The sequence below is a fragment of the Malus domestica genome, chromosome 10 (assembly GCF_042453785.1).
Source record: "Malus domestica chromosome 10, GDT2T_hap1".
NCBI classification, from domain to species: Eukaryota; Viridiplantae; Streptophyta; class Magnoliopsida; order Rosales; family Rosaceae; genus Malus; species Malus domestica.
This window is the reverse complement of record NC_091670.1, coordinates 33,451,020-33,572,551: the sequence shown is the minus strand read 5'-3', so window position 1 is coordinate 33,572,551 and position 121,532 is coordinate 33,451,020. Positions and strand designations below refer to the sequence as shown.

General features: G+C 38.5%; 10 protein-coding genes and 1 pseudogene across 19 annotated transcripts; 5 read left to right on the top strand and 6 right to left on the bottom strand.

Annotated features, from left to right (window-relative positions):
* Positions 1 to 11,019: 11,019 nt before the first annotated feature.
* On the top strand, positions 11,020 to 15,243 carry LOC114827712 (uncharacterized). The gene is made up of 4 exons (XM_029110083.2): positions 11,020 to 12,364; positions 12,574 to 12,723; positions 13,626 to 13,811; positions 14,801 to 15,243. The coding sequence occupies exons 1-4, from the start codon at positions 11,219 to 11,221 to the stop codon at positions 14,879 to 14,881; spliced, it is 1,563 nt and encodes a 520-aa protein (XP_028965916.1). The 5' UTR covers positions 11,020 to 11,218; the 3' UTR covers positions 14,882 to 15,243.
* A 9,883-nt stretch (positions 15,244 to 25,126) lies between these two features.
* On the bottom strand, positions 25,127 to 26,947 carry LOC103435356 (organic cation/carnitine transporter 3). The gene has a single exon (XM_008373745.4). The coding sequence runs from the start codon at positions 26,822 to 26,824 to the stop codon at positions 25,229 to 25,231; it is 1,596 nt and encodes a 531-aa protein (XP_008371967.2). The 5' UTR covers positions 26,825 to 26,947; the 3' UTR covers positions 25,127 to 25,228.
* A 3,707-nt stretch (positions 26,948 to 30,654) lies between these two features.
* Positions 30,655 to 33,840, bottom strand: LOC114827711 (malate dehydrogenase-like). 2 transcript variants are annotated; one of them, XM_029110082.2, is made up of 7 exons: positions 33,563 to 33,840; positions 32,528 to 32,686; positions 32,252 to 32,427; positions 31,885 to 32,162; positions 31,471 to 31,606; positions 31,256 to 31,367; positions 30,655 to 30,878 (listed from the first exon to the last, which is right to left on the bottom strand). In XM_029110082.2, the coding sequence occupies exons 1-7, from the start codon at positions 33,603 to 33,605 to the stop codon at positions 30,784 to 30,786; spliced, it is 999 nt and encodes a 332-aa protein (XP_028965915.1). In that variant the 5' UTR covers positions 33,606 to 33,840; the 3' UTR covers positions 30,655 to 30,783. The 2 variants fall into 2 exon arrangements, with proteins under 2 accessions (XP_028965915.1, XP_028965914.1); XM_029110081.2 differs by lacking the exon at positions 33,563 to 33,840 and adding an exon at positions 32,904 to 33,121.
* A 4,336-nt stretch (positions 33,841 to 38,176) lies between these two features.
* Positions 38,177 to 40,851, top strand: LOC114827710 (uncharacterized). Its single transcript, XM_029110080.2, has 3 exons — positions 38,177 to 38,681; positions 38,851 to 39,198; positions 40,126 to 40,851. The coding sequence occupies exons 1-3, from the start codon at positions 38,352 to 38,354 to the stop codon at positions 40,621 to 40,623; spliced, it is 1,176 nt and encodes a 391-aa protein (XP_028965913.1). The 5' UTR covers positions 38,177 to 38,351; the 3' UTR covers positions 40,624 to 40,851.
* Positions 40,852 to 54,080: 13,229 nt separating this feature from the next.
* Positions 54,081 to 56,465, bottom strand: LOC103419799 (myb family transcription factor IPN2-like). The gene is made up of 6 exons (XM_029110079.2): positions 56,069 to 56,465; positions 55,903 to 55,979; positions 55,725 to 55,785; positions 55,517 to 55,583; positions 55,214 to 55,256; positions 54,081 to 55,077 (listed from the first exon to the last, which is right to left on the bottom strand). The coding sequence occupies exons 1-6, from the start codon at positions 56,250 to 56,252 to the stop codon at positions 54,382 to 54,384; spliced, it is 1,128 nt and encodes a 375-aa protein (XP_028965912.1). The 5' UTR covers positions 56,253 to 56,465; the 3' UTR covers positions 54,081 to 54,381.
* A 6,325-nt stretch (positions 56,466 to 62,790) lies between these two features.
* LOC114827709 (succinate-semialdehyde dehydrogenase, mitochondrial-like) lies at positions 62,791 to 69,676 on the bottom strand. Its single transcript, XM_029110078.2, has 20 exons — positions 69,367 to 69,676; positions 68,436 to 68,549; positions 68,212 to 68,311; positions 67,961 to 68,009; positions 67,780 to 67,867; positions 67,572 to 67,682; positions 67,130 to 67,192; positions 66,914 to 67,024; positions 66,220 to 66,285; positions 66,019 to 66,096; positions 65,835 to 65,912; positions 65,342 to 65,408; positions 64,626 to 64,711; positions 64,485 to 64,517; positions 64,347 to 64,379; positions 63,972 to 64,072; positions 63,658 to 63,743; positions 63,419 to 63,525; positions 63,262 to 63,339; positions 62,791 to 63,063 (listed from the first exon to the last, which is right to left on the bottom strand). The coding sequence occupies exons 1-20, from the start codon at positions 69,457 to 69,459 to the stop codon at positions 63,025 to 63,027; spliced, it is 1,581 nt and encodes a 526-aa protein (XP_028965911.1). The 5' UTR covers positions 69,460 to 69,676; the 3' UTR covers positions 62,791 to 63,024.
* Positions 69,677 to 75,793: 6,117 nt separating this feature from the next.
* Positions 75,794 to 80,446, top strand: LOC103445928 (ALA-interacting subunit 3-like). The gene is made up of 8 exons (XM_008384981.4): positions 75,794 to 76,411; positions 77,215 to 77,273; positions 77,396 to 77,470; positions 77,560 to 77,673; positions 77,882 to 77,952; positions 78,621 to 78,918; positions 79,141 to 79,430; positions 80,159 to 80,446. Exons 1-8 carry the CDS (start codon positions 76,324 to 76,326, stop codon positions 80,211 to 80,213), a joined length of 1,050 nt encoding a protein of 349 aa, XP_008383203.1. The 5' UTR covers positions 75,794 to 76,323; the 3' UTR covers positions 80,214 to 80,446.
* On the bottom strand, positions 80,381 to 84,670 carry LOC103445929 (uncharacterized). Of its 2 annotated transcripts, XM_008384983.4 has the most exons (8): positions 84,500 to 84,669; positions 83,083 to 83,308; positions 82,862 to 82,996; positions 82,225 to 82,447; positions 81,934 to 82,120; positions 81,439 to 81,623; positions 81,123 to 81,260; positions 80,381 to 80,656 (listed from the first exon to the last, which is right to left on the bottom strand). In XM_008384983.4, exons 1-8 carry the CDS (start codon positions 84,600 to 84,602, stop codon positions 80,528 to 80,530), a joined length of 1,326 nt encoding a protein of 441 aa, XP_008383205.1. In that variant the 5' UTR covers positions 84,603 to 84,669; the 3' UTR covers positions 80,381 to 80,527. The 2 variants fall into 2 exon arrangements, with proteins under 2 accessions (XP_008383205.1, XP_028965909.1); XM_029110076.2 differs by lacking the exon at positions 82,862 to 82,996 and having other exon boundaries at positions 84,500 to 84,670.
* Positions 84,671 to 84,779: 109 nt separating this feature from the next.
* On the top strand, positions 84,780 to 87,970 carry LOC103445927 (uncharacterized). The gene is made up of 4 exons (XM_008384980.4): positions 84,780 to 85,143; positions 85,248 to 85,304; positions 85,640 to 85,847; positions 87,620 to 87,970. Exons 3-4 carry the CDS (start codon positions 85,662 to 85,664, stop codon positions 87,809 to 87,811), a joined length of 378 nt encoding a protein of 125 aa, XP_008383202.1. The 5' UTR covers positions 84,780 to 85,143; positions 85,248 to 85,304; positions 85,640 to 85,661; the 3' UTR covers positions 87,812 to 87,970.
* A 2,559-nt stretch (positions 87,971 to 90,529) lies between these two features.
* KS (ent-kaurene synthase-like 1) lies at positions 90,530 to 95,433 on the top strand. 8 transcript variants are annotated; one of them, XM_008384977.4, is made up of 14 exons: positions 90,530 to 90,782; positions 91,337 to 91,440; positions 91,527 to 91,812; positions 91,898 to 92,078; positions 92,415 to 92,632; positions 92,726 to 92,846; positions 92,932 to 93,029; positions 93,116 to 93,339; positions 93,440 to 93,552; positions 93,689 to 93,787; positions 93,935 to 94,150; positions 94,285 to 94,426; positions 94,708 to 94,953; positions 95,041 to 95,433. In XM_008384977.4, exons 1-14 carry the CDS (start codon positions 90,731 to 90,733, stop codon positions 95,341 to 95,343), a joined length of 2,403 nt encoding a protein of 800 aa, XP_008383199.1. In that variant the 5' UTR covers positions 90,530 to 90,730; the 3' UTR covers positions 95,344 to 95,433. The 8 variants fall into 8 exon arrangements, with proteins under 8 accessions (XP_008383199.1, XP_008383197.1, XP_008383196.1 ...); XM_008384975.4 differs by having other exon boundaries at positions 91,521 to 91,812; positions 92,935 to 93,029; XM_008384974.4 differs by having other exon boundaries at positions 91,521 to 91,812.
* On the bottom strand, positions 95,304 to 96,987 carry LOC103445926 (UDP-glycosyltransferase 88F4-like; annotated as a pseudogene).
* Between the last annotated feature and the right edge of the window lie 24,545 nt (positions 96,988 to 121,532).

The following is a 121,532-nucleotide window of genomic DNA, read 5'->3' as shown; positions in this document are numbered from 1 at the left end:
GACCGAGGCCAAGGCAACCTTTAAGTATAATATATGTTCGATATTCATAATTGATTGCTACACGATTACATGCATGCACATTCTTTCTTCAATAATGATCCTACTGTAAGAAAAAAAAATGCACCCAACTTTCTTAAGACAACGTACCCCATAATGCATTTTAAGGACTGAAACCATTCATATTTTAGGCCTCTCAATCAAAGGCTATCTCTAAAAAAAATTATCCAAATTAAAAACTATTCTTTAGATATATGACTAAAATGGAAATGCCGATAAATAAATGGCTATACAATTACTAATTTAGTATTTGACATGTATAATTACACCAATAAAGAAAGAACATATCCCTAATGTTAATAGAACACAAGACATCTACAATTATATGTGGACAAAATATATGTTTTGTTATATATATACAATATATGCAAGTGGTGCATTGTCCTAGTGGTTAGAGTCTTCATCTTCAATCCATTGTGTACCAGATTCAACCTTCTGTCTCCCTTCAATGTAGCTTAGAGTAGTAATATCACTTGTAATAAAAAAAAATTCTATGATTAGATAAACTGCTGCCAACGATTATTCAAGCTTATATAAGTGCTTCTCAAATTTTGGTTGTAGATGTGATTTAGACCAGCACGTCCCTCCCCATTGCAACCAAGTTTAAATTCCCGTATATTAGAGTAGTTTATTTAGGGGCTAGCTATTTGATAAATATATTTTGTTTTCAGAATTTTTTTTTAACTAAAAATTTGTTGAAGAACTTATTCCAGTTTTCGTATGGTTACAAAATGAACCCTAGCGGGCTCACATAACATAAAAACAGGTGATGTTATATTTAGACATACAAAGCCACATTTGCTGAATATTTTTATTATTTAGTTAAATGCGTCAGTTTTGTGTGTCTAAATAATTTGATTATTTCATTAATGCTAGAGCTAGAAATTTATATAGGAATGGGCTATTTTTTTTTCATGGTAGTATGTAGTGAATTTAAGCATTGAGAGTAGGCTAAATTTTGTTTTCTGCAATATTAGACCGTAACATGCTTATTTTAACACCAAAATTTTGCCCTTCTCGTAAGCCAACTGTGACATCCCACATCGCCCAGGGGAGTGATCCTTAAATGTATATTCTCATCCCTACCTAGCATGAGGCCTTTTGGGAGCTCATTGGCTTCGGGTTCCGTAGGAACTTCGAAGTTAAGCGAGAAGGAGGCCAGAGCACTCCTAGGATAGGTGACCCATTGGGAAGTTGCTCGTGAGTTCCCAAAAACAAAACCATGAGGGAATGTGTTTGGACCCAAATTTACACCATCGGCCCGTGCAATCAAGGCCGTTGAGTGAGCATAGCTCTCAATCGTTGGATGACAAAGTAAAGATAATTTTTATCATTATTAAAGGATAATATTATGATTTTAATCATGATGTTATCTCTTAGTAATATATTAAATTATTATTTGATTATATCTCAATTGCCTTTGGATAAGATGTTGGTTTTGGCCACGTGATTATGTGTTTTGGGGATTAGATTCATAGATTCTATCTTATTTTGCGTGCATAGCTGCACTTGGAAGCAAAGTGGTGAACATAAAGTTCTAATTGGACTAGGAGATAGTCCACGGTTTCTTTTGAGGCATGCAAAGGATAAGGAAGAATAACAAATGTTTTTTTTAATAATGGTGAGGAAGTTGTCAGGTGATGGAAGGTTTGAAAGGCCATCAAATATATATATATATATATATATATATATATATATATATATATATATAACTGGTAGGCAGTCGGCATGCTATGGAAAGCGCAATACACGTGGAAGGCAAACATCGTTATCAAGGTGGTTTTTGGCAGTGCTTCCTTTATTGCCGAGTCTAGGAGATAATGATGCCTCTAAAAAAATATGTTGCTGCTTATCTGGAGAAATCTTGACCGGGATTCTAGCTGACGAGTTTGAATTAAAATCAAATCTTGCAGTAGTGTGAAGCTGCGCCACACAACATTTGTTCCTATAAATACAGATACAGTGGCAACGGGAAGGGGACCTCCAACACACACAAAACTGCCCTGCGCAAACTTTCTCAACACCTTGAGATTTTTTATTTTCTTTTTTCGCCGACACATCTTCCGTTGGCATCAACAGCACTGTGAAGGCAACCGGTGATATCTTAAGTCGGCATAGATAGCTCTGTCACCGTAGAATCAGCCGATCTCGCAGCATCTTCCGTTGGCATCAACAGCACTACGGCGAGGACGACTGGTTACCTATCCAAGTCTCGGTCGAGAAGGATTTCCGAATCCTCATTGGTCGAGGTCATCTCATCAGCCTTCTCGGCGAAGTGGGGTGTTACCAGGTTACTGTATTCGGCACATTGACAGCCGAATTTGAGATTGAACTTCGCAAATTAGCAGCCTTGTCTTCAGGCTCTAGAACCCAAGAGGCCGAGAATTGTTCCTTCCTCGGCCGCAATCGCAAGACACAAAAATCAATACAAAATTGCCCTGCGCAAACTCTCACAACTTGAGATCTTTTTCTTTTCCTTTTTCGCTGACACATCTTCCGTTGGCATCAACAGCACTGTGGAAGCAACCGGTGATATCTTAAGTCGGCATAGATAGCTCTGTCACCGTAGAGTCGGTCGGTCTCGCAGTATCTTCCGTTGGCATCAACAGCACTGCGGCGAGAACGGTCGATTGCCTATCCAAGTCTCGGTCGAGAAGGGTTTTCGAATCCTTGTTGGTCGAGGTCATCTCATTAGCCTTCTCGGCGAGGTGAGGTGTTACAGTTATTACATTCGGCACATTGTAAGCCGAATTCGGTTCGTGAACTTTGTAAGAAATAGCAGCCTTGTCTTCAGGCTCGAGAACCCAAGAGGCCGAGACGCGTTCCTTTCTCGGCCGCAATCGCAAGACGCAGAAGTCAGTAGCGCGACCCAACGCAGCATCATCAAATTTACTCCTCGGCCGAGCCTCGGCCGACGAGTTGGCACGCCCCGCAATCACCGAAGGACGTAGTTAGCTTAGAATATATTCGGCCTGCGCGCCACGTAGGCTTTGTAATTTCTAGGGTCAACAGAATGGTAAGCCCAAAGCGGACAATATTGTGCTACGGTGGTGGAGCGGGCCTAGGAAATGATCCGCCCTGGGCCGGGATGTGACAATTTGGTATCAGAGCCTAACCTTGGCCGTGGTGTGCTGACGAGGACGTCGGGCCCCTAAGGGGGGTGGATTGTGACATCCCACATCGCCCAGGAGAGTGATCCTTAAATGTATATTCCTATCCCTACCTAGCATGAGGCCTTTTGTGAGCTCACTGTTTTCAGGTTCCGTAGGAACTTCGAAGTTAAGCGAGAAGGAGGCCAGAGCACTCCCAGGATGGGTGACCTACTGGGAAGTTGCTCGTGAGTTCCAAAAAAACAAAACCGTGAGGGAATGGTAAGCCCAAAGCGGACAATATCGTGTTACAGTGGTGGAGTGGGCCCGGGAAATGATCCGCCCCGGGCCGGGATGTGACAAGCACTCCCAGGATGGGTGACCTACTGAGAAGTTGCTTGTGAGTTCCCAAAAACAAAACCGTGAGGGAATGGTAAGCCCAAAGCGGACAATATTGTGCTACGGTGGTGGAGCGGGCCCGGGAAATGATCTGCCCTGGGCCGGGATGTGACACCAATGGTCGCTAATTACCACTTCATCACAAAACTCATGTCAAGCTTATGTTCATTTTATGCCAGTGTTACCCTAATTAAACAGATAAAAAGCAAATATACTAAGGCTAAACAAGTAACTAGAGTCTTTTTGATAAAATTAATAAAAGATCTCTGCAAAATTTGGTCTTTACTCTTTCTCTATATCTCTTTCTTCTCATTCAGTAACTGTGAAAGCTTTCTAGTCACTATTGCTATAGGCAAAAACGTATGTGCATGCTTGCTTTAACAAGCAAGCTCTCCCCTTTAATTAATTGCTCTGCCAAAGTAAACAAAAAGCCTCCACTACAAATATATATATACAAAAAAAGTTGGGTTTCCAAAAAACGTGCAAGTGATCATCAGAATATTCATAGGAAAAGAAACTACATTAATTGATAAATTGTTTGAGGTATATATCATATTACTTTCACTTATGGAATACATCTGATAGTTAATGATAATAATGAGAGAGGGTACTGTTGATTAACCCAAGAATGTGACAAGAGGCCATTATATTGCACTAAAACGAAGCTTCCTACGTTGATCAATCCCTATAATCATCTCGGCTAAAACCAAATACTGGCTCTTACCTTTCAAGCTACTTATGCGTGTTTTCCCTTGTCTTAGAGTGCATCCCAGTCATGCTTCATATTCTAAGTTCAATTTAACTAAAAGGACTAGAAGCATAATGACTAGGAGCAATTAGAAATTGGAGTACAGTTCAAGAGACCACGCATTCCAAAATACTATTATTTCCACCACAATTACAAAACTCATCAAAAATAGGATAAAATTCGTGCCACGTATGACTTCTTCCTAAACCCCAAATCTTAATCACGAGGATTGAACTTTGCAAGTCGAAGAACTGAAGGCACCACGAGTTCATTTTTGCTCCATTCTCTGATGCTCTTGCAATCGCCAGTAGAAACTCTTCTATATACGAGTCACCTCCAACAAACATTGAGTGTTCTCCTCATAGTCCTTTGTCCAGTACACAAACCACAAAAATCATCACCTCGAATTAGAAACAGCAAATGTCAAAGTCATGACCACGACAACAACTATTAAGACTCTCATCGGCATATTTATAGAACGACCATGACTGAAAACAAAGAGGGAAAGAGGGAAATGACCAAGAAGGATTGCCACCGACCTCAAAACCAAACACAAGGGGTCGGCAGCTACAGTTTTACTTTAAAGGAGTAGGGTTATTCTTTGAAAGTTTATTGGTTAATGATCGAAATGATTCTCATAACTTTAATTTAATAAACCCAGAAAACTCAAAGAGTCAGAATTATTTTAATTTCCTTTTTTCGTAAGTAAATATGTTCTTTGATTAAAGTATCATAAATGACATATATGTGTGTGTCATATTGTCTTTTAGCATGATAATGATTTCCTTTTGAGAGGGACAATCAAATCGAGTGTTGATTTAATAAATTAGTCATGCATGAATGGTGCCTTAAGAAATTAATCACGTTATTCTCGGAATGCCATGGAAATTATGTTAAGAGGGTCTTGTGACCCACTAATTAGTGGAATAGCTCACTATTAATTATGTTTAACAAATTTTACAATCGCGCTAATCGATGGGAATATCTTGAGTAGAATCTCTCCGATAAAAACTTTACCATGCAGCTCTAGCATTCTATATGTTTTTCTTATTTCATGGTGATTTAAACTTGCATGTGGTTCAATGAATGTATTCAAACTATGGAGTCTCCATTATGGCCAGCAAGCCAGGGTAGTCATTAAAAAAGGGACCAAAGATATACATAATTTTTTTTCAAATGAAGAAAGATTAGGTGAGGTTAGCTATTTGCCAATGGTTGAAATTTGGCAATGGTCGCGATTTGGCAATGGTCGCGTATGAGACATCTACTCTCCTCTGAAGGGGTGACGACCATTACACCTAGAAATCCCACACCCCCTTCTCCACCAAACTTGTTGATAATAATTGAAAGTACACGAAAAAGATACAAGCAGGGAGACTATGCCAATACCTGCAAAGACAAAACAATCAACAAAAACGATAATAGAAACAAAACGAAAAGTCATGAGCATGAACAAAGGTTACAAAATTTGGAATCGTAGACACCAGTAAAAAGCAGAACTAATTGCCCCAGATGAAGCTAAAACATCTATAACTTGATTTCCTTCTTTATAAATGTGTATACACATAAATTGCATTTGACGAAGTCGCCAAAGACAATAAGAGAAAGGACAGACTATATAGACTAATGGTATTCTTCTATATTTATAAGTGAGCGACCTCATATTTGATCTCATAAGTAGCGATTTTAAATCCCCGGTTTCAAATATCTTTGTACAAAATAAATTTATTGACCACAATTTAGTAAAAATTGAAACCACGGAAAATATTTTGTTTAAAAAAAAAAAGACATCTTGAAGCCTAATTAAACACAAGAATTCTCAGTTTAAAACAACCCAACAACTAATTATCTTATAAGAATAGGATCGTCACTTTCTTTCTAACCCTATTCATTATTGTCTCTACATTATTCCAAGTATTTTAAATGAAAAATGACAACGACTCAATCTGATTTTGATGTTTCTTGTGGTTGCATACATGTTTTGTTTTCAACTATCTAACTGTCTTTTGCAAATTAATCCTTGTCTTGGACGTCAATATATAGAAAGAAAGGACCAATATCAACTCACTTGTTTGCTAATCTGATTACTGCAATTGTTGTCTCTTTGAAGTTATAAATAAAATAATTGACGATATGAAATCGTTCGTTCTCATTTCTGCCTTACTCTTGTGATACTGTGAAAAGATCTGCAGCCAAATGGAGTGGCTCGCTGTACGTACAGTCTTGCTGGACATGCATTGTTAATTTATAATTGGTAATGACATCATTTGGTTAATTAGGGTTGTCACCTTTAACCTAGTTAGGCTTATATTTGAAGTTTCTTGACAATCATATACATTGTCTTCTATAGAAAGCGACAGAAATATATAAACTGTTAAGAAACTTCAAATATAAGCCTAGGTTAAGCTTCAGTTTCACAATTTGGAATAGTTCATACTTAGACGTACACTCAATCTTGGAGACAATATTCATACTACTGACAGTGACAGATGCATTGAGGGGTAGGGGGTCAGTTGACCCTCCGAACTTCGGTAAACGTTCATGGATACTTTGAGTGCTGACCCTCTAAACTTCGGTAAATGTTCATGGATACCTTGAGTGATGCCCTTTTGAAGATTAAAGTTGGCTTCATACATGCCCTCCAACTGACTTCAAGCCTACCAAGACTCCGTGAATGTCCATGGATACCTTGGGCGGTTGCCCCTTGCATACATTAACAGGTGTCCAATATGTCTTTCCAAATGACTTTAGCCTTACCAAGACTCGATGAAATGGCGATATGCATGTTATTTCTGATTAAAAAAAATTGCGAGCTACGCGCACTATTTTTGCTGACCCTCCTAATAATATTTCTTGAATCCACCACTGACTACTGAGAAGATCAAATAAGTAGCATTTACTATAAGAAAATATGGAATATAGGCAACAAAAAAAAGTAATGGTGGACGTCAAAAGTCGTTACATGTTCAGGTTGTTCTCTTTTGAATGTCAGTGCCGTGTAATTATATGAGGCATAGGACCTTGCAAGGCTCATACATGTCAACCAACAAACTCTTTGAATCGACCATTGAAGGCTAAAGACTCAAATCCGCTTAATTTCCCGCATCAAAGAAATTAACCAACAATTCTTCGACTAGCACAATCTCACAACAAGTGTGGCTTTGATCTTTTAATCTTAGGTATACATGATTAGATCTAATACAAACATGTCATCTCACAAAGGCACACACATACAAGTTATATCCACTCCGAGTTAATGGCCAACGCCGTCCCTAATCAGTTTATCTCACATTCATGGTTAATTCTCCTACACGTCACTTCTCTAACATGAAAATTGTTCTTCTTTTTTCTTGTACCAATGATTAATGATTAGCATAATTAATTCATATTCATAAAATTTCATAATTTTATCATGAAGCATCTAATCGTGGCGAATTAGTTTATGCCCAGCGCGCAGTGTTAGCAGATTGGGCTGCAGAGCTTATTTGCGACTTTTGGGCTAGAAGATGATGGATTTTGGACTTGGGCTTTTCTTGAAACTTGAAGAGGAGGTCCTAATCTTTAATTGGAGTCGTTTTGGGCCTATTTTGGAGCACTGAAGGTTCAAAAATGTGGCTATCTCTTTGATGGGTAGATTTCCTAGTCAGAATAAGAATGTAATTTCTAGTTATCCTTTTGTTATTTTATTTCTTAGTTTTTAGAAAACCTTTTCCATGAGGGTTTTAATTGGGAGTATCATAAATAAGGATTTTTAGCTATTAGGGTTCTAGGGAGGAGTGTCACATCCCGGCCCAGACCCCCACCACATCCGGACTCGATTCTGCCATAGCACGATATTGTCTGCTTTGGGCCCCGATCACGCCCTCACGGTTTTGTTTCTGGGAACTCACACGAGAACTTCCCAGTGGTCACCAATCTTGGGATTGCTCTCACGCGAACTTGCTTAACTTTGGAGTTCCGATGGAACCCGAAGTCAGTGAGCTCCCAAAAGGCCTCGTGCTAGGTATAGATGAGAATATACATATAAGACTTACATGATCCACTCCCCTAGGCGATGTGGGATGTTATAATCTACCCCCTTTAGGGGCCCGACGTTTTCGTCGGCATACTTCTGACCAGGGATTGGCTTTGATACCAAATTGTCACATCCCAGCCCGAACCTCCACCACGTCCCGGGATCGACTCCGCCGTAGCACAATATTGTCCGCTTTAGGCCCCGACCACGCCTTTACGATTTTGTTTCTGGGAACTCACACGAGAACTCTCGAGTGGGTCACCCATCTTAGGATTGTTCTCGCGCGAACTCGCTTAACTTCAGAGTTCCGATGGAACCCGAAGCCAGTGAACTCCCAAAAGGCCTCGTGCTAGGTAAATATAAGAATATACATATAAGGCTTACATGATCCACTCCCCTGGGCGATGTGGAACTGCGAATTTAAGCGAGTTCGTGAATGGCCTCGTGCTAGGTAGAGATGAGAATATATATATATAAGGCTTACAAGATCCATTCCCTTGGGTGATATGAGATGTTACAAGGAGGAAACGCACGCACACTTTAGAGAGCTTTTGAAGTTTATTTTCAAGGTGTTTTCTTTCCATGTTCTTAATAATATTTTGTTTTATGATTGTTCGTAACTAATTTCTTTTGCTAGGGCGAGATCACGAGCCTTAGCAAGAATATGTAGTTTCTTTTCAATTTACTTATGATATTATGCATGTATATTTTGAATTATTAATCACCGTTTTAAACTATCTAATTGTCTTAGTGATTTGCGATCATTAGGATATTTAGAAAAGTTATTTGATGCAATTTTGGTCGGAAGGTTCCCTGAAATTGGCGCTGGGTTCTTGTGGTTAATAATTGTAATTTCAATTAGGATGAACACCACGTCTTAAGGGTTGCATGGTTCTTCGAAAGGTTTTCACAAAACGTAATGAGTCTTTCATGTTCATATTTGATCCGAACGTCGGGACGGGTTGTATGTTAGATATACGTTATGTTGGAGGTTTCAAGTAGAATATATATTAGGAAAACCTAACCTTCGAAATATGCATGGATAATTCATAAGTAATTGGAAGAATTACGTAAGATTATTAAGGTGACGGCTGAACCCTAGGGCTTTGACAAATTGGTTTTTTGTAATTGGTTTCTAGTTGATTTATTTAATTGTTTTTAATTTAAATTCGTTTTATTATATTAAATTCTAAAATCAACATTTTCCAAACTTTGTTTTAAATAATTAATTAAGAGTTGGTTTTAAACACAAATTATTCATTCAATCCCTATGGAAAACGACATTACTTGAGCCGCTATACTACAACAACCTTGTACTCTTGCAAGTATTTTAAAGTGTTTTTATTCCTACTTTTGTAGGTGGTAAAAATCCTATCAATCAGTACTAGTTTGAAAGGAAGAAAGTTCAAGCGTTTGGAGTTGAAAGTAATTGTGATATACTCTTAATTAAGCTTTGCTCAGCAATGTGGGGTTCTGTGGTAATTAGGGGATGGAAGAAAGTTATAATGAAGATCTTTGGTAATTTTTAGATTGTTAGGTTAAACTTGTTGAATATTTGTAATATGTTTACACGAGGTTCTGGTTTGATTGGAAATTTGGAAGGCAACGTCTACAGTGAACTTATGATATTTTACTTTTTGTCTAAGATCACAAGTGAATAAAATCAAGTGATTAGTGAGACTCGATGTACACGCTTACTCAGATAAATTATCCCATGCCTCGTGATCAAGGCACACAAGTCATATGCTCATCACCAAAGTTAAATATGTTCGTGTCACTTTACAAGACGCATTGTGCACTATCATGCCCATGATATGTAATGATGATTATGCAAATGAGGTAAGAAACATGAGACTTAGAACCCAAGGCACAACATGCTTACAAGGACCAATTACATCACAAACAGAAGAGGAAAAGGGGATTGAGATTATGCTATATTTTACTGTAATCTTGTTAAATTACACGGATTTAAACATGAGAGTATTTTCCTGAACAAATAGCTTAAGCAAGTAGCAACGCACAAACTGTTGAGGTTAAATTGGATCAGTAGAGGTTTGCAAAGACTATGTTATCCCATTACTTGGGTTCATCACTTAGTTTCACTAGGCTTGTTTGTCGCAAATTAGTATTTGGGCTTCTTCTTTTTTGTTGGTTAGTATTTGGTCCTTGGGCTTCCCTTAACAAAAGCTATATATTTGTATTGTACCAAAAAAAAAAAAAAACAGTTTATGTGGATAATTCGATATGACATTCGGACTCTTACTTGTACAATTAGGATTGAAATCTACTCTGGATATTTGCATCCAAAGTCCGTGGATTGAGATATTTGAATTACTCAATTTTAATTTTACGGATCCATTAGTTCATTCTACTAATTCACTTTATAAATATTCAAAAATTTGAACAACTTGAATTTCTGTCTGTATCTTGAAGGGTCGGAATCTCTTGATCTACGAGCTTCTAATACAAAAATCCGAAATAGATCTCAAGCCATACAATCATCCATATTTTGCATAAAATTTAGAATTTTTCAATATTACATTATATTGAATTATACAAGAAATGAATGAATAAAATTAAAACTAAAAGTTTAGTAGTCGTAGAAATCAACTCTGATAGCTAAAATGCTCGTGACATTAAAACCAGACCCTAAATTTCACATGTCTTCTCCATTTAAATCCATAAAATCAGAATGGGAGAATTTGTAATGTACAAAAAACAACCCTGAATCCAATTTTTTTTTTTCATTTTCAAAAAAAAAGAAAATAATAGAGAAAAAAAAATATAGAAGAGCGGGGGCCTCGGGAGTGAAATTGTCCACTCCACAGCGAGTCACAGTTCACACTGTCTAACGGCGAAAGACTCTTAAACCCCAAAATCTCCCGATCCTAAAACCCATAAATCGCAGAAATGAGAGGAGGAACCGCCATTGGAATAGGCAGGAAGCTCACCAATCCATCCAACCGCTCCATTTCCAAAGTAACCCTAATCCCCTTCTCCACTTCCTCCAACAGCGGCGGCGGCCGAGGTCGTGGTCGCGGCGGCCCATCTCCCCCCCGTCAGTTCGACTTCGTTGCCCCAAATCGCGTCCCGGGTCAGTCCGATTCTAACGAGCCCAAATCTGACCCTCCCGCGTCCGTGCCCGGAATCGGCCATGGGCGCGGCAAACCCTTGGCTTCGTCCCAACCACCGTCGTCCTTCTCTTCCTTCGTCTCTTCCATCAAACCCGATTCAGCAGCTTGTCGTGTCCAGCCGGATCAAGTGCAACCGGGCCCACAGGCACGTGATCCGGTGGCCTCCGACGCCGGCGCCAGCAAACCCGCTGCACCCATTTTCTTCAGAAGGGAAGATGGGTCGGACCCGCCATTGCCGGGTGGCGGGCGGGGGAAACCAATGAGCCAACCGAGCCCGGGTCAAGTGCAACCGGGCCCACAGGCACGTGATTCGGTGGCCTCTGACGCCGGCCCCAGCAAACCCGCTACACCCTTTTTCTTCAGAAGGGAAGACGGGTTGGACCCGCCATTGCCCGGTGGCGGGCGGGGGAAACCAATGAGTCAACCAAGCCCGGAGCTCCTAGTTAAGGAGGTGAACAGGCATTTTGTGGCTCCAAAGTCCCAAATTGAGAAAGAGAACCGGCACATTCAGGCCAGACCAGACCAGGATCCGGCCCATAATAGACCCGCGCCGAGAGGTCCGAAGTTGACCCGGGAAGAGGCGGTGGCGAAAGCACTTGGGATACTGCAAAGGGATGATGTTGAGGGGGGTGGTGGCGGCGGCGACCGCGGTGGTGGAAGAGGCAGAGGGATGAGAGGAAGACGAGGAGGCCGAGGCAGGGGAAGGGGAGATTTTAGACGGAGTGACAAAGGCAAGGACTTGGATGAAGGAAAAGGTTCGGGGCTTTATCTTGGAGACAATGCTGATGGTGAGAAGCTGGCTAAGCAGCTTGGCCCTGAGAATATGAACAAATTGGTTGAAGGGTTTGAGGAGGTGAGTAGTGAAGTGCTCCCTTCGCCATTGGACGAAGCGTTTGTGGATGCCATGCATACCAATTATATGGTGAGGAGATCTTCCATGTTATTTAATTTTTTGCTTGCTAAGGAAGTTTAGAAAATGAGTAACCTGAAGCATTGTTGTTTTCTGACAGATTGTGTTAATAATTTTGGTTGTAGTGCATTTACGTTGATAATTTTGGATAACTTATAACCTCCAACTATATAATTTTCCCGACAGATTGTGATAGTTGATTGTATTTTTCTGGATTGCAGATAGAATGTGAGCCAGAGTTTCTGATGGGGGACTTTAGTAAAAATCCAGATATTGATGAGAAGCCGCCTATTTCTCTTCGGGATGCACTTGAGAAGATGAAGCCTTTCTTGATGGCATATGAGGGTATTCAAAGTCATGAGGAGTGGGAGGTATGTTCTGTTGTCATCTTGTCCGCTGATTTTGTTATTCTGAAATCAAATCCTGCGTCTGTCTAAAAGTCACGCTTTAGGCCTGTATTAGGAGCTTGGGTTTTGTTTGGCCTGCTTTTTGTGGCCTAGCCATCGTAGTTCGATAGTAGTTAAATTTGATCTTTGGAATTATGGTTTGCTTGAAACAAGAAACCTTTTAAAAGTTATCTGATTTTTCTTTTGCTTGATTGCGCTATCATCTTTTCTTTGTTAGTAAACATGTGCCATCTAGTTTTTCATTTTGTTTCTTTTCTTTTTCTCTCTATACTTTACCGGGTAGTGATATGATGAGTTGAACTTGTTCTTGTACACATATGCTTGTCTTAGAATTCATCACCTTATCTATCACATAATACTACAATAGTTAGTCAAGTTGTTTAACATCAGGGTGTTCTAGTTGACAGAGTGGGAGTGACAAAGATTAGACTTCAACCATGATACAGAATGTAGGGATTTTGATTCTTGTATTCACCTCATCTGTTTGTTCTCTAGCTTGACATTTTTTCTCTTTGGCATGGATTTTTATTACCTAAAGATAAAGATAAAAGTTGACACTTCCTTTATGTACTTGGCTTTCTGGTTATAGTTTTGGACATTTCGTATGCGCCTTTGGTTAAACTTTTGTCGACCTTTGCTTATGATTTAATTCTTTTGTTACTATTTGAACCAGACGACTGTAACTATGATGGATTTTTCAGTTTGAAAACTTTATTTTTCTGCCACTGGTTATATTTGTTTAATTCATGGCAATTGGTATGGTGATTTTCAAACTTCTATCATACTCATGAATAATAAAACTACAGTTCTTGTAAGTGTCTGGCTCATTTGTGTCTGTAATTCTATGGCCTCTTCGATATCATCAGGAAGAGGTGAAAGAGGTGATGGAAAGAGTTCCATTGTTGAAGGAAATTGTTGATCACTACAGTGGACCAGATAGGGTAACTGCAAAGAAACAACAACAAGAGTTAGAAAGAGTTGCTAAAACTTTGCCTGCAAAGGTACCTGAATCTGTAAAGCGATTCACTGATCGTGCAGTGCTCTCTCTCCAGGTATGTATTTGTCCCTGTGCACATGTTATCTCTAGCTTATCTATGCATGAAAAACAGCATTTTTTTTTGGCTATTTGCTTATGTTGGTTCTTTCGTCAAACCATCTTGTGTCATGTGTTGGAGGTACTGTTTCTTCTGTCTAGGAATTATTTCACTGCATTGTGTGAGGAACGTCTTTAAAGAAGAGTTTGGTGACATGGATTTGACTGCATACATAGATACATTGTAGGAGCATCTCCAACAATAGTGTTAAAAACTAATTTAGCTAGTCAATTTAACTAATCATCTTTAACAACACTCTATTTTAACAAACACTTCAATATCTTGTTATTTAACAACATAATCCTTTAATAATTTACTAATTAATTATTTAACAAAAAAAAAAAAAATCCCAGCCCACCACTTTCCAGAACCACTGCACCAGTTCTTTCGCTCGCTCTTCCTTTCTCGTTGTTTTCTCCATTACTCCTTTTTTTGGTCAATATCAAATTCATTCAAGAAAGCCAAGTTCTCTCTCTCTCCTCTCTTCCTTTCTATTTGTTTTCTCTGTAAATTTCTCTCTTCTTTTTTTGGTCAAGATAGTTCATTCAAGAAAGCCAAACTACAGAAAAAACAGGGCCAAAACATCGAGACACAAAAGCAAAAAATCAGGGAAACAATTGTTTTCAATAGCATTTACTAGAAAACACTCCTTTTCAATAACATTTCACCAGCATGTCAGTACATTTTATGCTTGTTTACTGGCCTTTGGTCGAGGTGTAGAGTAATAATTAATCATCTCTACGACATAATATTGAAATGCAATGCCAATTATGCATACTTTTGTTGACTAAAGTTGTTTTGCAATTCCTTTTACCATTCATGGAATGAGTATGTTGCAACTTCGGGTTTGCTTTTTGTTTTCATCCATTTTTATTTTGTTTGTATTAAAATGTTCTTGCAAGAAATGCCACTGAAGCATTTGCTCATCACATTCTTCTGATGTGCAGAGCAACCCTGGCTGGGGATTTGACAGGAAATGCCAGTTCATGGATAAACTAGTCGATAAGGTTTCCAAGCACTACAAGTAACCTCAAAACTTTTATTGTTTAATGGTTAATTCTCAAAACGTCCGCCACATAAGCTCATACGGAAAAAGAAGTCACAGATTATGCTTCAAGTTTTTCAGTTCAATTCTCTTTTCCTCAGAATTTTGTGCTCGTAGTTCTTGTACTGAGCTTGTTTCGTTGTCATTAGCAAAAGAAAATGCTAAGTTGTCGTAAATTGTCATCTGCTACGGTCGCGGAGAGTTGCACCATTTTTTTGTGTAATAATTTGCTCTCTTTGCATCATTGCACTTTTGCTGAAGCCCTTAAGCCTTTGTAGGGAGAGCATGTCGATGTCGTTCACTTTGATTGAATGTCAATAGAATAGTTCCTGAGTGAGCTGATTATCTGGTTTTTTTGTTTATCGGAAGGTTGTCCGTACATGCTTAATACATATCCTTTATCACGTTTATACATCAGTGTGGATTTGTTGCATTAATTTTCATCAGTGAGATGAGCTACATTTGCAGGACAATCGAAGCCGAACAAGATTAGGGTGCAGATTTCAACTTAAGCAATTAATGGGTTTTTTTATTTTTTATTTTTTTAAATGAAGATGAACGGAATGTATATGGAGGAATTAGGGTTGAAGAAGGGTGGATTAAGGGGTGCAGGGAGGAGGGTGTAAGAACGGGAAAAACAAAAACCTATTAAAAATTGCTCAATGTTTACTTCTTTTTTTTTGTTTTTTTTTTGTTTTTATGACAAACGATAGTGTTAGTGGGTTAAATTGTTAGTTGCTAAAGGAGAAAATGATCGGTTGGAGTCGAATCCACTCTAGGATGCATAGACATCATTCTTTTTTGCCATTGCGATAAAGCGTCATTTGCATCCTTTCTCGGCTTTTGTTCATCCCTCTTCTCTCCATTGTATTTTTCATTTCCAGAAAAACTAAAAATTTAAAACGATATTAAATGGACCCTTGCGTTTTCGGCCATAAATGTTCTTTTTTTATGTTTTTCTTTCTTTTTGGGATCAGTTGAGCCTAATTTATTGGGTTGTAGATATTTAAGGCCGAAACACACTATCCCCAACATAAAACCAGCACAAAGCCCTTTTTTCTTTTTGTTGCTGTTTAACGTCACGCTTTTTCCATCCACCGGAAAGGAGCATTCGACCTCTGAACTTTTTTCAAACATAAGAAAGAGAAGTATTGTTAAACGAAGAGCTATTTAGTATGTGGACAACTTTCGTACAAGTACCAACCACACACAAAATTTCAACGTTTTGTAACCTCTAATTTGTTTACACAATACCATATGTATAGTTGCTTTTTATTCAAAATGATTCTTGAGATTAGAGGTGACAAATTAATTCATTGAGTTGTTAATAAACCTCAATATGACCTATTTAGTTTAATTTCACCTTACACTATAATCACAACTAACAATCTCACATATATTATAGTGATTTCAAATTAAACAGGTTTTAACGAGTACTCATTAACAACTCTATGGGTTGATGTCACCTCTACCTAAGATTGGCATACTACTCACTCAGTTTTCTGAAAATAAAAATCAATAAAAATAGTCTTTGAGTTATCCATTGTAAATCATTTTGGCATTACATTGTAACTTTTTTAATGATATTTTTGTCAAACTAACCTCTCTACTTAACGAAAGTATAGACAGATTTTTTTACAAAAAAACCAAAATAATTTAAGTTGGACAAACTTACAAGCCAGTTTTTTATTTTTATTGTTAAAAATTAAAGAAATTATGTCAATCTTAAGATCATTTGGCTAAAAATATACAGTTGATGGGAGAAGTGTTATGGATTCGTTGCATCTGGTCATCACTTTATCTTTATTTTTATGGTTATTCTAGATACCCTTTTGCCTCATTCACTTTCGATGTTGACATCTTGGAATCGATCAAAGTCATTTCAATTTTGTAAAAGATTGATGGATGTCTCATCTGCTGATGCATGCTGCTACCACCTTCGTTCATTGTCTTTTCTCTTGTCATTATTCGTGTCAAAATATTTTTTAAGATTCCCATACCAATTACAATCTTCATTGAGACTAACTAAAAAACCCATCAATTTACTAATTAATTTGAGATTTTCATACTCTCAATTTCGCAAGATTGAGTTGTATTCGTAGGTCAATTAAGTTGGATAGGGTAAAGCTAAGGGAATAAAATTTTAAATTACATTTGTAAACTAATTAATGTGCTACTAATAGAAAATGCCCACGTTTATCAACGTTTAAGTAATAATTAGTTTAAACAATTTAGTTTATAAATTTAATCTCTATACTATTATCTAATTAAATAAGTAAAACTAAATATAACTTGACACGTAAATGAATTGTCTACTTTGATACAATGTCAAAATTAAGATGTCCATTATAAAAATTAATTGATCAATATTAGTTTAGTTTTCCAACTAAACAATGTGACAGAATTGTGGTTGATAAACACAAACTTCAAATCCAATATTTGGATCCTATCCCTACGGCTGTGTGATCCGTGTCAGGCACTACCACATTCTTTTGTACTTTATTGATCATCGATGTATATCCTCGTTGTCATGTTGGAGAGCTACGAATGTGTAAAACCATCAGCTGCACTGCACAAAGCCTGCTTTTCATCATCGATCGAAATATATTAACGATTTCATCTGAAACAAACCATTTGTCTTTCATGCAGAACAAATAATGCGGTAGTTTTGTATATGTAGTGTTAGTTGTTTCTCAATTCGAAGTATACAACTAAACTCGTTGGATTGTTAATATATAGGGTATCTGTTAAGATCCGTTTAATTTGATATTCATCATAATATAAAGTGAAATTAGTAGTAGTGATGATGGTGTAAGGCAAAATCAAACTAAATGAGTCTTAATAGATACCGTTAATAACACAATCGATTGATTTACCACTTCTACTTACAACTATATTTTTCTCATATTCCTTTAATTTTGACATCAATAATTGATTCAAATAATTGTCAAGAGTTAATCTCACATTGAAAAAAAAAAAAAAAAAAAACACATTACATGTGATACACTGCAGACAGATGCCGTGCATTCAGTTGTGGCATGAGTGCATAACTGCACATATTGCAGCTACGTACTGCAGGTTTTTTGAAACAAACATTTGAGCTCTTATGCAAAAACTACAATTCTTTCCATTAATCAAGAGTTCTTATCTAATATTTGAATATTTTATGTTTAGAATAATAAAGTATATGAAAACTTCTTCATCCTGATTCCCGAATATTTCTGATCTATCACTATCATTTCATGTGTTGAAAATGAATCTTACATTGATGGGATGAAGAACCTTGCATGTGCTTATAAGTAATTGTGTTACTCGCCATATTGGTAATTGATTTCATAGTAAAACTTCAACTTCTTCATGGTGTCAGAACTATATGTTCTCCTAAATATAGACTTCTCTTTCTTGACAACTTACTTTTTGCATAGATTTTGTTATCTTATTGCCTGCATATTCTGTTCTCTACATGGTATCAGAGCATCTTGTTCCGCGTGTGAAACCTAATTAGTGCACGTGTAGCTTAGTTTGTGTTGTCCACATGTGGGGTTTGAAAATTCGCCACATATAAGAGAGCGTTTTTAGACCAAATCTCACATTAATGAGATGATAAACTTTGCTTATATTTCTAAGTAATAGGATGAAATTACTCCCTATATTACCAATTAATTTTACGATAGAAACCTAAACTTTTTTGGCATGTACTGAATGGTATTTCTAGAAATATTAGAGATTGATCCTCCCATTTCATGTTGTTTCACAAAGTCATAGTTGGCGGTGCAGTATTATCTTTTTCTTTTTTATGTGGTGCAATATTATCAGAATTTACATGCTAAAATCGAAGGATAGCTTCCCTGGATATATATGTGTTTGGGCCCAAAATAGTATTATTAGGTCGAGCGTAGGTTTATGTTCGGCCCAAAGCTTTTCCAAACATACTATGGGCCATCCAGTGATCATAAATTGCCCAATCAGGTCGATCGAGTCCTATTGCAAGAAGGATTGGACTGGATAAGAGTGAGTGGGTCGAGTCGTAGTATGAAAAGAAGTTTTGATGGAATGAGGATGCTGAGATTTGAGAAATGAATGCGGCCGGGTAAAGAGTTTGGTTCAAAATCCTAATGGAGGTAGGATTGACCAAAACGTGGTTAGATTAGGATAAAGAATCAAACTCTGGGTATAGTTATGGTTCAACCATGATAAGGTTGGCTCCTATAAATACAAGACAATATACAACAAGAAAGCTCATCCAATTCAACATACAAATTGTCCTGCACAAGCCCTCGCTCTACACGAAACCTCTCAAACATCTTGAGATTTTTATTTTCTTTTTCGCTAACACATCTTCAGTTTGGATAAACAACACTATGAAGGCAACTGGCGAACACCTTCAGTTTGAATAAACAACATTATTGCCGTAGAATCAGCCGACCGTGGAGCACCTTCAGTTTGGATAAACAACATTGCGTCGAGGCTGATTGGTTATCTATCCAAGTCTCGGCCAAGAAGGATTTTCTAGTTCTTGTTGGCAGAGGTCATCTTATTAGCCTTCTCGGCGAAGTGAGGTGTTACAAGTTACCATGCTCGACACATTAAACGCCGAGTAGTTTTATGATGGGATACTTGCAAGTGGGATTTAGAGTTCGGCATTCTGATGGCTGAACTACATTTACGATTAAGAGGTACATTTGTTTTGAGTACTTGTGCCCATATAGTTTGGTGTTGATTCAGCGTGCTTATACTCTTACGAATATAATCATTGTGACCAAATTCGACGTCGACGATTTGTGAACTTCGCAGAACTAGCAGTCTTGTCTTTAGGCTATAAAACACGAGGGTCGAGACGCATTCCTTCCTCGGTCACAGTCGTAAAATTAAGAAGTCAGCAGCACGCCCAACGCCACGCAACACATTCTACTCCCCGACCGAGCTTGGTCGACGAGTTGGCCACGCCCCGCACACAACTGAATGACGTAGTTAGCTCATTAGTTAATTGGCATGCGCGCCACATAGGCTTGGTAGTTTTTAGGGTCAACATTTTGGCACGCCCAATGGGACCTAGTGCTAAAACTACAAAGTTCATACACGTCGAAGCACGATCGATTAAAAAGAAAACAATCATGGGAAAGTCCACAACCAACCTTCTAGTCTAGAATCTAAGACAAGAGAACTCGTCGCAGGCTCAGAATCTTCCTTTCGTCGCAACGCCTAAGACCATAAGCGCGATGCTCCAGGAAAAGGAAATTGGCCTCGGCGGCTAACCTCACAATGCAGAAGCCCTTAACAGAAGCAGATGCGTTTTAATAGAAAATTGCGATGAGGATGACGGCGAAGGTTCTGATCCACCGATTAGCCTCGGCAGCCAACCTCACAATGCAGAAGCCCCTAACAGAAGCAGAGGCGTTTTAATAGAAAATTGCGATGAGGATGATGGCTAAGGTTCTGATCCACCGGCTAGGTCTTTTCTTCGTAGAAGACTCGAAGAGCAATCTTAAGTTTTCAGCCAAGAAGTAAGAACCATACTTGATGAAATATGCAATAATGACGAGGTACACAACAAAATGCTCGAACTATTGGTTAGTAAAGTTTACGACGGCTTATCCTCCGACCGTTCCCAGCAACTTCCACCTAAAGGTAATTCGGTATCAACGCTACAGGCCGAGACAAGATCTGCTCGGCTCAAAATGATTGACTTGGAAAAAAGAGAATGATCAAGCAGCAGATCAGACAGACCCAACCAGAGAGTAGAAACAGCCTCCCTTGATGTGACCAAGGTCCAAAGAATGATTGATTCGGCCTTGAAAAAGGGGCCGAAGTTCCCAAAGTTCATCCATCCGTACCCAGCTTACGTCGAGAAGTTTGAATATCCTAAAGGTTTTAAAATCCTGGATTTTAGCCTTTTTACCGGTGAATCGTCCCTGTCTTCGTTAGAACATATGGTTCGGTTCACTGAGCAATGCAGAGATGTTAATAGTGACTTCCACAAACTGCGACTATTCAACTTCTCATTACCAAGTTCAGCATTTGCTTGGTACATCAACCTACCTCCTAATTCCATCCAAAGTTGGGAGGAATTGGTCAAAAGGTTCCATGAACAATTCTACAGGCCGAGGATAGAGATGTCAGTTTCATCACTGGCTAGGATAGCTCAAGCCTCCGACGAGTCACCAATGGAATACTTAACGAGGTTCAAGTCAGCCAGAAATTGGTGCCGAGTACACCTCTCTGAAGATGAATTCGTCAGAATCGCTCTAAACGGCCTAAATGTGGAATATAAAAATAAATTCTTGGGGGCAAACTTCCGAAATATGTACGAACTGGCCCAACACGTCGAGCAATATGATTATTTGCTCTGAGAAGAAAAGATTTTGAAGTCTTCATCCAAAGGAGCGATTTACAAACATCCCACGGTTAGCTACGCATAGGCCAAATGCGAGGATTCCCAATACATCAGTGTGGACGCGGCTGAGATAATGATAGATAAACCGTACGTTTGTAAGGCATTGGCTTAAATTAATTCCAAGGATGCCAAAACCCACTCGGCCTCTGAAAAGACAGTTAAAACATCAAAAGTTTACACTTTTGATATCACCAAGGCTGATGCAATTTTCGACCAGTTGTTATTGGCAAAGATCATCAAACTTCAGCCAGGACATAACATTCCTAAGGCTGAAGAGTTGAAAGGAAAAACGTATTGCAAGTACCATAACTCGAATAAGCATACCACAAACAATTGGGTCGTGTTCTGTGATGTTATTTAAAACTGGATTGATAAAGGCAAGCTAAAATTTCCTGAAAAACAGATGACTGTCGATGTTGATCCCTTCCCTTCGGCGACAGTTGACGTGGTAGATGCTTATTTGCCCAAGAGCAAAGGGAAAAGGAAGACCAAGTTCGTTCCAATACAACACGTCACAAATCAGAACTCTCGGCCGCGACTTAATATTGATCTATTTTCCAACGAACCACCCATAAAGTTATCGAGGTTGGCCATAGTCGAATCTATGTCAGACTCCAGTACAGAAGAAACTGATGAACCAATGGTTTTGTGCAGTAGTTGTAAAACACGCATAGTTCTAACCAAACCAAATAAGAGACCACTTTAGGCTCTAACAACCATCCAAGGCCACGATAATACCTCCAAAAGAACTCGACGGAGGCTAGCGCCAGAAAGTGTTCAATAGGGCTGAGCGGAAGGACCCCAGTATTAGTGGCCGAGCACCAAAAGCCTAGAGTTGCCATGAGAAGTTCTTTGTCCATCGCGATCTCGATGGTCGAGAGCTTGACGGCATCATAAATGTTGAGAATCTTCCATTCCTTACTGAAGAATTTCTCCATTATTTCAATCCACGCTACCTAGGTCGTGGTAGTTGAAGGCCAGGTTCCTTAGGGTTTAGTCAATTCCCACTTCGACTAGTCATAACCTTGAAGCAGGGGTTCTAGGCAGTGATCTTTGAAGAGGTTGGTAATAGACGTTGGGACGTTGTCTTTGAAGAGTGGTCCCAACATCTGACGGGAAGCTCTCGAGTCACCTTCAAATAGCAGGTTTTTTATGGCGCTCCGTTCAATAAAGTCCCGTCACTTGGCACATTCGTCGGAAAGCTTGGAGATGAAGGCGTTTAGAGCCATTGTGGAGGACTTGTAGAAATTTCTGGATTCAAAAGAGTTTTTTTTCTAGTTAAGAATGGAGCTTTGAAGGATTATCTGAGAGTAAAATGTTTGAGAGTTATGAAGGCGTAAAGGAAAAAATGAAGGATTTTGAGTATTTATAGGGATTTTGGGAGAAGGCCAATCGTTTGAATTTGAAAAGAAATGGTAAGACTAGTCGAACATTTTTATAATCATCATGGAGATTCGAGAAATCAATATGAAGGGACTAAGAAATTCGCAGATCGAGGCTGCGCGATGGCATGTGACGGCGGATTCAATGATGAGGAGACGTTTGATTATGTGCACAACTTAAACAGACCAGAAAATTCGCAATTCGAGGTTATAATGATAGCGTGTGGCAGGGTTTTGGGGTTTGAGATTACGTTTCAGTGTCAAGGACGAACGTGCCAAGAAGATGCCACGTGGTAGGGTGTCTGACAAAATTAGGTCGTGCGATCATGCTTCATATATGCGCCTGATGGGTGAAATATTTAAGACTTTTCATCATCCTTTAAAGATACCTTTAGGGTTTGATTTCACTCATTCAAGGTTAAAATTCGACTTAAGAGTTCTAGGCCGAGGACCTCAGAAGCGAGGGGGCAATGTTTGGGTCCAAAATAGTATTATTGGGCCGAGCGTAGGGTTATGTTCGGCCCAAAGCTTTTCCAAACATACTATGGGCCATCCAGTGGTTATAAGTCGCCTAGTCAGGTTGGTCGAGTTCTATTGCAAGAAGGATTGGATTGGATAAAAGTGAGTGGGTCGAGTCCTAGTATGAAAATGAGTTTTGATGGAATGAAGATGCTGAGATTTGATAAGTGAATGCAGCTAGGTAAAGAGTTTGGTTCAAAGTCCTAATGGAGGTAGGATTGGCCGAAACGTAATTAGATTAGGATAAAGAATCAAACTCCGGGTATAGTTCTGGTTCGACCATGATAAGGTTGGCTCCTATAAATAAAAGACGATATACAGCGAGAAAGCCCCTCTAATTCAACATACAAACTGCTCTGCGCAAACCCTCGCTCTATGCGAAATCTCAAACATCTTGAGATTTTTATTTTCTTTTTTGCCAACACATCTTCAGTTTGGATAAACAGCACTGTGAAAGCAATCGGCAAACACCTTCAGTTTGGATAAACAGCATTGCGTCAAGGCCGACTGGTTATCTATCCAAGTCTCAGCCAAGAAGGATTTTCAAGTTCTTGTTGGCAGATGTCATCTCATTAGCCTTCTCAGCGAAGTGAGGTGTTACAAGTTACCGGGCTTGGCACATTGAACGCCGAGTTGTTTTATGATTGGATACTTGCAAGTGGGATTTAGAGTTTGGCATTCTAACAACCGAACTACATTTACGATTAAGACATACATTTGTTTTGAGTACATTCGGCGCGCTTATACTCTTCCGAATATAATCACTGTGACCGAATCCGGTGCGTACGATTTGTGAACTTCGGAGAACTAGCAGCCTTATCTTCAGGCTCTAGAACCCGAAGGCCGAGACTCGTTCCTTCCTCAGCCGCAGTTGCAAGATTAAGAAGTCAGCAGCTCGCCCAATGCCACGCAGCACATTCTACTCCTCGGCTGAGCTCGGTTGACAAGTTGGCACGCCCCGCACACAATCGAAGAATGTAGTTAGCTCATTAGTTACTCGGCCTGCGCGCCACGTAGGCTTGGTAGTTTTTAGGGTCAACAATATGTCAACCCAACTTGTTAATTAAGAAACAAAATTTGCGAAAGGATTCTTTCCAAGAAACCAACAAAAGTGGCCACATCGTTCTATGGTGTCACTGTTATTTATACTCCAATATTGTTGGACGCTCTTGAATGCAGGACAAAGGGAATTCATTTACTAAAACCCAATACTTAATTTAGTAGCTGATAGACAACACTACCATATCTTTTATATAAATGCCTGTTTTATTCTGAATACGCAGCACGTGGAAGCATATGGACATATGCATTTATATTTGCATGTAAGTTTAATATGAGGAATGCACAGATACTTGATTTTACAGTTAAAATATTTCCTATCAATAGCTTGAAAATATTTATTGGAACCTTTTTGTTATGAAGAGGACCTTAATTGTATGTTTGAATGAAGTAATTACAATTTAACTAGCTAGGATTTATTAGATGATGCAATTTCGCTATTTAATTAAGATTTCAATAACTGACCACTTAGTACTACGTCTAGTAATATTCATCTTCACTTGTAAGCGAGAGATCTTAGATTAATTGGATTCTCGCCATATGAGAATTTGAATCACACTGTTTCTAGCTTATTATGAGATTAAGCCCACCCCCTCCCCTAGTGTAAATAATATTGTTTATTCAAAAAAAAAGATTTCAAGAACTGTACAAATTCGATTTTTTTCGTTACCATGAATGTGTAATGACTAGAAACTAATACGAAATTGCTGATTTGATCATTAGAGTTTGTATGATAATCATGTGATTTTTAGCCTTGATCATTAGAGTCTGTATGATAATCGTTTGATTTTTAACTTTTTAGCTTTTTTGTGTTATTTTTTGTATGCAAAGAGATAAAGAAAGTATATACGAGATAAATAAAGAAGAAAGACAATTCAAACCAAAATCTCTCCTATATCTCATCCAAAAACGCAAAGCTAAGATATTGTAAGAGGCAAGCCTTACAAGACAAAGAACTAAGAAGTTGGCAATCAATCTAGACATGATCACCAACCGCATTACAAGCAATATTTGTAACTTTAAACTCTTCTTCATCCATCGTATCACAAATCCCTCTCCCTCTTGTCTCTGGCAAACAAACCACAAACCACCCACAGACCCCAATCACAACCCCAAACACTCCATACGACAAAAACCCACCGTTGGCTCTCCCGGAGGCCGCCAGCATGGGACTAAAAACGCCTCCTAACACCACCGCCTGCCTCACAATCGACAGAGCCGAGTTCCTCACGCAAGTCGGAAATAGCTCAATTGTAAATATAAGCAATACACCGAAAGCCAAGCATGCGCTGAAAAAGGACACGAGCTCGAACCCTATTTGCAACCGTGTCCATATTGGATGTATACCTTTTAACACGGACATGATGCTACAAACCCCACTAAGACTAGTGAAAACCAAGACTGAGGTTTTCCTGTTCATTTTATCGATGAAGAAGAATGTGATTAATGAAGCTGGCAATTCGGACAAGGCGTTGAGCGTGACGCTTAAGTAGAGATTGAATTCCAGGCTTCCCAAAGCTAATGGCATGCCGTAATATACCATTCCGATACCATATCCGATTGCCATAACCGCGGACAATCTCCGAAATGCCCATTTTCGCTTCACCAAAGCATCGATTGCAGAGTAGAGATCGACCTTCCACGTTTCTTGCTCGAAGGACAAGCTCGAAATAAAGCTCGAGGTAAGTGGGGCTTTGATAGTAGTGCTATTGACGGGTGCAATGCATTTTAGGGTTTCAATTGCGTCTTCTTTTCGACCTCGCACGAAGAGCCATCTTGGTGACTCACAAACCAAAAAATGAACCATTATAGAGTACAATAATGTGGGGATTGAGGTCCAAAAATAGAGTGTTCTCCATGAGTGAGCTCTGAGAGCGTATGCTATAGCTGGGAGGGAGAGAAACCCTAGAGTGAAACAGAAGAATCCCATAACACCAACCTGTCCGCGCCACCGCCTTCCGACGAGCTCTGTTGATAAGACAAGGGCGGAAGTACCGATGGTGGCACGGGCGAACCCGGTGATGAATCGAAGGACGGAGTAGATCCATATGTTGGTGGAGAAGGCAGTGAGGAAGGTGGATAAAGACATCATGAGACATGAGAGAAAGAGCATGTTTTTGCGACCTAGTGAGGTGTCAGCAAGTGTGGCCAGGGCCAGCCCGCCAATTGAACATCCTATGAAGAAGGCTGAGGCCGGCAGTCCCGTGATGAGTGATGAGGAGCACTCTAGGTTCCATTCGGAGATGATGGAAGTGTGTTTGGCCCTGTCCCAGGCCCATGCGTTTTGAGGAAGTTGGCAAATATTGGAGGCTGAGTTGCATGAGTTGGGTTGCTCAGTCAGGAGGGTGCAGTGCCATGTTGGCACTGCGTCGGTGAAGACAGTGATGAAGGTTTGTTGGGCATCAAAGAACCATGAGAATGCTACAAGGAAGGCTTGGAGAAATTGGGCCCATCCAAAATCTCCGATGCACCGCTCGATCGTGGAGTCGAGGGATGGGAGGTGTTTGTAGAGCACAGGGGGTTCTGGCTCAGCCGAGTTTGTTTCGGATAGAAGAGGGGTTGAATCGGCCATTTGGTTCAGAGCTAAAAGCTAAGGTTTAAGCTATGATCTTAGTGAAATGTAGTGAAGGTTTTTATAGGCTGTTAGGCCAACTTTCTCAAAGTTGTAGTGAATAATGTTATATTTCCCCACGTTGTTTTTTCTCGCACATCTCTTTCTTTCCCATCTTCATTACTTGTCTAAATGTCATTAAGACGGTGATTAGATACATGATCATTAAAAATTGACAATTAAGAAATCCTATCACAAAAGGTGTGTTCATACAAATACATCATAGAGTTTTATTTCGGTAGACTACTTGAATTGTTATAAACTGAATTTTTATTGTAAATTTTGGTAGATTGAACTGAATTAATTAAACAAGCATATCTTTTGGCAAAAAAAATAATAAATAGACAAGCATATCTCGTGTAAGAGGGTCTGATTGCGATAATAAAATGGCAAACAGCCAATATGGTGTAAAGTATGAGGAAGTCTTCTGCCTGCTGCGCACATTGTTGACCCACGTTATTAGATATTATTCTCCTTAGTCACTTTTTATTGTATGACGACGCTTAGCCATTTTTTATTATATAACGATGTGGTGTTGTTTCGTTGTATCATTATTCGAACGGTTCATTTCCTTTATCATCATATAAAGATCATTTCTAGAAAATTTCATTAGATTTGGAGACTATTTAATCATGTATATGAATCAAACTAGTTGACAGTAAATCATGAGGATATTACTTATTATCATAATGATCTTTAGATGATGAGGATACTACTTATCACTTGACAAGTCACTTGCAGAGTTAAATAAAAACAATTAATAGGGAATCATTGTCGGAAAGAATACTTGTATCTTTATACATGCATAAATAGTCACAAAGAACAAATTGTTTAGATTTGATAATTTCATGCATTTGAATATTTGAAGCTCCAATTAATATTAACACTAGAACAGATACAGTTTGAAGCTAAAATCATATAATAGTACTAGAAAACTAGTTATAATACAAATAAATTGATCACAATGCGTATCAAAACACATGAATTCTATATATATGCCAAGTCTTGCCCTGCACATGCAAACGTTTTGAACGACTGAAAACTCGTAAGGCTCAACATTATGTGAAGGGAAACATACAAAAAAGGATGGTAGGTCGAAATTGGCTAAATTAGCAACAATTTGGCATTTGGCTTCTTAATCGGAATAACATTCAATGCTTTTGATCAGTAATTAGCCAGCAACATCGACCTTTTATTATTATATATGCAGACTTCCCAGCTCACTGGATGTATGACTTTGTTTGGATTTTATTTTCCACATGGAAGAGCACTTTAATAATGTTTAAAAGGTGGACGATGACTCGTGTGGTCAATATATATGTATATCTTGACTATTGAGTGCATAATAATACGAAAATAATTAAAATTTTCCTCAGTTATCTCCGCCTATTAGTATATTGTGTTAAACTAAAACGAAGAACAAGAAGATGAGGTTCAGTTGCTTGCCCAACGTTTATGAGTTACTCGTGTTCCAGTTTTGCCCATGATGACCTTTTAGGGCAGTCCGTGTTTCCAAAGGAGGTATTACCCCTTCAATAAAAATAGGGCACACTTGATGCCACTCATTTGGATAAAAAAAGTGCCTACCCATTTTATATTATCTCTCTTCAAGAATTTCAAAGCTCTCCCAACATCTCTCTCTCCCCTAGTTTTTAAGGATTTTTATTTTGTGATAGGTAGATGGTGAGAGAACAAATGGAATCAGGTCTCTGTGTTTTCAAAGGATGATACTATTCACACATCTAATTTTGATTTTAATATGATCAATGAACAAAATTAATAAAAGTTTGTGGGAAGTAAAAAGAGGTATGTGAATAGCACCACCCATTTTCAAATTACAATCTAGAAAATAAAAACTGCTATTTTTAGATTTTAGAAACAATGCTTATTTTAATTTAGAAATGGTTGCAGTCCTAAATTAAGTGTGATTACGTAAATTCTTATGGGATTAGTATCTTTTAGATAGTTTCCGAGTTGTAATGTATTACTTGAAAGACAAGAATTCTCCTTTCCTTACTACTTTAAATAAAGACACGATTATATGAGAAATCATTACAACAGAATCACCAAATTCTCTCATCTTTCTCTGTTTGGTACTAGCCCTCTCCCTCTTTATAATCCCTCAGTAAAATACGCCTATAACACGTTATCAGCACGCTTCCACTGCTGCACTAAGGAACTGAAGGTTTTGGTATGAGGTTCTTCTCTACAACTAAGCATTCAAAGGCTTTCTTCATTTCCATCCAATCCAGATTCTTCTAAAACATGAAATTGGTATTTTATAAGCCTTGATGCATAAAAACATTCATCATTATGCACGAACCTCTAATTTATCTATGTTTTATGTATTGCCTTATATTGCATATGTTGCTTAATATATATATCTTGTTCATGCATACGCAATATTATTATGATAATTTTGCATACGTAATGTTAGGTTTTATTATGCTATTGGAATTGCTATGTTGAATTGTGTGAGTACAACAAAATAAGAAAATAGAAGTAAAAACTAGGGATTTAAAAAACTAATTGCGAGTCGTCTCGGCCTAGAGCCATGCTGAGAGAGAAAAAAAGAAGAAAAATTGCAGCTGAGTCGCGCCACCAAGCAACGCTTAAAGGTGGGTAAACGGGTCTAGGACCCGCTGGGAGGAGCGGATACAACCGGTTCGGGGAAGGTCCTAATTTAGTAAAGAAGAAACGGGACAGGACAGGGTAGAGGTATTTACGGGTGGGGCGGGTCCAAAAATTTAGTATCATGGGGCCCTGGACTGACCCGTTTATAACATACATTAGACTTTACACTCCCCCGGACTCCCCACCTTCTCGTTTCTCCCTCCTAGCTTCCACCCCCAGACTCCCCATCTATTTTTCTTCTTCTTTCCAAACACAATCCTTTGTCCAATTCAATTGGGATTTTCTTTAGGAATTTTATTTGACTGTTGAAGAGAAAATGATTTGTTGTTATCTCTGCTTGTTTGAATTTAGACAATGTCTCTGTGGGAGCAAATGGGACAACCTCTCCTTGAATTTAAATCAAAATTCACTACGACACCGTCTTCGAGAAGCTTGCGCAAGAGGCATCGCGTTTGGTCAGTTGGTCCTGCCCTCTCTCTCTCTCTCTCTCTCTCTCTCACTCTCTCTCTCACTCAGTCTCTCCCTTGGTCACAACCATATTTGGGCTTTCTTACTTGTTGGCCAGCGGCCATCCAAACTTAATATGAGTTAAATAACACTATCGTGCATCATTTAGAACAAACTACAAATCATGCATCATTTAGAACAAACTATATAATATTAAGTTAAATTGCAATGCCAAAAAAATAGAAAAAAAGTAAACACCAAGGCCTGCCTAACCAATAAGGTTGCACTCACAAATCCTCACGCATCTGGGGAACGACTTTGTTGTGTAAATCATCAACACATTGTACGCAGCGAGGCAGTATAAAATGAATCCAACTAATCCAATCTATTCCATTTCGTCTACTGGCTGTTGTGCCACAGAATCCCAGTGTTGAATTTTCCAATTTCATATTTCTCTATCAACACAAAGTCCCAGTGTTATATCTGCAGTTACTGCGAGGGACTTACAAGTAATTAATTGATTAGGAGAATCTATCCATGAACCCGATGTCTGTGTTCAATTCCCTTCTACCTAATATCATTGTATAGAAACCAAAAAAATCCCCCAAGTGATCAACCCCCAATCACATCCTATGTTTTCTCAAACAGGTCTTATGAATATATTGCGGTAAATAATTGATATGAGCATATGCATGCATTGTGATGAACAATTTAGCCAAAGAAAAACTAACAATTGGATAACAAATCACATACTGTCTACAACTACATAGAAAACAAATTTGTGTTATTAATTTATTTAGGCTCCTATCATTATTCCATGAGATAAGAGAAGTTCATTTTCAATTAAGGCATGAGTAGGCCAACGATTTCTCCTCAATGAGCTCTTTTGCAGTTGCATCCAACTTCCCCCTCGAGAACTCGTCAATCTTGAGTCCTGCATTAAAAATAAGCAAGCGTTCAATCAGCGAGTGCACTGAAACAGCCTCATAGAGGATTAGTTGTTACGTATCGCAAACTTTCACAAACACTTTAGAATGGAGAATGCTGAATCATCTGATGGAATTGATACGCGGTTAGATCTATCCATGAACTCTAATTTGAGATTGCCTATGAAGTTTTTAGCAACTAAAAGTTATCAGTTCAGTGCATTCGATAATCTATCCCAACTTTATTTTCCAGAACCGTTACTGTATGAAGATATTTGACTATCCTTAATGACAGTAATTTGTTGCTGCCTACGCATGATTTGAGTTCAACACTCGGGTTTTTAATCACTAAGGAAGATAACAACGAACACAAATTATAACTTACCCTGCACAATTGACCATTGTCCTTTCTCACATGTAACAGGGAAGGAGTAAATTAGGCCTTTCTGAATTCCATAAGAACCATCAGAGTACACTCCCATTGAAACCCATGTCCCCTAGATGACAGCAAAGAAATATTAAATTTGTATAGATTATATGAAGAAACAAAAATGCCACTAGCTTTGAAAGAAAATAATATTGATAAAGATAACAAGAAACCTTAGGAGTCCCAAGAACCCAATCACGTATGTGATCACAAGCGGAACTTGCAGCAGATAATGCACTTGATAACTTCCGAGCCTTAATAATGGCTGCACCGCGCTGCTGCACAGTGGTGATGAACTCGGTATTTAACCTAAAGAACAACAAATAACAGCATATTAGCAACAAATTAGTAAGTTCGATGAGTTGGAAGATCGGAGAATTTGGACCTCCATGGTTGAACAAATATACACCATTTCATGGAGTTGACCCTTTCTTATTAAAAAATTAGCACAACATGGATGAAGAATTTGTGTGAAGGAGGGGAAGCGTTTCTAGCTTCTAACGCTCCCAAAATTATCCATGTTATATACCTTTTTTTCGTTTCATAATGTTTTTAGTGTGTTTTCGGGTCAGAAAAAGGAGGGTTACCATTGATCATTAGCCACAAGTTCCCTGACAGGTTTCTCTTCACTGCTAGTTGTGACATTTGCATGATTAACATCAGGATACTGAGTTGAAGAGTGATTGCCCCAGATGATAACATTCTTCACGTCACCAACGTGAACGTTTAGCTTCTCGGAGATTTGTCCCAAAGCTCTGTTATGATCTAGTCTTGTAAGACATGTGATGTTCTTCTCTGGGATTTTAGGTGCATATTCTTTCAAGATGAGTGCATTAGTGTTTGCTGGGTTGGCAACCACCAGAACCTACACGGTAAACTGGTAACGCATTACTAAAATTCTTCGCCAAAGAGAGAACAAAAAAGTATATACACGCATTTCGTACGGCTTCTCACCTTGACATCTGAAGCAGCATGCTTTTCTAGTGCTGAAGCTTGAGCCTTGTAGATTGATACATTTTTCGACATCACATCCTTTCTTTCCATACCTTCCTTCCGCGGGAACCCGCCGACCATAATAGCAATATTGACATCTTTACAAGCTTCCTGAGCATCTGTTGTAGCAACAACACCTACAAACATGTACAAGGTAAAGTTTAATAAGAATTATCCTCAAATGGAATATCAGTTTACGATAAATTCGTGTTCAACATCAGACTTTATAAAGCATACCTTTGAGAAGAGGAAAGGCAGCATCAATCAGTTCCATTTTCACCCCATTCAGGGCCTCAGCTGCAGGTTCAATATCAAGCATGTGCAGAATTACAGGCTGGTCAGGGCCTAGCATGACCCCCCTGGCAATCATCGGAACAATAGCATACCCTATTTGCCCTGTTCAACATCAAGCATGAATCTTCAGCGAGTTTTCAAGATTTCGGAACTACGCAAGTTTTACATTTAAAAGCATGACCCTTTTCATAATCTCAATAAACTGAAAGACAATTATTACAAATGTATGCCAAGTACATGAAATTGGACATCAAGATTAAGATATAAATTCAGGAAATCATCCAAGACGGGTTTATCGATATGAGAATATATGGCATGCCTGCAGCACCGGTGACCAAAACAGTCACAGGATCCTTCTCCATATTCAAGAAGCTCCACATGTATTTTACGAGCTTCCAAAAGAAGGCAATAGTGAACAGAACAATCAAACTTTTCTGAATCAGTACAACATTCATATTCTCCATTTTCTGAAGCAGTACTACAATAGTCTCCATTTTTCTCAGAAAACAAACAGACATGCAACAAAGAATTCTCGTTAAAATCAAAACAAATCCAATCCTATGTTTATATATAGCTCTAAGAATACCGTCAATCAAACAAAGAATCTACAGCCTACAGGGACACCTCTTCAACAAGGCAATCAGATACCAGAACAAAGTCCACAAGATATTGTAAATATAGAATTTTTTTATTATATATTCCAAAGAAAAGAACCTATACGTCCTTCTGTTTGGTCTATGCAAGAAACTAATAATAATAATGATATGAAATCTTGGAAAGTTAAACAATCGTGTTAGACCATGGGAGGAGATTTGGGTTTTCTGATCATTAACTAGAATACCAATTTTGATGATTTCATAACAATGAAGAAGTAGAACCGAAATTTCGAACTCTTCTAAGTATATCCACATTTTCTATAAATCCAAACTGGGAAAAATACTGGAAAAAGAAAGTTAATTTTGAAAAATATGACCATACCAGCGGCACCAGTGACAAGAACTCGAACTGGGTTTTTCGCCATTGTTGCAAAATGTAGTTCTGGATCGAGAAAATGGGTGCAATTAGGAGTGAAGATGAGTGAGAAAAATGGCGGTGAGGACTGAGGAGGTTGTTCAAAATAATAGGAGTGGTTTTATAAATGAGAAGGAGATGAGGAGGTGAGGATTACAATGACGAGAATCGAGGATAAAGATAATCAGATAACCGTGATGATAGGAGATGAGAGGGAGACTGTCAACTTACACAGTTACGCAGCAGAAATAGAAATTGTCGCCATGCAAACACTAGTTGGACGTCTACTTGTAACGCTCTCATCTCAGCGACTGCGTCACTGTGGTTTGTTTGGCTTTGTTTTATTTTTTATTTTTTGAAAATTGAAACAAAAACTATTAAAACTCTAGCTGCTCTACTTATAAGTACAAATTTAGTTTATTTGGAAGCAATTTGGTACCATTTGTTTTGATTTTTAGCTTTATCATTGGTTTAGAGATGGAGGAAAAAATATATAAACAAACAAATGCGAAACAAGTAGGGGTTGGGTTGTTGCCCTCGTTAGAGAAAAGTTTAAATTGATTATGATAGGGTGCAAGATCGAACATTTCTGAAAAATTAAATGGAAGTTGGAATGCATGTAGAGATTTCAAATCCAATCTAAATTTTACGTCTTTTTAAATTTGCTCTCACAAAAGCAAAATCTTGAGTCCGTCATTGGGTGAAGGAGGGTGGTGGAGCAGAGGAGGAAGAGATGAAGAAGAATTTATGAAGTGTATAAAGTGAAAACAATATAAAACTGGAGGAGAAACCCCACCAACCACACCGCCCAAGAAGTAGGAGGAGGCAGGGAGAGGGAGGCCTCTGATGAATGAGATGGAGCACTGGAGGCTCCAATCAGATATGATTGTGGTGGAGGACGTTGAATTCCAGGACCAATCAGAGTCGGCCAGGTCACAGATGTTGGAGCTTGTGGTGCATGAGGTGGTGGTGGTGGTGGAGCAGTGCCTTGTAGGGATTGCACATGTGTCGACACTGATGAAGATTTGTTGGCCATCAAAGAGTGATGCCAAAGAGACAAGAATGCCTTGGAGGAATTGTTTCCACCCAAACTTGATTGCTTTTGCACAATTATTTGAGCTAGGGAATTGAGGAGATTGGTCCTCAGAGTTTCTGGGTCTTCCATGTTTGGATTGAGGCCGAAGGGGTTGGATCAGCCATTACATATAATTGCTAGCTAGAGCATCTTCCAGAGAACCAACTAAACGCACACACTTTAATTTATTTTTCACACGTATTCATACGACACACTAATTTAACAGATTAATCATCCACAAGTCAAATTTAATTTAATTATATGGAACCAAACAAAATGAATTTGTAGTTACCTTCTTGCATATGTTTCCTCATGGACACAAGGTATGGACTTTCACCTAATTTCAAAAAAAATACTCAAAGTAGGGGTGTGCTATCCACACACCCTATTTTACTTCTCACACACTCCTTACTAATTTCTGTTCGTTAATCTTTTTCAATTCATTTGATCCGACGGTCGAAAATTAAAAAGGTGTGTGAGAATTAAAATGAAATGTGTGGATATCACATCTCATTTAAGTAAAAGGGCTGGTTTCGGTTTGGGACCCGAACCAAAAACCAATCCCGAATTCTGATCTCGAAAATGTCGGCTCATATTTTATGTCCGGACGCCGAACCAAAACTTTTAGAATCCCAAAATGTGTTTCGGGCCGGGTCAGGAACTAAATGAGGTTTGTTTGGGCAAATCTTTTTTGGGCAATTAGCTGTGGAGTTGAAGCCGTAATTCCAATAGATGCCCCAAACCCATAACCCAAAATCAAAAAGCCTAATTCAAAATTTTAAGAACCCTAATTTCAAAAATGAGGAATTAAACGCAATTACACAAGGGAAAACATCAATCATACCTTTATTTCAACTGGAATTGAAATGAACAATTGGACCCGTTAGGGTTTCCAATCTGGTTGTGGAGTTGAAGAATGAGGTCATAGCCTTACGAGGGGGTTCAAAGATGGAGGACAGAGAGCGAGAGGGAGAGAGGGAAGTCGAGAATGAATTTAAATTCATCCAACGTCTGTCATCTTCTCAAACATATATAAAATATAATTAATATATATATAAATTAAAGTCGATTCAGTTTGGGATTACTGAACTAAACAAAACGTTTCGGGCCCGAAATATGACATAGAGGCAAAATGATCATACAAAAGAAATAAGGAGTATAAATTCTGATTCTGAGTTAAAGAGCTACAAGGTTATGAGCTTGGGGCCTAAATCACATGTGGAATGACTGTATATTCAGTCAAAGTGTCGCTCAAAGGTGAGTGAGAAGTCCCCCACAAAACAGATGTGGCAGGGTCAGAACTCGACACATGTTCAAACTTCCTTTTTCTGTTTAGTTATTTTTGCATCTAAATGTACTTCCTCGGTACGATGAGAAAGCTAATATGTTAAACTTTGGCTTGTCCCAACCCCAAGTCTCATTAGCATTTCAAGCTATGGACCAAACACGAACCCAAGCCCTAAGTTCCTAGATGGTTATTTTTAAAGAATTTTAACGAAAAACTTTCGATATTATTCATATTAACGAAAAATCACATTTTTACACTAAAAAATCAATCATGATACTATTTACTTTACCTTTTATTTTGTCCTTATAGTTAAAACTCAAAGTTTTCAAACTATTTTCATTAGTTTTTCAATTTTTTCTTATTTCTTAATATTGAGATACACATATTTTGGGTAAAGATTCTAAAGTCTCAAGAGATTGACGATAATGGACAAGCTTGGCATACTAAATTCATATGCCACATCGGCTGAAATGCACACTTCCATGAGGATCTAAGCCAATGTAGCAATTACAAGCCCCTCCCAACCAATGAAAACCACACTTGAACGTTTTCTAATATTATACAAACAAACAAAGAGAAAGCTTGACTTGAAAGATCACCCAGACCTTAAACCCATCGCATCCGCCGCTCCACCACCACTCACACACACCCAACCTCTCCTCAATCCGTCATATTTCCTTTTCTTTGATGCCGACCTTCCACCACCACCACCAGTTGCCTTGCTCATTTCAATTCATTTGTATTTGTCTAATTGGATTTGGGACCAGCATCCGGCCCCGACTTGCAGGCCCCACCTTCTCCCCACCATCCCCATCAGAGCTCGACAGCCGGCCATCTTCCCCTCACTATCCCCATCAGAGCTCGACAGCTTGCCACGTTGACAAATTAGGGTTAATGTTAACTCTTCTATCATGCGAAAAATTGGTATCATGTGTATTCTGTGGGTTGGGAGGGCCCACTTTGGTAAGTGTGAATACGTGTTTATTGTTTTGACCGAGAGAATAATCAAAAGATGAGAGGCTGATCCTTGTTTTTGGATCTGATTTTGATAACTGATCTGAGACTTGGAGTAATTAATTAATATGTAAAAGAAGATTTGGTAGATTTGTCCTACATGGGAGTGGGTGAAAAGCCTGCAGTCATTCAGCCTAGGTTACCATAATAACCTTGCGTAAATTTACGAGAAAAAATACTCTCGATTACGCATTTACCCAACGTTCATCCATATATGGGTTAAATTAGTTGAACATGATCAATCTTCTTATATTTTAGTTTGAAAATTCTTCTTATAACATCGCTAAATGGTTTATAGTTGTTGTTACTAGTCCAAAACTTTTACCTCATGGGATCTCAATATAAAAGATTCAACGTTGTCCGATTTTTTTTCAATTTTTCATTCAGACATTTATTCTAGTACTTGGTAGGCATGTCGTTATTTTCTTAGTTCTATCGACAACTTTCATTGCCTGATGCCCAGCATCACTTGGCCCAGGCGTGTTGGTAAGACTTGTCTCAATATTTATTGAGCATCACTTGCCAAGGCCTGCCAAATTCTGCCTAAAAGTCATTTTATCGAACAGTTTGTTGACATACTAAAGATCGCATACTAGAATGCCATAAGGTCCTCCAGAAACGTTCTTCATATGTTTTTCGACTTCAATAGGATTCCGGGACCCAGAGGAACTAACTAGGCTCCATGCAGATGTTTGTAATACCAAAAACTAAATTAGTGCCATTGTGTTCGTACTACAACCATATACACAAACTATGGTATAAATTATATATGCCATTTAGCAACTCTATGTTTGCACTTGCCAAAAACCAGAATAAGAAATAATACTCCATAATTTTCTAGAAAGGGCATAAGGGTCCTTCACTGGTTAAGACATGAAATGGGGACAGGCCAACCCAAATAAGCCGGTAAGAAGGGAGGCTTTGAGCGGCTCAAGAAAGAGAATAATGAATATAGAAATAAAACGACAAGAGAGAGACACCTAAAGAGAGCTAAGAATAAAGTAATAGACAGGCCAACATGCGATAGTGTGGTTTTATCGTACGGTAATATTATAGTAACTAAATTTGATAAAACAAATTATATGAATATTGATGATTGAACTATTAATTAAATATTTTATTTTTTTATTAATAATATATTATTTAATTTAAAATTTTGATTTTTTTAACATTAACTCTGTAGTCGGACAGATAAGCTGTCCCTTTTGTCTCTCTCATAGCCATACAATCCCTCCCTCCTCGCTCTCTTCCAATCCAACCTTCATATAATACGATCTCCCTCTCTTTTAAAACCTCACAACTCCAAACCTACATTAATCCCTTCCTTCTTTCCATCTTTCTCTTCAACCATATATCTTCATCTTCCAAATCAGACAACTATGGCTTCTAAAGCAAGGAAGAAGCAGATATGGTGTCCACAGCCACTGACGCCACTCATGGAAGGGCCAGACCCGGAAATGCAAGAGGAAGGTGGGAAAAAGGAGAGCTCTTGGGAAGTCATTCGTGAATGGTTTAGGGCACAAAAGGGTGGTCCTCCTAGTCCCGGGACTAATTTGTCAGCCTCGGGATATGGCAGTGGTGGTACTATTCCAGCCAAAGGACAAGACTTGAGGCTCTTGCTTGGTGTTTTAGGCTGTCCTCTTGCTCCAATCCCGCAAACCAATGACCCAATTGATCATCACCTCCTTCACATTAAAGACATCCCATTTGTAAGTAAAAACCCAACATTATATTATCATTGTCATTATCTTATACAAGCAATCCTAGAACATAGGGGTGTTGAGCGCAGAGCCTCAAATGCATGAGAGAATGTTCTCTCAAATTTTTGGTATATATTGTTTGATTTAGGTTTTTTTTTGTTTTTTAAATAATATGTAGGAAACTTCTATAGCGCATTACATTATACAGCAGTATTTGGCAGCCACGGGGTGCTTGAAGCAACAGAAGTGTAACAAAAACATGTATGCAAGTGGGAGCGTGAAGATGGTTTGCTGTGAAACGGAGGTTTCTGCAGGAAGAAATGTGAAGACTTTGGGAACAAGAAGTGGGGAAAACGGGTGCTTTGTTCTTTGGCAAATGTTGCCTGGAATGTGGTCTTTGGAGTTGGTCGTTGGAGGCATCAAGGTGGTGGCTGGTAGTGATGGCAAGACGGTTTGGAGGCACACCCCTTGGCTGGGTACTCATGCAGCCAAAGGCCCCCAGCGCCCGTTGCGCCGCCTCATACAGGTATACAAACAACGCCGTTCTCACAATAATCTTCCGACATAAATCGTACCACTAATTAATTTATTAAAAAAAAAAAAAAACAGAACATGCGCACGTTATATTTAAGAAATTTTCGTAAACTTATAATGCTACATGTTAATGATTCCTATTATGATTTTGGCCACAAACAACTTTTGATTTTGAACTACAAAGAAGAAGAACCGTAGCCTTCAATTATTCGAAATAGCCTTTACCAAACAAAGATAGAGATTGAAGGAACAAATCACAATCCCAATAAAATGGTATTTGGCTGACAATGATAGAGAAAAACTGTTTCATGCTTTCCCTACAGACTTTTTTTTTTCCCTTGTGAACAGCTCCAAAGGGACCACGTGATGCCCTTCTTACTTCATATACTGGTCATATGTATTTATATACATCCAAGAATACCACATATGCTGAACTAAAGTGTCTCTGTATTATTTCTTGCTTTAACTTTTTCTTTTGCACTTTAGTAAGTGCTGCCGGATCTATTGTGTCGGTGGCTCATACCAGCATTTTTTCACAACTTAATATCATAATTATCAATACTTTGTAGAAAGGGTTCTTTTGATTTAGTGTTGAATGTTTTGTTAGTGATGAATATACCCTTTAAATTAAATGAGGACAAAAAATTTAAAATCTTGATTAAATGCATTATTTGATTAAATTATACAATTTGAATTTAGAAAGCTTGCATTACCCCCATAAAAACTTGAATTCATAAGAATCTGTTTGTCCATAAAAAAATCAAGTGTTGAGATACACAATCGGTATCTAACTCATCTACATTACCCACAAATTCGGTATCAAATCATCACGTTACCTACACATTCGTATCAAACTCATCACACTACCTACACATTTGGTATAAAAAATTTAATAAACATCTCTATATTTAATTTGCAGGGCCTAGATCCGAAAAGCACAGCAAGCTTGTTCGCCAAGGCACAGTGCTTGGGAGAGAAAAGAATCGGAGACGATGATTGCTTTGTACTAAAAGTCTCTGCCGATCGAGCGGCTGTGATGGAAAGAAGTGAGGGTCCTGCAGAGGTGATCCGACATGCGTTGTATGGATATTTTTGCCAAAAGAGTGGCCTCCTCATTTATTTAGAGGACTCACACCTCACCAGAGTTGAAACCCCAGAAAGTGAAACTGTGTACTGGGAGACCACCATAGGAAGCAGCATTGCTGACTATAGGGATGTCGATGGTGTGCTCATTGCTCATCAGGGCCGCTCAATCGCCACAGTTTTCCGGTGTGGTGAGGTGTCGATGGAGTACACAAGGACTAGGATGGAAGAAGCTTGGAGCATTGATGATGTTGTGTTTAATGTACCAGGGCTTTCCATGGACTATTTCATTGCTCCTGCCGATGTATTTGATAGTACTCTACCATCACCATGATCATTAACTTTCTACTCACGTACTGATGGAGCTTAATTACTAGGATGTTAGTTTGGTTTTAATTACAAAAATATTGGTGGGTACACTTTGTTAATGTGGTGTAATATTTTGGGCTTTTTCTTCCTTTCTTCAAGTGTATTATGTAATATGTAGTAGGGTTTGAAGTCACTAAGTTTAAAATGACAAATTCAAGCATGGGGTGGAATAAGGGATCTTTTTGTATTCTAATCTATTGCATTGTCTTCGTTTTGTTTCTTTTTTTTTTTTTTTCTGAATCCAATGAATTTCAAAAATATAAGTAGACGCAATGAGTAAAGTAATTAATATTTTCTAAATGTATGTTACATTCACTGTAGGAAATGTGATTTGTAATCGTGATTCCACACAAAATTATTAACGTTCTCCAGATTTATGTTTGGTGGTTTGATAAGAAAAAATTGAAATGATGAATTGTCCTTCCACAGTGGATGGGTGGAAAAAAAATCAAAATCAAGAAAAGTGGCAAGAACATGAAATATTAAACTTTCTTCTTTCTCTCCAGAGGTGGTCTACCAAATCTAACAGAGTAGCCCTAGCCCATGTGTACTTTTATATTTACATCGGCCTGACTAAATTTTGGTTTAAGACACATTTTAGACCTTTTGTCATGAGCAAGCAGGTTCAACTTCAAGTATTAAGCCCACCAAATCCGTGGTTTAAAAAATTCTCTAAAACAAAAATTGAATAGATGGAGGAGGTCATTTGCAAGTCTTGGTTGTTGAGACTCGTGAGACCGGCTCCACATATAGAACTTCTGTAATTTTGTGACGTTGTTTCTAACATATTGCCTCAAAACAACCAAGCATGCCTAACATATTAACCAAGATCACCATATAACATAATTATAAACATAATAATATAAAAAATGTGTGATGTTATTCATAAAGTCAAAAGTGTGTAAGTGCTAGCTAGATCCATGCACAGAACAATAGACTGGTTGGGCTACTCCGGTCCTTTTTCAAATGAGAAAATATTTAACATAAATAACATCAGAACCGATTATGAGTTTTTGGATGCCCGTGGCGAAATTCACAAAAAAATAAAGTTTATGGCTTCAAAATAATCCATAACTTAATTCAAAGACAAATTGGAAATTGGGTTTAGCCTTCAAGTAACTCCAACCCAATAATATAAGAAAATGACACACTTTGATTTTTCTAATTTGTCTCTCATTCTCTCTACTCTATATTTTTTTCTTTTGAACACACTACCAGCATGATCGTTTAATGCACGCATACATTTTCTTTATCAAACAGTCATTTGCCACAATAATAACTTGGTGTTGGAATATTTTCTTTAACTACCGCACCTATTGGGAGAAATCCCTTTGGTACCTAATGTCTCCTAGTCACTTATGCATTGCTTGGAAATTCAATTGGGATTTTGGAATATTAACTTATCATATATCATGTGCCTACTAATGTTTACTGTTTCAAAAATCCCCGCCTAGGCGTTAGGCGGCTGACCACCGTCCCGATTAATGTCTAGGCGTTTGAAAATTAAGAAAGGGCGTCTAGACCTGCTTAGGCAACCGCCTAGACTTGCTGAGGTGCCCTTCTAGCCCGACAAGACCAGCCTAGGTCGCGACTCACTTAGACAAAAAAATAGATAACTTTCATTTTGCATTTTATTTTATTTTTTTCAATAAGTTGTAAGAGACTTGTTGTATACTCAAATGAACACACATTATATCCTTGTTCCATATGTTTTCATTATGTTCCAATACTTCATAATATATATGTCATTCTATTTTGTAGTTTATGATGAAATTATATATATTTTAAGTATAAACTGACACTTATTTACACAAAATATAATAAATTTACTTAAATCCGCATAGGCACCCACGTAGGCCTTGCCTAGCCGCTTAGGCTCTAGGCCCCAGCCTGTCACCCAACTAGCGTGTAGCGTCTTTTAGAACCTTGCTAATGTTTAATGAATTTAGGGTTAATCTCAGTTTACTACCTTAAAGTTTCTTGGTTTTCAACATTTGATACATGAAGTTTTTTTCGTCCCAATATGGTACCTAAAGTCATAATTTTGGGACACTCTCATACATCTGTTAAATTTTTTGTCAAATGATTCGTTAACTGATGACGTGGCGCCCACATGGACAATGATTAGATGCTATGTGTCAATATGAGCCCACGTGGGTACTAAAAAATTTAAAAAATTGTTCTCTTATCCTCCCCCTTCTCTTCCCTGATCCTTCCCACTCATCCCTCTTCAACCCCTCCTTTATTTCTCCCCAAATCAACCTTCACCCACCCCAACCCAAACTACGCCTCCGCCATTGCCCAAACACTAAACCTCCAAATCCAGACCCTTCAAATCCAATAAACAAACAATTAGCAATCAAAACTCAATCTATAACAATCAAACCGGCTCTGCGTTTCAGAGAATCCACCGAAATCATTTATATCCTCCTCTTCACCATCAGCCTCTTCCTTCCACGGCTCTTCCGATACATCCCGCCACGATTTTTAGGGGTATAATTTCACCAATGACTTCCACCTCGCCGTTGCAAGATGCAACATGGTTCTTGGAGTTGATTGGTTGGAGATCTTAGGATTCATTGGTGGAACTTTCTACTCCAGGTCATGAAATTCTCGATGCACGAACGAACTATTGCTTGGTGGGGTCTTCCACCTCGCCCACAGTAGGTTCTCCTGTGTCAGTGCCGGTTGACCATTCACCTAGGGACTCCCTCAGTGTCGCTACGCAGTTGTCCAGTCTCACTTTATATTCTCATATTCATGCACCTCCGCCATTGCCCAAACACTAAACCTTCAAATCCAATAAACAAACAATTAGCAATCAAAACTCACTCTATAACAATCAAACCGGCTCTGCGTTTCAGAGAATCCACCGAAATCATTTATATCCTCCTCTTCACCATCAGCCTCTTCCTTCCACGGCTCTTTCGATACATCCCGCAACAATTTTTAGGGGTATAATTTCACCAATGACTTTCACCTCCTCGCCGTTGCAAGATGCAACATGGTTCTTGGAGTTGATTGGTTGGAGATCTTAGGATTCATTGGTGGAACTTTCTACTCCAGGTCATGAAATTCTCGATGCACGAACGAACTATTGCTTGGTGGGGTCTTCCACCTCGCCCACAGTAGGTTCTCCTGTGTCAGTGCCGGTTGACCATTCACCTAGGGACTCCCTCAATGTCGCTACGCAGTTGTCCAGTCTCACTTTATATTCTCATATTCATGCACCAACGCCGGCCTGCATTTAAGCTCTCATTCTCCAACACCATACCCTCTTTCAAACACTAATAGCCTTGCCCCCACATCGTGACATTGACTATCAGATTCCCCTACTCCCAGGCACGGGTCCGATTAATGTCTAGCCTTATCACTATGGGCATGCCCAAAAGGCCGAACTCGAGCGCCAAGTTGACGAGATGCTCGCTGCAGGCATCATTCGCCCCAACATGAGCCCTTTTTCTTTGCATGCACTGTTGGTGACCAAGAGTGACTCTTCCTGGTGTTTTTATGTGGACTACCGCAAAGTTAATTCTGTAACCATTAAGGATTGTTTCCCGATTCCCATTATTGATGAGCTCTTGGCTGAATTTCAAGGGCGTTTGTTTTTTCAAAACTGGACCTTCGCTCAGGCTACCACCAAATCCGCATGCATGAGGTGGACATCCACAAGACGACGTTCCGCACTCACGAGGGTCATTACGAATTCACTGTCATGCCATTTGGCCTTACCAACGCTCTCGCAACGTTTCAGGCTCTGATGAATGCTATCTTAAAACCACTACTTAGGAAATCTGTCCTTGTGTTTTTTTACGACATTCTGGTTTTTAGTGCTTCACTGGAGCAACATGTTGGACATTTAGCAGCGGCTTTTGACATCCTTCAGGAGCCTCACCTCCATTTAAAGCCATCTAAATTCTTATTTGGTTAGGAATACATTGCTTACTTGGGTCATCTCATTTTGGCCAAGGGAGTCACAGTTGACCCGTCCAAAATTACAACCATTGTGGACTGGCCGACGACCACAAGTGCCCGAGCCCTTCGAGGATTTTTGGGTCTTGCTGGATATTACCGTCGGTTCGTCTGACATTTTGGTTTTATTACCAAGCCATTGACATACTTGCTAAAAAAAGAAGGCTTTGGATGGTCTAAAGATGCGAACACCACCTTCTCTGCTCTCAAATGGGCGTTGTCCACCATCCCAGTCTTGGCGTTACCCAACTTTACTAAGTCGTTTACAATTGAGTGTGACACCTCCAATGTTAGTATTGGTGTTGTGTTATCCCAAGACAACCATCCGATCGAGTTCCTCAGTAAGTCCATCGCTCCCAAACATCAATCTCTCTCGGTGTATGATAAGGAAATGCTAGCGGTAGTGTTTGCGGTTCAAAAATGGCATCCATACTTGATTGGCCACCATTACAAAATTCTCACAGATCATCAGACATTGAAATATTTCTTGGATCAGCGCATTACTACTCCAATACAACATAAATGGTTACTGAAACTTCTCGAGTACAACTATACTTTAGGGTACCGCTCCAATGTTTCCAATGTCACGGCCGATGTATTCCCGCCGTCCGGAATTTCTCTCCTTAATGGGTCTCTCTCAGCCCTTGTTTGATTGTGTGGCCGAAATCCAAGCAGTCTATGCCACAGATCCTCAAGCATCAGTCATCCTCACGGCCTTACACAGCGATCCAACTAGTCAACGTTCCTTCCAACTCCAATGAGACCTTTTATATTACAAGTCAGGCATTTTTGTGCCTTCCACGTCTCCTTGGCGTTCCCACCTTTTCAAGGAGTTCCACGTATCCCCATCTTCGGGTTACTCGGGCTTCTTGCGCACTTATAAGCGCCTCACGCACAACTTCAATTGGCTTGGCCTAAAAAAAGATGTTAAGCACTTTGTGGCAACTTGTGTTGCGTGCCAACGAACCCATTATGAGACAATCAAATCGTTGGGACCATTGCAGCCCCTATCCATACCCACCCAAGTGTGGACAGATATTGCCATGAACTTTGTCGAATGTCTACCCACAACCCATGGACAGAATGCTATCTTGCTTGTGGTGGATCGTCTCTCCAAATATGGCCACTTTATTCCTATCAAGCACCCTTATACTGCACCTCAAATTGCCAATATTTTCATTCAGGAAGTTTTTCTGTTGCACGGGATGCTAGTGTCCATTATGAGTGATCGGGATCTGATTTTCATTAGTGAATTTTGGACTACCTTCTTCAAACATCAACAGACAATGCTTTGCAAAAGTTCAGCCTATCATCCACAATCGGACCGCCAAACGGAGGTTCTTAACCGCACATTGGAACACTATCTAAGAAGCTTTGTCATGGACAAGCCGAGCACTTGGATCCCTAGCTTCCATGGGCCGAGTGGTGGTATAATACTACATTTCAGTCCCTCATCAAGATGTCACCATTCCAGGCGGTTTATGGTTACCCTCCACCCTCTGTGTCTTCTTACCTTCCTGGTTCCTCGCTCGTGCACTTGGTCGATATTACTCTTCGAGACCGAGACACCTTACTCAAGCAACTCAGGGAGAATATACAGTTGGCACAGTAGAGGATGTGTCAACAGGTGGATAAACATCGGTCGGAACGCACTTTTCAAATAGGCAATTGGGTCTTCCTCAACCTATAACCTTATCGGCCAACATCAGTATCCAAAAATCACTGCCCAAAACTGGCTCCTCACTACTACGAGCCCTTCCAGGTTGTCACCAGAGTTGGATCGGTTGTTTACACCTTGGACGTTCCCCCGCAATCACGTATTCATCCCACCTTTCACGTCTCTCTGCTTAAGCCCAAGCTCGATGCTCACACAGTTACCTCCGCCACTCTTCCCCAGGTCACTTCTGATGGCTCTCTTCTGTGGTTCCCGGAACGAATTCTGCAACGTGGCATGTTCAAACGTGCCAACAGAGCGGTTACTCGCTGGCTCATTAAGAGGACAAGACTGCTGAAGCATGATGCCACGTGGGAGGACACTAACTCTATCTTGAGGTGTTTTCTAGATTTTAAAGCCTGAGGAAGGGCTTGTTCTCATGAGGGGTGCCCTATTAGGACCCTGCATGCCTTGGTTAATTTACTTGGCTCGTAGTGGAATATAGGAGGTGGTGACTCAGTACTTGGGTTACCTAAGTCTTTTGTCTGTAGTGGATGATGTGGGTATTTACAATCCCATTGTAATCTCCTTTGCATCATGGAATAACAAAACTTATCTTTCTGCAATTTTCCTTCTCTGCAACTTTTCCTTTTCTCTGTAACTTGTTCCCCTATGGAGAGACTGGAACCTACCATTTTGGGCGCGGGTTCTCCTTGTCCTAGATCTCCCGCGGCGAGGAACGGCTCCGGATTCTAGTTCCTTTCTCTCTTTCTCTCTCTCTACCTCTTTTTCCTTATTGATGGTGCTGCGGCTGTAGGGGAAACTTTTTCTGCTATTGAAACTGGAAAGTTGAAACCACCACCACCTTGATTTCTTCAGTCTAAAATCCTAACTATATCTCAATCAAATTGCGGTTTAGTAGTCGATTTGGATTTGGAGGTTTAGTGTTTGGGCGATGGCGGTGAGCAAGGCGATGGGGAAGGCGTAGTTTGGGTTGTTGGAGCAATATTAGAAAATATGAAAAATATAAAAGAATTCCAATAATAATTATTATAAAGGAAATTCACAACATCAATAATATGTATGAGATTAATATAAACAACTAGAGAAAAAGTTAGAAAAACTGACAAACTTGGAGATTGAGGCTTGCATAAATGCAATGTTCTAAAGTTCAACAATCTTCTTTAGTTGTCAAAGCACTTCAATCTTTGGACTCTGGCGAACTTTATATATTTCACACTCTCAAGACACGACTCGAAATTTGATGCACGAATCATTTGAGAAACAAAGTGGGGAAACCCCTATTTCTCAAAAGTAAAAATTAACTCTAATTTTCTATATTTAATAACAATGGTAATATGGGTTTATATAGAATCCAACTTCTACTTATTAAAGAGATGTAACTTTTCATCTATATGTATACATCACTTATAAAGGGAATATCACCTAAACAACATAATCTTTCTAAGAAATTGGTTAACCCTATTTTTCATTCAATTATTAAAATTATATATTACAATATTTCATATTATAATATATAATTTCCTGCAATCCCCCACATGAATGAAAAATCAGGAAGAATTTGAGAGTACAGGCGGACAAAAGATGCATTGGGATATGTGTCTTTTGGACTTAAACCTACCCTAGTGAATACTTATCGGATTTACTTGGTGACGCAGTGAATATAAAATCTTGAACTGTTCACCGCAGTAGTAAACCGAGACAATAAGCAACACACATCACTAATCCTAATATATTACGGTTCATACGGTTGTGTTCATTTTGGTCCTGAACAAATCCCGGGTTCATGAGAGCTTTAAAGAATTTAGCCATCTCATATTCATAGAAGCGACCCACTTCTACTCTCACATAGGTGACCACTGATTAAGAATAGTCTGCTCTATTCCTCTTATTTATAAGATATCACTGTCATTAAGTATAAATATACAACCTAAAACGTCTGCAGACAGCACACTTTCCATCATAGGAATGAGATATATAGTGTGTTAACTTCTTTGAATCATGCCTAACCAGTTTGCCTATTGAACTTAGACCATGGGATCTCCAATCAACTAAGTTAGGTTTCCGCTCGGCTGATTCATTAGTTATGTTGGCTTTAGCCTCATTCCCCTCGATGATCAACTTATTCTCTAGTCTAACCTTTAATAATCGGTACCATTTAGGTTGACTATCTTTAATGGTGCGCACAATCCATCTCATGAAATTGTATTTCATATGAGAGTAGTTGTTTGACATTGTTTGAAATGTCAAGTCCTCAAAATTATATTAGGACTTAATTACTATGTAATTTGCTAACACTTAGGTAAACTCCCCCACATTTAAGGTATTTGTAAGATGGTCTCTAACCTTGTCATACCTTAAACAATTACTCATTACAAGAGATGACATTTTGATTGTCTCACTCAATTAGCAAATTACATTTCCATTCTTCTTATGCATATCTCATATCTCAAAGATAAATAAGCGGCCCCCAGAATTCTTTCATAATTGTGATTAATGCTTAACTTTATCGTTGAATTGATCACATTTGTAGTTTAAGAAGAAGGAAATGATTAAGATATAGACTCTATCTTCTTATATATAGACTCTATCTATCATCTTAGGCCTTAATATGCCTCACTACTCAGTTCTAGGCAAAGCACTTCTTGGCTTTCATCCTATGCCTACTTTCAAATTGCCATGGATGACGGATTTGGAATCCTCACAAAGGAAATGTCATCCCCTTTTGAGTTTAGGCTTTGGCCTATCAAAGTGACTATGCAAAGTATTCTAATACTTTCAAAGTCTCTTTATTTCCTTCAACATAGGTCTTGTCCTTTATGAAAGACCCCCACACTTTCATGATTATTTCATTATATTAATATCACTTTAAATGACACTCAATATCATCATGGGCCTCTTGAAATTTATAAATATATCACTTCGAAGAAAGCATATAAACGATTTTGCAACATTATTATCACTATATGATAATACATCCAGTCGGTATGTAGAAGTTTACATACCAGCCCATGAACACATTTGTCAATGACTAGTTGGAAAGGTCATACCATTTCACTGTCAAAAGTAGCTTTTCAAATGGCATGCTTTTTTCTTTGAATCTCACATTGCAGATTTCAATTTTCAATTCCACCACATTACAAAACCATCCATTTGTTAAATAGCTGCATCTTTCTACAACTTAACCGCCACATGGTTCTATATGACTCAAAATCCTTGACTCAAATATAATGGATATAAATATTTATTATTGATCTTTGAAATTAAGAAATTTATCCATAAGACATATCACATAAGTCATGCAATTCATGCTTTCAAGATAAACACATATAGACGTAAGCATGCATATACATACCAGTGATCCAAATCACCCAAACAAACTGCTCAAGTCTTTTCATCAAGTGATGCATTGCCCAGAAAGTTATAATTTTAAATTTCATCTTTTCAAAAAGAAACAAGCGGTTGATTGACATCGCTCCACATGGATAATACCACAACATCATCCAACCCAATCATCAAGACTAAATCAGAGATTGAAGTCTTAATTGCATCAATTCTAGGCTTCACATCAAATATAACACACATGATGTCCAAGACTTTTAAAGCCACAACTTTAAACTCTCAATATGAGAATCGTGAACATTCATATTTTTTATTGTTCCATAGAGATAAAAACTTCTATCTTTAGATTGTTGGAGCAATATTAGAAAATATGAAAAATAACACAAGAATTCCAATAATAATAATTATAAAGGAAATTCACAACATCAATAATATATATGAGATTAATATAAACAAATAGAGAAAAAGTTAGAAAAACTGACAAACTTGGAGATTGAGGCTTGCATAAATGCAATGTCCTAAAGATAGAATTTCGTCCCTACTCTTGTGCTTGTAGTTCGATAGGCGTCTATCTCCCAGGATTCAACAATCTATAATCCGAAGTCAAAGCACTTCAATCCTCGGACTCTGGCGAACTTTATATATTCCGTACTCTCAAGACACGACTCGGAATTTGACACATGAATCATTTGAGAAACAAAGTGGGGAAACCCTATTTCTCAAGAGTAAAAATTAACTCTAATTTTCTATATTAAATACCAATGGTAACATGGGTTTATATAGAATCCAACTTCTACTTATTAAAGAGATGTAACTTTTCATTTATATGTGTACATCACTTATAAAGGGAATATCACCTAAACAACATAACCTTTCTAAGAAATTGGTTAACCTATTTTTCATTCAATTATTAAAATTATATATTACAATATTTCATATTATAATATATAATTTCCAACATGGGTTGGGGTGGGTGAAGGTTGATTTGGGGAGAGAGAAGGGAGGGGTTGAAGAGGGATGAGTGGGAGGGATCGGGGAAGAGAAGGGGGAGGAGAAGAGAATAGTTTTTTTTTTTTGTTTTAGTACCCACGTGGGCCCATATTGACACGTGGCATTCAGTCATTGTCCACATGGGCGTCACATCATCAGTTAACAGAGCATTTGACAGAAAACTTAACAGATGTATGAGAGTGTTCCAGAATTATGACTTTAGGTACCATACTGGGACGAAAAAAAATTTATGTACCAAATGTTGAAAACCAAGAAACTTCAGGGTAGTAAACTGAGATTAACCCATGACTTTAAGAAATATGAGCAAGAGGTTTCCTAGTCTATTTGGACTTAATATAAGGATGTATAGATGCATAAGGATTCCTAATAGACTTATGATGTGCATATCCTATTACGTTATGTACGTTATATAAGTATGAGTCGTGGACTCCTTGTTGGTACTACGAGCATTAAACATAGTACTCTCATTCAGTAATAGGATATGCTGATCATGATTAGTACGTAAACGTAGCTAGTAACTAATGTGTGTAAGATTCATCAATAACAAAAAGAAAATGTCTTTGAAACCCAGCGATCCAGGTTAGTACGTAAATTACCAATTGTGCAACTTCGATCTGTACACATCTCAATTTTTTCACATAAATAATGCACATATTTGTAGGATTTATCTGTTATATGTGCAGCATATTAAATACAAAGCAGAAGTTATTTTTCTTGTTAGCCGATATGTGCATCGACCGAACTACATTATTTCAAGATCATCACTACTCCCTACTCGTTATTATGCCAATCCCATAGGATCAAATACACACTAGTTTTTTTTTTTTATTATTATTATTTTTTTAATTTTGAATTAGCTAGAAATGATAAGTCTTCTTTGAATATACTAGCTACGTTAAAGGTGCAGTGTCTCTTTGTCTCCTTTATTTATTCCATATGGATCAAATAAACGTTAATTGCTTCTTCTTTGTTTTTATTTAAGTGGTTGCTTTCTCTTTTGGTAGGGGGTGAAAACGCATAGAGCCAGCCATGCCATTTTCAAGAGGTGGTGGTTTAGTTGTGGGCGTGTCCTAACTGATCAGTACTAATGTTTTACCAGGGTCCATGTATGTATACGAGAGAGAGAGAGAGAGGAGGAGGGGGGGGGGGGAACAAAAGAAGCTTCTGGTGTATACTTCGTAAGCAACAGGAAAATTATTTACTAAAAAGACCCAAAGTTGTCAAATGAGTAACATGCAGAATTCAAAGTACTTATGTTGGACAAGTACTGCAAATGATTTGCATTTGCATGATGGAAGGATATGCCTTGAATAACAGCTTCTTCAAATCATAATCATATGCTGATCATGATTCCTTATAAATTACAAAAATATTATTACTGCATGCAAACTGCTGAAATTATATAAAAAGAAAAACGTAATTAATCAATATAGCTTCATATATAGCCATGATCATCATCAGCAGCTTTTGATGCAATGAGAGTACCCTTTAACTTTGCCCACATAAAGATAGAAGCTTCCTCGATATGTGCACGCGTGGGAGTGCGTTGTATTCTTCCTTGCTTTTAGGCTTTATCATCTTTTTCTCCATCTCTCCCGCTCCCTTCAATTGTGTCTATGCTGAGATTAGAGGTAAAGGTGGCAAATCAATCTATTAGATTGTTAATAGGTACTCGTTAAGATTTGTTTAATTTGATATCATCATAATATATAGGTTACGATTTGTAATGATGATTATGGTGTAAAATGAAATTAAACTAAATGAGTCTTAATGAGTACCCATTAATAACCCAATGAATTAATTTGCCACTTCTAATCAGAGGGGAGCTTTCCTGCCAACTTGCAGTGGCTAGATTTTTCTCTGCAACCAATAAAGCCAATTGTGGCACCACTTTCTTTTTCCACACACGAAAGAGAACCCCCTCTCACTCTGCATGGATCTAATCCATTTACTTTGCCCTTAATGGGATCACCTGTTAGAGGCAGTTAGATACACACATGACCTCTATCTTACTATAATAATATTAGTAATTGGAATCCATGCATGATTGCATGTGGCCCTATAACCTAATGAATAAGGTGTTGGGTTTCCAGCCATGCATTATGGGTCTCTAGATTATTGTAATAATTTTGAATCCTCTATCCCCTTAATAATAATAATATTTAAAAAGAAAAAGAAAAGAATCCATGCAAGATTATCAAAAAATCAAATTAAGTGCACCAATCATGAGACTTTTTTTTTCTTTTTTTTTCAATAAAACTTAAACACACAATACTGACATACTTGCTAACACATTTATATTATAGATGTGAGCTTTATGATTACATGTAGGACTCAAATATATCAAACAGTTGCATCAACAAGTCTTTCAGTTTGTATGTATTGCGAAATAAAAGTCAATTACTATATATGTCACCTAAGTAAGTAGTTGTGTTAAAAATTGTTTAGTAAAGTGGATAAAGTCAAGTACATACTTATTGTTGGGTAAAGAAAAAAATTGATGAAAGGTACACTTGTTGTCGGCCTCCTTGTATGACACCCAAGGAATGTGAAGGACTAAAGAGTGAAAAAGGAGCTTGAAAGATATTTAGATATATACTATTGGTCGGCTTCTTGTAGGGAATTCTTTCTCATCTTTAAAAAGGAGCACGTCCTCCCTTAAGATCTTCCTATGCCAAATGAGTATTGTATTGTTCCTTAATAATTGTATAATCAATTTGTTTTCTTTACTGTGCTCTATGCATTTGTTCGTTAGCGCGCTTATACAATTTTGTACTTTATTGGGAAATATGTTTTGTTAAATTCTTAGTTATTATCCCAAAAGGTTTTGTCTTCAACAAGAAGATTAACTAACATAAAAAAGCAGCATCATTGCAACTTGCTAGTCTTCATATATGATATAACAATAGAATTAATCTAATAAACATGGGATCACATTGACCACATACTATTACCATACCTGCAACTCAAAAAATGAAAAGGAGAGAGAGAGAGAGAGAGAGAGAGAGAGAGAGAGAGGGAGGGAGGGAGGGGGACATAAAAACCCTTCAAGTGCATGGCCTTACCCTAATGTATTATGGAATTCAAACGCTTGTAAAAAACAAAGTATCCTCCAACCGTAAGATGACCTAAGCTATAACGTTCTTAAGACTAAACGTTAATTGGGAACTAGAAGTTGCAGTTCAGTTTCTTTTAATTAAAGAATGCATGCTGAAACCTTTAAATAAAATATCTTGATTAATACCTACGAGAGACATCAAAGTTTGCATGCTGAATATCAGACTTGAAAAGTACAATCGAAGTTGTATTACTTGCAAGTAAGGAACAATATATTACTTTGCTTTCTCAATCATACTTAATGAACAAAGAAAATATACCTGAAGGTTTTTATTGTTAAAAAAAGTTATTATTCATAACTAGTATTCAGGAATTAATGTTGCACATTGCCACTCATATATAGTACTTATTCATGTCAAGATCAAATTTACCACGACATCCATGGAAATGTGGAAATTAGGTATCAAGCTACAAATGTGCTGATAAATTTAACAGTGTAACTTTATAGGTTTGCCATGCATGGCATTTATCATACTTTAATTTAGTAGAAACCTAATATGACGTAATAACCAGCATGAACATCCCGACAAGAAAAAAACAAAATAAAAAGAAAACCTTCATGTCGTGCATGGACCAAAACCCTAGATCGATCTCATCCTTCAAATCTTAATATTGATTTTGGGCTGACCCGAAAGGTGAATTTCTTCCTTGTCGAATACCACTGTTAATCATGGGGTTCATCCTGTCCGAGCCTAGTGGTGCTCTCCGTGGCGAAGGCCTTTCGAGTGTATTTGCTGAATCAAACTTCTTGTCATCTCCTTGTAACATTGGCTTGGATTCGTAAATGTCTGAAATAGAATCGATCTCTGAGCCTCTCTCGATAGATGGCGGAGCAATTTGAATTGAATCTGATGATTTGAAAGGATCATCCTGAGGTCCAAGACATGACGCGGCTGTTCCCAAGTCTTGAAGCCGGAGATCGTCAGACCAAAGCAAAGGGCTCTTGCCGCTACCACTATAAGGGCTAGGCCTTTTCTTTGATCCCAAGCAAATGTTGTTATCGTTAGTCGGCATGAAACTGTGATCAAGAGGTGGCCTGTCCAAGTTTTGTTGAAGATCGAGGTGGTCTCCTCCATATATGTTAAGGTCTTGAAAAGATGGAAAGTTGAGAGAAGAATTGAAATCTTTCAACGCTCCCATGTCAGTAGGGTTGACACCTTGGTTTCCAATATTACCCTTGTAACTTCCTGCAGCAGCAGCTGCCATACTGTTCTCACCAGCAAGTGTTTGGCAGGCTTTCTCTAATATGCTTTGCATGTACTTTCCCTGAGCCTCGATTCTCAACTGAAGGTGTTTCTGGACCTTTTATATATATAGTACAACATATTATAATCAGGATCAAGGTCATCCATGCATGAAATATATGTACAGAACCTTAATTACTTTTGAATTTTGATCACTGATATATTTAGGTACTAATGCATGAGTTGAAATATACCTCCAATTGTTCATGCAGTCTTCTCTGCACCTCCATTTGCATCCTGATCTCATCAACCATGTTGCAATTAATACCGTTAGATACAGTTTTTCACATACATTCCACAAGAAAATGCAAAATCCCCAGCCCACAACAAAGCATATGAAAGGATATACCTAGCCAACCGAGTTTTAAAATTAATAATAAATAATTTCTTTGCATAATTGATAAAAAGGTTATACATACTTTCTTCAAGATATTAAAATTCCTAAACGAAAAAAAAAAATAAGAGAAAGAAAAAGAATAGAGAATATATATACATACTCATTCATACTGCGGCCTATTATGGCAGAAGAAGATGCACTATTTCGTTGGAGATCCAGTGGAGATGCTGCCACGAAAATCAATGAATAGAAATCAGATATGCCACATGAAAACTAAAATTTGTTAATGAAAACAGTCGAAATTTTATACATGTATATATATATATGTACTGTAAGGAACCCTAGAAAGGAGTCATATATACTCATACCATGATCCTTGATTGAGTGGTCATTGAATTCCTTGTGAGGTTGCTTTCCAAGCCTAAATTTCTTTACAAGTAGGAAACAAAAGAAATTAACGAGAAGAATGGAAAAGAGAGAAAAAGAAATATCAATAGCCGACCGAAAAAGTTTGAAAAAAACATTATGTGTGTATGAAAATTAAACCTGGAGGTGGCTCTTGAGGTGATAAAGTGTAAGACCCTTCACACCCATAACCCTCATGATAGTTTTAGGTGTAGCCTCTGAAAAATTAAGAGGGAAATCAATGAGCTTATGTGCATAATATGCATGAAAGTTTCATATATGATGAAGCTTGAAATGGTGGTATTACTGTCTGGTCCTCCAAGCTGAGTGACAGCATCGACAAAGCGTTCATGGAGCTCGACAGTCCATCGGAGACGAGGCTTAGGGTCAGTGGTGAGGACAAGGCCAGAGTCCCCTTGGACACACATGGGTCTGTCATGGGAAGTCATAGTTGATGGCTTCTTGTGGTGTTGGTGTTGGTGTTGGAACATTATTCTCTCTCTCTCTCTCTCTCTCTCTCTCTCTCTCTCTCTCTCTCTCTCTCACTCAGAGTTGGGGGCTCTGGGAATACCGAGAGATTCAAGAACAAATGCGATGCAAATAGGGAAGAATAGGGTGCGGTTTTGAAGAAGAGGAGGTGGGCTGCCTTTGGTTTCTCTCTCAAGTACTAGAAAGCATGGGAGACAAGCTAACCTTGTATAAAAGAAAATTGTTTATCATTTAAAAATAAAAAATAAAAAAATTAAAGCACACCCTAATTTGTGCTGCTGGCCTGCCTTTGCCAAAATATTCTCTCTCTCTCTCTCTCTCTCTCTCTCTCTCTCTCTCTCTCTCTCTCTCTCTCTACACCAATTTTACGCTAATTATACTTATGCCAGAATGTTGATTATATATATTATAATGTAATTAGATAGTATTAATTTGAGTGGTTTTTTTCTAGTGGCGTTTCTTTAATTAGTTTGTTATTTCCAAAAGAGGAAGAGATCTTTGTAGTGTTATATATTCTGTTAGCATGTGAAAGCTTTTTTTTTTTTTTTTTTTTTTTTGGCATTAAGATATGAATGAGACCCCTCATGGCAATGACAATGGGCAGTATATGTTGTATTTTATTTCCCCCTTCTTTTTCTGAACCATGTATACATATAACACTGCATATACATACACACACACACACATATATATCCCCTCTTCTCTCCCTCATTATATATATAAACCTTCACCATAGTTTTTAGTATACTTACATTGAACCAATTATAAACCTATATATCCAACATCATATGGTGTTTAGAACACAACGACATCCTTTATGTCATTACCAACAAAAAGGTTTCAAGTATCATTATTACCATTTTTTTCGTGTTTGTATTAATTAATGTAAGATTCATTTGCCATCAACCCCATTAGTTTTCAAGTTTTCTCCCCCTTTATTCGTGCTGCTAGCTCGATTTGGTTCAATGAGTGTTTAGCAGTAAATTTGTCTTCATTTAACTAAAAATTAGTATTTATCTTATGTCAGCCGATTTTAATTACGCTTTCTTCTTGGAAGATTCCGACTCTGTCATTATTGAATGGTTAGGCATTGCATCAAGCTTTTGGGACTATATGTGATTACAAGAACTTGGTTATCAGAAAGATAATCGAAACGGAAATATAGATATGACCCATTAGATCTTATCCTAAAGTTAAATTGTTACTACTCTTAATGTGCATGGTTGTTTAAAATAATCTTTATGCGTAGGTTTTCATATCAATCGTATTTTCATACGAACATTTCATCACATAATACTCCATGAAGTATAAAATGCTGCGTAGGACATGTTTTCAACGTCATATATCCAAAAATATTGTTTGCAAAACCCTCATCAAACACGTCTCAAGATTAAATGTGAAGATAAACTATCAAATTAATATGTTGTATATATTTATAAGATTAAAGATCAATGAATCTGAATGCTCGATTTAATTATATATGGAGGAGAGAAAGCACTAAAAAACAAGAAAATAAGGAACCAAACTTTAGGGTTTGTGGTTGGTAATATATGAGGACGTGAGCATCAATGCATAAAGGGTGGTGTAATGTGGAGCTTTTGATGACATGAGGAGTAGGGGACCTTGGCCTTACTTCTTCTAAAGCTTAATTTGCTGGGCCTCAATCCCTTATCTCACTTTCCTGGAACTAAAGACTGCTCAGCTGCCATGCAATATATTTCTACTCCAATCCAAACAACAACAAACAAAACAACTCAAGTAAGAATATATTCCTACTCCAATCCACAACAACAAACAAAACAACTCAATATTTAGGTCAAACCTAATAAGCTACCACAATGCCCCACTCACTCTATATACTAAAGGATGCAAATTAGGATGCGTATATATGAACAACGTGAAGAAAAACGCAAAATGGAGAACAAAATAAAAAGGGGTGTGATATCCACACACCCATTTTTACTTCTCACACACCCTTTTAATTTTCGGCCGTCGGATCAGATGAAATGAAGAAGATCTAACGGATAGAAATTAACAAGGGTGTGTGAGAAGTGAAAAGGGGTGTGTGGATAGCACACCCCAATAAAAATCCCTCTCTCTCTCTTTCTTTCTCTCTCTCTCTCTCTCTCTCATGCAAAATGTTAAATATCTACACAAGTCATTATATATATATTTGCTAATTACTATTAGTACTTCACCCAAAAAATGGGGGTCAAACTGGAGTTTTTAAGTATAAGGGCGAACGCTTTTAATTATTTGAACTGAAGTACATACTAGCATATTTAATAATACTATTCAGTCACGAGCTATCTTTTTCAACTTATAGTTATCAATTCAAATGGCAATTTTTTATTTATTGCGAGTAGGTTATAAGATGTACCTGACAAATAGAACACTATCACATCAATTAGAGTCTAAAAAATTCGAAATACTAAAACACAACTACGGTTTTTAACAAACTTTCTTATGTACATTTTCGTCTATAACCATAATTGTACCGGTGACTCTATAGTATTTGCCTAAATCTCAATTGAGAATAAATGCTTTCTTCTTTAACAATCAAAGGAAGATTCTTCTCCTAAAAATCTAGAACTTCATGAGTTACACAAAGCTCAATATTTTAAGATATAGAACACTTTATGACCGTCCCATCTTTGTTTACATATATGATTTGGCCCCATATTAGTAAAAGATGTTGACCAGGTTCTGCCTGATTGTTCAAATCAAACCTACGCATTCATGTCAGGTAGGAAATCAAACATTGCAGCATAGATTGATTTTTGAGTTCCTTAGATTTGACCCTCCCCCACCACCCTTTGCATGTAAACGAAATTGCTTTATAATTTTGGCACCCTCCTCTATCCAAAAATGTGTGAGAGAAACAAAGCATTTCAATTTAGAATTAGAGATTATTCTTCTTTAAATTAAACCACTAATTATAATATAATTCAAGCAAAGTAATGATTTAACTTTTAGTTGATAATAATAATGGTTTTAATTCAAAGCTAAAAACCAGTGGAAAAGTTGGTTGGCTTAGTGTTATGGGTATGTTTGCTTGAATTTCAAGCATCCTTTCCTTTTTATGTGATCTATAGAGAATTATTCGATAAAATGAATATATTCCTTAGAAGGTGAATGTGAATTTGTGGGACCCTACTTTATTGTACAATTTGAATACTTTACAAAGCTTCCCGCTTTTCTATCGAGTTCCCAAGGAGGATTGGATTGCTGGACACAGCATGCATGCATGATGCATCTGCATGCATCAACCATGCATCAACCATGCATCTGCATGCATCAATCATGCATGGTTTCGTTGTAGCAAGTATGTTTGATTTCGTGTTAATTAAAGTTTTGACGGATAGATACATATCTATGTAGAATTACTTGGAAATGTTCATGGAGCATGAGAATTTTAAGTTTTATTTAAGGGAAAAATGTACATGACACGAGAAAATTAAGACATAATGGCTATAAATTAGGGATCACGTGATGAGCTATATTTTATATAGGATAACCAACACATGTACGGACACGACACTGTGTATAATGATTTGATATATGTATCCTATTTTCTTTTGTATGTAAAACAGTGTCTCTTAACTAGCATATTATATATTCTGTCACTGGACGACGGTGGTTGTTGCTCATCCCTCACCCTTTTATTTTTCAAATAAATTATTTGGCAAGACAGGGAATAGATGAGATGAAATTGTATTAGTGAAAGAGAGAGCGGTTTTATTTTATTTATGTACACTTGTAAGGAATTTAGAGCTATTTATATAAGATAAGCTTATTCTTTATCAAACTTTTTTCTTGTTCGCGCACCGGCACAAGCTTAATTTTTCGCCAACTCCGGCAGCCCACCCCATACGTGTATTGAATTTCATGGATTGGTTTGGTCCCGTCATTTCTCACCAATTTCAACTGAAAACCACCACTATTGCAGTGATAGCGGCGATCCCATATTTGTGAATGATTATTATGCTCCAATGACTATTGTAATGATATTTTTGCCTAAATTATATTTTATTGTACATATTTATTTTAATAATGAGATAAGACATAAAAGACTTAAGCTTAACACCTCAACATCTCAAGACTTCGCCTCGTTTTGTGAGACAAAAACCCTCGACTTACACTTTTGTCTCTGAAAACATTGGTAGCATCTCGATCAATGAGTAAGTGAATGATGAAATAATGAACTGATGATGATGTTTTTCTTTCTGTAGTTCTTTTTTCTTATTTTTTTGCTGGCAGAGAGATAATGGTTGAGATGATCATGATATGAGAAAACAGGTTTGATCTTGAAAGCATATATAACATATATAGGGAATATATGACATTCCATTGTCACGTCACTTTCACATCTTTTTCATAAGGGACCTCTCATAACTATTTTGATTTTAATTTTCAATTTTTGTTGTCATTTTTTATTTATTTAGAAAACTGAAAACTCGTTTACAACAACGGAGCCAGCTAATGAATGCTCTAGGCTCTAGCATACCCTAAATTATAAAAGACGAAAATTTTTGGTGTTAAAATAAGCATGTTGTGGAAAACTTAAGCCTAATATATATTCACAAATTAAACAGAAAATTGGCCTACCCCCAACTTCTAAATCTCACTTCATACTAAAGAAAATAAATTAGCCCACCCATATATAAGTTTTTAGCTCCGTCCTTACTCGTTTAGTGACTACTTTTTTAGAATGTGAATTGTATATGGAATTTGATGGGCTTTGCTTTCAAATCTAAATGTACTCAATATAGACTTCTATTTTTTTTAGTACATCAATATTTTTACACTGGGAGGAGGGAGAGCTCGGCTAAGCCACACAATGGGCAACCTAATTTGGTATCCATCCACAAGATTCGAACCTAAGATCTCTCACTTCCAAGTGAAAAGGAATACCATCAGACCGTAATAATGTGTGGCAAAGAAAAAAAATATAGACTTTTAAGGAGTCAACAAAAGTTACCATGTATTAAATAAAGACTTTTTATAACTTATAAAACGTCAATGAAAATATTGTGGTATTCAATTATGGTTTTTTATGAGTCTACAAAAAACCAAGTGTATTCAAAATTTCATTTATTGTATAAGATCTTAAAATGCCATGGATTTTGAGTGCTTTTATAGTAAGTTTTTTGTCATAGCAAACCTAACCTTCTCCCCCCCCCCCCAGATTTTGATGGATTTCATTTTTCTCAATTCTTTGATGATGTACTCCATCCCCACCTTAATGCCATATCATTATCATGTCACCACCACCATCTTACCATGATCATCTCCTTCATCCCCACCACTATCATTGTCACCGTTGCCGCCGCACTGTCATTGCCATGAGTGTCATCTCCACCATTACTATGAACCATCACTGACACCCTATCATCATGATCGCTACCTCTATCATCGTAACCACCCCATCACCACCAGCCTCATCCCTACTCCTCTATCGCCCCAACACAACAATCACCACGTCTCCTTTCGCGGCACCTTGCCAACAATCACCACGTGACATTTTCACCACCTTCGTTGCTACCACCACCTCCTAGGATCACTTTGTGATGGTCATTATAAGATAATTTCAATAATGAAAAGTTAAAAATAATAATGCTTACAAATAAATTGGTCATAAAAAATCCATGAGAATCCACATAATTTTAAAAAAATTATGCGCATTGAAATCTCTAGAATTATACAAAAGGCTATCATTTTACTCTTGCTTTTCTAAAAAGCATATCATTAGAATATGGAATTTTATGGTATTTATAAGAGTAAAAGCCTACTAAATTCTGTCTTTCACTTTAAAAACTCAACAAAAGTTCATATAAATATAAATACATTACACCCTTTAGAACTGAAAATAAAATAATTATCAAATGACCCCTAATAATTATATACTTATCAATCCAGAACACAGAGGCAAGCTGCTGACCTACTATTATACTTCATTAGTAAGTTAGGAGAAAATGGGGGAAAAGGAAAAAAAAAAAAGCAAGCAAATAATGTGGTAAAGTTTAACCCAATGTAATATGAGACTTTCTTCACAGCCCGAGCCTGGCTAGTAGATAATGTGGTAAAATTCGGAGGCTCCAATTTTGTAACTTTGCCACTACTTGGGACTTGCCTAATCTGATTTTGTAATTTGGCCAATGATCATTTGGGACTTTCCCCTAAGTCTTTACTCGATGTGAAGAAATGTTCCACAAGTGTGCTTTACTTCACTCAAAATGCGTTTTGCATGTGTCAAGTTTGAAATTCCACTACGTAAGGACGCGTACAAGAATATGAAAAAATGTACGACGTATGTCTAAAAGCTAATAAACTTTACAAGACTTTATAAGGGGTTTGGTTAGTCCCCTCACTAACTGCTTTTGAAGTGGAACCTCAATCTCATCTACTAGTTTACTTTGTCAAAAGAAGACCCAAACTCGAACCTCATAAAACGATGGTCGGTTAGATACCTAGAAACTTTGCTAGAATTTCAATTGGTACCAAAAATTCAGGTGAAGAAAAAAAAAGAAACAAACATAATTGAAAACTTGAAACATCAAAACTGAATATTTATTCATGTTCTAACAAAATTACATTGGAAATTAAAACATACTTCTCTACTACAATGATGACTTTCATTTTGTGTTCTAAGCGAAATTACATCAAACTGAACACTTATTATCCAGTACAACACATTTTCGAAGTAACAAAGGTTGCATCAAGTTCCAACTTGTGTTTTAAGCTTGGCAACGATCCAGCTAGAAACCAGGCACATCAGTTACTGCTCATATTCCCCATGCACACGTATTTAACCTGCGATGCAGCATTGAGATTTGCCTTAATATATCATAGATTATCGTTCGTAGGGGAGTATTGTATGTAGTGCCTAATTATCTCGTCTACAAGATAGGTGCGAACTGACATTTTGCAACATTTGAACCTACTGATGCATCGGGACATTTTGACATGTTTTGTTAACTATAATCAAAGGGGTATATTCAGTAAACTTACTTCCAAATATTCATCCATCCCATACTTGGAACCTTCTCGTCCAAGACCAGATTGTTTGACACCTCCAAAGGGAGCCACCTTCATTGATACAGATAATCTCATAAATACAGCAATAATTAGAAAAGAAAATGCTGGTGGATGTAGGTTTGGGACCCACCTCTGTCGAAACTAGGCCTTCATTGACACCAACAAGTCCATATTCAAGTGCTTCAGAGACACGCCACGAACGTTGAATGCTATTTGTAAATATGTAAGCAGCTAACCCTGTAAATGTATGCGAGATAATGTGTACATGAGCAGCAGGATAGAAATTTGAATGAAAAAGTTCACCAGGTTCTCTAGGGACTAATGGAGGATGAGGTATCAAAGTATGAAAAGGAAGCTCGAAAAAAGAACCTGCGTTGGTGTCATTAGCGATGCGGATAGCCTCCTCCTCAGTTTTGAAACGCAAAAGGGGTGCCACAGGCCCAAATACTTCCTCTCTGAACCAAGATAAAATGTTCTGAGCGCATATAATCGACTAAATAACAGAAGCCAATAGTTTCTGAGCACAACTACATAAAAAATTTCAGACCCCATAGCAAGCTTGCGATCATCTTACCAGAGTAACCAGTGTTAAGCTTCACTAGTTTAAATAAAAAATCCTAATAATTTGATAATGGAATTCAAATACTGTTAATATATCATATACCATTTTTCCAAGTATTTACCTTGATATTAGCATATCACTCTTGACATCTCTGAGAACTGTAGGCTCATAAAAAGTCATTCCAAGGCTATGCCTCTTGGCTCCAAGAACAACTTGTGCTCCCTTCAAAAGATTAATCGTCAAAGAATTCAAGTCATTACTGTTTCAATGAAAAGTTTCATTTGTTTTATGTCCTTAAGTAGTTGAATAAGTGAGACAACGCAAAAAAACAGTGGGATAGCAACATAACAGTAAAGAGGAAGATAAATGGCAGTCAACGTTTCATCCAACTGATCTTAGTTCCAACCAACTTGAATACTGCAACAAGGTCACATTTACATTTGTTCTCCAAGGTCAAGCTTAATATTCTTATGGCGCTAAAATGTAGAAAACTAACCTTTGATAAAGCATCTTGAACAAATGATTCGACCTGTAATGTGAATTTCCAAAGTGATATACAGAAATGCATAAGATTGAAGGGAAGATGTCATACATCAATACTAATGGAATACTAATTTGAAAAAGAAAAGCAAACCTTTTGTACTGCTGCTTCATTTATTAAAGGGCCCTGCAAAGAAACAAAAACAATAGGTTAAACCATGGTTACATAGTGGTGATTCCAAGCATAAGCCCTGGAAACCAAAAAGGCGATCACGATAGATGCATGAGTGACTACCTGGACCACACCTTCACTGAAGCCATCCCCAACTTGCAGATTCTGGACAGCTTTCACAAAAGCATCCATAAATTTCTCATAGATACCTGAACAGATAAAAAACTTAGTTACAAATGAGCACCATACATTTTGAGTTGAGTCCTAAATTGCACGAAAAGCTCAGTAAGGAAGAACCAAAATCAGAACATAAACTTCAGTCCAAATCTGGATTTGTTCAGACAGGAACGAGAGCTTTAAGTATTAAAATAAGAATCAACAGATCTAACTTCACAACCACCCACTTTAGTGTGCATAAAAAATCTTGTTTTTTAGAAGAAAGAAAGAGCATACTAAATCCAAAAGAAGCCCAAACCCTTGCGGGGCATAATGATTCTTTACCGCAATACTTGAAAATAATAAGGATACAAGAGTTTAAAACTCCAAAATAAAATGGTGTTGAAATGACTAGGGAGTAGGGAGCACGTATTGTAACAACGACTTTCAAGAATTAGCAGGCCTCACTATCACAAATCTTATACATGCCATTTGAAAGCAGCTGGTGCTTAATGGACACCTGAATTTCCAATGTTTATGGAAGCATACATCAATGATTAGTCTCAGAATCTATACACGAGGGAGCATTCACTCAACTAGAAAGTAATACAAACTGAATAGCAACGTGATTTCAAAATGCATAAAGTTTGTAACTTATTAGTCAAGTGTGTTCCCATCCTTACCTTCCTGTACGATAATCCTGTTTGCACAAACACATGTCTGTCCACTATTACGGAACTTTGCTGCAAGCTGCAAAAAAAAGAAAAAAAAAAAAAAAAGCGTGATTAATGGTTCTGCTGATGAATGTAAAAAGAAAGTACTTTCAAACAAACAAACAAATGTACAAGGTACCAACAACACAAACAGAATATTTTTGTAGCTAACTTCGGGAACCTGAAATGAGAACACATTTCCTGCTACAGAGCTAAAAAACTTGAAACTCCAACATTCACCAGACTTTCTATTCAAGAAAACATTACTGTGCACGATTGATGCTCTAATTCTTCGGAATCAATAACCAAATAGAAACCAGACTATCAGATTGGATGCATATATTATTTCCATATCAAGTTATTGAACGGAGACACAATTAAAATAGGTGCAACAGTCAATAAATCAGCACATATATAATATGAAAACAACACAGTTACAATGCATTTAGACAGTTTTACTCACAGTTCCTTTTACTGCTACATCCAGGTCGGCATCATCAAAGACTATGCAAGGTGCATTGCCACCAAGTTCAAGAGATACCTAAAGTAATCAAGAAACAAAAACAATTAACCACATGATGATTCCTCAACTGCACGGACCATCAACTTCGTTCCAAAACTCTATATCCAATAGACTATATCTTTACCCTTTTAACAGTCCCAGCTGCACCGGCCATCAACTTCTTTCCAACTGCTGTTGAGCCTGTGAAAGTGATCTTTCTTACCTGAATAAGTTGTATAATGCAAGAATGGTTAGTGTTTTATATTTCTATAGCCATATACCTCCACAGGAAAATTGCATTATTGTATTACATGTGAAAGGACCAGCTTATGTATAAACTATATACCTGTGGACTTGCAAGTAAAGCATCCCCAATTTCAGAAGCATTCCCCATAACCACATTCACCACACCCTATGTCACCAAGGGTAAACACCATTAGAAACACAAGAGGCATTAAAATTCAATTAGGATGACTGATGACTGTATCACAGTTTGGGAAACCAAATGTTCTTTGTACAAGATGTAAAGTCAACAAGGAACTACAACACATGTTTCATGGAACATGGTATCATGCATCAAGACTTTTCTTTCTAAAAATTTTCAATATTCAACACTGAGAGTGAGAAGTAGAATCCTAAAAGCCAATCAATGGTTCAATTGAATCTGCAAACGGATATTTGGTCTACTATTCTTTTCTTTGGAAGAGTGAAGATGGAAACACATTTTGTGGTCATGACAGGAATAGTCTTTACCAAAATCAAATCAAATCAAACATTCATAAAACTATAATTATCAAAACATAAACACTAAGCACTAACCAAGAAATTAAGACACATTTCCAGCACTTAACAACAATACAAATGACAATCTATATTACATGGCAAGCTTGAGGGTAAGAAATATTAACCAGAATGAGTATTAAAACAGATTCTGGGTAAGGAACATTACCTGCAACTCCAAGGCCAAAAGAAAACATCATACACTATCCTTAATACTAAGTGTAAATGTGTGTGGATGTGTGTGCATGTAAGAAACATACCGGTGGTATTCCAGCCTGAAGGGCGAGCTCAGCTGCTGCTAAAGCTGTGAGGGGAGTATATTCAGATGGTTTTATGACTACTGTGCAGCCACATGCAAGAGCAGGACCAACCTTAAACAAGTGAGGAGTAGAATATGAGATTTTTTTAATGCTAGTCATGCACTAAAAAAGATTGGAATGCTTGAAGTCTGCACAATTCAAAAATACTAAAAATACCTTGCGGGTAATCATAGCCAATGGGAAGTTCCAGGGACTAACTGCACCAACAACACCTACAGGCTGCAAATTAAAATTTAATAAGAGATCAACGAATAAAAACAAAAGCAAATCCAGCCCCCTGCCTTCCACCCAAAAAGAAGGCTAAACAACCCCTGTTTGTCTATTTTATGCTAACGTGTAATAGCAATCTTTAAAACTGAAGTTGGGAACTGGATGGGTTTGAAGAGTTTTTGTTGATGTACTTGTATGTTTGAACAGCAAGTTTAACATAAACAGAAATGTACCTCTTGTGTCTTTCTTTTTCTATTTAATTTTTCAGCAAACCACTAAGATATTCATTTCGATTAATAATATAGGACATCAAAACACAGTGATGAGCTAGTTCTCATTTGGAGTAATTATATAGGACATCAGAACACAATGATTCATAATAAATCACCTGCTTCAGAACAAACAACCGTCGATCAGCAAGAGTAGCAGGAATTATATCACCATATACACGTTTTGCCTCCTCAGCATAGAACTCAATAAACGCAGCCCCGTAGTTCACCTGTAATATCCAATTTGTATTACATGTCGATGATGATGAACGAAAGTACAAGCAGAGCTTACTTAAATTCCTTAAACAAAAATCTGAAATAAGATACCTCACCAATCGCTTCTTTTAGAGGTTTCCCTTGCTCCAAGGTAATGAGTTGTCCAAGCTCTTCTTTGTGGGATATTATCAGATCATACCTTGAAGGATGGGGAGGAAAATGAAATACAAGATTCAGGATCAATGCAAGTTCTACAACAAACAGATATAGAATCACAGAACAGCAAATATACCATTTCCTTAGATATTTGCTCCTTTCAGAAGCAGTGAGGTTGCTCCAAGCTACACTCAGAAAGTTTAGATATTTAAATCAGTAAAAGAAATTTTTACAACCTCAAGTTATGTTAAATATGACGCCTTCTATATTTATGGTGAACACATAAGCATAATTAGCTCAGTTATAGAAAGTATGCTAAATGCCGAAGACAGATTTCTTCAAGAGTCTGATGCAATCACAAATTCACATATGGATCAGTTCCCATACAACTAAATGCACCATAGGCTGAAGATATTGCATCATTTGTCTCCTTTTGACCCATGCATGGAACAGTTGTTATAACTTCGCCGGTTGCTGGGTTGTGAACCTGCATAATAGGATATAGATGCAATATTTGAAACATTCAGAACCAGGTAACATTTATTAAGTTAATGTAAAGATCATCCAAAGGCATAGGCACCAGGGCAAACAAAGAGATTTTTTGTACATACCTTTATAGTGTTCCCATCGTATGCATCAGACCATCTCCCCCCAATAAGGCCCTGGCTACGTAATAGACCAGCACCATTAAGCTGAGAAACGAAGCTTTTTGCGTCCATGCTAATCTGATAACAAAATCCCACATTAAAACTTTGATATATAATTATACACACAAAAAAAAAAAAAAAAAAACCAACTTCAAGGTGGAAAATTCTAAAAATAAATTGTATAAAGTGAAATCTGATCATGCTACAATTTCTTGAATATAAAGAAGAACAATCCAAACATAATCAAACAGTACTACTAGAGTAGGAAGAAACATATAATAATTTCATGTATACTAAAAACAAGAAAAAGATTAAATATTTCTATAGGAGAACTACTAAAACACTTTGATATCCTCCTGCATGTCTGAGAGCATATTGAAAATGCAAGGGACATAAGCATAGTATATCAGCATTTTGTGGTTCCAATATAAATTTGAAAGCTCCTTCAACACCCCAAATCCTTAGCAATATCCACTTTTCAATCTAACCCATTGTCACACAGACCAATTTCGACCATAAAACAAAGCAATCAAATGGGGATACAGAAAAAAGCAGAAACTTTAAATTAAAAAAAACCCAGAAATTTACCTAAAGAATATTTCTCATAGAACATTGAGGCAATTGCCAACCTGATCATCCTCAATCAAATTGATATTCAATATCCAACAAAACCCAACTCAAATCTAATCAAACCCAACGTATACACATGCTTGATCATACTATACAAGCATAGAGAGAGAGAGAGAGAGAGAGAGAGAGAGAGAGAGAGAGAGAGAGAGAGTCACTAACAGTGCTGCTTGCTCACAGTTCAGAGTGTGAGGGTGTTGCAGCTGCTGGGCAATATAAATACAGAGAGAGAGAGAGAGAGACAAATGACAAACAGGTGGTGGGTTACCTGGCGAGAGAGGGGAGTTGGGGCGTGCATGTAAGGCAAATGTGAGAGGAACTTAAAGGATCGACCTGCCATGGATGACGCTCTGAAGGTCATGTCTGATTCAAATTTCTGTCCTTTTACTCCTTTTCTGCTGCTTCTAGCTCTCGTGTTTTTTCGATTGTACTGCTCTCACTGAAACTCGCGCTGCCTTCGTGACTGCAATTTTGACAATTGGGGCGGTCTCCCTGAAGAGGATTTTGTTTTGGAGTGTCAGCATTTCGGGGTGTTTGGCTACGAGCTTATTCGTTTTCTGGATTGAGGTTTGATTCTTGATCACTATTGTGCTTCATTTGGTAAATCTTAGGACATCTCCAAACGAAGGAGAGTCAGCGTGTTCGTTTTAGCCCTCTAACCCTTCAAGAAATTAATATTTTTATGAACAGTGCAATACCATATTTCTTACCATCTCCAACTGAGGGGCCAGAGAGTCATAGGCCAAACATTTGCACATTTAGATGTTACTATCCTACTATCAAGGGGATTAGCTACCAAGAGTATCTATCCATCAGTAGATCATTTAGATTCAACATCAACTATGCTCCAACCTCGTATCGTCGGTCAAGAACATTATGAAATTGTGCAAAGGGTTAAATAAACTATACATAACATATTATAACACAAGAGATTTTTTTAGTATATTCAAAAAATTTAGCGCTAATATATTATAAGAAATATCGTGAATTTTTTTTTATAAGGGTTATTATACAAAATTGTCCCTGAGATTTGCATGATCAATAGAAATGGTCCATGAGATTTAAAATCAATAGAAATGGTCCTTCAGATTCTCCACAATCCATGATTTTGGTCATTCCGTTAAAAACTCTTTGGGCAATTTTCAAAGCTTCGTAACTCAATCGATTCTTAACCAAATTCGACCCATAATATATCAAAATGAAGATAAGAAAGTGTAGAACAAGATTATACCTATTTGGAAGCCCAATGATTGCCGAAGATGGCTAGAAAATAGCCTGAAAGGTGACTGGTCAGTGGGAAAACTGGAAAACTCGTCGGAAACTGGGTAAACTATAAACGTTCATAACTTCTTCAATACTCAACGAAATTGAGTGATTCAAAAAATGAAAATCACACTTCTCGACGAGACGAAAAGAAGGATATCTTTTTTTACTACTAACTCGCCGTGGTTTGGCAAAAAAACTGCTCGAAAGTGGCTAACTCAAAATGGTTAGCCACTTTCGAGCAGTTGTCCGACCAAACCACGGCGAGTTAGCCTTCGAAAAAGGTACCATTCTTTTCGTCTCATCAAGAAGTATGATTTTCATTTTTGAATAACTCGATTTCGTTGAGTATTGAAGAAGTTATGAACATTTAAAGTTTATCCAGTTTTAGGCGAGTTTTCCAATTTTTCCATGGATCAGTCACATTTCAGGCTATTTTCCGGCCATCTTCGGCAATCATTGGGCTTCCAAATAGGTATAATCGTGTTCTACATTTTCTTATCTTCATTTTGATATATTATGGGTCGAATTTGGTTAAGAATCGATTGAGTTACGAAACTTTGAAAATTGCCCAAAGAGTTTTTAACGGAAGGACCAAAATCACGGATGGTGGAGAATCTGAAGGACCCTTTCTATTGTTTTTAAATCTCATGGACCATTTCTATTGATCATGCAAATCTCATGGACCATTTTGTATAATAACCCTTTTTATAATGATGAGCAATCATGTTTGATCAGCCTTGTCAATATTAAGTGGTTGCCAATTCAAGTATTCAAGCATTACCTAAATTTCTGGTAGGCTTAGAGACTCATCCAGTGCTTATGTGTTGGGGCTAGGTTTACGAGTTCCTTCATTAGTTTCATGTTGGCATGTTGATCATCAGCTGCACCAATCCATGCATGCAGCAATGATCCACCATGAAGAATTGAACTTGATCACGAAAACTGGATTGGAACATGAAGACGGGTATTTTTGTAGATTTAAAAAATTATAGTATTGAATAGTAAATGAAAGATTGTAGTATAAGAAAAAGAAATTGTCCAATAAGAACAAAAAAAGACTTAAATAATATAACTCTAGTTGCTATTTGAAGAAAAAAAAACATTTTGGGATGGCGGCAATCTCTCTTTGGTCTCCTTTTTCTTTTCCATTTCGTGTTGCTTTTTTGGTTATGATCGCTCTCTCGTTGTGGCAAGAAGAGTATTCGTAATTGTGGTCGTTTTCTCGCTTTATTGAGAATAGCCTATGTGGCGTCTATGATTTATGGGTTACACTCAGATCTTGAACAACGACTTTTGTTTAGAACTATGGTTGGTTTTTTGTTTTGGTTTGTCCACATGACAAATGAATATGACGAGGATGCTCGACGTTTGTTGGAGGTTTTCATAGCAGTGCTTCTTTCTCATGATGTGGTTACAGTGTTTTGTAACTTGCAAGGTTGTTTATTTTTCGTGTTTGTTAGTTGAGGAATTGTATTGTATTCACGACGAATTTATAATTGTGAATTTGTGTGATGTTCTTTTGGCATGTGACCTTTTGGTTACGTTTGGTATGCATATCTTATGTACGTTTTTATTGCCTAAAAAAATTCTATTTAAAGATTAAGGTTACAATAAAGGGATTGATTACAATACATACATATATTTAATACAATCATCATTTGATGTTTATATAAATAATTCGATCATTATTTCAACGTCGAGACAATAATTGTACTATAAAATATAAAACAAAATTGTCTGACTCCGATCTTCCCTTTATTATATCACCAGTTTACAAAAACATAAATAATAAATTGAGCAAAAAAAGACTATATATTCTCACCAAACTATTGATATTATATAATATGATCTATAGCCTATGGGTTAAGCTTCTACTTATTTGTTAAATATTTTTTTCATGAAAATTGTCAACCAAAACTCCTTCCACATACTCTTTCTTTATCACAAGAATTTTTTTTTTAAAAAAAGACGTAAAACAAGATAAAAATGCCCAAACTCCAATCATCTTCATTACTTGTTCTCCAGTTTCTTTGTAGGGACCATTTTTATCTTTTTACCTGTTACCATATATGTTTGTAAAAAATTCGATACTTAACTGTACACTAATAGTGTAACTATCTTATCATTTGCAACAACAAAGTACATAAATATTTCAGTTGTAGATGGTGTTTTAACACAATAACAAAAAATAATCATGTTTATGCATCCTAGTGCAGATTCTATCCTTGTTGATTCTACTTCCCTAATAATTAAGAATGACAATGTGACCGAGTAAGGACTGGGAAGTGCCCTTATTCCTCTTACTCCGGTTATGTTCTGCCCCCATAACTATGTATTTTAATCGTGGATTCTCCACCCATGCCTTTGCAAAGGATAGTACCTCTAAACTTGCACTCGTCAACCCACATATTATGAAACTACGAGTTGGTGGTCCAGTGGTAAATGGCGAATTGCGAGACTTCCTTCAAATTAAAACTTGATGGTCTTGGGTTTGAAACTCGCTGCTGGTGTGGAAGCCATACTTGTGGCCATGGGAGGTTGAAATGCCTTAGTGAGTCTTCCAGGCCCCCAGAAGGGATGGCTAACTGTGGTTTGCCACCAGTTATCCCCATTTAAAAAAAATAAAATAAAATAAACCCACATATCATGAAAATTTTATTTAATTAGTCAACGACTATATGTAAATAAAAAAAGCTAATAAAAATAATTACCTTTAAAAAAAATTTCACACAATTGTGGTGCTTTAGCATAGTGGTGGAAAATAATGATGCATATGTCACAGCCCGTCCCGAAATATTTTTATCGGTGGTGTGAAAAGTCTAAAATGCCATTGAGCGTTGGGTTGTGTTTGTGATTTAAGCTAAGGTTTTGGACCAATTGAGTTCATTTCCTAATTGATTGGACGCAATTAGATTTTTAAGTTTATTTGTCTTTGGTTGGGGACCAATCTGGACCACACACACATACCCTCACCTTATCCCGTTGACACTCTCTCTCCTCCCTCTGGCATTTTCTACCATTTCCGTACAATTGTACGGACAAACCTTGAACCTTCACTTCCATCCTTAGATCAAACCAATAGAGACCATGCAATAGTAAATAGTAAATGTGAAGTTTTTAGGAGATTTTAAGTGCTAGGAAGCTTTAGGACATCTTCGCGAAGCTCAGAGAAGAAAAACGAAGTGTTTTGGGCGTTTGGAAGTTGAGTTTGGCAAGTTTCAAGTTTGGCAGGATTATCGAGGTTTCTCCGGTGAGATTCCGTGGATTTTAGGGCTTGAAATTGGTAAGGTTTTGTTCTTATCGTTGTAAGCTTCATTTTGGTACAAATTTCATAAATTTTGGTTGAGAAATGAAGAAGATATTGAAGTTCTAAGATTTTCCAGTTTCCGGCGATCGCACTGGCGCCGGACTCCGACGAACCAAGGAAGAAGGAGGAGAATATTCCGTCAAAGTTGACAGAATATTTTAAAGCCGTCAGGTATAATTAACGGTATATGTTTATATTTAACGGAATATTCCCTAACCCCGTTAGGGAATCAGTTTGGCGTGCCAGGCACATGCTTGCGTGTGGGCCGCGCGTCTGGCTGTGCCTTGGCCAGCGCATGAGGGTGCATGGGTGGTCGGAAATTTTTTTTAAAAATTTGGGGATGTTCCTGAGGTTGAGTAAGTCATGGTGGTATATTCAAATACCCCAATTGAGCAATGTATGAAAAGTTATTTCCTAGTTTTTGTGTATGTGCTTTAAATAACGTTTATTCAGTTATTTCGCATATAGGTGAGACCTAAGGACGAGCGCCATCAATCGAGGCTCGGGGGTTACGACCCTTCGACATATCAATGAGTAAGCTTTTGGTTTTCCGTATGTACCTATATACTTGAGATTTTTTCCAGAAAATGAAATTGAATAATTATGCGTTTTAAAATGCCATGCAAAGTATCTGCCTATTTTATTTATGCATTAGTCGTTGCATATATTTATGATTGGTGCTGCGGATGAACATGTAAGTGCTAGGTAAGTTCAAAAATTAAAGATATGAGATTGCTTTAGTTATGTGTGATGTGTTGAGAGCTCATAAACCTACACCCCTGTGTTAGTGCTCCCGCCCAGAGTTAGGCCACAGTCTTTCACGTGATGTTCACCTCATGCACCATATACTCACCTTGTATCCAAGTTAGGTGCACATGCTTGTCGTACAGACCATTATAGATGGTTCCGACTCGTAGGTGACCCGCGATCATTCGCACAGTATTCACGTGATCGTAGCACTAGAGCATATTTATTTTACACCCAATCTTGTCGTACAGACCACTTTAGGTGGTTCAGACTCATGTGCAGGATTTGATATGATTGAGATTGGTTATGAGCTATAGATTCATTCATGCATGTCACGTTAGATGGATCTGGCATTGATATATTTTAATTGGATTATTTATGGCATTTCATTTAGACACTTTGACATGGTATATTTCTATGGATTTTCATCATGAGCATGATTTCTGATATAGCATATATTATATCTTTCTGGGAAATTATACAGGTTTTACGGCGAGAGCTTAGAACTTTTGAGAAATGAAATGATTTTGAAATGCTTTGTTTTTGCCCACTCACACTTTCTGTTTTGCGCCCTTTCAGGTTTTAGGTAGAAGTGCTTTGGTGGCTCACGAGGATTTCGAAGGTGGTTCTGACAAAACATCATGTAGGATCACCTTTGGGTGTCGTATAATTAGTACTTGTCCTGCTTGACTGCACTTAGGCTATTTATGCTCTGGCTGTGTATTTCACACTTAATCTCGCACTAGCATCTTATCTTAGCTAGTACTGCTAGTAATTTGGTTTTTATTCACGTGTATTTCTCTATATCCTTATTGTTTCCGCACTGTGCACATAATTACGTCATGCTCACGTGATGGCCAGCACGCCCTGATTTAGATCGGGGTGTGTCAGCATATGTGCCTGGTGTGGGTTCAATCCTTATTCCTCTAACAACTAATAATTTAGGGGTGTGATATCCACACACCCTATTTTACTTCTCACACACTTTTTTAATTTTCGACCGTCGGATCAGATGAATTGAAGAAGATCAATAGACATAAATTATCAAGGGTGTGTGAGAAGTAAAATGAGGTGTATGGATAGCACATCCCATAATTTAACCCACTAACGCTATTGTTTATCCATGAAAAAAACCTCCAATTCGTTGACTTTTTATCCTTCCATGTAATAGCATAGAAACATCCAATCGGGTCGGGCTCAGGTTAGGAGATAGTAATACCATCATCGCTCGATCTGCGGCTCGGGTCTTTAATAAAATCCCCAAACTGTCCCATTACGGACAAGTATCTACGGAAAACCAAACCGGTGGAGTTTTTTTTTGTCATCCAACTAATAGCTAACTATTTAACTTACCACCGTTTGATTGAAAAAAGACATTTCAGCCATATTTTATTTCAATTTTCTTCGATGAACAAATTATAGTAAATAAAAAACAAAAAAATAGAGCAAAAAGAAAAATCAAATTGAAAAAGATTGGACACCGAGTCTAACCGTGTAATTGCATTGGACTGGTTCGATAATTGAATGGTCTTTGTTTCTCTCTCTCTCAGAAATTTCTTGTTCTTCTTTCTTCTACAGAGAGAGAGAGAGGAGAGAGAAGAGAGAGAGAATCGCCGGCCACCTTGCAGAGAGGGAAAGAAAGGAGACGCTTTCTTCCACATCCCTCTCTCTAAAAAAGTCAATACAAATTCACCAATTCCTCAATTCCTCAAAACCCACCACCACCACCCCCATTTCCAATTAAACCCCCTCCCCCCACACCCACACCAAAGAAAAAAACAAAATCCGTTCCTCTCTTTGATCGTCGCATACAATTCGAATCCATAGGTGGAGTGGGTTTTTCTTAGTTTTCGGAAAAGAAAAAGAATTTAAAATCTCTGCTGCGGAAGACAGGGTTCGTCTCTGATGAGTTCCAATACGGCGCCGTCTAGCTCAGGAGGCGCCGGATCTGCGGATGCAACGTCTACCAGGAGGCATTCCAAGCGACCTAAATGTGATTTCCTTCCCAAGCCCTAAACTTTTGTATTAATTTTAGGTTTTTAGTTCATTTCAGAAATACCCAGATGGTAGATTTTCAATTATCTGAATTTTTTTGTTTCAAAATTTAAATTATTTAAATTACATGCTGTGCATCTCCTAGATGTTCCTGGTTGATACATATTTTCTGAGTTAGGTTTAGAAATTTAGAAGTCAATTATTTATCGGAGATAATTTATTAAATTGTGAGAGTGAATTTTCAACCTAGGCTGCTTTCATCAATTCGAAATCAAGGCTAAGGAGACTGGGTTTACGAAGATCGACGCGAATAACTTCCTGGTTTTACATTTAAATTATAAGATTTGAGAGCATTAGGAACCTTGTATGCATATGGCATCTGGTGGGTTAGCTTAGATAATGGATAGTTAGGGGTCCATACCGCTCAAATTACTCTTACTACAATCGATTTATATAGGGCACACGGAAACTAAAGTTGGAAATCTTTCTGTAACTCAGTTCTTGGGTACCTATGTGAAAGACTTGTCTATGGTAACAAAAGGGTATCTAATGTATAGATGGATGTGCCACATACATAGCGAGTGATTTCAGCCAAGTGTGAAATCTGTGATTATGTAATCCAAGATGCTGATATGTAGAGGAAGCTTTTCTATTGTTTTTCCTTTTCTTCACCTGATAAGTTGTAGGAGTAGGTGGTCATGGACGAAGCTGACTTTATGTCGTTACATTGCATTTCATATGATTCTCAGTAGCCTTTCTATCATTCGTAAACTAAAGATGTTATAAACTTGATCTTTTCAGATTCAAGATTTACTCAGCAGGAACTTCCAGCGTGCAAGCCAATTCTCACGCCACGATGGGTATGTTTTATAGTATTGTATTCGATATCTCCTTAGTCATCAACCTTTGCGTGTTAGATTTTTAGCGGAACTCTTGCCTTATCTCTTTGTGCATTTGTTCGTGTGCACGCTTGTTCATGCAGGTGATCTCAGCATTCCTGCTCGTAAGCGCTGTCTTCATTCCCATCGGAGTTGTTTCCCTCTTTGCTTCTCGAGATGTATGACTGAGTTAAACCCAATTCTCTGCATAATTTGTTGTTCTTTTCTAGTCCTGCGTGTAGATTGATCAGGAAAATGTTTCTGTCAGGTTGTTGAAATTATTGATCGGTATGAAACTGATTGCATACCAACACCCTCTAGAGATGATAAGGTCAGGTTCATACAAGGGCCTGGAGTAAAAACATGCAACAGAACTCTAAGGGTAAGGTTCTCCTTGTTTTTTATCATCAAGAGATTTTAGTTGCCACATTTGTGATTAATACTTATTTTTGGTGGTGGTTGCAATCCTTGTCGAGCTACCAAGGTATCTCTAGGAATTATGCAGCATTATGTGCATTTAGATAATATTTTTAATTATGACTGAGAACTGAATCCCCATGGTCACTGATGGATAGTTTTCCTGCGTGAAGGTATCAAAGCATATGAAGCAGCCTATATATGTATATTACCAGCTTGACAATTTCTACCAGAATCATCGCAGGTATGTCTCCTGCCTTGGCCATAATCCTCCATTTATGTGTAATATGGTTGATGCAAAAACGTTTATGTGGAAAGTTAACGAAAGGATTGGATCAAGTTACTGCAAGGCCAAAATTTTATCATAGCTATATTGGAGCCTTGATATTTGCGGGCCATATATGGACAGAGCAGTAGGTAGACCAGGTTCCATGGAAGCTCTTACAGCAGATAATGACATATGGTCCAAAGAGTCATTATGGTCCAAAGAACAGCACCCCTATGAGATCATGTTTGGCATCCTGATTATGTTGTAGTTGTTGTCTAGTAGGATTTGATTCCTACTTGGTCTTGTACAAAATAACAAAAATAAAAAACTTAGTCAATCACGAGAATCTTAGTAGTATACACTTTATGTAAATCCATGTGATGTTGCAGCATAATTTGGTTTAAGGCATGCACACTAGTTCTTTGAAGAATTTTTTCATGTACACGGTACACTATTCTCACTTCTACTACCACCAGCAGTTCTCGTTCTTGAATAGTTTCACTGTGCAACTAGCTTGGATCTTTCTGGTAGATTGTCTCTACAAATGGTTTTGTGTGAAATATTTATTATAAAGTCTGAGATCTTCATTTTCCATTATATATAAATAATATCATCCAGCCTGACTGCGGTTTTCTACATGTCAGATATGTTAAGAGTCGAAGTGATCAACAGTTGAAAGATTCAAAGTCTGAGAGTGAAATAGATGCCTGTAAGCCTGAAGATAAGGCAAATGGTCTACCTATTGTACCTTGTGGTCTTATTGCTTGGAGTTTGTTCAACGACACCTATACTTTTTCCCGCAATAGCCAGCAGTTGACGGTGAACAAGAAGGATATCTCGTGGAAGAGTGATAGGGAGCACAAATTTGGCAAAAATGTCTTTCCAAAGAACTTTCAGAATGGAACTCTTAAAGGTGGCAAGTCTCTGGATACCTCTAAACCAGTAAGCATTTTGCCCCTTGTCATCTCTAGTTTTGTAAGCGTTACGGTTGCTCTTATGCATCTTTAAAGACACTGAACCCCGATAAAATGTCTTTTGTTTACTGTCAGAAATAGGGAAAAGTGTCTTGTATTGTCCTAAAGGTTATTTTTGTGCTGAAAAGTTTTATTTTAACTCTTGGGTTAGCAAACTGTTTTCTCAAGGAGGCAATTTTTTGTTTAACAGTTAAGTGAGCAAGAGGACCTTATTGTTTGGATGAGAACTGCTGCACTACCGACATTTAGAAAGCTGTACGGGAAGATAGAGGTAGATCTGAAAGAAAATGATACGATAGAAGTGACACTGGAGAACAATTACAACACATACAGTTTTAATGGAAAAAAGAAGCTTGTGCTCTCGACCACCAGTTGGATTGGTGGCAGGAATGACTTCCTTGGCATTGCTTATCTCACTGTTGGAGGGTTGTGCTTCTTTCTGGCCATGGCTTTCACTGTTGTGTATCTTGTTAAGCCAAGGTAAACTCCTAAACCAATTGCCCTGCCTATGTTTATCATGCGAGGAATATTAAATGTTATCAAGAGTTGCCTTACATGAACTCTCCTCTTTGTGGCATGATCTCTTGTATTATTGTCTGAACGGTCTTTCAAGATGCATAAGCACCAGCTAAAGAAACCCTGTAGATTAATTCATGTCGAGCTAGTTATTAGGGTAGATGCGATTTTTCAAAATAGAAAGATGTGGCATTTTTACTCCGTACCCGCTTGTTGCCTCAAGTAACACTCTTTGTTGGCAGCTTAAAGATGCTTGTTTTGCATGCTATGGACCAACTTTCCCTTGTGATTCTTAAGTTCAGTCCACTTCTGCTTTGCTTTATGGCTGGTGTACTATTACTAGGACTTGCTTTTTCTTTCCCTTAACTTTGATATTACTGGCCTTGATTTTCCAGCACAGCCTCCAATTTTGTAATATGTAGACACACACACACTCATCCACATTAAATCTACGGCTTTGGCGAATATGAACTTTCCCCATATTATACGTTGACAGATGATGTGTTAACCGTACCATCCATGTTAATCCAACAGACTGTTTCGCAGTGATCAACTTTGTTAATGCCTAGATAATTTTGTCCAGGGTTGGATGTGATGTGGCCGCTATTTCTAAATGTTTCCACGTATTTGTTTTTTGATGGTAAACAGTTTAATGTTGTGATCTCATGACCAATGATCCTCTCTTCTTTCAGGCAACTTGGAGACCCATCGTATTTGTCGTGGAACAGAAATCCGGGAGGTCACTAAGGCGAGTAGAACTGCTGATGTCGACGGACTGGCTTAAGCGTTTCCCAACGACCGATTTTAATTATATGTATATTAGTGTTTTCAGTGTGAGCAGTACATATAACTTTGAAAATAATTTTGTCATTTGGAGTTTTCTTTAATTTTTTTCGCAATCTCTTTCGAGAGAATGACTGAATGAACGTGTCCATGTATAATTCCAGAAGTAGTATTGAATACATCTAAAGTTATGTCCATTGATCGATCGCTTTGTGTATGCGCTGTTCAAAAATATGATTGGGTTTTTGCTTGTGTTCTAATGCAAGTGATTGGCATCTTCAAAGGACCCTCAGAAGGACGTTTGAAAGGTATTTGCCTTCTGGGTAGGATGGGTCAATGGGATGATCGCATGCCGCTCCGGCGTCCCGTAGAACGGTTATTTTTCTCCCTGCCGCTGATGCCGCACCCTGATACAAAGAAATCAAAACAAATTGAGAAGGATGAAGAGAGGTTCATCAAATCAAATATTAGGAAGTCACTCGTTTTTGTAACAGCAGATGATTCCAGCCAAATTATATGCCATTTTAAAAATGAGAAGCGATTTTCGTTCTATCCTTCTCTTCCCGTGCACTTGCAGAAACAAGAGGAGTGTAGAAGGAGAAAACGGGAGCTTGAAGACTGGATTGTATATGCTTTCTTTGGTTTCAGATATTGAAAGGCAGAGCTTTTTCCAGCGTTTAAAAAAAAAAAATCAACTTATTTTCAACTGAAAGAGTCATATGAACCTGAACGAGTAATCTTCTTTATATGTATGAGGCTCCTAAGCCAGCGAAAATCGGTGTTCATAGAATTTCATGAGATTAATAACCTCTACTGTATTTATGGGTGTCAAACATTTAGTGAAGGCACCGTGCAACAGAAAATTGAAATTACCTGAAGAATACGCAAGAACATCCCACTTTGCGTCATAGCCCCCGAACATGAACAAGTCATGAGAAGACCACCTCTCTTTGTCAGTTGCATTGCCAATGAATTTAAATTTCTATACATGCCTGATGCATTTTGTAAAACCTGGATTCAAAATGACCCAATAAGAAGCGGTAGCCAAGATTCACAAACGAATCACCTATGGTCAGGTAGTTTAAGTAAGGAGTCATAGACGGGGGAACAAGCAATGCACTCATATTTGTACTGAAACAACTCGAATACATGCTACGGAAAGTAACAAATGCATTTAACTGAATAGTACCTTCTTTCGGGGTGCTAGTTTAGGAGGATCTAAAATGACAATATCCCATGATTCGTTCCTAGAAAGAGCACCCTTCATAAACTCACTTGCATCTTCTTTCAAAAATGTTATTCTCTGTGGATCCATGTTGTTAAGAACAACATTTTCTTTGGCTAGCTCAATCGCAGGCAATGATGAATCGACACCTGACGGAAAACAGGAATGATTAGAAACTCATCTAGCTTTGAACATGCAATCTTAAGATGTCCCACGAAGATGAATATATATCATCTAATTCTAGATGTCCTTTTGAACAAAAGTCTCACAAAATGACTATGTCACTGGTATTATAATGATTACTCCACGGCTTCATATGCATATTCTATGAGCAGGATGACCAAACAACAACAGTGGGATATAATCTAGCCTCCAATGGCAGTTCAGTAAGGATTGAACCTAGCCAATTTCAATGAAGTTCTTATAGAAAGACAGGTTCTAAATTCCAATTATTCATACCGATGACATTTGCAGCACCCCCTCGTGCAGCATTTAGAGCAAAACCACCACTGTAGCAGAACATATCAAGAACTTTCTGGCCGTCTGAAATTGTTGATATGAATTGACGGTTTTCACGCTGATCTGCATAAAACCCTGTCTTCTGTCCCTCAAGTGAAATGGAATAAAAGATCCCGTTTTCCATAACCTAAATAATTGCAACATGAAATTAAATATTCAGCTGCAACAGACCTCATATAGCATGAAACAAAAAGTATAAAATATGCTGTAACATTTTGTGGGATATCCTACCTTTGTTCTTTGAGGACAGAAAGATGGATCCCTTTCCTTGTAATTTGACACATCCAATCCTTCTTCTTTTAAAACTTCCAAAGATGGTCTCCAGTTTACAAAATTAACTTCGCCAATTCTATTAATACAGGCCTCTACTTCTGCTTTGTACTTCTCAACCCAAGCAGCAGATGATGCCACTACCGCTACATCTCCAAATATATCAACTATTAATCCTGACAATCTGTGGTAAAAAAGGGACATCGACCTGAAATTAGTGAACTAGTATGTCCACAGACAATTCCATGTAATGTAGACAACTGGTATTGCCACCAGTTACACTAAACATTTCAGATTAAATGATACAAATCCCACATGTTTCATTTACCCTAATTTAATTACAATTTAAAGGGATCTTACCAAAAGATAACTAGTTTCTTTCAATCCTAACATGCATACCACATAACATCCACACATTCTCAACCCCCGGAGGAGCTGAATTATTACTGCTACGTTGAATAATTAAGTGCGTCCTTAGTTCTTTACACATCCATAAATAGGTTTGGCCTTTCTAACAAAAGACAAGGGGAGAATCTTCATTCATACTCAATTACAAAACACTGACAGAAATCTCAATTTACTGCTCAAGGTCATGTACCTGTCTGCTTCACTATTGACAAGACGGAATGCATTTGTACTAACTGATGGAAGTCCCAAACTCTTACGTAGTTCTATAGCTTCATTAATTCTTGTCTCAAGCAGTTTCTCCATGTTCAATGCACATGACAAATCCCTGTTTCATAAAGGTTATCAATTTGAACATCCCTGTGAATGTAATGATAAATCAGAACTAGAAAGGACTCGTAGAAATAGTACTACCTTGTTGCTTCCTCTTCGAGTTGCATCAGCCGAACACTGAACATGGAGACTGAATTGTACATGCCCCATCCTATTGGTTTTTCTGCCCCATCAGCTACCAACACAATGTCTCCAGTCCTGGGAGGTGGTCTACCAATTATTCTATCAACTGCTCCACTGTAGACCATTGGGCTGCCATCCTTGAATAATTGGGTCTTCCCCTTCTTCAGTACAACCCTCGCAACACCTACCAAGGCCAGCCCAATCACAAAAACGTTTTAAGAAATTTTAAGAAATTAATCAATGGATAGAACACTCCTCAAGAAAAGCATGAATTTCTAGCACCAGAAACAAATGAATGTTTGATTGAGTTACACACTTCTAAGGAAACCAAACATCTTTGGCTTCCTCTAGCCTAGACCCTAGAATGGCTACAAGATATTGTTCTACAAAGAAAATAGAGCTTCAAGATTCAAAAGAAACCTGAGCCTGATCATCGCTCTCCACACATCAAATTATCGTCATCATCATCTATTGGCTATACATGGTAGAGTTGTCATCTTGAAAGGTGTAGAAGTTTATCTACCCCTTTTTATCTCTTTTACTCTTTCAACTTTTGGGGTAGGCATGAGATTGCAATGGAAAATGAAAAGAAAGAAATGAACATGAATGCAACCATTCAATTTTCATTAGATGTCAAAGCAATCCCCTCCTCCCCCTCCCCACAAACCATCAAAAGAAAAGGATTGCACAATCACCCAAGAATCAAGACCCGTTCATCGAGTACCATTTCTTGCATTTTAGCAATCTAAAGGAATTACTTGCAATTGGTCATCAGATAACCTTCTAGTTCTAACTGCAAAAGGAAATATAGTTTTCATATGAAGCTCCATTAAATAGCAAACCGAAAAGAATCTCTACGACAAACGAATTTCAGCAGCATTTGGAAATCGGGTCTGGTGATTGAGCAAAAGTAACAGAATTTGAAGGCTAGGCAGGCATTTTCACAATCTGTCAAATTGGATTTGCTTCAGCAACCACATTATCAAGTAAAGAAACATTCACATGGTTTTGAGCTTGACTCATAAACACACACACACAGACACACACACACACAAACACAAACAAAAGCTTTCTTCTTGCATATTACTTCTCATTGCCCATCATCCATTACTTAGATACAATACACAGTTTCAAACACACACTTCAACTTTAACAAATTGGTAGCCCTCCAGATTAAGGATTTGGTCACTCGAGAGGTTGTATTCAGTTGACACCCGTCTTGTAATCGTGTTGCAATCTTGTTTTCTTATCAATGAATTATCACTGTTATTCGGTTGAAAAAAAAAAAAAAACTGGTAGCTTTGTTTCTATTGAGAAAGCAATTTGTGACAGACCCAGTACCCAAAGTAGGAGAGAGAGAGAGAGAGAGGCAGACCTTTGGGGTGAGTAGAAGCAAGTTCGTGAAGGGTGGAGGTGGTGCCTGGTAAAGAAGTAGCAGACAGAGACTTTATGAGGCGGACTGGAAGAAGATGCTGCATATTTTTCAGCAGCTCAGAGAAGAGCACTGTTTCAAAACTAAGGATTTATCTTTTTCCATTTGCAAAAGTAGGGTATTCACCGGTTTCACCATACCCGAGATTACCCGGTTTGCTTCACATGGATCGGGTCATAGTCCATCAATTATTTTTATTTTATTATAGCAATGGATCGGTTTCGTTCTTTCTTCCGCAATATCGCTTAATTGAAAGGAAAAAAGGAGAACCTTTTTGCACCATGGCAAGTTTGAATTCGACTCGTTGCATAATCAATACCATTAGCAGGAGGGATATATGTTTTAAACGTTTTGCGTATTGATCAATATGTAAATTGACGCCAACTTGAATGTAAACGGGTGATTCGAGAACGACCCAGTTACCTTGGGCTCCATTTAGCGGGTTAAGCGTGTGGATTGACAGAAGTGCCCATGCTCTTAGCTCAATATTACAGATTGCCAATCCATATTGTATCTCATCCGCCTCCGCTGCCCGCTGCTCGACCCACTCCCAGTTCGTCTGTCATCTCTCGCCATCCACCGCCACAGTGCGTGCCCATCTTCTTCTTCCTTGTTCTTTTTTTTTTTTTTTTTTCTAGTATTGTTAATTGCAAAGTAAAAAGCTTGTTCCTTTTGATTGGTTTCATGGCAGGTTTTGCACAACTCGGAGCTGTTGATACAAAAAGGAACCCACCTCAGATAAGCTCAGGTGAATCGAAAAAACCCATCTTTCTCAATTGATAATCTGGTTTATGAATCTTAATCACCTTTAAACTCTTTAAATTTGTTGAAGAGATGTTAAATATTCCATTTGGCAATAATTTACTTTGGAAAAAGTAATTTTTGCTCTTAAAGTTGTAATCTTTAAATAATTAACACCATTATACTTGATACACTCGTGCAATTAGGAATTTTTCGTTTGTGATTAATTGTCTGTCTTTGTTCTTCAATTGGAAGAAATGGGTTTCTCAAATAATTAATAATTATGGGGCTGATTATTTTTTGTGGTCTGATGTGTCTGTGTGTGTGTGTGTTAATGTATAGGATAAAAGAAGGAGAGTGAACAATGAATAAGGGTAAGATTTTCAAGCTAGCCAAGGGCTTCAGGGGAAGGGCCAAGAATTGCATAAGGATTGCCAGAGAGAGGGTAGAGAAGGCCTTGCAGTATTCTTACAGGGATCGCCGCACCAAGAAGCGAGACATGCGCTCCCTGTGGATCCAGCGTATCAATGCTGGCACCCGCATCCATGGAGTATGTTTCGAATTGTGCCTAATATTTTTTACGTGGTGCATTTTTGAGAGAATTATAGAAGTTTCTATTCTTTTTTTTTATGTGGTTTTGGTCTTCAATCTCAGTTTTTTTACTTTCATCAAACTGCCGTTTCTTGCGTCCATAGTTTTGGGTAGTGCTATCCACACACCCCTCTCAATTTTTGAAGTCGGGTCGAAGGAATTAGAGAAGATCAATGGCCAAAAATTAAGAAGGGTGTTTGAGAGGTAAAAATGGGTGTGTGAATAACACTTTCCTATAGTTTTATCTGTTCACAGTTGATTTATTTCTGCAAATTTGATGAAGGGAGAGAGACCGAGAGAGAATACTTGTGAAAACAGACGCACGACGAATATTTATTTGGTCTTGGATTTTAATGTTGAGCATTGGGCAGCCAATACTTATAATGGGTGGTGGTGCAGCAGTAGAGTAATGAGTCCTTGGTTTTTGGTGAGATAGAAGTGAGTCAGTGGCTGGGTGATGCTGGGCTGTGAACCAAGGCTCATGTTTTTTATACGAGCCTCACCATAAGTAGACCATGTAGGTAGGCTGCGGGGCTTTTAAAAAAAAAAAGATATAAACAGAACTGTGTCATGTCATTTTGTTTGGGTATATTTCGAGTGACCTTACCTCCCAGCTTTGTCAATTCTCTGTCACTTTACTTCTCTTTCTGTATGTCCTGACCCTTTTGGGTTCCTTTCGGTCTAAGATTATGTTGAGGTCATGTATTGTTGAAAGCCTGATTTATTGAAAATTGTGGACTTGAGAGCTGTTCAATATACTGCAGAACAATGAATCTGTCTATTAGTTGGTTCATAACGACTTTAGTAGATTGCCTTTGAACATATGTGGATCGCAAGTTGTTAGGGGAAAACCACGAAATGTACTTTCCAGTGTTTGTTGGTTTTAGTCGTTAAAATATGGAAAACAATAAACTACCTTCTTTATGCTTAGAAGGATATTGTTCTTGTAAGATAGCAAGAAGATATGGTTCATCTATGCAGGGTCATCTAAACCCAGTAGAGTTTGTTTTGTAATGTTCTGTTTACTTTGTGTGTCTAGAGGTTGCTTATTAGCCTTGGTTGAATAAAAGATGAAGACATTTATTGGTTCGCTTATTGTTCTTGTATTTATTAAGAGATGGAAATATAGAAAATGGAGAGTAAACGTCTATGAATTTGATTACTGGAAAGTAGCTGAAAATAAAAAGAATCGTATGAGAAATTAAGGGTCCTCATTAGAATTCTCGGACTTGTTGTACATAGATACAAGCATGATTAATTAGCATGTTGATCCTGGATTGCTTAGTGTTTTGAAATTGACTTTGAATATTTAGTTTCAAATTGGATTTCTCTGGCATTAAAGTAGATTCAAAATAGATTTGGCTTTCGAAAATCTAGGAAGTTAGGGAGAGCTTCAACTGTTTAGAAGCTTTAGATTAAGATGTGCCGGATCAAATGTATCTTTCCGGATATTCCGGCATGAAAGTAGCTGTTGAGTGTTGAGATATTGGATCAGTAGAAGCTGGAATATGTTGCTGATTTGATCTTCTTAAGTTATTGTACTTTCCTCTCTCTCTCTCTCTCTCTCTCTCTCTCTCTATATATATATATATATATATATATATATATATATATATATATATTGTAGTGCATGCTGATCCCCCTATTATCTTGTTTTACTATTGTCATCAGGTTATATATATTGTAGTGCATGCTGATCCCCCTATTATCTTGTTTTACTATTGTCATCAGGTTAACTATGGAAACTTCATGCATGGGTTGATGAAGGAGAACATTCAGCTGAACAGGAAAGTTCTGTCAGAGCTGTCGATGCACGAACCACACAGTTTCAAGTCCCTGGTAGACATTTCTCGCAGCGCCTTCCCTGGAAACAAGAACGCGGTGCCTGCTCCTCAGAAAAAAGGCCTTCAAATTCTTGTGTAATTGGCCAATTAGTTAGATAAAATCCATCTTTGCTTAACATTTAGAGCTTTTGTGGAACAAAACTTGATGAGATTTTCTTTGTTTTGGTCCTTCAGAACTTGATTAGTATTATTTGCCGTCAATGCAAATTGGTGAACCTGCAAATTTCCTCTCTTTTAACTCCTCTGACCTTCCCTTTCCACTTCCTCCTTTATCTTCACTCCAAAATAAATTTAAGCTTCACAAATCAATTGATAATAGACTCAACTTCTTATAAGCTCATGCAAGATTTTTTATTTTCCCGATGCGTGATATTTCTTTGCATCCTCATGCACCCATCCCCATGTGCCGTCGTAGGGCTTCATGTATGGGCTAATCTACTATTCAATTTGAGGAAGAAAAAAAAAGTTAAAAATCCCTGTCAACCTTTGCATGATTTAGGAAGGGTTTAATAATTTTTGTTATTAAATTTCTTAATTAGTACTGAAATTTAAAATTTTGTCTTTCAATCAAAGTATTCAAATTAATAAAATTTCGATGTAAGATTTTAGTTAGTCAAGGACCGAAGCCAAAGTTACACTTCTTTAAAAGAGTAATCAAAACATGATATTGCACTGCTACTCAGTATTACGGTCTGGTGGTATTCCTCTTTATTTGGAAGTGAGAAGTCTGAGGTTCGAATCTCGTGGATGGCGAATTCGATACCAAATTCGGTTGTCCATTATGTGGTTTAGCGGAATTCCCTTTTCCCTTAGTATAAAAATATCGATATATTTAAAACATGATATTGCACTAAATAACGTAATCAAAACATTATTTACAGGATAATGCTCAACTCACTTTTTGGTTTTGCCCCAATGATATTTAACATACGTTTTATTGTTTAAAAAAAAAATAGACGTGTTAATTAATTTTGATTGGGTCAAATAAGAAAGTGAATATATATGGTACTCACTAGTGACTACCTAAGTATTATCCTTATTTAATTGAGAAAATATGTATTAATATTCAATATTTATTAAAATCATTGATCAAATTGATGACATCATTCAATTTTAAAAAATAAAATAAAAATTCTCATATTTGATATTAGTATGCAATGAATTTAGGGAACTTTAACGAAAAACACCTGGTACTGTTCACTTTAACGAAAAACCACATTTTTACACTAAAAAGTCAATCCTGATACTATTCACTTTACCCTTTATTTTGTCCTTATCATTAAAACTCAAAGTTTTCAAGCCATTTTCATTAGTTTTCCTATGAATTTATAACATTAATGACAATTTTCCTCCTTTTCTTTTAGCAAAAGCATTAATTCCCCTTGCCACTTACTACTATGACCTACTGGTATTCCTCTTCATTTATAAATTATAATTAAGAGGTCTTAGGTTTGATTCTCGCAAAAAACGAGTTTGAATCACATTATTGCTAACCCATTGTGAGGCTTAGCCTACACCCTTAGTGTAGATAATATCGTTTGTTCAAAAATAAAATTTTTGTTAGTCCCCCTTACAATCCACATAGAATTAAGGACAGTGCTATTCACACAACCATTTTCTTTTCTCACGCAGCCTTGTTAATTTTTGTCCATTAATTTTATTCAATTCATTCAATTTGACTACTGGAAATTGAGAGTTGTATGAGAGGTAAAAATAGGTGTGTGATAGCACCATTGTGTACGTCCTACATCGTACATGCGATAGGGTTTTTTAGGAACCCGAGAAATGTAAAATTTGTAAGTTAGCATAATTGATGAATTTGTTTAGGTGGATCCTAGTCATGGAGTTTTGTTCGAGTAAACAAATTATATTGGTTTTATGTGAAGAAAATTGAATTTGAGGGGGCTAAAGTCACATTTTCAGAAATAAAAATTCAAAGCATGGTAAAAGACTAATGGTGCACAAGGCCAACTAAACATGGAGTGAGACTTACTTCCATGTGGAATGATATTACCATGGTATTCTTAACTAATAATGCACTGTTATGTGGCAAAATCAAACATATGTTATTGACTTAAATCAGATATCGATAAGTCATTTCCCTAAAAATGAGTTTTGTATCCCAAACTTTAAAGGAAGGATATTGGAGAGTAATTTTAAGAGGTGGTGATGTTTTTTATTTTTTATTTTTTTTTTTGCAATTTAAGCTACAAGATTCTTGTTTATAATTTGTCTTTTAGATGGAGAATTTTCTTTTTTGTGACAAGGACAATTTCATCTTATAATAAGTAAACAATAAATTTATACTTTGTAATATTGTAGTTATTAAATAATATTCGTGATTAATCGAAAAAAATACACATGTTATAATATAAGTCCAGATGCTTAGTACCTACACATAACAAATTTGGTATTCCGAAATTTGTCAAATGACATTTTGAGTAGGTGACAAAATTATGGACATTGACATGTAAAAAACATGCTGTAAGATATGATATAACAAATCTAATTATATAATACACAGATATATATATATATGTATATATTTAGATTTATACTTTGTAATATTGTAGTTATTAAATAATATTCATAATTAGTCGAATAAAAATACACATGTTGTAATATAAGTCTAGATGCTTAGTACCTACTACACATGTCAAATTTGGTATTCCGAAATTTGTCAAATGACATTTTGAGTAGGTGACAAAATTATGGACATTGACATGTAAAAAATATGCTGTAAAATATGATATAACAAATCTAATTATATATATAGAGCAGTAGATGTCAATGGTTCGAAGGAAGGCGAAAGACGCGCAGACAGCAATTAACTTGATGAATTTTTTTGTCGTTTAGTCTCTCTTGCTGGGCGTATATTGTGCCATTTTTATTCCAGTTTTCAGTTTCCATTTCTCCACCAATATTTATAGTTAGACTCTCCAGAGTGAGAGTGAGCTTTCTGGAGTTGCTGCAGCTATCAGAATCTCTCTCTCTCTGCATGTCTTTCTCTCACCTCAGCACTCTCAGACTTTCCACCTTTCCCTCACCAGGTCTATCTCTCTCTCTCTCTCTCTCTCGCCATTTTTTCTGTGGTTTTGTTTTTGTTATGTTTTTTTGGGATCATGCATGATTTTCTCGAATTGGGTATTTTTATTTTGTGTTGAATCTTTGTTATCTTGAAAAAGCTTGTGTCTTGATGGTATTGATGTCCCAATTTTAGAACTTTACTTGTCAGTGGTTGGTGAAATTGTACTTTTGAATTGTTGGTGACCTTAGTGCTCAGGTGGGTTTTATTTTATGGGAATCCCCTACTCGTTTAGGCTTGCAGATACGCGTGTAGCCAAGTTGACTAGAGCATGTGCTCCCAAGTTAGAATCCCCTGCGCGTAGTTTAGATTAGATTAATTAGAATATTGCGCGGAAGAAGAAAACATAGGATCGATTGCAACTAGAAGAACCAAAAGAAAGTTCTTTAGTTAGTAAGCAATTAATATGCAAGTTTACTGGCTTCTTGTGAAGATACATTCAAGTTTGGCAGTCTGATTTGTGTGTTGATGTAAACATGTGAAGGGTCACTGACCTCTTGGATTTCTGCTCCTTGATAGGTACCTTTTTTTTAAAAAAAAAATCTGGACATTATTTCTTGCCACAAGCAGCTTTAACAATGTCGAGATTAAATGGGGCAGCGGAGGTCAATGCTGCTGTTTTGGTAAGATAATCCTCCTAGTTCTATGATTTCCTACATACTCTTTTATACCGTTAACGATATAAATTTGGTTCTTTTAATAGAAGCAGAGTTCTGAGGGTACGAAAGAAAGAATAAAGAAGATGTTCGACAAGGTTGATCTCTCGGTTTCCTCATATGACACTGCTTGGGTGGCAATGGTCCCTTCTCCAAATTCCCCAAAGGACCCTTTTTTCCCCGAATGCGTAAACTGGTTATTGTGTAATCAACTCCATGATGGCTCATGGGGTCCTCCTAATTTGCAACCCTTGTTCACGAAAGATGCTCTCTTATCTACCTTAGCTTGCATCCTTGCACTGAAGCAGTGGAATGTTGGCGAAGAACAAATTAACAAGGGTATAACCGTTATTCTTGGTTCTTGCTAAGTTTCCTCCATTAATGTTTCAAACATGAACACCTTAACATCCTCTTGTTGTTTTAGGGCTACATTTTATTGAATCAAATGTAGCTTCAGCTACTGATGAAGAACAACAATCTCCTGTTGGATTTAATATATTGTTTCCTGCGATGATTGAGTATGCAAGGAATTTGAAGATGAACCTTCCCTTGGGTGCACCAACCCTAGACGCCTTATTTCACAGAAGAGACTTTGAGCTGAAAAGGTATATTTTCATTTTATTTTATTTTCTTGTTTTAAGTTCGGTTCCATCTTGTAGTAATTTATTTATTATTACATCCTGCTCTCACTAAGCAGTGAATCCCATGGAGCTCAGCTTTTTCTATGTGGCTTTGTATGTTAGAACCTCAGGAACTGTTCCTTCATCACAGGGGAAAGAAACTATTTTCTTTTCTTTTGATAGGAAGGGAATGGATATACATGATATAATCAGTTCATATGCTAGTGATAATAATAGAAATGTATCAGTATAGTTATACTTTTGTTTTGCATCCTAAACGATTCTGATTGACGATCCCTGTTCCAAAATGTTATTATTTAGAGGCTATGCAAGCAACTCAGAGGGGTGGAGAACGTTGTTAGCATATATTTCAGAAGGATTTGGAAAGTCGCAGGATTGGGACCTGGTCATGAAGTATCAAAGGAAGAATGGGTCCTTGTTTAATTCACCAGCAACCACCGCCTCTGCTTTTGCTCACCTTAAGAATGCTGATTGCCTTAAGTACCTACGCTCACTCTTAGAGAAGTTTGGGAATGCAGGTTTCATACTCAACATTTTCCATTAATTTCCTAGGTGTATTTATGTACTACATCAGGATAAAGCTTCCAATGTTTTCAACCTACCTTTTTCAGTTCCAACGGTCTATCCTCTAGATAAATATGCCCGCCTTTCTATGGCTGCCAGTCTTGAAAATTTGGGTATTGATCGACATTTCAGGGAGGAAATTAGAAGTGTACTGGATGAAACATACAGGTAATTTTTCCCATATAAGTATACCCCAGTTTCGAGATTTTATTAGTTTTCATCCATGGGAAGCATGACATTAGCCAACAAACAGAAGCTGGCTGCAGGGTGATGAAGATATATTATCAGATGCTGCCACCTGTGCAATGGCGTTTCGACTCTTACGTGTTAATGGATATGATGTTTCTGCAGGTATTTTCAATTTTGGGTACCTTGGCTTTCATGACTATGTTTTGGCAAAAAAAAAAAAAATGTAACTGAGTTATGCTGTCTTTTAGATCCATTAACTCAATATTCAGAAGATCGTTTGTTCAATTCCCTTGGAGGGTATATGAAGGACATCGATGATGCCTTAGAGTTGTTTAGAGCTTCAGAAACCATCATACATCCAGATGAATCCGTTCTAGAGAAACAACATCACTGGACAAGTCATTTTCTGAAGCAGGAGTTATCCAATACTTTAATTCGGGGTCATAATCTGAATAAGCATATCGGCCTAGAGGTAGCCTTCTATGCTAAGCCTATCTGATTTATCTGACATCTTTAATCTCCTATAATCCCAAGATAGTTCATAAATTAAAGCAACTTTTGATTGTTTCCAGGTGGATGATGCTCTTAAACTTCCTCGCTATGCAATTCTGGGCCGATTGTCAACCAGAACAGCTATAAAATATTACAACACAGATAGTACAAGGATTTTAAAATCGTATTATCGGTAAACTTCTAGTATTTTCTTTGACAGCTCCTCTTCTTCCTTTTCCCTTCCTTTTAAGAAAAATTTAATTTGTTCTGAATTATTCTGAAGGACCAGTGGATATAACCTATTATTCCTTGCGCTCGTCTTATGTTAGTTGTTTGAATATTGGAAATGAAGATTTCCTAAAGCTGGCTGTGGATGACTTCAATAATTGCCAATCTATACACCGTGAAGAACTCAACCATCTTACTAGGTACGTACAGTACTCTCTCTCCCAAGCCGAGCTTCTTGGTACTAGTGTTTCCACCTGATCTTGATATAATATAAGTGAAGGAGAGTGCAGTTGTATAAGGAAGTGCAGAATATTCTAATTTATTTGTTTGTGATTTTACCTAAGTAGGTGGGTTGAGGAGTACAGATTAGACAAGCTAAACTTTGCTAGACAGAAGCAGGCATACTGTTACTTCTCTGCTGCTGCAACCCTTTTTCCTCCCGAACTATCAGATGCACGCATATCATGGGCCAAAAATGGAGTCCTTACGACTGTGGTCGATGATTTCTTTGACGTTGGAGGTTCCGAAGAGGAACTGATAAACCTCATACAATTGGTTGAGAAGTATGTTTCCTTTTCCCATTTGTTTCTTATTTCTGTTGGATCCATTGTTGGGCTACAAGTCCTGCTTGTGCTCCTAGTCCTTGTTAGTTGTTTCTGACTTGAAGGTCTTAAATTTTCATGTATTTGGGCTTCAGGTGGGATGTGAATGTGAGTGTTGATTGTTGTTCCGAGAATGTTGAAATTATATTTTCAGCACTCAAGAACACAATCAACGAGATTGGAGCCAGGGCATTCACGCGGCAAGGACGCAGTGTGACAAGTCATGTTATAGAGATTGTAAGTTGAAATATTTTAATTTGTCCTTGTCATCGTTGTTTCGATTCATATAAAATGTTTTTTCTTAGAGCACTAGCTGTCTCCTGAACTACTTAAAATGTTTCAAGTACTTCACTTTCACGAAGTGTCTTACAATAACCCGAACACTCCCTTAACATTGATTCTGATGGTACTTTATCGTGACTGTCTAGTCGATGATAAGACCGTTATTTGAGTTTTCTATTCATTGACTTCATGAAAAGAGAGTAAAGGGATGAAATGAGCTCTGTTTGATTTTCCAGTGGTTGGATTTGATCAAGTCTATGTTCAAGGAAGCCCAGTGGTTGAAAAACAAGTCGGTTCCAACAATGGAGGAGTATATGGAAAATGCATATGTATCATTTGCCTTGGGACCGATTGTCCTTCCAGCTCTCTATTTGGTTGGGCCTAAGCTTTCAGAGGAGGCTGTAGGAAGTTCCGAATTTGATCATCTGTATCGACTCATGAGCACTGCTGGGCGCCTTCTCAATGATATCCAAGGGTTTAAGGTAGACAACATCCCCCCATTCTCCTTCTATAAAAGTAATAATATCCCATCTAAAATTGTTAACTCTGAACTCTTGGCTACGTTGCAGAGGGAATCTGCAGAAGGGAAGCTAAATGCTGTGTCCTTGGCCATGATTCATGGCAACGGTGTTACCGAGGAAGAGGCCATTAACGAGATGAAGAATGTAATAGTCAGCAAGAGGAGAGAATTGCTAAGATTAGTTTTGCTCGAGAAGGGTAGCGTAGTTCCGAGAGCTTGCAAAGATTTGTTTTGGAACATGAGCAAAGTGCTGCACGTGTTTTATGCTAAGCATGATGGATTCACAGCACATGATATGATGAAGACGGTAAATGCAGTAATGGAAGAACCTATCCTTCTCAGCGAACTGTAACTTTTGTGTAATACATCTACAAATAACTGTCTTCTAAGTTTGCATCTTTATTCTGAGATTTACTCCAAATGCAGATTCCAAAATTGCTTATCCAATGCTATTAACAAAGTTAACCAAGTTTCTAGTCAACGAACCAGTCTCTCCTTAAATTATGCTTATCCAATGCCATCTCTCCAGTTTTCTTGCTCCTTTCTCTAAGCGCTTTCCCTCTTTCCAACTCCATCAACTCCCTCACTTTCCTCTCCAATTCTTCCCCGCTCACGAACCCATCTTCCTCTCTCTCTCTCTCTCTCTCTTCCACCCTTAACGCTATTTCCATGTCGTTCACCAGAACATTTCTGTTCATGTGCTGCTCCGCATACAGTGGCCATGCAATCAATAATATCCCGGAAACCACTGCTTCGAGCACCGAGATCCAGCCACAATGTGTCACAAACCCACCCACCGATTCCTTTTTTCAACACTGCTGCCTGCGGAGCCCATGACTTCACCACCTTGCCCCTGTCATTGGTCCTCTCCAAGAACCCTTCAGGCAACAGACCCTCCAAATCAAGGTCGTCGTCGACTCCATGAACTTGCTTTGTTTTCACATCTACCGGCGGCTTCTTCACCACCCACAGAAACCTCTTCCCACTCCTCTCCAACCCTTTTGCTACCTCTTTCAGTTGAATCAGCGGGAATGATCCCCTGCTTCCGAAACAGAGAAATATCACGGCACAACAGGCAGTCCTCCTCCCCTTCCGCGGTAGCATTACCGGGTTCTTTCTCTTCATCAATCAAGGGTCCAATATGGTACACAGGCGGAGTGGGACCATCAGAAACGCAGAGACCTTGGACTATAGCCTTTAGGATGGAAGCAGGCTCGAGTTCTTCGACCGTGTTGACAATGATACCGTTGGATTTGGGAAGATGTGAGCAGAAGTAGAGCATGTCCCAGTAAGCAGGGCGGTCTCTGTCGAGCATTGGCTGAACCAAGTGGATGGCCTTCAGAGGGGACTTTAATCCGGGGATATCGAAAACAGTGTTGGTGAGGTCCTGGAAACTCTTGGTGGTTTGTTCATGGAGTTTGGGGAAGTACAAGAAAGCCGCAAGAGCTTCTGCACCAGAAGTGTAGAAGTAATGGGTTGGGATGTGGAGTTCCTTTGCGATGGGAAGCGCAGAGATGCAGAAGAAGTTGATGATTAAGGCGCGAATGGCGGTGGAGGATTTGGAGATATCTTTGAGGGCACGGCGGATATGGGGATCATTTTGGGTATTTTGAATGAGAGGGCGGGAGACGTTCTGGGGCCCGTAGCGGTGGAGGACAAGCTTGCCGAGCTCCACAACGGAGACTAGGTGCCCCATTTGTGGAGCTGCCTAGAGCACTATTGCATCTCCGATATTTCTGTGAAAACCAATGCTTCTGCTGCTGCTTTACTTGATCTGAGAACCCTAAACTCACAGTCAAGAAATTCAGCTGAATAAGTCACGCGTGCTCGTACGTAATTTGTTACGAGAAATAGAGGCCGAGCAAAACTTAATTTGTTACAGGTAAAAGAAGTCAAGCAGAACGACAAGGAAGACCATGATTTGTGACGCATCGGCATATAATATTACGGACGGATCCACAAGCGTCTAAATAAAATATTTAAAGGATTAATTTTTTCTTTACTGCAAGTTTCAAAGACAAAGACAAACACGAAACACGAAACACGTGTTCTTTGCAAAGCTCGTTGAGAATCAATAACGACAACCACAACATGTGTTGTTCATTCAACACAAAAGCCGAAGACCACCCATGGCACTACTCTTGGTTTCAATTTGTTTTAAGATCAAGCCTCGACAATCCCAGTTTAAATTACATTCGACACAAGAACAAATACTCGCCACTCTTAGATGAAACTCAAGATTGAAAGCCAAATCAAAAGAATATTCTTTTAAAAGAGTATTATAATCCTAAACAGTGTAAACACTCAATAGTACAAATATTATTTTGTATAAAAAAACTGCAAGAAATTTGGAGCACCATTGTGCTCGGACATTTCAATGCTCCCCTTCAATTTCAAACCTGGTGCTATCACCCACAAATTAAAAATATTCGCCACTTGTAATAATTACACTAACATTCATTGAAATTTATCGAGTTTTCACAAAACTCTTTCACTAACATCCATTCTAATTCCCTTTCATACAACCGCTTTAGTCAAAATTTTGCTCATAAATTTACTAATTTACCATTATAAATTACTTGAAACTAATAAAGAAAAACTTTATAATTATATAAAAAGTTATAAATCATTAAGAAAAAAAATTAATTATTACTTTGAAAATAATATTTTATTAAAAATAGAGATGTTGATAAAGCAAAAAACAATTCAACTATTGTAGGCCTAATTTACTGAACAATTATGGAGGCCTTAGAGAGAGGGGTGCGGTAATAGGTAGAGAATAAGAGAGATGTGTAATTGTGAGGTGTGTGTTATTCCATCCTATTGTGTCTTTATTTATAGTAGTAGGATAGGTAAAAACCTTTCCCTTTAGGATTACAACATTTAATAGGTAATCTACACCCAATAGGAATATAAGATATATTCCCATATCTACTAGGATTTACACAATTACATTCCTAATCTAATAGGACTGCAACACTCCCCCTTGAGTGTGTAAATACTCAAGTAAATAGCGCATCAGGTCTTCAGTGATGAAGCAAGTACAATTGATGAAGTCGTCGGCACAATGAGCAAATGCGAGTCTCAGGTCAACAGAAAAATGCATAAAAAGTAAAACTCACAAAACCTCACTATGGTAAAACCCAAGATGGGAGAAAACCCATAGACTAAGGAGAAAACTGAGAAGTTGCATTAAGTCAAAACTATACGCCTTTTGGATGCAAGTAGAATAGCTCACAAGGGTATGATCAGCCCTGTTGATGCACAAAATCAGCGAGGACTTTGGTACAACAGAAAGTGTCAGGTTTATGACCTTCGCTTGGTTGCTTCGGTCACTAGTGAAGATAAGTACGTAAATGAATAGGGACAGGGAAGCAAACACAAGATGTACGTGGTTCACCCAGATTGGCTACGTCCACGGAGTAGAGGAGTTCTCATTAATTGTGAAGGGTTTACACAAATACATAGGTTCAAGCTCTCATTTTGTGAGTTCTAGTGAATAGTTTAGTACAAAATGACATTAGAGATTATTGTGGGAGAATGATCCTTATTTATAGAAGAGAGTTTCTAGTTTTGTTTTGACATTGACACGTGTCGTGTTGTGATTGGCTTCTGATATTGACACGTGTCGCGCTGTGATTGGCTTCTGATGTCGACAGGTGTCGCATTGTGATTGGCCTCCTAGTGGAAGGGAAGCTCTTCTGGGTCCTTGATGGTATAACGTTGACCGGTGCTCAGTAGTTTTGGGATTGGTCAAGTATGGTACAAACAGTGCTCCCCTAAGTTCCCGAGTGAGGGAATCTCCTCGGTTGGGGACTTGCAAGATCCAAGCCACTGAGTAATCACGAAACTTCTAAGTACCGAAGTGTGGTATCATTTTCACGTGCCTTATCTGTCTTATATGTAGATGTGGCATCTTCTCTGGAAGTACTTTTCCTCCATCCATGGGTGGTATCTTTAACCGATGAAGATGCACAAGGTAATGTATCAATTTCACTTGAAGCTTACTTGTAGTTTTGGGCTTGGTCAAGTGCGATACAAACCCTATAGTAGGAGTCCCCCAAGTCGCCGAGCTAGGAGATTTGTCGAAGGAGGTAACAGGCAAGGTAAGTAATCAGACTTCCAAGCAAGCAACCTGGATCGGAGGTTCGACTTCGACTTCTTGTTGATTGTTCTCCTTCTCGTTGTGTCGTAAATAGCACCAAGGATAAGGAGAAGCAAATGGAGAAGAGATGATATGAAATACTTTTGCTTTTGAAGAAGTAACTTTCCACAGGCTTATTCTTGAACTAGGCTGGATTTGATTCAGGGTGGTGGACACTTGATCTTGAATCGGGCTTGTGATATCTTCAAGGACCGTTGGTGGTTTGTGCAGTTCACGACGCCTTAGTGAGTCGACTCAAGAATTTGAGGGTCAAAACAAGTCCATCAAATCTAAAGTATGATCAACCCTGATGATATGGGATACTCTTACTGTTGACAGAATAATGAATGTGGTATGGAAAGGTGTCGTGCTGTAGTGATCTGTTTCAGCTCATCGTTGAACCTTCTGCTTCAATCTTTTGCATGGCAGAAGTGGTGTGCAACCTTTGCATTTAAATGGTCATTCAGAACATTCCTTCATAGTGACTCATCCACGCTTGGCAGCTTCAGTGTAAAGAGCCAATATCTGATCAACTGTCATGAGGTATTTGTCGGAGGAATTCATGATCTTGACAGCAGTTGAGGACAAGTACTCAAGAGCAATGCTAAGTAAGCAACCAGGTAAAGGTCCCAGACAGTCAGTTCCAGATTGGAGGTTTGATTTCAGGTTCCGACTGACTGCTCTCTTTCTCCTTGTCCTGCAGGCGTGGACAAGGACAAAGACAAAGACAAGGAGAAAGCATGATATGGGATACTCTTGCTTTCGACCCTGATGATATGAGATACTCTTGTTCTTGGTGTGGCTTATTTGCTGAGGTATTATTGGGGGGAAATAAAGCTGAGTATTTCGAGAGGTTATGTTGAGGGTGCATTCTCGAATGCGAGAAAGGGTTGAGCATTTTTGCAGGTTTGCCTGTCCGTGGAGGAGGGAGGTCGACGTATATAGGGATTTCCCAATAGCAAGTAGTAATGCTATTCCCTTACCCTTATTGGTCACAGCAATGTAGTGGGAGCTGCCAGCTTCACGTGTTTTAACTTTGTCAGAGCACTTTGAAAAAGATGTATGTGGTATCTGGAAAGCTGATGTTGCGTGTGAAGATTACAGACAAGCTTTATCTAAGGAAATCTGGCTCTCGAAGTTCTGAGAGCTGTGTCTCTTCGGTTTTCGAACAAGCAATCCCGTCGGAGATCTGGCTCTCGAGATTCGGAAAGCGGTGCCGCTTAGGCTTTTAAGAAAGTAATTATGTTGGGAGTCTTTTCTCGAATGTGAGTAAAGGTTGGACGTTCTTGCCAGTCTGTCTTGCCACAGAACACGGAGGTCGACACACATAGGGATTTTCCAGTTGTCAAGCAGTGGTGCTGTTCCTTTACCCTTGTGGGTAATAGTAGGGTAGCTGGAACTTCGAAATTCTCGTGCCTAAACTTTGTCAGAGATCTTTGGCAAAGTTATATGTGGTACCTGAGGAATTGATGTTGCGTGTAGAGAGTGGTGATTGAACAGTAAGATTCACGTGCTTTCTACTTCACCAGAAATCTTCGACAGATTGCCCGTAATTTCCGCAAAGCTGAGTATGCATGTGACAAGTGCTGACGAGGCTGAAAAAGCAGGTGCTTCTTCGATTTCTGAGATCGGCCCTCGTGGTCTCTGAGCAGCCCAGCTTTTGAGAAAGCAAGTGCCTCTTCGATTTCTGAGATCGGCATTCGTGGTCTCTGAGCAGCCTAGCTTTTGAGAAAGCAAATGCCTCTTCGATTTCTGAAGCTCCGTCGAGTGCGGATTTTTATAGAGGCTGGTATTAAGTTTCACAGCACATTTGAATCTCCACTAGTAGAAGCTCCATTCTTGCACTTCTAAGATCTTGATTTGTTTGACCTCTTCCTTCTTCAACACCTTTGAAAATGTCTAGCCCCTCCGACCGTCGTTTTGACTTGAACCTTGGAGTTGAGACAGCCACGCCTTCTCCAGACAACATATGGCGCCCATCCTTCATATCCCCTACTGGTCCTCTTACCGTTGGGGATTCTGTGATGAAGAATGATATGACCGCTGCAGTGGTTGCCAGGAACCTTCTCACTCCCAAAGATAACAGACTACTTTCCAAACGGTCTGATGAGTTGGCTGTTAAGGATTCTCTGGCTCTTAGTGTTCAGTGTGCAGGTTCTGTGTCTAATATGGCCCAACGCCTATTTGCTAGAACCCGCCAAGTTGAATCATTGGCTGCTGAAGTGATGAGTCTCAAACAGGAGATTAGAGGGCTCAAGCATGAGAATAAACAGTTGCACCGGCTTGCACATGACTATGCTACAAACATGAAGAGGAAGCTTGACCAGATGAAGGAATCTGATGGTCAGGTTTTACTTGATCATCAGCGGTTTGTGGGTTTGTTCCAAAGACATTTATTGTCGTCGTCTTCTGGGGCTGTACCGCGTAATGAAGCTCCAAATGATCAACCTCCGATGCTTCCTCCTTCTGGGGTTCTGTCCAGTACTGAGGCTCCGGATAACCACCCTCCGGTGCTTTCTCTTTCTGGGGCTCTACCGACTGCTGAGACTTCCCCTAAGTAACCTTTGTGAAGGCTCCCTCTTGTTTGTTTATTTTGACTCATGTATATGTACATATTTGTAGCTTATCGGAAATATTAATAAATAAATTTTGCTTCATTTCAACGTATTGTGTTAAATACACCAAAGCCTTCTTCAGAAAGTTCTCTGAATTTTTTCTTTTGTCGAAACTTGTATTGTTGAAGCTTTGTGAGTGAAGCATGTAGTTTGAGGTAGTGTTCCCTTAGTTTCCCTAGTGAGGAAAACTTCTCGGTTGGAGACTTGAAAAATCCAAGTCACTGAGTGGTTGTGAGACTTCCGAGTATCAAGGTGCAGTAGCATATGGTGGGAGTCCCCCAAGTCTTCAGGCGAGGAGAGTTGCCGAATGAGGTGTCTTGCTTGCTACTAATTTGTCAAAGTAAAAAAGCCTTGTTTTGATGTCACACCTTCATATATGCCTTATCCAAAAATATTTCAAGATGGTTTTAGCTTTGCGAGGGCCCAAAATTTTTGTGTAGCCCAAAATGGCAAGCCCAAAGAGAGTCAACATAGAGGGAGCGGTAGCTCTTCAATATAACACCATCCTCTGTAGCTCAAATCGAAAAATTGTCTTCATGAAAATTGTTCCTTAGCGTGTGAACTACAACATATCCAAATTTGAGATCCATCGGAGTAGTACAACTCCAGACATTTAGGTATGATGAGTAACTATTCATCATTTTTCTGTTAACCCGTCAGACTTGTTGTGAGCTTCGAAACTCCATTTTCTCTTGTTCAGATCAATATACTTTCTTCATCGAAGTTGTTCCTCATCATCTCTTCCATAACATATCAAAAATTCAGAATAAACTAACGGTTGAATATTTCCAGATCTTCGAAACACCGCAGCAGCTTTGAAGCTTGCAGAAATCTGACCGTCATGTTTGGAGCTTCAACACTCTAACTTCCGTCGCTCAAAATAGAAAAATTTCCTTCGTGAAAGTTGTTCATCTGCTCAAGAACTATAAGATGTCCAAAATTCAGCTCCACTGGAATTAGCTTCGCACTATCTTGATGAAGAGTGTGTGAAGCTTTTATATGTTTTGGTGTTGAAATTTGGTATTGTACGTGAAGTTTTGGTGGCACCATAAATTGATTTTGCTTCACACTATCTTGATGAAGATAGTGCGAAGCTTTTGAGATTGATATTTGTCCTCCATTGATGAAGCTTTTGGTGGCACCATAAATTGATTTTGCTTCACACTATCTTGATGAAGATAGTGCGAAGCTTTTGAGATTGATATTTGTCCTCCATTGATGAAGCTTTTGGTGGCACAATAAATTGATTTTGCTTCACACTATCTTGATGAAGATAGTGCGAAACTTTTGAGATTGATATTTGTCCTCCATTGATGAAGCTTTTGTTGGCACCATAAATTGATCTTGCTTCACACTGTCTTAATGAAGATAGTGCGAAGCTTTTGAGATTGATATTTGTCCTCCATTGATGAAGCTTTTGTTGGCACCATAAATTGATTTTGCTTCACACTATCTTGATGAAGATAGTGCGAAGCTTTTGAGGATTGTAGTTGTGTTCCATTGATGAAGCTTTGTTGAATTTCCCAATTTCCAATTTCCTTTTTTTTTTTTTTTTTTTTTTTTTTTTTGTTGGGAAAACTAGAAATTTGAAAATGTGGGAGAGACAACGTATACAAATTTTGCTTCCACACTGTTGAGCGAGAGATTGTGATGCAAGCCACATCTTGTAGTAGTCGAAGGTTTGAATGAACCATATAAATTGAATTTGCTTCGAACAGTCTTGATCAAGAGCGTGTGAAGCTTTCTATGAGTTATAGTGTTTGCATTGTTACAGAGGAGAAATGTCTGAAGCAGATGCAAGAAGGCTGAAGAGCTTGATCTTCGTATACCATGCACTGAAGCCATTGTTGGCTTGCAATAAGACTTTGTTGGTGACTATAGCTCTTGTTAGGCATAAGTGCTCCCCTAGTTGAGTTGTAAAGCTTGAGGGTTTTTGATTATTTGTGAATGCTAGGAGTTCACATGTACAAGTTGTACCACTTGTCTTCTGGTTAGTGGAATGAATGGTGGGTTGCTTTCATCACTTGGTTAGTGGTACGAATGTGAATTCCTTAATCACCTTTCATCACATTTCATCACCTGGTTGGTGACATGAAGGAGATTACGTGTTGTACATTTCATCACCTGGTTGGTGGCATGAAGGAGAGTACGCGTTGTACATTTCATCACCTGGTTGGTGGCATGAAGATGAGTTCCTTCTTCACCTGATTGGTGATAAGGGTGGCAAGTTTCCAAATAATATTAGAGTACGGGTTGTACATTTCATCACCTAGTTGGTGGCACGAAGGTGAGTTCCTTCATCACCTAGTTGGTGAGAATAAGGGCAAGGTGTCGAGGCACATTGTGGCAAATGTCGAATGACACAAAGTGTGTTGAACCCTTTCGAAGCACAGTTGGCTTATGTATGGATGTGTTGGAATGTATGATGTTTATGTATGAATGTGTTGGAATGTATGATGTTTATGTATGAATGTGTTTGAATGTATGATGTTTATGTATGAATGTGTTGGAATGTATGATGTAGATCATTTGTATAGTCTTGTTGACACATACTTAGATTTTGTTTTGTATTGGAAACATTTGCGTTGAAGCTTCAACACTTGAGTGTTTCATTGCTCAGAATGTAAAAGAGTTTAGTGCCGAGTTGGCTAAATCACCTCTTTATCGAATTCATACCAAATAGTCTTTGTTACATAGGATGCCAAACGGCTGTAGCTTAACACTTGTACAATGTGAGTCTATTTGTAATAGTACTTCAAGTGGTCAGCATTCCATGGATGGCCAAGGGTCTTGCCGTCGGAGCTTCTGAGCTTGTAGGAGCCAGGGCGGCTGATGCCGACGACCTCGAATGGTCCATCCCAGTTAGGACTGAGTGTTCCTTCACTCGGGACTCTATCACAGAGTAATCTTTTCTTCAGTACCCAGTCTCCCACTTTGAAAGAGCGAGGTTTGACCCTTGAGTCATAGTAGTTGGAAATGCGCTGCTTGTAGGCGACATTCCTCAGGTGAGCCTGATTTCTGTGTTCCTCGACTAGATCCAGGTTGAGGGTGAGTTGTTTGTCGTTCTCACTTTGCATGTAGTTCTGGATTCGGTATGTTGCTTGCTCAAGCTCAACCGGGACAACTGCTTCTGTACCAAAAGCAAGTGAGAATGGAGTTTCTCCTGTGGAAGTTCGATATGAAGTGCGGTATGACCAAAGAACTTGGGGTATGAATTCTGGCCAACAACCTTTAGCTTTGTCCAAGCTAGTTTTCAGAGTGCGCTTGATTATTTTGTTAACGGCCTTGACTTGTCCATTAGACTGGGGATGGGCTGGAGAGGCAAAACATAAGTTGATGTTGAACTTAGAGCAGAACATCCTGAACTTCTTGTTGTCGAACTGCCGCCCATTGTCAGTGACTATCGCATTGGGAATGCCGAATCTGCAGAGGATGTTCTTCCATACGAAGTCTTCTATTTTTGCCTCAGTAATGGTTGCCAAGGGTTCTACTTCAGCCCACTTTGTGAAGTAGTCAACTGCAACGATTGCATAGCGGACCTTGCCCTTCCCTGCAGGCATTGGGCCGATCAAATCAAGTCCCCATTGGGCGAAGGGCCAAGGGCTGATCATAGGAGTGAGCGGCTCGGGAGGGGAGTGAGGGATAGTTGCGTAGTGTTGACACTTATCACACGAGCGAGATATTCTAATGGCATCTTGGTGGAGTGTTGGCCAATAGTATCCTTGGCGAAAAGTCTTGTGTGCTAGGGATCGAGACCCAGCATGATCTCCATAAACTCTTTCATGTATTTCCCGAAGGACAATTTCCGCCTCCGCAGGTGTAAGGCATCTTATGTATGGCATGGTGAAACCGCGCTTGTAGAGTTGGTCATTAATGATCAGGTAGCGGGCAGACTTGTATTGAATCTGCTTAGCTTGGACTTTGTCAATTGGGAGGGTGCCATGAGCAAGGAATTTATAAATTGGGGTGATCCAACTATCTTCTTGTTATAAATTGCACACTTCCGCGACCATGGTGCTTGGTGCTGCCAACAATTCGACATGAATTTTTCTCCCAATCTTGTCTTCCACTGCCGAGGCGAGGCGAGCCAAAGCATCTGCATGACTGTTTACCGCTCGAGGAACTTGGGTGATCTGGTATTGGAAGTGCTTGAGCAAAAGTCGCGTTTGCACAAGATATGCTGCCATAGAGCTATCCTTAGCATCAAAGTTGTTTGTGACTTGTTGACCACTAATTGAGAGTCACTGAAGATATCAATTCGTTTAACCCCGAGGTGTTTGGCCAAACGTAAGCCTGCTAGAAGGGCTTCGTATTCGGCCTCGTTGTTCGATGCCTTGAATTTGAAACGAAGAGCGTATTCCATCGCCACTTTATCGGGGGTAGTGAGGACTAATCCTGCTCCGCAGCCCTGTTGGTTGGATGAGCCATCAACATACAGACTCCATGCTGGGGTTGCTGATTCTATCTTCTGAGCTTCCGATGGTAATGAAGCTACTGCTTCAGGTGTAGAAGCAATGTCAACAGGATACGTGAAGTCGACGATGAAATCTGCTACTGCTTGACCTTTTTCGGCTGGTTTTGGGTGGTAGGAGATGTCAAACTCACCTAATGCTATCGCCCATTTGATCATTCGCCCAGACGTGTCAGGACTCTGGAGTATCTGTCGAAGAGGGTGATTGGTAAGCACGATGATGGCGTGTGCTTGGAAATAAGGGCGAAGTTTTCGAGCAGACATGACCAATGCTAGAGCTAATTTCTCAATGTTGGAGTATCGTGTCTCCGCATCTTGTAGGGCCTTGCTAGCGTAGTAGACGGGCCTTTCGACCCCACTGTCCATTCGAATAAGAACAGAACTGACTGCTGAAGCCGAAACCGATAGATAGATAATGAGAGTGTCACAAACTTCTGGTTTGGAGAGCAGAGGGGCTTTACTCATGTACCCTTTGAGGTTCCTGAATGCCTTGGCACATTCCTCCGTCCATGTAATGTGCTTCTTATTTCCCTTGAGTGCTTTGAAGAAAGGAGCACATCTGTCTGTGGCTTTAGAGATGAATCTGGTTAAGGCTGCCACCTTGCCAGTAAGGCTTTGGATGTCTTGTGAAGTTATTGGCTCTTTCATATCGAGGATTGCTTTGATCTTTTCGGGGTTAGCTTCAATGCCTCGTTGGCTAATCATGAAGCCTAAGAATTTGCCAGAGCCCACGCCGAAGACACATTTGTTGGGGTTCATCCTCATTCGATACCTCTTTAGAATGGTGAAAGTTTCAGATAGGTTGGTGATGTGTTGGTCAGCATGTTTGCTTTTGACTAGCATATCATCAACGTAAATTTCCATGCTCTTCCCAATCTGTTTGGCGAACATTGAATTGACCAGTCTCTGATAAGTTGCTCCTGCATTCTTTAGGCCGAAAGGCATGACTTTATAGCAATATAGTCCCCTGTCAGTAGTGAAGGCCGTGTGTTCTTGGTTTGAGGGGTTCATGAGGATTTGGTTGTATCCTGAATAAGCGTCTATGAAGCTCAAGAGCTCACACCCTGCCGTAGAGTCTATAAGTCTATCAACGAGAGGAAAAGGGAAACTATCATTCGGGCATCCTTTGTTTAGGTCGGTGTAGTCGACACACATTCTCCACAAGACCTTTTGAAGCAGGAGACTTTCCTTGGTCGGATTTTTCTTAACAAGGACAACATTTGCTACCCATGTTGGGTAATTGACTTCATGGACGAAGCCTATGTCCTTGAGTTTTTCAACTTCTGTTTTCATCGCCTCGTATCGTTCAACATCATAAGATCTTCGCTTCTGTTTTACTGGTTTGGTCTTGGGATCAATACTCAAGTGGTGACAGATGATATCGGGAGAGATGCCCGGTATATCTTTATATGACCAAGCGAAGACCTCAACGTTCTCTTGTAAAAATGAGATCAGCGACAACCGAAGGGGTGGTGACAAAGTGGTGCCAATCTTCACCATGCGATCTGGATGGTCTTTGGAGATAGAGACATTCTCTAACTCTTCAGCGGGTTGTGCTTGCTGGGTGAATGAGTCATCTCGAGGGTCGTCGGGTTGACTGTCGCTATCATGAAAATCCGAGTTGGCTTCATCTTGACTGGTCTTTACTACCTGGTTATGTACAGAGAGGGTCTCCTTGGGGACATGCAGGTGTTGTGCTTAACTGAAGTGTTGTAACATGATCGAGCACTAAGTTGATCTCCCCTGATGTATCCATTGCCGAAAGGGGTTGGAAACTTCATCAACAACATATGTGTGGAAACCATGGCCTTGAGATCATTGATGCCTGTGCGCCCAAAGATAACATTGTATGCCGTCGGGCAATTGACCACTAGGAAGTTAGTGGTAATAGTAGCTGTGTAAGGGCCTGTACCAATGGTGAGGGGTAAGTGTATACTCCCTAAAGGTTGTACGATATCGCCAGAGAAGCTTATCAGAGGAGAAATCGAGCGATCGAGCAAGTGCTCAGCTACATTAAGTGCCTTGAAAGCTTCAACAAACATGATATTGACTGAAACACCTGTGTCTATCAGGATTCGTTTCACATCAAAATTTGCTATGTGAGCCTCCACGATCAGCGGGTCGTTGTGAGGGTAGATGATACCTCTTTCTTCCTCAGGGTAGAAACATATTGGATCCCAGTTAGGCTTTTGATACTTGCCTCCCCTGATGTCTTCCACGTGAAACACTTGATGGCCAAGTCTCAAAGTTCGTTCACTGTTTTTCATGGCCCTATTGGAAGATTCAGACATGGGTGTGCCGCCGCTTATGGAATATATCACATTCATATGGCGTTGGTTACGGTTATCCCTTGGAGGGTGAAGGAGGAACTGATCAATTTTTCCGTCACGTGCCAAAGCTTCAATATGATCACGGAGGATGATGCACTTCTCGCCATCATGGCCATTATACTCGTGGTAGCAACAAAACACGCCCGTGTTCTTCGTGGACTTGTAATCTGGCTGTCTCGGCTTTGGCTTTGGTATCAGGTGAGCTATACTGGGGTAGATGGACGCGCATGTAGCGTTCAAAGGTGTGTATGTCTCATACCTTGGGGTAGGGCCTGTCTTGGCACGTGATTGGTCTACAACGTTGACTGCCTGGGGACGGGCGTTATTGTGATGATATCCCGAGTTATCGCGATAGTGCCCCTTATTCTTTTTATTAAAATGAGATTGGTAAGGATGGAAATCTTTCCTTTTGCCCCGGGATTGATATGTCTGCTGACTTGGCGAAGCATTAAATGAGGCAGGGGGTGTGCTGCTACCGTTTGGAAGGTTGAGGTTTTCTCATTTGGTTGGATCTGGCCTCCACTCCCTACCTGCTGATAAGGGGTGACTGTAGGGGGTTTCCCTTGATATGTCCTTACCTCGGCGGAGGCATGGTTGTAAGCTTGTGCCATCACCTTAAAGTAAGTCTTCCAAGTGTTGGCGTTGATCATGTACTTGAAGAAACAGTCACGTAAGCCTGCCGTGAAGGCCTTGAGGGCGGTCTTGTCATCTGCCTCAGCACAGCGAGAATACTCATGGCTGAAACGGCCAGCATACTTTTGTAATGACTCGTTCGGCTTCTGGCAAATAGTGTACAAGTCATCTGCAGAATGCAAGCGATCGGTCTGAAAGATGTGTTGAGAGACAAACAGCTTCCTCAACTCTTCAAATGAGTCTACTGTCTCAGGTGGAAGACGACAATACCAGTTTAAAGCTCCGCCAGATAGGGTGGAGGGGAAGAGAAGGCACCGTTCTTCGTCGGTGTGTCTCCGATATACCATGGTGGACTCAAAGAGGTTAAGGTGTTTAATCGGGTCTTCCCTTCTAGTATAGAGTTGTAAGTCAAGCTTGTGCTTTGTCTTCGCTTGGAGGGGGGTGTTGAGGATCCTTCTTGTGAGGGGGCCAGGCCTGGGTTGGTTCCAGTCAGGTATCCCAGCTTGACGTTCAGCCTTCAACTTGTTTACTTCCTCCAGGAGCTATAGGACAAGGGGGTCCTGAGTGGAGTCGTGCACCACTGAAGTTTTCTTCCGTAAGTCCCTATCGCCTCTTGTAAGTAGGAAAGTTTGATCAAGATAGCGTGATTTTTCCTTGGACTCATCACACTGACTCCTAGAGTAAGTATGTCGGAATATTTCCGAGTCCCCTGTACCTTCATGTTCTTCTGGGACTTGTTGCCCATTCCCTAGATTGGCTGCTGGCCTGAGTCGTGGAAGAGGACCGAGTCTTTCAGAAACTCTTGGGTCATTGATTTTCGAGCTTATGTGGATGAGATTCTCTCGACGTTGCTTTAGGAAGTCTCGACAATCGCGATAGACGGCTTTTGATCCTTCCACTCCCTCTGTGAAAATGTGCTTTCCTCTACTTCTTCTGCTTCGGGTTGAAGCGGCTGGGTTGAGAGAAGTCTCATGTTGATTATCACATTGATGTGTAGCTCGATCCCTATCAGGGATGTCCGTGTTGGATATCGGTAACCCTCCGTGTTGGGAGGCATTCAGATGATTGTTGACCTCAACAGGGGCGACGAGCTTATGTGTTTGAGCATGCCTAGCCTTGTGAAGCATCTCGAAAAGTTTTTCATATTGTTCCTGGAGGACTTCATTCTTCATCGCTACTTGTTATTCTGAATCTCTAGCTCATCGACTTTAGCTTGAAGAGTAACTCTATTTCCTTCCTGCTTTCGTTGCTTCATACTAGGTCCAAAGGGGGTGTCATTCTGTGTGCTATGGCTTCTTTCGCTCCCCATGTCGGAGAGAGATGCTTAGCCAAAAGAGAGTGTACGAGCGGTGGAAACCAGCTTGCCAAAGCTGAAGAGAGTGGGAATAAGTGTCGTTCCCACAGACGGCGCCAAATGTTGATGCACAAAATCAGCGAGGACTTTGGTACAACAGAAAATGTCAGGTTTATGACTTTCGCTTGGTTGCTTCGGTCACTAGTGAAGATAAGTACGTAAATGAATAGGGACAGGGAAGCAAACACAAGATGTACGTGGTTCACCCAGATTGGCTACGTCCACGGAGTAGAGGAGTTTTCATTAATTGTGAAGGGTTTACACAAATATATAGGTTCAAGCTCTCATTTTGTGAGTTCTAGTGAATAGTTTAATACAAAATGACATTAGAGATTATTGTGGGAGAATGATCCCTATTTATAGAAGAGAGTTTCTAGTTTTGTTTTGACATTGACACGTGTCGTGTTGTGATTGGCTTCTGATATTGACACGTGTCGCGCTGTGATTGGCTTCTGATGTCGACACGTGTCGCATTGTGATTGGCCTCCTAGTGGAAGGGAAGCTCTTCTGGGTCCTTGACGGTATAACGTTGACCGGTGCTCAGTAGTTTCGGGATTGGTCAAGTATGGTACAAATAAGCCCAGGATGGGTGCCTTGTTAAAACCTAGTTAGGTAGCAAAAACCCAGTGGGAAAAATGCTCCTAATCGTAGGGAAAAAGAGTTACATTAAGATCAAGTGATTATACTTCTGGATACTCCCCCTGAGTTTGACATAACTTCCAAATGAGAATTACAAGCATTTCATATGAATAGTTAGGCATACCAATTCCTCGGACAAGCTTCTGGAAGGTTGACTTCGGCAGTGACATCGTATAGAGGTCAGCAAGGTTGTCGAGATCGGCTTGCATGACTTCAATCTCCTGATGCTTTGCTGATGTAGACGCAATATGTCTTGGCGTTGACTTTGTTGATGTATCATGGCTTGGCTTGGTCGGGTTGATACATGCGGCATAATTTTCATGGATCGTCGTTGGGACTCAACAATGGATGAAAACACAGCAAGTACTTCGAATATGCTCAACAAGAACTCCTAACCATGTCTCACTTGTGGGGTAGTGAAGTGAGGTGAGTCTTAGAACGATTCGAGGATTTCGCAACTAAGGTCATATCATGGACCTCTAAGATATTGCAATATCCCTAACGGTAAAGACATAACCATTTGGGGATTTTGCCTTGTGCGGGTTTGATAAGTAACCTGCGTCAGCATAACAAACAAGGCAAACATCATTTCGAGGATTAGGGGGGTTAGATCCGCTGAGATGCATTGGGATTTGCCCATGTAGTACCTTCAGGGTATGTCTTTAATAACAATTCAGTGGATGCGTGTAGGTGCGGTGCTGCATCTTTACCAAGATCAACAGTGAATGAGATGTCATGTCTAAATAAAATGATCTAAGTACAACGAAGAGCAAAGTTGAACTTAGATATGGAATTTCAGATTCCATAACCTCTTCAAGGGTTTCATTTGCATATAATGTATGGACGATCATAGGTATACTCAAAGGTAACACATTTAGGGTGTAGTTCGACTGGTAGACCAAAATACCGTCAGAATAACGCTTGAACTTCAGGTTAAGGCATAAACAAGTTTTCGCAAGATCCTTCATCTCAAATTCCATTTTTAGGTGCGAGACAGTTTTCTCAAGCTCTTCCGGAGTCTTAGTGAGATTCGTGTCAATGACATAAACTATAACTCTAGCAATTTGGAATAAGACTTCATAGTTTAACATGCAAGGGCATAATTCATATCCCTGACTGATTAAATAATCACTTAGACGGGTATACCACATCATTCGGATTGTAAGTGAACGCCTCAAGCAAGTTAAGAGGGTGTTCTGTGGTTTTGGAACTATTTGAACCAGTCCATGTAATTCTTCGAGAACTTACATGTAAATCTCCATATCTATATCCCTATGGAGAAACACTAACCACATTTCATAATGTTGTTATCAATCACAGGACGTTTGAGAGAAACTTTGCATCGTAAGGCGTGCATCATATCGCACATTTCATTCATCTCATAACGCTTCCTTTCCCACTTAGAACACAACATGGTTACCTTGGGCAGTGTAGGAACGACATGTCCAATACACACTTTGGTAAAGAATTTGACCTGGATTGTAATTTCAGTTGTCAAATTAGTTCTACGTTGTCACTTAATCAACGGAACACGGTTCGATATCGTTGTTTTTCATTTATGTCGGTAGCTATCATATAAGTGAAAACATCATCGATGATAATCTCATTTCAATTCCATTTTCTCATCCAAACTAGTATATTGGACCAAGAACTTTTAAGTCTCGGGAGAAATCCAGATTAATCTCATGAGATGGAAATGATTTGAGACAACGATCGAGTTTAGATTCATTGTTGTACCGTGTCTTCCTCTTCTAGGGAAGTGAATCCTACGAACCGAATGATCAGTCATGCTCCAGGCCAAGACAGATTGATTGGTTATCCACCGATGTACCAGACCGTCCAACAGGGGCGTCCAAACTGTCTAACAGGGGCGGCACACCCTCCAGGGATGTTGCCTCGACGTCCGTTAAGTACGTTTATCCTTGCAGGCATGTTTACAGCTAGTATATGACCTCGTCACTTTAGCTAGATCAGAGGAATACGTCTGGAGCAACATTCTGAAATCTAGAATTCATCGCACTTGCTTATCACACTTGTGCGGTATGAGGATTGAGATGAGACATAGTGGGAAACGTCCACGCAAATTCATGCCGTTCTACAGAAACGTTGATGTTCTTATCTCCCCCTAACGGCGGGAAGACTGTCTCATTAAAGTGACAACCCACAAATGAGCGATAAAGAGATCGTGTGCAAGGGTTCTAAAAGAGCGAAGGTGAATAAGAATCATGATCGACAAAAAATACACATCTTTCTTTGAGTACCAATGGTGGTACGTTGTAGCGGCGCAACTTGGCACATGGAATGCACACCCAAATGCATAAATACGAAAATCGTTAGGTTCGTACCAAGTAACCAACTGTAACGTCATATAGGTTAGGTGGCAATGGGCCTCAAGGCAGACCAACATAACTACGTACAAGGATTGCATAGCCCTAGGCAGAAACCGAAAACTTGGTACGTTTACCAAAATTCGGGTGATAATTTGAATTGCGCTTTATGATCACTAGGTGAAGCTATTTAAGGTGAACATAGGAATTCAATGTTCAATTATAAACCCAAAATACATGCTATACTTTATCGAAAACCGTCGATATAAACTCTATGGCATTATCCAGTCTCCCGGACCGTAAGGGATAAGTAGGGTGGTGAGCCCTTAATCGGCCATAAGGTTTAGCAGCAATGTGTGTGGACAAACATGTGACCAGTTTGTCGATTCATCAACCAAAACCATAAGTATTTATATGGTCCATATTCTGGTTGGATTAGTCCACATATATTCCCTTGAATCCACTGTGAAAAAAAGGTGATGTCGTATCTTTGCGAGAAATGATATAGAAAATCAATTTCCCTAATCAGCTGTTAACTGATGACTCGGTGTCCACGTGGATAATGATTGGGCACCATGTGTCAATATGGGCCCACATAATTATAAAAAAAATTAAAGATTTAAAATTTTTAAAAAATTAAAAAACTAAACAAATAAAAAAAGGCCTAGGAATGCGGGCCTTCCCTTTCCTCCACATGCACCAACACTTTTTCTTCCCCACCGCTGTTGATTGCACCATCTTCCCCAATCCATTCCTCTTATTGCACTCCCTTGCTCATCCTACAACACAAAACGCAGCAACAACTGATTTCTTTTCATATCTTTTAAGCCCGAGAACAAAGATGATTCTCATAACCTAGCATTCTATAACTTTGATCCAGATTTTGGGAAAAAAATAAACAGGAAAATACATTATCTTCATAAGTAAGATGCAGATTGGAACAATGGAATTAGCAAAAAGCAAAAAACCCAGCTCAAATGTCACAGCCCGTCCTGGAGGTGCATTTGACGGGAATGTGAAATGACGGGATTACCCTTAGCGGGTATTAAGGTACGTGTGTGTGTGACGTTATTTGGTTCAAATATTAGACAAGCTTAGAAGAAAATTATATAAGTGAGTTGGATTATTAAATTTGATTTTTGTTATTTTGGTTAGGGATTTAGGAATGGATGGTGTGGATTGAATGTGGTTATCAAACCCTCTCTCTCTCTCTCCATCCCGTAGCCTCTCTCTCTCTCCTCCATCTCGACTCACTCTTTCTCTCACCCTCGATAGTACAGCCTCACCCAAAACCCTCCAAAACTCGGTGGATCGAGGCAACCAAGGTAAGCATCTTCATCCTTGAGACGTTTTGAGTCGATTGGTACTAGTTTTAGGAAGTGAAACCCGAACCTCCATTTTTGGTCACTGTTCATGCAAACGTAAAATGTTGATTTTCAGGGCATTCTAAGCTTGTAGTGAGCTTAGTGAGGTCCCGAGGAAGCTCGGAGTGCTTCGTTTGAAGGGTTTGGACGTCGGGATCACGTGGTTCAACTTTGGCTAATTTTCTTGGAAATTTTCCGGTGAGATTTCTTGATTTTTAGAGCCTTAAACTAGTCTATCGTAATTCTACATGTTTGGGGCTTCATTTTGGTATAAAATACGAAGAAAATGGTTGAGAAACGAAAGAGAACAAGGAGTTACAAAATTCGCCGGAAAAACCAGTCCGGTGACTGGCTGAGGAAGATAGTGCGCGTGGACCCGTGCCACCCACGGCGCGTAGGGGCGCGTGGCAAGCCAAAAAATTTTTCTAAAAATTTCTCGATGTCCGTGACGTCGAGTAGGTCGATGTGGTATATTCATATACCCAAATTGAGCATCGTATGAGAAGTTATTTTGAATTATTGGTTATGTGTTTAAATTAACGTTTTTATAGTTGTTTCGCATATAGGTGACACCTATCCCGAGGACGAGCGCATCCAGGGACGCCACAGGGGTTTACGACTCATCGACTTATCAGTGAGTGGGCAGTTTTAATTTCGTATTACCTATATACAACTGTTTTTCCCAGAAATTACGTTTATATGAAAATTATGAAATTATTTGCCATGCATGAAATTGTTGAGATATTTAGTTTGATAATTGATGCATATATATGTGAATTGACGCGGTGGACGCATATGTGAGTTTTATTATTATTCAGCTGAGTTATTTTATATGAATTGCATTGAAAGCTCATAACCTACACTTAGGTGTTAGTGCTTATATTGTTATTCACCACACCGCACGCTCGTCTTGGATCCAAGTAGGTGGATGTCTTACAGACCATGTGAGGGTTCCGACATGCTAGTCGTACAGATCACTAGATGTGATTCCGACTAGTGGGTGACCTTAGTTATGCGCGCTGATGATTGATGAGAGAAGCACTAGAGCGTATTTATACACCTATCATCGTACAGACTACTATATGTAGTTCCGAATGACGTGCAGAGTTGGACCGTACAGGTCACCAAGGTGACTCCGGTTGGATTGGATGTTGAGCTTTAGAATCAACCGTACAGGACCATTGTAGGGTCTCCGGTTGATTTATTATTTCACCTGATTGTTATTGATGCATTCTGATTATATTTTGGGCATGGCATATCATTTCTGAGATGTTATGATGATGGATATGAGCCGAGTCTTGATGTTGCGTATATATATATGTTTATATACTATTTTCTGGGAAAGTATACAGGTTTTTACGATGAGGGGTTAGAAATGTTTTGGAAAATCTTTGGTTTTACTGACCCACTCATTTTGTTTTGCGCCCCTCCAGGTTCTAGTTAGCGGTTGGTGGCTCTCGAGGTCTTTTTCCGGCATTCTGACAGACACTTGACATGTAGGACTCACCTGAGGGTGATGTACTTTTATTTTAGTCCTACTTGACTGCACTTAAACCTATGCTCTGAATTTATGTGTTTATCTTAACTCGTCATGTTATTCTAGTAGTTGTTCTGCTAGCGATTAGTTTGAATTCCTTCTTATGTATGTTATTGTTTCACTTCCGTGTCGCACTTGTGGTTACGTCACGCTCACGTGACGGCCAGCACGCCCGGATCCTCTGGATCGGGTTGTGTCATCAAAACCTAAAATTTTCTAAATCTCAACCTAGATATGAACATTTCAATTGAAATCTAAACCTTAGACATGTACAAATGTTCAATTCTTCATAGAAAATTTACAGAAATTTAAAGAATGACAAACCTAGCAAAACAAAATCCAAACATATCCAAAATTAGCAAGAGAAACACAAACCTAAAAGCAAATCAGCTTCTCACACTAAGCAAACACGGCAGCAGCCATGGACGCCCATGGCCCTTTCATCTCAGGAGGCCATGACCGATGATGGAATAACCAAAAATACCAAAGAAATTGTAAATTCCAAACAAACCCAAATCGAAATGAACCTTAGAAATTGAAATTCCGAATTGAAAATTCAAATTGGGGGAGCTAGGAGATTTTACCTAAATAGCAGCTCGACTGGGGAAATGTTGAGAACTTTGTATTGCTGCAACTGGGTTTGAGTGGGTGAGATTTAGAGAAAAAAAATTGAAAAAAATATTAAAGGAAAAATCGAGGGAGGGGCCACGCTAGGGAGTATTTGTATATGTGTCTCTCCGAGAGGAAGATGAGAGAGAAAGTCTGATGTTATGAAACACAGAGGGGAGATAGGGAGAGAGAGAGAGAGAAAGAGAGAAAAAAGGAGAGGAGAGAGAGGGGTTGGCAGCCGCACGATTTCTGCCGACTCACTTTTGCTTGAGCTCCGACGAATAGATCACCGCGGCTACACCTTTCCCGTTCTCAACGCAGCCCAGTTGCTACTCTTCTCTATCGTTTGAATCGTCGTGATGAATGCCAGAAAAGGGGAAGAAAGGTTCTGCAAAAACCCAAGGAGAAGCACGCATCCCTATAGCATTTTTTATTTGTTTTTTCTTTAATTTTTATTTTAAATTTTTATTTTAAATTTTTTTAATATCACATGGGCCCATATTGACATGTGGCGCCCAGTTATTGTTCACTTGAACGTCACGTCACCAGTTAACAGTTGACTTAACAACCAACTTAATAGATGTATGAGACTGTCCCAAAATTAAGACTTGAGGTATGACTCTGGGATGAAAACAACTTCATGTATCAAATGTTGAAAACGACGAAATTTCAAGGTAGTAAACTGAGATTAGCCCTATTGGTAATGATTTTGTTAGTGTAATATTATAATATTTTACATATGGTCGGAGATGGAGTTATCTTTTTTGGTTTGTTCAAAGTTTGAATGGATGGTGGCGATGGATAAAGGAGTAGATGGAGATGAAGGTTGTTGCTCGATTGGGTGGGAGGGGAAGAAGAAGATGAATAGCTTCTCTTTTTTTAATAAAATATTATTTTCAACATAATAATATATATTTTTTTCTTAATTTGCTTTTGTCCGCATGGTCTTATTCTTGTATTTTTTTAAGTGTTTAATGATTTATAATGTTTTTTATATGATTATGAAGTTTTTTCTTCATTAGTTTCAAGTCATTAAAAAGGGTAAATTAGTATATTTATAAGCAAAATTTTGACTCAAGTGTCATATGAAAGGGAATTAAAACGTGAAGGGATGTTTGTGTAATGTCTCAAACATGAGGGGCTTTTGTGAAAATTTGATAAATCTCAAGGGATGTTAGTGTAATTAACCTCATTTCTTCTTACATACAAATTATGGCACAATAAAGAATTTTCCTTCCGCACTTTTTAATTTACTTATGTGACAGAGTGTGTAATTACTTGCATGGAGAATTTCTTCTTAGGTAATTTTAGAGAAACCATCTGTTTAGACTAAATTTTCTATATTATATGATGTGGTTGTTGTCGATGATTGTATTATTACTTAAATATTGATTAATGTGTTTATGACACACCCCGATCCGGAGGATCCAGGTGTGCTGGCCGTCACGTGAGCGTGACGTAACCATAAGTGCGACACGGAAGCAAAACAACAACATAGATCAGCAGAAATTCAAACCAAACTCAAGCATATCAACCTACGAACGTAACCGGACAAGTTATAAAGTAAACACATAAGTTCAGAGCATAGGTTAACTGCAGTCAAGTAGGACTAAAATAAAAATACATCACCCTCAGGTGAGTCCTACATGTCGAGAGTCTGTCAGAAAGCCGGAATAAGACCTCGAGAGCCACCAACCGCTAAACTAGAACCTGGAGGGGCGCAAAACAAAATGAGTGGGTCAGTAAAATCAAATAGTTTTCCAAAATAGTTCATTAAAAACAATTCTATCCCCTCACCGTAAAACCTGTATACTTTCCCAGAAAATAGTATATATACATATATATATACGCAACATCATAACTCAGCATATAACCATCATCATAATATCTCAGAAATGATATGCCATGCCCAAACTATAATCAGAATGCATCAATAATAGTCAGGTGAATAATAAATCAACCGGAGACCCTACAATGGTCCTGTACGGCTGATTCTAAAGCTCAACATCCAAACCAACCGGAGTCACCTCGGTGACCTGTACGGTTCAACTCTGTACGTCACTCGGAACTACATATAGTAGTCTGTACGATGACAGGTGTATGAATACGCTCTAGTGCTTCTCACATCAATCATCAGCGCGCATAACTAAGGTCACCCACTAGTTGGAATCACATCTAGTGATCTGTACAACTAGCATGTCGGAACCCTCACATGGTCTGTACGACATCCACCTACTTGGATCCAAGGCGAGCGTGCGGTGTGGTGAATAATAATATAAGCACTATCACCTAAGTGCAGGTTATGAGCTTTCAATGCAATTCAATATAAATAACTCAGCTGGAGAATAAATAACTCACCTGAGCGTCCACCGCGTCATTTCACATATATATGCATCAATACTCAAGCTAGATATCTCAATAATTTCATGCATGGCAATTAATTTCATAACTTTCATAAAAACGTATTTTCTGGGAAAATAAATGTATATAGGTAAATACGAAATCAAAACTGCCCACTCACTGATAAGTCGACGGGTCGTAACCCCCGTGGCATCCCTGGATGCGCTCGTCCTCGGGATATGTGTCACCTATATGCGAAACAACGATAAAAACGTTAATTTTAAACACATCACCAATTTTTCGAAATAACTTCTCATACGATGCTCAATTTGGATATATGAATATACCACATCGACCTACTCGACGTCACGAGCGTCGGGAAATTTTTAGAAAAATTTTTGGAGGTCTCACGCGCCCCCACGAGCCGCGCGTGGCACGGGTCCACGCGCCCCCACGCGCATCTCCCCCTTCCTTGGCTCGCCGGACTGGTTTTTCCGACGGCCGTTTTCTGGCGAGTTTTAAAACTCTTCGTTCTCCTTCGTTTTTCACCCATTTTCTTCGTATTTTATATCAAATTCAAGCCCTAAACATGTAGAATCACGATAGACTAGTTTAAGGCTCTAAAAATCAAGAAATCTCACCGGAAAATTCCCAAGAATTTCGGCCAAAATGGAACCACGTGATCCCGACTTCCAAATCCTTCAAACGAAGTACTCCGAGCCTCCTTAGGACTTCACTAAGCTCACTACAAGCTTAGAATTCCCTGAAACAAGAAATTTCACCTGTGCATGAACAGTAACTCAAAAATGGAGGTTCGGGTTCCACGTGATTTCGAGGGTTTCACTTCCTAAAACTAGTACCAATGAACTTAGAACGTCGAAAGGATGAAGATGCATACCTTGGTTGCCTCGATCCGTCGAGTTTTTGGAGGATTTGGGTGTGTGCCGTACGTTTTGGGTGAGAGAGAGTGAGAGAGGGTCGTGAGGGAGGAGAGAGAGAGAAGCTACGGGATGAGGAGAGAGAGAAGGGTTATGTCCAATTCAATCCACACCCTCCATTACATCCCTAATCAACAATAAAATCAACCTTTCAATATTTATTTATTTTTTTTTTTTTCTAACTTAAACAATTTTCCAAAAGCTTAGGGACCATACACTTTCAAAACGTAATACACACATACCTTAGTAACGTCGAGGGTAAAATAGTCATTTCACGCTCCGATATATAAATCCCGGGACGGGCTGTGACAGTTTATTTCATATTAGTGACATCACATGATTTGTAAATTTGGTATACTTGGCGTTGCTTCTCACAAGTAAGAAGCCAACTTAAAAGTGCTTTCCGGTTCATTATGTTTTATTTTAGAGTAATGATAGGGATACTAAATTTGTAGACTAAATTTACAAACTAAATGATGTATCACCAATAAAAAAATAAGCACTTTAATCAACACTTAAGTAATAATCAAATTATTAACTTATATGTTATTTAGTTTACAAATTTAATTTCATCAACATTATCCTTTATTTTATTACGTGGAATTTGTTTGGTTTAGGCTCTCTTCTTTTGTTACGTCTTGTTTAACCGGGCCTGATGCTTTCAATCGGCTAATTGCCTAATTGGTTATATATATATTTCCGATAACCAAAAGCGAGAAAGAAACAAAGTTATTAGTTCAAACGCCAATGATTCATTGTTTTAATTAGTAAAGGAAAGGTACTAACAATGAAATCAGAATCTTGGAGAGAAACTAATCAATAGCCATCCTTTACTTAATTCTTGTTGTTTTGCAGTTTATAGTATCATAAATCATGGAGCCTCCTCTTGCCCCTATCTCTTTTCCATTTTGATTCCCAGCCTCCCCATTCTCTACATACATATATGTATCTGTATATACATATATTTATATATAGGGCCATAGGGTGCTAACCAATCGTCTGAGCTCGCTCTATCATAGTATATACGACCTTATATTATAAAGGGTCTCTAAATTTGAAGTGAATTTCAAAATGAGCCACGTAGTTTTAATTTTCTCTTATATTGAATTGTATCAATATGTGCCTTAAAATTGATTGTATGATAATTTGTCAAATTGAGACTCGGTGAGCTTGGGACTCTTACATGGGTTATCGTGTAAGCAACAGTTGAACCACATTGACTAAAATGCTCATCAACTAA

Excerpts from the sequence above, each read along its gene's own strand:
- LOC114827712 (XM_029110083.2), top strand. The coding sequence starts at position 11,219 with ATGAGAGGAGGAACCGCCATTGGAATAGGCAGGAAGCTCACCAATCCA. Across the intron at positions 12,365-12,573 it reads CCATGCATACCAATTATATG|ATAGAATGTGAGCCAGAGTT; the intron begins GTGAGGAGATCT and ends TCTGGATTGCAG. Across the intron at positions 13,812-14,800 it reads GTGCAGTGCTCTCTCTCCAG|AGCAACCCTGGCTGGGGATT; the intron begins GTATGTATTTGT and ends TCTGATGTGCAG.
- LOC103435356 (XM_008373745.4), bottom strand. The coding sequence starts at position 26,824 with ATGGCCGATTCAACCCCTCTTCTATCCGAAACAAACTCGGCTGAGCCA.
- LOC114827711 (XM_029110081.2), bottom strand. The coding sequence starts at position 33,102 with ATGTCTGTTTGTTTTCTGAGAAAAATGGAGACTATTGTAGTACTGCTT. Across the intron at positions 32,163-32,251 it reads ATGCTGCTTCAGATGTCAAG|GTTCTGGTGGTTGCCAACCC; the intron begins GTGAGAAGCCGT and ends TTTACCGTGTAG. Across the intron at positions 31,368-31,470 it reads GGGTTCTTGGGACTCCTAAG|GGGACATGGGTTTCAATGGG; the intron begins GTTTCTTGTTAT and ends GCTGTCATCTAG.
- LOC114827710 (XM_029110080.2), top strand. The coding sequence starts at position 38,352 with ATGGCTTCTAAAGCAAGGAAGAAGCAGATATGGTGTCCACAGCCACTG. Across the intron at positions 38,682-38,850 it reads ACATTAAAGACATCCCATTT|GAAACTTCTATAGCGCATTA; the intron begins GTAAGTAAAAAC and ends AATAATATGTAG. Across the intron at positions 39,199-40,125 it reads CGTTGCGCCGCCTCATACAG|GGCCTAGATCCGAAAAGCAC; the intron begins GTATACAAACAA and ends TTTAATTTGCAG.
- LOC103419799 (XM_029110079.2), bottom strand. The coding sequence starts at position 56,252 with ATGTTCCAACACCAACACCAACACCACAAGAAGCCATCAACTATGACT. Across the intron at positions 55,980-56,068 it reads TCAGCTTGGAGGACCAGACA|AGGCTACACCTAAAACTATC; the intron begins GTAATACCACCA and ends TTAATTTTTCAG. Across the intron at positions 55,584-55,724 it reads CCACTCAATCAAGGATCATG|CATCTCCACTGGATCTCCAA; the intron begins GTATGAGTATAT and ends TTTTCGTGGCAG.
- LOC114827709 (XM_029110078.2), bottom strand. The coding sequence starts at position 69,459 with ATGACCTTCAGAGCGTCATCCATGGCAGGTCGATCCTTTAAGTTCCTC. Across the intron at positions 68,312-68,435 it reads ACGATGGGAACACTATAAAG|GTTCACAACCCAGCAACCGG; the intron begins GTATGTACAAAA and ends CCTATTATGCAG. Across the intron at positions 64,712-65,341 it reads CAGGATTATCGTACAGGAAG|GTATCTATGAGAAATTTATG; the intron begins GTAAGGATGGGA and ends TTATCTGTTCAG.
- LOC103445928 (XM_008384981.4), top strand. The coding sequence starts at position 76,324 with ATGAGTTCCAATACGGCGCCGTCTAGCTCAGGAGGCGCCGGATCTGCG. Across the intron at positions 77,674-77,881 it reads CATGCAACAGAACTCTAAGG|GTATCAAAGCATATGAAGCA; the intron begins GTAAGGTTCTCC and ends TCCTGCGTGAAG. Across the intron at positions 77,953-78,620 it reads TTCTACCAGAATCATCGCAG|ATATGTTAAGAGTCGAAGTG; the intron begins GTATGTCTCCTG and ends TCTACATGTCAG.
- LOC103445929 (XM_008384983.4), bottom strand. The coding sequence starts at position 84,602 with ATGCAGCATCTTCTTCCAGTCCGCCTCATAAAGTCTCTGTCTGCTACT. Across the intron at positions 82,121-82,224 it reads TCTGTCCTCAAAGAACAAAG|GTTATGGAAAACGGGATCTT; the intron begins GTAGGATATCCC and ends GCAATTATTTAG. Across the intron at positions 80,657-81,122 it reads TGTTCTTGCGTATTCTTCAG|GGTGCGGCATCAGCGGCAGG; the intron begins GTAATTTCAATT and ends TCTTTGTATCAG.
- LOC103445927 (XM_008384980.4), top strand. The coding sequence starts at position 85,662 with ATGAATAAGGGTAAGATTTTCAAGCTAGCCAAGGGCTTCAGGGGAAGG. Across the intron at positions 85,848-87,619 it reads CTGGCACCCGCATCCATGGA|GTTAACTATGGAAACTTCAT; the intron begins GTATGTTTCGAA and ends TATTGTCATCAG.
- KS (XM_008384974.4), top strand. The coding sequence starts at position 90,731 with ATGTCTTTCTCTCACCTCAGCACTCTCAGACTTTCCACCTTTCCCTCA. Across the intron at positions 93,788-93,934 it reads GAACTCAACCATCTTACTAG|GTGGGTTGAGGAGTACAGAT; the intron begins GTACGTACAGTA and ends TTACCTAAGTAG. Across the intron at positions 94,151-94,284 it reads CTCATACAATTGGTTGAGAA|GTGGGATGTGAATGTGAGTG; the intron begins GTATGTTTCCTT and ends TTTGGGCTTCAG.